Below are 140,524 nucleotides of genomic sequence, written 5' to 3' on the forward strand. Positions count from 1 at the left end.
TGAGCCGCAGCCTGGAAAATAAGATGCAGGATATTTCAGAGACTGCCGGGAGTCATTGCGGTACAAGTAAACACATGGGTTGTGTTAGGGTAGCTAAGAATAGAAATAGGTGTATGTATACTTGTGTGTACACCAATGCTAGGAGTTTAGTAAATAAATTTCATGAATATGAGGTATTGCTCAAAACATCAAAGGCAGATATTGTTGGGATATCAGAGACGTGGTGTCACACAGATAAAAGGAATGCAGAACTGGAATTTGGGGAGTACAACGTCTACAGAAAGGATAGATTGGATAGGAAGGGAGGAGGGGTTATGGTATTAGTTAAGAAATACATAAAATCCAAGGAAATGAAGCCAGTGGACATCGCTGGACAGTGCAGTGTCGAGTCAGTTTGGTGTGACATAAGCATTGGGAGATCAAAATTGAGAGTAGGAGTGTGCTATAGGCCTAATGACTCTGTTGAGTATAATAAGAAACTGTACAGGGAAATAGAGTTGGCCAGTAAATCAGAGAGTCTTATAATGGGAGATTTTAATTTCCCAGATATTGACTGGAATTTGGGGGCTGGTCACTCACACACTAGCAAGGCTTTTGTGGATTTATTGGATGATTGTTTTCTACATCAGCATGTTCGGGAGGCAACTAGAGGGAGTAACACTTTTGATTTGATTATCAGTAGGGATTCTTCATGCATTAAGAATCTGCAGGTAAATGAACCACTAGGTGGCAGTGATCACAGTGTGCTGAAGTGGGATTTACTCAAAGAGGTAACTACCATTAGGGGTAAAGGGAAGGGTTATTGCTTTCGTAAAGGCGACTACGATGAACTGAGACAGTATTTAAATTCTATACAGTGGGACCAACTGATGATGTTACCAACAGCAAATGCAAAATGGGAAGCATACAAAGAACTTATCTTGGAAGCTACTAGGCTTTACATACCAACTAAGAAATATGGTTCAAGGTTTAGGCCTAAATGGATATCAGATGAACTGATGAGGCATATGGCAGAGAAGAAACATGCATGGGATACATACAAATTAACACTTGACACAGAAGCCTATGATATATACAAGTTGATCTGTAACCAAGTTACAAAGGAGGTTAGGCAGGCGATGGCAGATTACGAGAAATCCTTGGCAAGGGATGCAAAGAAAAACAGCAAAGAGTTCTTTACTTATGTAAACTATAGAAGGAAGGGGTTGAATCAGATTGGTCCACTTGATATCGATGGGTCAACTGTTGATGATCCTGCTGAGGTAGCTAACAAACTAAATGAATATTTTACATCGACATTCACACATGAGGTGTTATTTAGCGAGGGGAAAGCCAGAGGTGTATTCAACTCTAACAGTAAGTTAGAGAATCTTGTAAAAACTGAGAGTAAAGTGGAGGAGAAATTGTTGAAGATAAACACAAGAAAGGCTCCCGGGTGGATGGGATCTATCCAGTTATATTAATGGAGGAGCAAAGGAAGTAAGCAAACACTTGGCCATAATTATGAGAGCTTTCTTGGACTCAGGGGAGGTACCCACAGACTGGAGATGTGCAAATGTGACCCCAATTCACAAAGGAGGATCAAAGGCTGACACAAGTAATTATAGACCTATGAGTTTAACTTCTGTTCCAGGAAAATTAATGGAGGCACTAGTTAAAGAAGCACTGCAGGATCATTTAGACAAGATTTCAGCTATAGCTCGGACACAGCATGGTTTTGTTAAGGGGAAATCTTGCCTGACCAATTTGATTGGATACTATGATGCAGTCACAAAGGAACTGGATGCAGGGAATAACTTTGATAATATATACTTGGATCTTAGAAAGGCTTTTGATACTGTTGCACATGTAAGACAGCTGCACCAATTGGAGCAGTGTGGCATTGGAGGCAAATTGCTGCTGTGGATAAAGGAGTGGCTGAGGGGGAGAAGACAGAGAGTGGTAATCAATGGACACTGCTGATCGTGGACTAATGTTATTATTGGAGTGCCTCAGGGCTCAGTGTTGGGTCCATTATTGTTTTCTGTATTCAAAAATGATATTGATGAGGGTATATCAAGCTTAATGTGGAAGTTTGCAGACGATACAAAGGTAGGTAGGGTTATCAAGGACACTACTGACACTATGCTGCTGCAACAGGATCTGGAAAGGTTGAGCAGATGGGCTGAGAGGTGGCAAATGAAGTTTAACATTGACAAATGTAAAGTACTACACATGGGAAATAAGCAACCCCAGACCAATGTATCAACTCTGTGATATTACATTGACAGTGGTAGAGAACGAAATTGACCTGGGTGTGGTTGTGCAGCAGATATGAAATTCTCTGAGCAGTGCAGACGGGCTGCAAGAGTAGCTCATGGTGTATTGTCAATGATATATAGGAATTTTTCTAGCAGGGATAAGGAGGTGATTATTCCCTTGTATAAGGCAATGGTCAGGCCACACCTGGTGTACTGTATACAGGTCTGGAGGCCTCATTTCAAGAAGGATGTAGAGCTGCTGGAACGAGTACAGAGAAGGGCAACAAGATTAGTGAATGGAACAAAGGGGTGCCCTTACGAAGAAAGGCTTAAGTTTTGCAAATTGCAGTGTCTGGAGACTAGGCACAACCGAGGTGATCTGATAGAGGTGTATAAAGCCTTGAATGTTTTTAGCATGCTCAATGCTGACTGGATTCTTCCTCTCGCTCAGAATAATCACCTGAGAAGGCATAAATTCAAATTGAGGAAAGGCAGATATAGGATAGACGTGCGGAAATTTGCCTTTAGCCAGCGGTTGGTTGGTTGGTGGAACAGTCTCGATCCCTTGTCGTGGAAGTTGTTAGCCTAAATAAGTTTAAGGCTCAGCTGGACCGGTATTTTGAACAAACAGAGGGGCGAAGTGGATGTGGTTTTTTTTTTTTTTTTTATTGGCTGATGCTGCATAAGCTTGCTTTCTTGCATCAAATACTTCTACTAATGCTAACCGAAATTCTAATCCACGGAAAATATAAAGCTTTTTTTAAAAAAATTATTTATAAAACAAATGCTCGATGGCATTGGTGTCTGGGGAATTTGGAGGGCAGGGCAATAGAGTTTAGAGTGTGTTTAGTGTCAAACGGCACTGGGGGATTCCCCCATCTCCGCGTAGTATACATTGTGGTTGTGAAACAGAACACTGTCAATGCCAGAGGTTTAAAAGTGTATGGATTATGTATATGTGTAGTGTCATGTGTCGTTGTTCCTCTGATCATTTAGCCGCCGAGCCCCTAATGGGACCCAACGTTATCCATACTCTACCCCGTGGAAGCAGACCAGGTACCCAATAGTTTCGATATTATTTACTCTGGTAGGTCCTGCCACCTAGTTTCCTGAGATTTCAGTGGCTAGGACCTTAAAAAAAAATAATAATAAATAAATAAAATAAAATAATAATAATAATACTGTAAAATAAAATAATAATAATACTCTAAAATAAAATAAAAATAAAAACAATATAAAATAAAATAAAAAAATAAAAATGGGGAAAACGCTATAATTGGTAGCCACAAGTCGTGCGAGTTAAATTTTGCTTGATTCAATTTTGATGTTTAAGGTATACTCTGGTGCATAGGTAGAGTGTGGGAGAAAAGACAGAAGAATGGGGACGATAGAAATGACGACCCTAGTGGTCAGTGGACCTGCCCAGGCCCCACCAGAGGAAAGGAGGGGTGTGGCAGGGAGAGAGGAGACGGAGAACCGTCACTCCCCCCACCAGATAGGAGGGTATAAAGAAAATCGAGAGAGGGAGCTCGAATTAAATTGCCAATAAGTCGCTTTGCTGCAACGTCAAGTCGAGTGATATCCGTATAGCGTCCAAAGAGGTCTGATAAGCTTCTTCGTTCATGCGATTCGGGTTGTATTGATTGTAGTCTTGATTGTAGTCTTTGCAAAAGGTAGTCAAGTCCAGTGTTTGTCACGTTTTCATCACTCTTGTCCGGGAAGTGGAGTTTACTGTCCGGATCTGTTGGTTATTCGGTAGTCGTGTTTCAGTTAGTCACATTTCATGATGATTTGTCGGTGAAGTGGAGATCACTCCAGGTTTCGTTGCGTTCTGTAGTCAGTCTCCTCCTAATTTGAATCACATTCGGGGCTGAGTGGCTTCTGGTTTGCTCTGATTTTCGTGAGGGCGTCATCCTATCCTATTGTGGTCAAGTGTCTCTGTCCAGGCAACAAATCATTGCTGCTTGGGTTGGTTGCACTGTAGTTTTCATGGTAGCGGGTTGCTGTCTAGTCAAGTTAGCTTGGTGGTTGCGGCAGGGTCGGCCTTCTTGTAAAGAGACTTTGGGCATATTTGTACAATGCTGTGTAGGTGATATCACTCTCTAGGATGTGATGCTCTCTGTCTTTAGGGATAAATTGTAGCTCAGTGATGAATAGACACCGGAGGTCCTCATAGAGTCAGAAGTCATACATCAAGTGGTCCCAGGTCTCCTGTGATCCACATGCACACAATGGATTGTTGGCTATTCCCGGTGTTGTTATCTTGCTGCGTATAGCACCGTGTCCTGTTAATAAGTAAGTGCAATAGAGTCCTGGGGAGAAGCACGAAGGCGATTTTGGATACGTTGTTTGTATGTCTGGAATGAACTTGCGAGTTATTCCCCCCTTTTGTGGACTCCATCCAACGTTGTTGCCATATGGATTGGAGGTAGTTTTGTAGTCATTTCTTTTCTGCAGATCGATTCCCAGCGGGGTCCGTGATGTGGTCCCTGTATGTCGTGCTCTTTCCTCGTCCAAGCTTGTACAGCATGTCTGTGCGTATCACCTCCGGCTCAGGAGGCAATGCCCCCGTGATCACCTGCAGCGCGTGGTTGGAGATGGTGATACACTCACGCGTCATGGTAAGAAGAAATGGTCGGTGAATAATATTGAGTTTCCTCCTATTTGCCGCTTTTGTAGCCTTGTTAAACCACACATCTGAGTCGTATGTAGCTGCTGGAATTAAGACTGTTTTGTAGAGGAGGGGGAGTGTGCACCTCAGTCCCGGCGGACGATCCTTGCCACCGCTTTTTGCTACGCATTGCTACGTATTTCTTCATCTTTGTTTGGATGTGGTACAGATGTGGTAGGAAAGATTGTTTACTGTCGAGAATGATTCCCAGTTGCTTTAGTTCCATGATCAGTTTATGGTTTTGTTGTTAATTTTAATTTGTGCAAGCCTTGTGGGTGTTAGGTATCCTTTGAGGAGAATGGATTGAGTCTTGGTTGGAGATATATGCAAGTGGTGCTTTCTGGTCCCTTCCTGAAGGATGGATAGGGATCCATTTGCTATTGTTTCCGTCAGAGCCCTTGAGTCAGCTTCCAAGATTAGGGTTAGGTCGTCTGCAAAATCCAGCGCCTGGACTTCCCCAAGGTCAATGGAGAGGAATTCATCCAATACATAGTTACAAAGGAGCGGTCCAAGCACAGAGCCCTGCGGGCATCCTCTGTAGATCTGTCTCTCAACTCTAGAGTAAGGTGCCTGGATCACCACTCTTCTCTCGGTGAGATAACTCTGCGGGCAGTTGTACAGGTTCATGGGAAGGGTTGAGCACCTCAGTCGAACAAGGACGCTCGGCCACCAGAGAGTGTCGAACGCCGCTGTTAAATCGACTGAGATGACGTGAAGGTATTTTCTTTGTCAGTTTTCAGCTGCAGTGATCAGAGGTGCAGAGATCTGCAGTGATCATATCTTAAATATAAGATATTTAGGTGCGATGTGGCATTCAGACGTAAATCTATGTGTATCAATGGACCAACGTGTGCCAAAAAAACATTCCCCACACCATAACACTGCCCCCCACCACCTTAAACTGTAGACGTCAGACATGACGGGTCCATGGATTCATGTTGTTTTCGTCAAAATCTGAACCGTCCATCAACATGATGCACCAGGAACTTCGATTTGTTAGACCAAGCAACTGTTCTGGTAGTTGTGCAATGCGTGCATGCAACCAGGCGGCCAAATTTTAATTTTTTCTTTAATGTGCGCTATCGGTCGCCCTAGGGCGACCGATAGTGCACTTTAAAGAAAAAATTAAAATGTAATTTAATATTATTTTAATATTGTGGTCGGCGATGAAATAGCGAACGTGGCAGTGTTAATAAATAAAATTATATTCTCTAATGACCCATTCACAATGAAAATTAAACATAAAAATAACGTAACAAACGTTACCGTAAAATTAAGAAGTGATAGTGGCAACATAAACATGACTGTAAACATATTTGGTAACGATAGAAACATAACATGCTCTTCTTTCATACTTCAAAAAATTGATGTTTGCATGATGACGGATGATATAGTTGTGCAGCTCAGGACCCTGGGTGTGCCAAGCCCATACTCACCAGATATGAGCCCCTGGGGTTAAATGGTTAGAAATAACGCCGAAGCATACATGTTAGGTGTTTTGCATCAGAAAACGTTGCACCATTGTCAGTGCAAGCACAAACAATGGTGGGTTCATCCGATGAACCAGAGAAGGATTCAACAATGGGACTTCTATAACCTCTACGATTGTGTCAAGTTTTAAACCACGTAAACAAAAGCATAAAATCTTGGAGTTTGCAAACTTTCATGTTAAAGTCTTATGATAAAGTTTAAGTGTAACCTTAAACTTAATCATAAGACTTAAGGTTACACTCAGTCCCGGATTGAGATCCGTAACTGAGCGGGCCACTGCAGCAAAGAAAAGTCATTGTCATGTTCCTGAAACCATTCCATACTAATCAGGGATTTGTGCACCGGCGCATTATCCAGCTGGAAGTAACCATCTGACTGAGGATAAACTGTCAACATGAACGGATGCACTTTGTCAGCAACGATATTTAGGTGCGATGTGGCATTCAGACGTAAATCTATGTGTATCAATGGACCAACGTGTGCCAAAAAAACATTCCCCACACCATAACACTGCCCCCCACCACCTTAAACTGTAGACGTCAGACATGACGGGTCCATGGATTCATGTTGTTTTCGTCAAAATCTGAACCGTCCATCAACATGATGCACCAGGAACTTCGATTTGTTAGACCAAGCAACTGTTTTCCAATCCTCGACAGTCCAGTGCTGGTGTTGCTGTGCCCACAGGAGGCGTGCTGTCTTGTTCTTCATTGATACCAAAGGTACACGTTATGGCCGTCAGCTGTTGTAACCCATTTGCGACAAAGTGAATTCCAGCCAAAAAAGAAAATTTCAGAATTACCCCGAGAGCGAGAGAGAGAGAGAAGTGGAAGGGAATCACCAAGAAAAAGAAGAATGATGATTTCCAGCTCAGGATCCTGGGTGTGCCAAGCCCATACTCACCAGATGTGTGCCCCTTGGGTTAAATGCTAAAGTACCATCAGAAACTCGCCATCTGTGAGATCTAATGGTCTCGTTTTGGATTATCATACCTGTAAACACCCTCCAGCACCTTTCGAAATGAATGCCTTGACGTATCTAGACCGTGTTACTTGCTAAAGGATATCTTTTGCATGAAGGACATCTACCAAGTTTTTGGTAGATGTCCTTCATGCAAAACTATCTTAGTGTAGCTTCCAAAACGTTTCTTCTTTGGAGATAACCACAAAAAATAATAAATAAATAAATGAAATACCAAAATTAATACATTACAATATTATTTAAGGTAGAACAAAGTAAAATAAGTATATATTTCTTGTATGTTCATGAGTAATTGACATTATTATTATAAAATTAATAATAGCACAAATATTTTAGATTTATCTTTCATGTTTTGTTTTGTTTTTTGTGTTCTAATATTACAAAATAAATGTGAAAATAGTGTCTTTTATTATTGAGGGCGCTAGTGTCTTTCATGCAATTAGGCTGTGTGGTCTGGAAGTCTTTTGAACGATTTAGAAAATATGGTAGGTTTGTGTACAAATTTATAATCTGTTTTAATCGCAGTTTGATTTGTTTTAAATTTACTTTCTTTGTTGGTTATTTTAATTTGTCATTTTCGATAATCTTTAATGGATTTAATTGTATGGTATTAGAAATTTGTGATGTATGATATTGCTTACTTTAATCTAGGTGTTCATCAACTTTGTGCTCAATCCTTATTGAGATGTTTTATATAGCGTGAACTGTGTTATAATGTGTGCTATTCTTCACGCGGGGTGGGAGGATAATGTGTTATTAAACTTTGATCAGCATAATATTAGGTTAATTTTGTGAAATGTCTTATTTAATGGTCATGTGAATAAAAATTTCTCATTTTAAAATCTACCGCACATTTAGTATTATTATTTCAGAGTTGAAATACGGTTGGGCATTTAATAGGTTTGTGGTTGTAGCATGAATAAAAGAAAGTAGCCGTGTTAAAAATTTTACACAACTTTTGCAATGATTTTTCAGCATTGTTATCCTGTTTTTTTTTTATTTATTTTTTTTTTTATAGAAAACCCATTTCTTCGGCCCCAATTCAGAATAATGATTCTTTCGTGTAATGGACAAGAAATTATATTCATTGCACTGAGACTTTGTTAGATCATGCATTTTCCTGATGAAACAGCATTGGAAAGGTTTTTTTTTTTTTTTTTGATAAGGTTAATTTGTTACATTGTTTAAAAAATGCATGGATGATTCCTACATTAAAATAAAACTACATTCTTTATTGCACATTTGTTTTGCACTGAAGTGGTTTATCATTCCCAAAAGTAGAAAGTCTTAAATCTTACCAGTAGGCATCTTTAATATACCAAATAAGTGTTTATTTGGTTAAAATAGCACTTTCCTATGTAATATTCCCTCTCTTAAGGTAGCCTGCAATTTTTGTGCATCAGAAGGTAGAGCTTAACATGTTTCAAGCTGATCAACAGCTTGAAACTGGTGAGTAAATATTTGTCATAACTGTTGGGATTAAAATGTTTAAAGAAAATAAATTAATAGTTCATAACATAAATGCAAAAGAAGGCACAAAACTTGTAAAAATAATTTAAAGTGGTTATGAAATCTGTTGCAATGAGGGTTGTGCCAGATCTGACAGATGACCAACTTTTTTGACTTGTTTGCAGTGTACCAACATATCTTTGTATCAGTTCTAGATTGAACTGAGACAAAGAAAAACACTTACCTCATCGGTTGGGTGTCCTCATTCAATCCTCGGTTTCAGGTTTATATACTAAGCTCACAGCTTTTAAAAATTCCAGAGTTAAATCGCTGCTGCTGGAATGTTTCCTTTACCACATATACCACATATACCCTTCGAGGTAGGAGTCGAAATGATCATTGACTTTGCTTAATGACAGTTGCCATTTAATGGCACTCCATGTTCCCTCGATTGTGTTAGTGTTTGCCCCTCTTTCTGGGTCGCTGAAATGAATTGAGTGGTTTACAGTGAGATGTTTAAACCCTTCGTCTCCCAGACATTCATATGACTTCCAACAGTCCAATACTATGATGGTACAAAGCCATATGGAAGTCTTAATGATGTCTAGGGGAACGTTTTTACTCCTATTTTCAGTGACCCAGAAAAAACACTTTCCTGTACCCTATTCAACCCCACCAAACACCCATTCCCTCTTTTACCTCTATTATACTTCCTTTTACTGAACTTGCTCTCATTTATCTCAACAATAACATTCACTCCTCTTATCATACCACTTTCTCTCTGTCACACTTCTTTGCAAAAACTCCTCTAGTCACACATGGTCGTGGACCCAACACCAAGCTCATTCATAATACAATCGTTGGACACCTTCGCAATCCAATAATAGGTTAGAAGGAGCACATCAATTATACTGAGCTTGCTGAGTGGATCTGTGAAAAAGGGGTCATGGAGAACCATGACCTCTTTTGCACAGATCTCTTACAATAATGAGGATTGGCCCCTTTCACTTGGCAGACCCACTCAAAACCATCCGAACGATCCTTCTGCTCGACCAGTCTCATTTTCCTTTCACACCGAAAACATTTGTATTCGCATGCAATCAAATTAATTTTCTGGCACCATTCAATCACATTCTTGCATCCTTCATTTTTCAAACACCCAAACATTTTCACACTGATTCATTCCATTTTCTCTAAGGTTGAACGGAAAGAAACAAAAAAATAACTGTGACAAAGGAGATTTCACAGCAGCAAGCAACAGGACATCTGTACAAATTAAGCACTAACCAAAATGAATTTCACCATGTGCTGACCATGTAAGCCTGGGAATGATGCAATCGTAATCAGCCAATCACAGAGCTATGTCACTTTATTTTTTAATATTTTTAAAATTTTTATTATTTTATTATTTTATGTGGGGGGGATCCAGCCCCCACACCCTGGAATTATTCAGCCAAGAATAATACCAATAAACATAAGTTCCTTTTTTAATTTTTCGAAATTAAATTGGGTTTCGTAACCAAATCACAAGAAATGAATGAACCATGTGCGGACAAACCTGGTCCTAACCTAAGCATGCCTCGTGCCTACCAATGCCAGGTGTTTCCATATGTTAAGGAGATTGCATGACACTGGGCGGAGTCAGCACCCTTCAATCACAGCCATATTGCTAGCAGTCTAGAAGGGGTACCCGATACTGAATCTCCACCTTTACGGGTTGTGACTGCCCACTCACTGTGTTCTCTCTCTTTTCCTGGACTGCATGTTACAGGCAGATAACAATGTGTGGTAACCTGTGACATAACAATATGTTGGAGTCTAAAATGAAAAGGGAATGGCAAAACTGCAATTTTTTTTTAAATCAAGTAACAAAAATGCACATTATACAGAGATCACATCATGTGGGAGCTGAAATAAAAAACCCCAGCAAAATGGAATTTTTTTAAAAACAAGTAACAAAATTCGCACGTACAGCTGGTGATTCTTCTTGCCTGTACATTACTAGACAATTTCACAAGCATTAACAGTGAGGATTGTTGATGCACGTCAACTGAATGCTTTTTTTTTTTTTTTTCTTTTGGTGGGGGCTGCTGTGCCCTAACCTCACCTTTTGTGACTATACATTACTAGACTTCCACATGCATTAATAAAGAAATTGCTCTTTGGTAATTCACAATTTTTACAAAAAAAGCTTATTTTTAAAAAAAATTTGGTAGGGCAAAGTACGTTTTAATTGAGGTGTTGAAACAGGAAATAATCACTGTGGGCCAGATCTGTGCTAAGGTGTTTCAGTCTTTCAAAGCAGCATTAACAGCATGTGACCTGTGCATTGTCATGAAGAAGCAACACACCTGTGGAAAGTTCCAGTGTTTTTTTTTTCTTATGACTTCCCTTAGCATTTCAAAAAATGTTGCCATAATCTTGCTAGCCGAAGGCTGTGTCCGAAATTTTTTGGTTGGGAAGTACCCTTGTGCTTCCATTGCATTGATTCTTGTTTGGTCTCAGAATCCCATGTTTCATCACTGTAACAATTCTGGAGATGAAAGTTTCAGGATCCCTTCCACAAAGCTCCAAAATTTTCACAACACAACTACTCTAAATTGCTTTTGCACAGAGGTCAGAAATCTGGGGACCCACCTTGCACTGACCTTAGTCATCCCCAAATGTTCGTGGAGTATGGTTATAACTGTTCCCTCAGATGTGTCACATTCCCTAGAGGTTTGAGATATCTTTTAACATCTGTCATTCAGCACAAGAGTTTCCACAGCTTGACACATTTCTGGAGTGGTCAGTGTTACAGGCCTTCCTGGATGTGGATCATCTTCGATGGACTCTCTATCCCACTTGAATTGTTGTGACCAGAAATTCACTTGGTACTTTGAAGGTGCACTGTTGCAATACACTTCCACCATACTTTCATGTATGGCCTTTGGTTCATTTCCTTCTTTCGTGAGAAACTTGATGACTGAATGATGTTCCAAGTTTACCAAATCCATAATTTGATACAGGTGTCTTTCTTCCTTCTGTTACAGCAGCACAACATAAAAACAGTGGGATCAAAATTAGTATGATTCAAGTTCAGATACGTAGGAACATCGTGAATCATTGAAATATAACTATGGGAAGTACCTTAGGTAGATAACTTACTGAATGCCCCTCATATATATAATATAAATTAGAATAAGGTGTGTATATATATATATATATATATATATATACATATATATACTAAATAGATACGTTATAGTGTAAAGTAAATATCTTTAAAGTTTGAAAATCCATATAGCCATAGTCCTGCCATATCTCCAGTATACATGAAAACCAAAATATAAATCATATTAAGTAAATTAATAAAATAATAAAATAATAAGCCCAACACAGGAAAATTATTTTGCAAGGAACTTTGTAATGTTCGATCGTTTGATGGCATTAATTGGGTGTTCTATATATTACACTTTAACTATAAGTTTACATCTTTACAACCTAAACTCAGTAATTTTATGGATGCTTTATATATATATATATATATATATATACATACAGGTATATGTAACAACTTTTATTAAATCTGATAATTTTTAAAAAAGTTACAGTAATAAAATATGAAACTATCAGGCACTTGATTTAGTTGAGAATTAATTGTGAAGTGTGTAAAAGTTAAATTATGCTTGCACACATTCCTGTATATGTGTAGGTATTCCATATTGATTTTGATAAAATGAAAATGAAATTCTGTTTCACAACTTGACAAAATCAATAAACTGTTAAGTGCAAAAAGATCTTAAAATTATGCTTGTGTTCTTTTTTTTTTTTTTTTTTTTTTTTCCATTTTGCCTTGTTTGGTACACAGCTTTGTTTGGAAATCTATAGATTTCAATATGTATTCAGAAATATTTCTTAATTCAAAATATTCAAATTTGACAACAGAATTAAATGTTGGTTTCTTTGAGGAGTTATATATTAAAAAAAAAAAAAAAAAAAAGCTGGACTTATTATTTGTAGTCAACCAAAGCTCTCCCCAAAAATAATTAATAAGAATGATTGCAGTGAAATAACACTCCTTTCCAGAGTTCATGTTTTTACATTCACATATTTTCAAGTAATTATTATGGGAAAGATCTTAAATATTCCTCGTAAGTCTTTGTTTGGACTGCTTTATGGTAGACTTTCTAAGTAACGGCCCTTCTTGGGGTTCAAGGTGCTGTTTATTTTTCAATTTTTCTTTTATCTAGAAAGTTTTATTTTTAATGCAGAAATAATGAGTCAAAGTAAGAAATGGTGCCTCCGTAGCCAGGTGGGCAGGAGCAACAGTACATAGCACACACACACACTTCTTGATTAGACCGGGGTTCGAGCTCGTGCCACCAAATACGGAGGATGCGGAAAGGTCAGGGAATGACCACCGCATATCCCCGGAGCAATATGGCCTTAGATGCTAATGCTCCTAAAAACCCAACAACAATAAAGTAAGAAATGGGGAGATTAAGAGTGCAATTTTATTAATTGCACATAAAAAAAAACATAACATGTTGATGATCCAATGTTATCTTCTGCCATTAATACACTTCTGCTTAGGCCCTGTTCTATTTTCTTTATATCAAGTTTGGTCCCAAACAAAACATTAATGAAAAAAAGTACACAAGCATAATTTTAAGATCACCAAGGTTCCAAAATTTGGCAGTGCAGAACAAAAGTAACCACATTGCCATCACATGAGTATTGTCCAAAGAGATGATTTCTTTGGTTAAAGGAATACGAGGCTTCATTTTCAAGTGACGGGATTGTTGTGGATAGAGGTATTTCAATGTTGGCACAAATCTTATAACATAACTGGCTGTGTGGCACCTGACAGGTGCTTTTTTATATACATATAACATTTCTAGAAAATTTGTAGAAGAATAAGCAATTTACCTCAATATGATATGTTGAACACTTCTTTATGATACTCTCCAGAAATTAAAATGAATATAACATTAACGCAAAATGATTACAGTAAAAAATAAATTGAAAACAATTAATTTAAAACGTTTAGCATAAACTTTGAAAAACGATTTTCCTTCCTGAAGCTCACAACGCTGTTCGACTGTATGTCATGATCACAGGAATGAAAATTATGGTGTGGTGTATATGTGAGCATGAATCTTAAATAGAGATTATTTGTCTTTGTGTATGCACATAAAAGACCACGAATCAGATATTAGATGTGGATGGCGAATGTTAATAGAATTGTTGTGTAATTTAATTTTGATGGTTTCTGCAATTAAGTCTCATAATTATATTGGACAATATTTTGGCCTCGTTGAATAAAAAGTATGTTTTTTGTTAACGGCATGAAAGGCTAATTCTGATGCTGCTGGATGAGAAGCACGAATTGAAGATGCTTGTTGTTTAACCGAAAATTCAGCAGAAACCGCATCAATCCTTTATAAGATGGGTCACAATTACCGCAAGAAATGTATAGCCAGGTCATTTATTTGTGTTACGAAAGAGGAAAGGACTGGGTAATTGTTCACTATAGAGTGTAATTTCTGTATTGGTCTGGCAACAATCTTAAATTCGGTATCATTAAAGAATATGTTAAGCTGTTTGTGCCACCTTGGAGGGAGGCATGTGTTTGGAAGAGAGCAGAAATCATTAGCATTAGTAGAGGCAAACGATGCAAGAAAGCAAGCTTATGCAGCCTCAGCCAAAAAAAAAAAATCCTATTTCACCTCTCCATTCATTCCAAATGCTTGTCCAGCTCAGCCTTAAATTTATTTAGGCTATCAACTTCCACAACAAAAGATGGAAGTCTGTTCCACCAATCAACTATCCGCTGGCTAAAGGCAAATTTCCACACACATTCTATAACTGTCTTTCCTCAATTCGGTATCATTAAAGAATGTGCATGGCATATTGGCAGGAGGACAAAGAAATGCATGGGTGCATACAAATTATTTATGTAATACAGAAACCTGCAGCAGGTATAAACTAGTCTACGGTCAAGTTAGGAAGGAGATTAAGCAAGCTAAGGTGCATTACAAGAGGGCTCTGGCAAAGAAAAGCAGCAAGACTTCTTTACTTGTGTAAATATTAAAGGAAGGCGATGAATCATATATTGGTCTACTATATATTAATAGTTTAAATGTTGATGATACTGTTCAGGTTTCTGAAAATCTGAATAGGTATTTTGCATCTACATGTGAGGAATATTTTAGAGATGGGGATGCTGGAAGTGTAAAATTCTTGTGGGAAACTAAATGATTATGTGTAACAGAGGAAATTGAAGGGATTGTTGAAGCTGAACACAAATATGTGGATGGGATCTATCCTATTATTAAGGAGGTAGCAAAGAGGTAAGCAAACTTTTAGCCACAATTATGAGCATGGGGGGGGTCACTAGAGGACTGAGATATATAAATGTATCCCCAATTGACAAAAGGGTTCAAAGTGTGAAATGAGTAATTACAGACCCATCAGCTTGACTTCTATTCCAGATAAACTAATGGAATCATTGGTTAAAGCAGTGTTTTCCAAACTGTATTCTGCGGAACGCTAGTGTTCCCTGATATGTGAACAAGTGTTCTGCAAAAATTCGTAATTAATAATTAAAAAAATAAAATAAATGAATTTTGCATATTTGTAGCATACACCACCTTTGAATAGTGGGCTTTGCATAGAGGTAATGCCATCTACGAAAACATAGCGTAGTGGTCTAATATGCCATTCGTATGCAATTTAGCCTGGCGTACACGGGTTGAAGGAGAGGTGGAAGCGAACCGATGTCATAACTAAACTCACTTCCTTGTATAAAATTTTTTTGATAATTATCAGTATTTTGAAATATTATTATTAAAATAAATGACCATGAATTCGTGGTTGAAAAAAGGAACTTTAAAACAAGAAGCAAGTACTTCTAGTATTGCAACTGTGCTCGATGAAAACGAACACATTATTGTCACACTTTGGAGTGAGGATGAACAATCGCACCCTTTTGTTGGCTGCGATTGTTCATCCGAAGTAAAAAAACAGGAACCAACTAATAAAAGACCAAAACGAAAATATGACAGTAATTTGAATTTCGTCTTTACATGTGTTGGAAATAATGATGCTCCTGATGCATAGTGCATCATATGTAATAAAATATTAGCAAATAGTTCTTTGGCTTCCACTAAACTTGTGTTTAGTAAGTGTTCTGTAAATATATTATGAGATGAAAAGTGTTCTGTGACTAAAAAAGTTTGGGAAACGCTGGGTTAAAGAATAATACAGGATCGTGTAGACAGTAATGCAGTTATACAGCAGTCACAACATGGATTTGTTATTGGGCAATCTTGCTTTCTGATATCATTTGATACTTTTATGCAGTAAGAAAGGAACCGTATACAAAAAAATTTGGCATCATGTGATATTTTAGAAAAAAATTTGATATCATGATACTATACTTCCACGTAAAAGACTGCTGAATTAGAGTAGCGTGGTATAAAGGCAAATTACTGCTTTAATAAAGGGATGGTTTAGAAGGAGACAGTGGTTATCAATCAGCTAATGTTCTTGGATGGACAAGTGTTATTAGTGGAGCACCCCACTAATAACACTTGTCCAGTTCTGGTAATATTGTTGTCTATATTAATGATATTAATTTAGATGATTGGATGAAGGCATATCAGGCTTAATTTCTCTAGTCTGCATAAAATACAAAGGTTGACAGTGTGTGTTTAATGACAGTAATCAGGCTATATTACTGCAGTAAGGTCAAGAAAAATTACAGATGCGCTTGAAAGTGGCAATTGAAGTATAACATTTTATAAGGCTATGGTTAGGCCACATCTTGTACTGTACAGGTCTGGAGGTATCATTTTAGGAAGGAATGGGTGCAGAGAGTGGCAATGATATTGGTGAAGGGAACAAATAGGGAGCCCTTACCAAAAAAAAAGATTTCAGTTATGCAAATTGCAGCATCTTGTGGAGACCAGACACCTGTGAAGAGATCTGATTGAGGTGTTTAAGGCCTTGGATGGATTGAGTAAGCTCATGTTGATGGAGATTGCTGGTGTTGGGCACCACTATATCAATCAAGTAGATAGCCCTTGTCATTGAGGGTTATGTTTGGTCAGTTGTGTGGGATTGTCTTGTCCATTGTTATGGCACAGTCCCAGTATAATTTGTGAGTAGGAAGGTGTCTTGTGTGGCCTGGAGTTTATACTTCTAATATGGTATCCTTTCTTTGACCAATGATATTTTTGTGCTAGCTTCTGATGTATTGTCCTGGTTGTGTCTGTGAGTGCACTCCATCCGAGTGATCACCCTGCATCCTGCGATGACATGCTGGATTTGTTTCTCAGGCTAGGGGACATCGTCAACATGTCAACTGTTATTCCAGGATCCATTGTGATATAATTCTCGGTGTTGATTACGTGGTCTTGAATGGCGAGCATGAATACTTCGGTCTTGGGGAAGAGCTGCCGGTTTATCAGCCATGTTTTAGAAGCCATCTTATCCATGTAGTCTTAATGATTGAGTAAGGTCATTGTAGTGTGCTATGGAGTGTCTTCTTTGGCCACCTTTCAATCTTTGTTTCTTCTGTATGTGTGAGTGTGGTCTCCTTGTTCAGGTTGAATGACATGTGCCATTTGTCTGTCTTTCTTATGGCTTGGTAGATGTACTTATCTGGAAGTAATCCCCCAGGTTCTTAATTGCCTTCTTCCCTGGTTCAGTGAGGTCAGTCAATCCTTCCTTCCACTGTGTTATGGTCTCTCGATGGGCAACTTCGGGTGGTCTTGGGGGCTCTTGGTTGTCGTTATCCTGGTAGATCTCATAATCTCCTCCAGCGCTGTGTTGGTCCAATCTATGATCCTGAAGGAGTATATTAGTACCAGGACTGTGTGAATGTTTATGGCTGTGACAGTGTTCCCACCATTCAGCTTTTATTTTAGCAGGCTGCACAGTTTCTGATGGTATTTAGCAGAAATTTGTCTCTCTCCTTCTGTCATGGCTTCAATCTCTTCATCATCTTTTAAGGGCACAAAAGGTGATATAGTTGTACACGTCGGCACTAATGATATTAAGAGTAGGAGACCAACGGAATTACTTAACAAGTACAGGTCACTGTTGAAAAAAAGCCGTGAAGCAGGGTTGAATTCGAAAGTGTCTGCAATTCTGCCCAGACACGATAGGAGGGAGTATATGATGAGAGCCTTGTCGATCAATTCGGCCCTGGAAAGATTGTGCAAGGCTCAAGGGGTAGAATTTTTTTCAGCCTGGAATGTACTTGTTAACAGGAGAGATTGCTTCTACAGGGATGGGATACAGTGAAATAGAAAGGGTGCAAGAATATTTGCTGATGCTATCGAGGCAGTGTTAGGTGGGTCGGAAAACTGCTAGCTTGGGGGGAGACAAAGACTAATGGATTAACAGTAGCCACTGGCAGAGGTGAAAGAGATTCTTGCACTGCTTCTATTGGAATGAGCAGAAGCCTGAAAAACAAGAGGCAGGATATTTCAGAGACTGCTGGAAGTCATTGCGGTACAAGTAAACACATGGGTTGTGTTAGGGTAGCTAAGAATAGAAACAGGTGCATGTATACTTGCGTGTACACCAATGCTACTAGTTTAGTAAATAAATTTGATGAATTTGAGGTATTGCTCAAAACATCAAAGGCAGATATTGTTGGGATATCAGAGACGTGGTGTCACACAGATATAAAGAATGCAGAACTGGAATTTGGAGAGTACAATGTGTATAGAAAGGATAGACAGGACAGGAGGGGAGGAGGGGTTATGCTATTAGTTAAAAAACACATAAAATCCAAGGAAGTGAAGCCAGTCGACATTGATGGACAGGGCAGTGTCGAGTCAGTTTGGTGTGACATAAGCATAAGTAAATCAAAATTGAGAGTAGGAGTGTGCTATAGGCCTAATGACTCTGTTGAGTATAATAAGATACTGTACAGGGAAATAGAATGGGCCAGTAAATCAGAGAGTCTTATAATGGGGGATTTTAATTTCCCAGATATTGACTGGAATTTGTGGGTTGGTCACTCACACACTAGCAAGGCTTTTGTGGATTTATTGGATGATTGTTTTCTACACCAGCATGTTCGGGAGGCAACTAGAGGGAGTAATACTCTTGATCTGATTATCAGTAGTGATTCTTCATGCATTAGGAATCTGCAGATAAAGGAACCACTGGGTGGCAGTGATCACAGTGTGCTGAAGTGGGATTTACTCAAGGAGGTAACTACCATCAGAGGTAAAGGGAAGGGTTTTTGCTTTCGTAAAGGCGACTATGATGGTCTGAGACAGTATTTAAATTCTATACAGTGGGACCAACTGATGATGTTACCAACAGCAAATTCAAAATGGGAAGCATTCAAGGAACTAATCTTGGAAGCTACCAGGCTTTACATACCAACCAAGAAATATTGTTCAAGGTTCAGGCCTAAATGGTTGTCAGATGAACTAATGAGACATATGGTAGAGAAGAAAAATGCATGGGATACATACAAATTAATGGGTGACATGGAAGCCTATGATAGATATAAGTTGGTCTGTAACCAAGTCACAAAGGAGATTAGGCAGGCAAAGGCAGACTACGAAAAATCCTTGGCAAAGAAAAACAGAAAAGAGTTCTTTACATACTCAAGAAGGAAAGGGATGAATCAGATTGGTCCACTGGATATTGATGGTTCAACAGTTGAGGATCCTGCTCAGGTGGCTAACAATCTAAACGAGTATTTTGCGTCTACATTCACGCATGAGGAGTTATTCAGGAAGGAGAATGATGTAGGTAAAGTAAACATTGGCAGTGAGCGGGATGATTTTGTAATAACTGAGAGGAAAGTGGAGGAGAGATTGTTGAAGATAAACATAAAAAAGGCACCTGGGGTGGATGGGATCTATCCAGTTATATTAAAGGAGGCAGCAAAGGAAGTAAGCAAACCCCTAGCCATAATTATGAGAGCTTCTTTGGACTCAGGGGAGGTACCTATGGACTGGAGATGTGCAAATGTAACCCCAATTCACAAAGGAGGATCAAAGGCTGACACAAGTAATTATAGACCTGTTAGTTTAACTTCGATTCCAGGAAAATTAATGGAGGCACTGGTTAAAGAAGCACTGCAGGATCATCTGGACAAGAATTCAGTTATAGCTCAGACAGCATGGTTTTGTTAAGGGCAGGTCTTGTCTGACTAATTTGATTGGATACTATGATGTAGTCACAAAAGAACTGGATGCAGGGAATAACTTTGATATTATATATTTGGATCTTAGAAAGGCTTTTGATACTGTTGTGCATGGAAGACTGCTGCACAAATTGGAGAAGTGTGGCATTGGAGGCAAATTGCTGCTATGGATAAAGGGATGGTTGAGTGGCAGAAGACAGAGTGGTAATCAATGGACACTGCTCAACGTGGACTAATGTTATTAGTGGAGTTCCTCAGGGTTCAGTGTTGGGTCCATTGTTGTTTTCTGTATTTATAAATGATATTGATGATGGTGTATCAGGCTTAATGTCCAAGTTTGCAGACGATACCAAGGTTGGCAGGGTTGTTAAGGACACTACTGAAATTATGCTGCTGCAACAGGATCTGGAAAGGTTGAGCAGATGGGCTGAGAGGTGGCAAATGAAGTTTAACATTGACAAATGTAAAGTACTACATATGGGAAACAGTAACCCCAGATCAACGTATCAACTCTGGTACTACGCTGACAGTGGTAGAGAATGAAAAGGACCTGGGGGTAATTGTGCAGGCAGATATGAAGTTCTCTGAGCAGTGCAGACGAGCTGCAAGAGTAGCTCATGGTGTCTTGTCAATGATATACAGGAATTTTTCTAGCAGGGACAGGGATGTGATTATTCCCTTGTATAAGGCATTGGTCAGGCCACACCTTGAGTACTGTATACAGGTCTGGAGGCCTCATTTCAAGAAGGATGTAGAGCTGCTGGAACGAGTACAGAGAAGGGCAACAAGATTAGTGAATGGAACAAAGGGTTGCTCTTACGAAGAAAGGCTTAAGTTTTGCAAATTACAGAGCCTGGAGACTAGGCATCGGCGAGGTGATCTGATAGAGGTGTATAAGGCTTTGAATGGCTTGAGAATGCTCAATGCCGATGGGATTCTTCCTCTTGCTCAGAATAATCACTGAGAGGGCATAAATTCAAATTGAGGAAGGATGGATGTCAGATAGATATGCGGAAATTTTTCCTTTAGCCAGCGGACAGTTGGTTTGTGGAATAGACCCCCATCGCTTGTTGTTGAAGTTGATAGCCTAAACAAATTTAAGGCTCAGCTGGACAGGTATTTCGAACGAACGGAGGGGTGAAATGGGAGTAGTGGTTGTTTTTTTTTGGCTGATGCTGAATAAGCTTGCTTTCTTGCATCATATGCCTCTACTAATGCTAATGCTAAACAGTATTCAATCCATGGGTCTTGCCTTTGTCTGTGCAAAATTGCATCTGATGTCAGTGCTGAACTCTTCAGTGATCCAGAGTAGCTTTTGAAATTGATTCTCGGTTGTTGCATAGATTTTGATGTCCATTAGGTGGGAGAGGGTGTACAGGTTCTTCCTTTTAGGCAGGGTCGGCAGCCTTCTTCCACGTAGGGGCCAGAGCCCATGTTGAGTGTATGGCGGGCTACATTCATCTCTATAGCTAATAAATAAAAGTAAAAATAATAAACTATGAATATTGTTTATTTTATTTAAGTAATATTATGTCTTAAGGACAAGCAATTAGTGTGAGAGTTGATGCTGTTTATTGCTCTAAAGCAGTGGTTTTCAACCAGGGTGCCACAACAACATTCCAGGGGTGCCATGTAATTTGAGTTTAAGTTAATGAAACTTATATATTTTTTATTTATGTTTATTTCATTATAAAAAGGTGTACAATATCTTTTTAATTTTGTGGTGATCTATAATTGATGTTTACTGAGTACCTCTATATAAAGAATAAAATTATATACTGTATATATATATATATATATATATATATATATATATATATATATATATATATATATATTATTTTTATTATGAAATGTAATTTTTATAATTATATTGTAATAACTATCATATAACATTTTTTATATATATATATATATATATATATATATATACAGAGAGAGAATTGGTTCTAACAGGCAGAAAAATGAATAGGGGTGCCGCAAGACAAAATAAACTACTTAGGGGTGCCGTTATTAAAAAAAGGTTGAAAACCACTACTCTAAAGTCTTAACATTAGACGACAGACTGGATGAGGCCAGGTGCAGGATGTCATCTAAATGGGCATCAGTCAGTTGTTAACTTGCTCTTTGTATATTTCATTTTTGAGAAGAGTTGCTTACACACATGTCTACTGAACACCAATGCCATTTTTATTTGTGTGATCTACGAACTTGGTATATTTCCCAGATTCAAGATGATATTTCTTGCAGAACTCTAGTAGCGATACGGCCTCTGCATGAAATTTGGATCTTAATAGATCCAAATGCACTGCGTCTTAGTAAATTCCATTTAAACATTTTCTGGTAAGGTATTCACTTCCGCATCAAACAGTGGCAAACAGCCTGAAATAGGTGTCAAGTCACTTATCACGGTCACGAATATGTTGCTGTCTATTTGATCGCCTGGAGTTTAGGGAAATGAGAGTAGTTTGATTTCTCAAACTGGCATTCCCACAGTTGTAATTTTGTTTTGAAGGTGATGATGTATTCACACATCTCATGTATCAGCAGATTTCTTCCCTGAAGCTGCAAGTTCAGGTTGTTTAAACGGAATGTTAAATCTGCCAGAAATGCCAGATGTGAATGCCATTTGGGATCTCGAAATTCCCATTCATGTTTTTACTTTCAAGGAATGTAGCTATTTCTTCCTGCAGAGCATATACTCTTCCTAACATTGCTTCTTGACTGAGCCAGCAAAAGTCTCAGAAGTAGAGCAGGTCCCTGTACTGAGTCTCTGCTTCCAGCAAAAGTTGTTGAAATTGACAATGGTTTAATCCCTGAGACAAGATCAGGTTTACTGCCCTCACCACTATGTCCATCATGTCCTTCAAATTTGAAGGCCTAGCACACAGTGGTTCCTAGTGAATTATGCAGTGCGTTTTTCAGACTTTGTGTTTAATTCCGAGGCCTTCCATGTGTCTTTGAAGCAGAAACATAACACCTTTCTTTTCTCCAACCATTGCTGGCACTCCTTCGGTTGTTACGCACACTAGCTTTGATATATCTAACTTCATGTCTGCAGTACATTTCAGCAATGTTTCAAGAATGTCTGCTCCTGTGGTAGTCCCCTGATAGGTACCAGAACTTCTCAAGAATGTTGAAAGTTAAAAATACTCCACGTACAAATATTGCAGGCTGAGCGGTATCTTTGGTATCTCTACTCTCAAAGAGCACTGTTGAGCAGAACTGGAAATTTTTGCGGTTGTCCTTAAAAAAAAACAATTTTTCCCGTTCACTGGTGCTTGAAAATAAAACAGGGAGGGTATTTGTAATGTACTGGTGGTGAGTATTTGCATTGTAGAAGTTACATCACTGTCCCCAAAAACCGTTGTTGTGTGATGTTTGATTATGTTATACGTACTTTGATTAGCCTTTAGGAATAGTATGGAGTTGATCTGGCAGTAATAAAATCTTATTTACTTATGGTGAATGCATAGTAACAAATATTCTTTTTACAGTGGGGTGGAGAGGGCAACCGTGTAACAGTTTTGAAGGAATTAGGAAGTAATTGCTCTCAATATATTTTATGGCCTCTACATTAGTTTTTGCTCTCTGAAAGGAAGGTCACTTTGTCTTGCTTGCATCTGATTTTGTATTAAAGTTTTCTTATAATAAATTTTAGTATTAAAATTTAATGGCTTTTTTGCATGCTCTACATTTTGCATGTTCCCACTTTACAAATAACTTGTAAAGTGGTTCCCACTTTACAAGTTATTTGTTTTTTCAGGTATCAACATAATCAAAAATACAAGTTATTTTTTTCAGGTATCAACATAATCAAAAATATGAACACTAATTGCAATAAATAAATGTTAAACATTCATAATTACGGCATTTCAAACCACTCGTGTAGCTATACAATATGGTACTATTGTGCATGTGTTTGTTTGTTCAGGTAGAGATAAGGAGGGAGGTTCAACTCTTAAAGAATTCCATATTTTAGATGCAATCGAAATAACAAAACGAGCCTGGGACAAAATTACAAAGAAGAACATGATCATCAGTTTATTGATAACTGAAGGATTTCAAGAACCAGCATAGATCATACAAAATGAAACAGAAGCAGCCATAAATGTTGCTAACCAATTGCAGCTTGGGGTTTCTACAACTGATGTCACTGATTGCTTCAAACACATAATGGAGAGCTCACAAATGAAATGGCAAAATGTGAAGAAGTTGAGAAAGCAGCTGAAACTCCTATTCGTTCCTTCACTCTCGGGGCTTGACAAAGGTTTTCAACGCAGAAAAAACAACTGAGATTTTTGAGTCACAAAATTCAAATTTCCAGTGCACTACAAAAGTTGCTACAGATTTAAAAAATGCTTGTGCATGCTATCATGAAATTTATAAAGAAAAGAAGACTCTTGAAAACATGACTCTTGAAGATTTCCAGAGACGACTCTCCTTGTGCTTTCAACAAACTAACGAGTGATGAACCATCAACGAGTGTGCATTTAGTCGATGATGAAGAATAAACATTCTTTAACATTTGTATAACATAAATAATTTATAATAATTTGCTTGATTTTTAAGGCTGTTTTCATTTTTTAGGATAAATAGATCATTGTTTAAGTATAAATTATTATTTTGTTGACCTTTAATTAATGTTACTATGGTCAAATTTCATTGTTCGGAACGTAACCCCCTGTTTTAACATCACATCTATGAGAAATAATTCCTGCTGTACGAGCACATGTTAGGAACATATTAACTTGTAAAGTCTGGAGCTACCTGTATATGTTATATGAGGCGCGATTGGAAGGTTTCTGAACTGAACAAATAAAATTAATTTAGATTTAATGTTAGTTGCATATTGTTGTCCCCTTTATAATCAATCCCATTGCTTTTCCTACTGTGTGAAGTAACTAACTCATGCTGCCCAACACATTCTGCAATTCAGCTTGAATCTTTGCAATGTCTTTAAATCTTCATTATTTTAACCTCATTTTCAATTAGGGGGGACAGGAAGTCAGAGGGGAGGTCAATGTCATTTTGTTTTGGGTAAAAATTATTGAACTAGTAAACCATATGGATTGACACATTGTTTTGATGCAGATGCCAATTCTGAGTGCACCATTTATCTGTGTGGTTTCTCCTGGCATCCTCCCTCAATTACCTTAGGACTGTGATGTACAACTGGTGATTTACAGTTTAGCCTGGTAAAAATAACTCCTGATGAACAGTTCCCTCATTGTTAGAGACAACAATCGGCATGTTCTCTGTGCTTATTTGATCTGACCTGTCTTTCCTTTTTTGGTGTGGAGATTATGGATTTTTCCAGCCAGAGGGCTGCTGCTTTGTTTCCGGGCTATAAACCTAGTCCTGTTATGACCTTGGAAAGGAAGTTTTTGTCCTTTCTGGCCTGTGCTTTCAGGTTCCTGCTCACAAAGCTGTTTCTGTTCGTTATTTAGCAAATGGGACAAAAATTTTGAGCCAGATTGCCTTGTTTAAATTTTCAGTTAAAATGTATCAATATTACTGTACAATAGGCTTAGAATGTCACAAATATCATGTGCCATCTGTCTCATGGATAACTTGATGCACATTTTCATCAATCTGACTTGATAATCCCCAGTGTCTTCAACTGAAATTTGGCTGCCTTCGAAACACAGATACCATTGAAAAGTTTGTTCTTCATATAGCATCATCACCAAATGCTTGTTTAAGCATTTCATGTCTCTGAAGCTGTTTTCCAAGTTGATGACAAATTTTTATGCAAATCTGCATCAACGTCCACCATTTTACTTGGGTATGAATCTTCTGTCAGTGCCCTACTGGCAAGAAACTCACCAGACTAACTTGCAGTGAATTAGTTCACCACCCAGACAGCACCGTTTCGGAGCTACTGCCTTGCCATCATTGCAACACTAGGGTGCCTGCCCACCCAGCAAAGAGGAGCCAATCAGATCCGAAACAGTGCTGTCTGGATGATGGCATCCTCTGAGAATAAGTAACAATAGTCTTCTCCTATGGTGAACAGTTACTTATTTGAGATAGTGCATATCATGGCAATTTGTGGTGAAGGTATTCACAATATGAGATATACATAATGATGCCAATTTTATAACTATTTAGTAGTTACCTGTGAGCAGATCTTGTGCATTTGCATTAACTTATAAGCATGTTAACTGACTACGCAACTTGGGGCTTTTGTAAAAAATACGACGTACATCATATACATTGCATATAATATTTGCAGAGAAATTATTTAAAAGTTAAGTCATTTGAAATTATTTTTTATCAAATTTCTGAAATGACTGTCTTATGAATAGTTTATTGCATTTATATTGAATGTGGTGTGTTAATCAGGAGGGGGAGGGATAATCAATCATACTATAAGCATTTTAGCTTTGGTTGAATCTCCAGTATTGGAGATTCAACCAAATAATTGTGTTATAAAATTCAATGTGCCTGCTGATTAATCAAGAGCAATTTTGTTCTACAACAAAACCAAATGCACATTTGTGTGTAATAATTGTGATCTGCATTTCAAGTGATTATTCAAGTAGGATCCTGACAAATAGTGCTACTGAAACAGAAATTTTCAACAATAAAATTATTTTTTTAAAAAATTGCTTGTTGAAAGGGTCCAATTTGGTTGTGTTGGCAAGATTGGCAGGAGGACAAACAATATTCAAATATGCAGGCTACAGGGCTTGGTAACTGAGCACTCTAAAGGAAAGGAGACTTGATATCTAAAAGGCTCTAAAAGAAGATAAAATGAATGAAGATGAAATTTTCACCATTATAAATGATTCCAGAACTGGGAGCCATAGATTCAAATTGCAGAATGTGGAGAGTTTAGACTAGATTGCTGGAAGTATTCTTTAAGTTAGTGAGTTGCTAATATTATACTGAAATTAAAGTTGCCTCCATGTGTAACAACTTATTAGGGAAAAAGATTTAATCTGGGTAGGTAGGTAACTTATTTTATTATTATTTTTTTTTTATTTATTTATTTTTCTGGTACTGCAAAGGTCTAGAGCTTCCTTGCACCATATGTCTAATACTTAAACCCCTTATTTATGATTTTCTGGGCACCAGTCAGAAAAGGCATAAATTTAAAGTCACTTAAGCTTGATTATTATTATTATTATTATTATTATTATTATTATTATTATTATTACTTTTTTTTGTATATACAGTATATTTAATTTCTTTAATATACCGAAAATAATCAGAGCTTAGCACTTTAAAGAGGTAGCGTATTATTCACTTATAAGGAAAACTTGTACTGTATTTTGTTGTGTGATTAGCATCTGTATAATTAGAATCTTTGGGGAGGAAAATACTGTACAGTCAGTCCTCGTATAACACGTGTTTGCACTACACAATTTATAAATAGGGGAACGATATCTTATATAACACGAACCGAATTCGCTTATGCACGATTCGCCTTTATGTTTACAAGAAATGGCAGTCGAATGCAGAATCACCCCAACCGAACACAACACGATAGGAATGAAGAGAAGATTCTGAAAATGTATTTATGTTTTTTATATCAGTGAAGGAAACACATTTCACCATAATAACGTAAAAACCAACACAATTTCAGCAATCGGTATAATCGCAAATGCAATTAGATCGAGTTTACTAACAGTTTATAACAGATTCCACTAGCAGAAACGCGACTGGAAATTGTTTTTATTGTTTTATGGTAGTAACCCCTAGAAATGTCCTTTAGTAAAATGTGAGGTGTTAATAGTGTAGCTCTGCCTTTATGGTGTTGTTTATTCAGTTGCTACACGCGCGCAGCTTTGTTTATGTGTATCAAGCTTGCCTCTTCATTTTGTAATTGTGCTTTATTCCCTAAAAATGAGTAAAATTCTTAAAAGGTGTGAACAGGAAGCATCCAGGTGAAGACACTACAGATTTAGAGAGAAAAAGAAAAGCAATATCGATAAACAGAGGTGGACTGGGTCAAAATTCTTATCCGGGAAAATTTATAGTGGCCTCATACTATGGTTTATGGCCAAAATCACACCGGCCACCGGGGTTTCCCCAGTAAGGCTTATGGCCAGTCCGCCTCTGTCGATAGAGAAAAAATATGAAATTGTGAAACGCTTTGAGCGAAATGAAAGACCATGTGATAATGCACGTGCTATAGGCCTAAATGAGGCAAAGCCGAGAATTACAAAGAATGCAGAGAAAATAAAAACCTTGTGCATTGCACGAAGGTTTCTAGGAACACAACTATCGTGCTATACGAGGACTGATTGTATTATGTATTATATCAAGTTGGGATGACTAACTTGTCCTTTTAAGTGTTTTGCAGCTAGCATGATTCCAACCTGTGAATACAATGATTATACCATTTGCAACAAAACAAATTTTGTTTTTGCAACAAGTTGCTCCAGTATTGCACCACCTTCAATAAGTGACAGTGCTGCAACAGCATTTTTTAATTAGAGAAAAAAAAAACTCAGTCTCACATTTCTTTTTAGGAATCTTTGACACAGAAGACTGATTACGGCCAACTGTTTTTCAGAAATATATCAACTGGAAAAGCTCTCCCTGTCAAGAGCAATAATTTACACCCCCTCCCCCATTTTGGAATTGCTGCTTCTATGCCATATTGCTACTGTATAAAAACTGATGGTACATGCAGCCTAATACCAGGATGATGCAGAAACATACATCTATTACATAGTATACAAATGAGAAGCTTGAGACTGCTGAGTTGGATAATTGCAATTTTTGTTGCTCCTGCCATATTAAGAGAATATCCACTTGCTTTGGAGTTCCTAATTTGGTTGGTAGTAGGAGGAGAATGCTAAGTAAAGACTGTTTACGTTTGTACCATTTGCAATGAGCACAGCACCCAATTATGAGGATCACGACTGAACTTTCAAGTGTTGAATTTCATTAGATGTGTGTCAATTCTAAAGTGTGCAAGCACATTTTATTCACCAGTGAAATGATATTTATTTAAGATGGAGCAAATAATACTCGTAATGAGAATGTATGGCCAGTGACAATCTATTGGCAACCACATTATTTATAACCTAAAAAAAACATATCAGATAGAAGAAAATTGGCTTCCACTAATGCATAAAAAAAGTGCCTACCATTCCCTGCTTTTTTGAAAACTATAACTTTTGTATTACCATTCTTGGATGTGTACTTGACCCAAAGGAGGGTTTTTCATGTAGATTAACATCTTTTCTAATCTTGTTTTGCTGTTTTCTTCTTTTAATAGAGAGAAGAAAATGGCAAAACATTTGTAGAAAATAGAAATAAACAACAGACTGCTATCTGAAATAGAATGCCCTGTATCGGACAAATTTCAAACACATTTTAATTAGAAATGGGAGATTAAACTTTTGACAATGCCTTTTTCTGTTACTTCACTTCCTTCCACCGACCGGTCTAGCCAAGCAGGTAAAGTGCCTGCCTGGCAACCCAAAGGTCGCAGGTTCAAATCCCGCCTCGGGCTTGGATCACAGTGTAATGCAAAAACCTTGGAAGGTGCATTATGGCCACAGAAGCCGATGTGCCAACAACTAAAAAAAAGGAAAAAGAAAAAAACTACCTTCCAAAATATTGCATTGCCAAAAAAATTAATCTTACATTTATTTAAAAGATGTTTAAAAGAATGGCTGGCTATACCAGGCAGCACTTTACAAAGTCAGAGAATAAGACCATTGCCAGAAAAAAACATGAAACTCTTTATATAAGGCCAAACAGAGTTGGCTCTATTTTATAATTTTGAAAAGCTCTAAAAAGTTGACTAAATTTCACTTGTTTTGCAGAGTGAACAAGGTACAGCAACACAAAAACAACAGGCCCAACTTCCATTCAAATTTAACCCCAGAGGCTCGCATCTGGTGAGTATGGGCTTGGCAAACCCAGGGTCCTAAGCTGGATATCATCATTCTTCTCTTTCTTGGCGATCTTCTCTCTCAGGGTAACTTGGGAAATTGTTTTTGGCTGGTACAACAAACCTCAGGCTTCCTTGCACCATATAGTTAATAATAATAATTCTTATTACATATGGGCTTTAGGTAGTGTATTCAAGATGATGAAATAAATATGCACATATACAGAGTTGTGAAAGTTAGCTGCCAACTATTTCAGTTAAACCGAAATTTTACCCACCAGTAAAAAGTTTAACACAGATACCCACAAAAGCATGTAGTGGAAAACTGTTTATTGAAGGCATATTTAATGACTAAAAGTGTATAGAGAATTATAGGGGAGTAAAATTTCACAGAAGGCAAGAAAAATACTGATAATGTAAAAGTAGGTAACTACAGTGGGTGATCATTTAATTTGCAGACTGGTGCAAGATCTTATCTTAACTGTCATCTGAATCTTGTGCGGATTTCTTCTTGAAATACTTTCTCTTTTGAACTTTGCACACTTTTGCCACCGTCATACCTATGCATTAAATGCTTCTTGCAAGCCATTTTTCGAAAGACTGCAAAGTGCTTCCATTGTGTCGGATGCGAAACACTTGCATTTCAGAGAGCTTTCTTCAGATGCAGAAACAGGAAGAAATCACACTTGGCCAAGTCCAGTGAATAAGGGGGGTGTGGCAGAACCTCCACATATGGCAGTGATCACTGCCTGCACAATATTAGCCATTTGGGGCCTGGCATTGTCTTGATGGAGAAACCACTTCACACCAGAATATGGCCATCCTACCAAGACACTTATTACCTTACGCTTCATTCATCTTTGTTTCCAATGCATTTAAGCCGGCGCTTCTGTAGCCAGGTGGGCAGGAACAGCAGTGCGTAGTACATGCTCCTTGATTAGACCGGGGTTCGAGCCCATGACCACCGCATACACCGGGAGCAATATGGCCTTAGTTGCTAATGCTCCTAAAAACCAAATAACAAACAAACAAGCATTTAAGCCCTGTCTGACACAACAAATCGCATATTGCTGTTTAATCTGTATTTCTGTGATACTTCAAAACATTCGTCAGTGACACGTGGCTTAAAAAACTCTTCACGCACCACTAGCTCAACAAGTATTGGCATTTTCACACAGTCTACTCAGTAACAATCAGAGCGAACTCTGCCGCCAGCTATGGAAAGTTTGCGTGTTAACCATAAAATCTTGAACCAGTCTGCGAATTAAATGAACACCCCTTGTATATTGAACATTTCTTCATTAATGTTATTTGTCCCATGTATTTACCTTCTCCCTGTTTATTTCATTTGTTTTGTTTAGTCACATAGAAAGTTTTCTGCACCTCGCCATGGATCAATGGGATTTGTTCCCAAGAAAAGAAGCAAGCGCCACAGGGGCAAAGTTAAAGCTTTTCCAAAAGATGATGCTTCAAAGCCTGTTCATTTAACTGCTTTTATTGGTTACAAAGCTGGTATGACTCATATTGTAAGAGAAGTGGATAAGCCTGGCTCAAGTAAGTTAAAATTATTTCACTTAATATAGACTAAATAAAATAAGTTCCAATAAAGACTGGAATTAGCTGATATTTGACTATTGCTTTTTTTTTGCACTTTTATAAAACTAAGCTTACATTATGTACTAAACTAATTTTGTTTTAAAATAACCAAAGATTAAGTACCATTTGTAATTAACTTTTTGATAGTTATGATAACACACAGGTGATGATTTGCAGTTTCTTTTTAAAAGGAGACAAGGTGCAATGCTTACAAAACAAACAAGGCTGTTCTGAAGAATATGGATATCAAATGCACGGTGTAAGAAAGTCCCTTGAAAATAGTGTGCGCCACTGATTGTGATCACAGATAGTTATTATTTGTATGTTTTCATTTTTATGAAGTCCCAATCAAATGTTTATTGTAATCAGCACTTCAGATTGTTATTGCTTTTTTGCCTTATCACAGTGCACATGCAGTGGGAATGATTAAATAACAACTCAAACTTTGTTATTCTGTGAAAGGATTAACCTTCTAGTCTGATTGTTTTACATTAGAGCATTAATCCTTTTTAAAATGGTGCCTCGGTAGCCAGGTGGGCAGGAGCAGCAGTGCATAGCACATGCTTTTTGATTAGACTGGGGTTAGAGCCTGTGACCACCAAATACGGAGAATGCGGAAAGGTCAGGGAATAACCACTGCATATTCCTGGAGCAATATGGCCTTAGTTGCTAATGCTCCTAAAAATAAAAAAAAAAACCAAACCAAACCTTTTTAATGGTTACTATGGATTTCTAGAAATATTGACAGTTTCATTTTTATTAATGGCATTCTCAATGAAATGGTGACAGTCAAATTAAAATATTTCTTTATGTTTAATTAAAATATTTCTTTCTGTTCACGTACACCTTTTTATGTATTCATTTTTTCTCTGGATCAATAAACAACACTGAACAGCTACATTCTTGTTTTATCAATTATTGTTATCATTTAAGCTGTGTCCCAAAGTGATCACAATAAATGGTACCCACTGTATATTGTATATCATTTCAGTAAAATCAACTGATTTAAAACAGTTCTGAAATTTTTAAATACTGTATGATCCCTGTTACCATATAGCTGTCATAGTTCTGTGGTTACAGCTATATTTTAGTGGTAGTAATTTCATTATTACTACAAAACCTATAAAGTTCCTTTATGTTTTGCTAAGTTTCAGAAACCCTTTAATGTTTAACTCTAATCTTTAACATCCCTTTTACAAAGGGCCATATCCATAGCTCATTGTTACCATGTGCTCAGACTAAAACTAATATGGATGTCAGTAACTGAAAGTGGAAATCAGGCAGGGATTAGCTTTGGAAGTTGGAAGTCCTGCATAATATTAGCGAATTGTTTTAAAAGTATCTTTGTTACAGACTAGGAAAAGTAATGCTGGAATATGAGAGATGTGGAATTATATTTGTGGTGGTAGTCTTATTGTTTAGTTGCAGTGGGACTTTTCTTTTATTGTATGCACAGATAAATCAATCACAGTTAGAGAGAGAGAGAAGTAGAATGGATACAGAATTAAAGTCATTTTCATTTCTAATTAAGTTGGGTCAATTGCTCGTGAATGTACAAGGTATGTGTTTATGTGAAAACTGTTAAAGCGTCAAATATTTTAGAACTCTGTCACTCCTCTTTTCAATGGGTAAAACTGAAGAATTTTATTAAAACTGTACTTTATAATACACAAACTACAATGTCCTACCACCAAGCTATTGGAATATCTCCGGTGTGTTCTAACAGCTTAGCAGGACAATGTAGCCTAGAGGCCTGCACTGGCCAAAAATTTCACATTTTACCAACCCAGTTTAATGCCTATTCAGCCCAACCTTTTTTTTTAATCCCCAATCCTATTCAGTTTAGGTCTGCCCGCTCAAGTGTGTTATGTTGATGGCTATGCACACTAGATATAGCATAAGCTATCAGTGTATTGTGAATGTAAACCAAGTGCATTCTGTGATCCACTTACCTGTTAAGCTGGGTGACGAATACAACTTTCTAGAGAAAAAAACACCACACAAAAACATCTTGCCCGAGAAACAAAATACCTCCATTTGTTCTGACAGTATTCAGAAATTATAAGGAAGCAATCTTGCAGTCATGAACTGACCCTTGAATTCGGCAAGGGTCAGTTCTTAGTGCTGCTTTTTCTATTTGAAAAAATAATATGATGCAAGATGTCATAATTTAAAATAATTCCCAGAGTATGTACTGTATAGAAAGACAAGTTGAGACCTCAGTAAACAAAATAACACATTAGGTGGCACATAATGGTCGGCTCTCATAACAGAAATCCACTTCTGTAAGAAGTACAGCCTGCATCCTGAAGTTTTCAATCTTTTGGCTTTCAAACCATAAGTTTCAAACATACTATGATTGAAAACTCATGAAATCCCAGTAATACTGTCCTTTGCAGAACACATTTATGTAACTTATATTTTAAAAAAATAATAAATAAACATTTTTTCTACGGTAATGTGTGGCACTAATCATTACACCTTGCTCCATTTATATCATGCACTGTCAAATCTTGTGGAATCTGCTGTTTGTGAGATTCCACTAGATTTGGCAGTCTCCATCTATAAAATACCATTCAGTTATAGCTGCTAATTTGTTTAATCTTCAATCTTTCATAATTTCAGTTTTGTTTTTTCCTTTAAAGCAATGTCATATTACTGGACCATTTAATTTTTATTACTTTTAGAGGTGAACAAAAAGGAAGTAGTGGAATCAGTCACAATTCTTGAGACCCCACCACTCGTTATTGTTGGAGTTGTTGGGTACATTGAAACCCCTAAAGGACTTCGGGCATTCAAAACCATTTGGGCTGAACATTTAAGTGAAGATTGCAGAAGACGGTTTTACAAAAATTGGTAAGTGTATTTGTAACATTTGTAGATTTACTATATTCTGAGTGAGACATTTATAGGAACCCTTATTGGGAAATAAATTTGATCAGTGGTTTTCAACTGTGGTGCCACAACAACATTCCAGGGGTGCCACGTAATTTGGGTTTTAGTTACTTAAACTTATTATTTTATTTTATTTTTTATTTATATACAGTGGATTCCGGTTATTTGGGCCACCGATTAATCGGGGCAGCTATTTATTTGGGGCAAATCTTAAAAAACAGAAACCAATTGAGAAAATAGCTAGGGTTTACTTCGCTTAATTTGGGCAGGAGATTACTGTATGATTGTCTCCGGCGGTACCATGTGGTTCGGTCGAAATTCTGGAGGTCACAACCATAAAACAGTTAGCAGTCACCTGTTTATTGGGCTTTTCTGTTAGTGAATCTGTCATAAACGGACATCACCGACAGCTGGAATTCTGTGGGTTATTATGGTGAAATGTGTTTACACTTCCATGAAATCTTCAATCATATAAAAAATTAATTTTCAGATCTTCTCTTCCTTCCTATTTTTAAAGCTTTGTAACTCGTTACTCCGTTCTCACTTGCGCGCATTGTGTTACTTGCAATTTGTTGCTGTGTTCTTTGTTATTGATTGCTTATCTTTTTACTGTTTTAAATTTTAACCCTCACCCACAAATGTCAGTGAACAGAAATGTCAACTAGTTTGTATGTACGTATTACAGTACGTATTAATTATTCCGATTATCAAGTATATTCCGATTTTCATGTATCATTTAATTCTTTAATTGGTAAGGTAATAAAGGGTAAATTTCTGCTTAATATATCTTTGCTTTTATAGCCTGTGGATAATATTCCTCCTATTTTCGCTAATTAGAATTGCTGTTTAATAGAATTAAAATTCAATTCACAAACATGATCACAATGACTGGCGCTTACTACACATCGTATGGTAAACGGTACTTTACTACGTAGAGTTCGTCGTAACATGATTTGATTGTACAGTGAACCAATTGTAAAAAGGGGGGGGGGACATTGTATTTTTAACTATTTACGTGAAACTTCGGATAATTGGGGCAGCCGCTTAATCGGGCCAAAATGTACTAGTCCCAATTAACCTGAATGGACTGTATTTATTTCATAATAAAAAGGTGTACAGTATCTTTTTAATTTTGTGATCTATAATTGATGTTTATTTTAGTACCTCTATAAAGAATAAAATTATTTTATATATATATATATATATATATTATTCTTTAGTAATATGATAATTTATGTTGTATTTTACTTTTAATATACTTTTATAGTGGTTTTTCTTTAAATTATTTCTAGATTTTTCTGTTGTCCCGGTAGCTGTTTTAGCAATGCCCGGGTACGAACAGAGTACATATTATTATTTTATCTTTCTATTGTGGTTTATTGTGTTTATTTTCTTAATTACGGGTGTTTTCTACTCATAGGTATTATGGTTAATACATTACTGGTCTTTAAGCTAGCCTAAACTCGGTTATCTTAAATGCCCAGGGCCTATTCATTTATTATTTTTCAACTTGTTACGTATTGCTAAAGAAATTGTCATATTAATTATAGATGAAAAACTGTAGCAATACTACTTTATGACAAAATGATAAAATATTAAACATTTTTATACATTTATTGTATTACATCTTTATACATATTTGTATTACATCACATGGTCGTCAATCCCCTACTTCATCGGGGGCTTTGAGCGGATTGACGGTCCATTCGATGTAATGCATTACTTACTTACCCGTTTCTGTTTGTATCTATCACAGCTTTGCTATTTTGTCCGATACTGAATTCTAAGTTTCTTTTAAATTCCCATTTTTGTCCCTTTCCCATTGCTATTAGTTAAATAGGTATTATTTATTATAAATTTATTATGAACCGAATTAATATCCCATAATTTCTACAGCAACTGTGATAGAATACACAAAGCCCAACGGGTGAGTTTTTTAAAAAATTACAATAACTTTACTTACTTGATGTGTATAAGTGGAGGTCGTAGTGTCGAATCAGGAAAGTTTCCCATCCTACTTGATGTGTTTCGGTGGAGGTCGTAGAGTCGAAAAAGGAATGTTTCGCACCCTTAACTTGTTTTATAGATGGCTATTTTTATGGCTTTGTCGCTTTAGCGTTTCCCTGTGTTCCGATGGTGTTGTGGCGGAAGTCCCCGAACTTCAGGCCAAGGTCTATTATGGTGGTTTTGTGGCAGGTTAAATGAATTTATTTAGTTGTGTATTTACAATATTTTTACATTTATTTTATGTCTCATTTTTTATTTTATGTCTCTAAGACATAAAATAAATTAATAAATAAATAAAATAAAATAAAATAAAAAATAAATAAAAAATAAAATAAAATAAATCTATTTTATGTCTCTAAGACATAAAATAAATGTAAAAATATTGTAAATACACAACTAAATAAATTCATTTAACCTGCCACAAAACCACCATAATAGACCTTGGCCTGAAGTTCGGGGACTTCCGCCAAAACACCATCGGAACACAGGGAAACGCTAAAGCGACAAAGCCATAAAAATAGCCATCTATAAAACAAGTTAAGGGTGCGAAACATTCCTTTTTCGACTCGACGACCTCCACCGAAACACATCAAGTAGGATGGGAAACTTTCCTGATTCAACACTACGACCTCCACTTATACACATCAAGTAAGTAAAGTTATTGTAATTTTTTAAAAAACTCACCCGTTGGGCTTTGTGTATTCTATCACAGTTGCTGTAGAAATTATGGGATATTAATTCGGTTCATAATAAATTTATAATAAATAATACCTATTTAACTAATAGCAATGGGAAAGGGACAAAAATGGGAATTTAAAAGAAACTTAGAATTCAGTATCGGACAAAATAGCAAAGCTGTGATAGATACAAACAGAAACGGGTAAGTAAGTAATGCATTACATCGAATGGACCGTCAATCCGCTCAAAGCCCCCGATGAAGTAGGGGATTGACGACCATGTGATGTAATACAAATATGTATAAAGATGTAATACAATAAATGTATAAAAATGTTTAATATTTTATCATTTTGTCATAAAGTAGTATTGCTACAGTTTTTCATCTATAATTAATATGACAATTTCTTTAGCAATACGTAACAAGTTGAAAAATAATAAATGAATAGGCCCTGGGCATTTAAGATAACCGAGTTTAGGCTAGCTTAAAGACCAGTAATGTATTAACCATAATACCTATGAGTAGAAAACACCCGTAATTAAGAAAATAAACACAATAAACCACAATAGAAAGATAAAATAATAATATATATATATATATATATATATATAATTTGTATTATGAATTGTGATTGTTTATAGTTACATTATTGTAATAACTATCATTACATTTTTTTTAAATATATAATATATATATATACAGAGAGACAGTCGGATCTGACAGGCATAAAATTGTGTAGGCGTGCTATGAAATAAAATAAATTACTTAGGAGTGCCATTATTAAAAAAAGGTCAAACTACTGAATTAAATGAATACCATCCTTTAAAGTAATAAAGCATAAACTTCTGCTTACCTAAAATAAGCTAATAAATTTGCTGGTTGCCTAATTTTTTACTTATTTATAATTCGTTCAGGATTAGAAATAAATAAAAAAAAATTTAAGGATTGTTACATATTTTTTTTAAGGTAGCCATATACGCTACAGTTTACTAGAACGTTTATGCCAGGGACAAGCAAGCTGGAGTGTGTATGGGTAAATAATCAAAAACAGTTGTCTGGAAAACTGATTGATTGTTTACTAGAGAGTGGGCAAATTGTAATGTTTGTGGAGGGAAGAGATATGGGTTTGTCTACCATGAAGTGCCTGAGTATTAAACTTTTTTTCTGGAGAAACGTGAAATCGTTTGGAAAAATTCTTAATTAGCATTGTCAGGTGGGTGGCAGTGATATCTCTAAATTGTAAAATGTCAATATTACTGCTATTAACAAAATCAGAAAAACATGGGAACATTTCAATGTTATGCTCAAATTCAGTTTTCCAAAGATTAAGCTTCTTTTTGAAAGCTTCTATTTTATCACTGAGTATTAATATATTTGTTCCCTGTCCTTGAAGACTTAAATTTAAATCATTAAGTTTTTCAAATATGTCAACAAGGTAACTAGGTTTTCCAAGCCATTTTTGATTTAAACAATTGGACAAGGTTCTGATTTGTATCTGATAAAAACAATAAAACTTCATGTTTGAGTTTGAGGTCAAAAAGACGTCGCAAGACTTTGCCACTGCACACCACCTCACTTTAATATACCAAGGGTACTAGGAAAGTTTTGCAATACAGCTTTGTTTATTTAATTTTTTCAAAGTAATTTCCTCTACATTCAATACACCTCTCCATCCTCCGAAACCAATCTTTAAACCAGTTCTGCCAAGTTTCACTAGGGAGTAAAGCACACTCGTTGTCCCAAGCCCGTAGAAGGCCCTCATCACTGGAAAACCGCCTCCCTTTTAGCTTCATTTTCACATGCGGGAACAGTGCAAAGTCGCAGGGAGCAAGGTCTGGACTGTAGGGAGGGTGCTCGAGAAGTTTCAGTCCTGTCGTGGTCAAATATTCGGTGCAGGCTTTGGCGCGGTGAGCTGGAGCATTTTCGTGATGGAGGTACCAGGTGTCCATTCTTGACTTTGGCCGCAGGTTCTTCGTAGATCCAATGACTTTAGGCAGGCATTGTTCAGTATACCACTTAGCTGTCTTCTGCGTGTCCAAAACGACACGTTCCACAATTCCACTCGATTTGAAAAATACAGCTATCATTTTCTTCTTTACAGATCGGGATTTTCTGACAATTACGGGTGTGTCGTCATCATCAAAGACCCAAACTTTGTTTTGAGCCTTGGTCGGCAGATCGTAATAGTACAGCCAAGTCTCGTCACCTGTCACGATGTTGTTCACATACCGAGATTGTCCCTTATCAAACTTTTTTAACATCTCCCGGCACCAAGTCACACGTCGTGTCATCTGCTCTTCAGTCAGTTGATGCGGCACCCAGAGAGAACAAAGTTTCTTCACGTGCAAATGATCTTGCAGAATCGAACGAATTGCTGGTGCATTTAGGCCCAAAGTATCCTCTATCTGTTGGTAGGTCACTCTCCTGTTTTCGTCAAGCATTTTCCTCACAGCAGTAACGTTTTCCTCCGTAACTGACGTTTGTGGCCTTCCCGGCCTCTCAGAATCCTCCAGAGTGAAATTTCCCCTTTGGAATTCTCTATACCACCTGAATATCGTTGTACGATGTGGACAATCATCATCTAGTGCAAGAGTCATTTCTTCTAAGCACTGGTCTATGGTTAAACCACGCACAAAATTATACCGCAAAACTGCCCTTATCTCATTTCGTGACCACGATGCCATCGCAAGCACTTACACTCTCACTACTAATGAATAACTGAGCCCATCGACTTGGTGTGGCGGCTACTATGCACGTATGAACATGTCTCAACATGCAGCAACAAGCAGCTTCCTGTGATTCGTTGTTGCGTCATATTGCAAAACTTTCCTAGTACCCTTTGTATAAAAGAAGCATTTCATTACAAAGTATAGTGAAAAGTCTGCTATTTAAGCTTCTACTTTTAATAAAGTTAATCACACTTACTGCATCTTTCAAAACTTCGTACAAATCAGTTTGCATTTCTTCTATTAATGCTTCCCTATGTATAATGCAATGATTAAAAACTGTATGTGGAGCAACTTCCTTTACTTTGTCCTTTAAACCTTTTTCTCCTGTTAATGCAGCTGCACCATCAGTACAAATCGCAACACAGTTCTTCCATGTCAGATTATTTGTTTGAAAGAAAATATTTATAACATCAAAAATATTCTCACCCGTCGTTCTTCCTTCTAAAGCTTTGTAAAATAGAAAATCCTCCAAAATATCTCCCTCGTAGCAGTATCTGATATATACAATTAGTTGAGCAAGGTTTGAAATATCTGTAGATTCATCTAACTCTGTTTTTCAACCGGGGTGCCGCAACAACATTCCAGGGGGTGCCACGTAATTTGGGTTTAAGTTACTTAAACTTATTATTATTTTTTAATTTATATGTTTATTTCATTATAAAAAGGTGTACAGTATCTTTAATTTTGTGGTCATCTATAATTGATGTTTACTCTATATAAAGAATAAAATTATATACTGTATATATATAATTTGGATTATGAAATGTAATTTTTATAATTATATTATTCTAATAAATATCATAACATTTATATTTTTAATATTTTATATATATATATTGATAAAATTGAGTAGGGGTGCCGCAAAATAAAATAAATTACTTAGGGGTGCTGTTATTAAAAAAAGGTTGAAAACCACTGATCTAACTGCATTGCAAAAATTGGACTTTCTATTTATTAAATTGAATTTTATGTTGTCCGTGATAACTGCAATACACCGCGAGACTGTGTCTCTGGACAGAGGAATGGTTTTTAAATCGTTATGTACTTTTCTGTTGATGTGCATAATGGAAATCATTTTTATTGCAGCAGGGTAAACAAGGTTTGAAATATCTGTGGATCAGCAATAGTATGCGATTTCAAATTTTTTCCTATTAAATACGAAACTTCTAACGATGCTCTTAAAGCTTTACAAGGAACTGCCGTATGTTTCTTCATGACAGATTTCTGACCTTGTTTGGCATTGGCATGGCTTTTGAAAAAGGATTCAGTTTTTATTTATTAGCTCTGGATGTTTTGTATGCGAGTGTCTTTAATTTAGCAGGTTTCATGCTTTCATTAGCCAGTTTTTCGTAGCATATTACGCACAAAGAATGTTGCTCATCATCAACAACACTGTAGGTGAAGCCGTACTTCATAAATTCCTCTTGATATTTTCTATTCTTTATCGTTCCTTTTGATTTGGAATATGATGGCTCTCTACCAGAAAATGGTGGTTGCACTTCACTTGAAATAACGTTTAGTGTCCAAATTTTCACATGATATATTTCTTACCTTATTAGCTTCTGAAGTACCTGTAGTAATATTATTGTCGTCACTCCTTGGCCTTTTTGTTCTGATTACCCAGTTGTCCATGGTAAAATATGTATTTTTTTCTTAAAAACAATGATAATAATGAAACGTGCAATAGAAAAAGTAGCAGAAGAATGAAAAACACATCCAAGTTGTATGAAAGCACCGAATTATAAAGCAGAATAAAGCTCACATGCAATACACTTGCTATATACAGGCTGGCCTCGATTAATTCGTTCTGCGAGTCCATAGCGCAAAACAGAAACGCGTTAATCGAATATAATAATCAATAGAAAAGATTATAATTGGTCCTTGGCCTTCTGGAATGTCTATAAAGAATTTTAAAATACCTTTTAAATAACTTTTTAACTGTATACAATGTAAAATAATGAAAATAATTATGGAATTAAATATTTATTGCATAAAACAGCGGTTCCCAAACTGTGTGTCGCGGAATGTTTTAAATTTTCGAGGGAAACAGCGCTACTCGACATCTGTCAGACGCCGCGCGAACTACTAGCTTGAGGTAGTTCACAGTTTCAACATTTCTTATTAAGTTGTTTGGACCTAAGTACTAAATGGAACTGTTAGGTATGCCTTTTGGTCTGGGTGTGCCGTGAAAAAATTATTGAGACACTAAGGGCGCCGTGAACCAACAAAGTTTGGGAATCTCTGACGTAAAATGCACAATGAAGAAATGATTGTTGCGGAAATATTTGAACAGTGTTGACTTTCTCTTTCCTTCAATCCATTTCTGATAGCCGACAACAATCTTCTCTGGGCCCTGGCAAAATAAATGTCGCAGAGAACCTCAAATCTTTTCTTTGAGGTTCTACGATATGAAAGATCTCATCTAGTTTTTTTACCCTTTTCTCCTTCGCGGTAACATTTTCATCTAGCTCATTTAAAAATTTGAATTCTTAAATGAGACAAACAAGTAACACGTCTTCTTCCAATGGTTGATGGACCACACTGAGGCGGGCAGCAGGCAAACATTTGTTTATTGCCCGTCCGACGCGCGGTAAGCTTAACGGGCGATTCAAATCTTTATCAACTATCGCATAAAAAAAAAAAGATCGCATTAACTGGAAATTTGCATTGTGTAAAGTGAAAAGTGGTATATTTTTTTCAAATAGCGGTAATTGAAACAAGCGTTAATCGAACTCGTGCTATGCGAGGCCTGGCTGTATATATTTACTGCTACTGCATATTCGCACCTCTGGCTTTTAGGCAATTTGAGAATTTGTGCTGTAGCATAGCAAGCACGAATTAAGATCTAAAGGGATTAGTTGAATAGTACTTCTCGTTGCTGAGTTGTACTGAGAGGCATTAATACAGTCGATTCCGGTTATTTGGGACACATCGGGACTAGTGCATTTTGGCCCGATTAAGCGGCTGCCCCAATTATCCGAAGTTTCACGTAAATAGTTAAAAATACAATTTATCCCGCCCCCCCCTTTACAATTAGTTCAGTGTACAATCAAATCACGTTACGACGAACTCACCACAGTAAAGTACCGTTCACTATACGATGTGTAGTAAGCGCCGGTAATTGTGACCACGTTTGTGAATTGAATTTTAATTCTATTAAACAGCGATTCTAATTAGCGAAAATAGGAGGAATATTATCCACAGTCTATAAAAGTAAAGATATATTAAGCATAAATTTACTCTTTATTACCTTACTAATTAAAAAATTAAATGATACATGATAATCGGAATAATTAATACGTACTGTAATATGTACATACTAACTAGTTGACATTTCTGTTCACTGACATTTGTGGGTGGGGGTTAAAATTTAAAACAGTAAAAAGATAAGCAATCAATAACAAAGAACACGGCACACACAAATTGCAAGTAACACAACACACGCAAGTGAGAACAGAGTAACAAATTACGAAGCTTTAAAAATAGGAATGAAGAGAAGATTCTGAAAATTATTTTTTTTGTATGATTGAAGATTCCATGGAAGTGTAAACACATTTTACCATAATAACCCACAGAATTCCAGCTGTCAGTATTACCGCAAATTCAATAAGATGGAGTTTACTGTCCGTTTATGATAGATTGCACTAACAGAAAAGCCCAATAAACAGGTGACTGCTAATTGTTTTTATGGTTGTGACCTCCAGAAATCCGACTGAATTACGTGGTACGGTCGGAGACAATCGTAGGGTAATCTCCAGTGCCGAGGTCTCCTGCCCCGATTAAACAGCATTTTGTCCCAAATAAGCGAAGTAAACCCTGGCTATTTTCTCGATTGGTTTTTGTTTTTTAAGATTTGCCCCATATAAAGGGCTGCCCCGATTAACCGGTGGCCCAAATAACCGGAATCCACTGTATATACTGAGAAGTTGCATCAGTCAGCTGCTTTTTGTGTCCATGGTCAGTGAGCAAATTAAGGCGAATTGCAGAAGCAGTAGGGTTCATTCGTATCTCAGACTTAGTTCCAGTAGTAAGATTTCTACACGTACAGTATTGAAAAAGTAATTTTAACAACTTTTAATTTTAAAAATAATTCTGTGTGCCCAAAAAAAAAAAATAAATAAAAAAATAATTTCTGCATCCCCTCCAGGGGTAGCACCCTACAGTTTGTGCACCACTGGTCTAATGGATGAAAAGTTGATTAAGTGGACTAATACACACCCTTGCATTTTTTAACAAGGAAAATTTAAATGGATAGCATAAATGATCTAAGAATTGGAGGGGATACTTTAACACAAAGATAAAATTTGACAGATTTGAGACACATTATCTAAAGCAGTAATGCACCTCAAAGCTGTTAAATATGCACTATTTTTAGGTGCTTATTTTAATATTGCTGGATTCTAGTGACACATAAACAAGACATATTTCTATGAACCTGACAAGGAAGTCATGCAGCCAAGATCACATAGCAGCTATAATTACGCACACAGGCAGTGGGGTGCAGCCCCCTCAGAGGGGTTCCGGGGTAAATTAATAGAGTCGCGGCAATTTTGAAAATTATTTTTTGTGTAGAGACCTTACTACTCGAACAAAGTGTGAGATATGAATGAAATCTATCACCACACTATTTTGTTAGGGTGGTTACGTATGTTACGCAGGTGGCATTCTTATTTTCCGTGTCAGAAATAAGCCTTAATTTGCTGCTGACTAGTGAGACTTCTTAATTGCTGAGAAGTACTACTTGATTGCTGAACAATAATCCCTTTAGCTCTTAATTCGTGCTTCCTACAGCACAAATTCTGAAATTGCCTATATTGCCTAAAGGCCAGTGGTACGAATAAGTGGTAGCAGTAAATATAGTTACTTGCTATATATGTTATATAGCAAGTCTGTTGCATGCATGCTTTATTCTGCTTCGTAATTTGGTGCTTTCATGTCAACTTGGATGTGTTTTTCAATCTTCTGCTACTTTTTATATTGCACGTTTCATTATTATTATTATTATCGTTTTTAAGAAGCGAAGAACCGAGGAGTATTGACAGTAATATTGCTACAGGTACTTCAGAAGCTAATAAGGTAAGAAATATATCATGTGAAAATTTTTAACACTAACATTTCAATTTCTTGGTAGAGAGAAATCAGCCATCATATTCCAAATTAAAAGGAATGAAAAAGAATAGAAAATATCAAGAGGATTTGTGAAGTATGGTTTCATTTAGTGTTGATTATGAGCAACATCCTGTGTGCATAATATGTTACGAAAAATGAAAGCATGAAACCTATTAAATTAAAAAGACACTTGCATATGAAACATCCAGAGCTAATGAAAAAAACTGAATCCTTTATCAAAAGACACTTTGGTGCCATACAAGGTCTGAAATCTTTCATGAAGAAACATACGGTGGTTCTCTGTAAAGCTTAAAGATCATCGTTGGAAGTTTCATATTTAATAGGAAAAATTTGAAATCATATACTGTTGCCAAATCTCTTGTTCTCCCTGTTGCAATAAAAATGATTTCAGTTATGCATGGAGAAAAGTACAGTAACGATTTAAAAACCATTCCTCTTTCAAGAACGACAGTCTTGCGGCGCATTAGTAGTAGTAGTGGTGGTTGCATGTGATGCAAGAAAGCAAGTGTATGAGCTTATGCAGCATCAGCCAAAAAAAAAAAAAAAAAAAATCACACCATTCCCTCCAAATGCCTGTCCAGTCCCTCCTTAAATTTATTTAACTTATCAACTTCCACAATGACAGATGGAAGTTTGTTCCAGCAATTAACCACCCCCTGGCTAAAGACAAATTTCCGCACGTCTATTCTACATCTGTCTTTGTAATTTGAATTTATGCCCCTTAGGTTTGTAATCTGAACATGTGGAAGAATCCCATCAGAATTCAACGTGCTCAACCCGTTGAATATATCAAGGCCTTATACACCTCAATCGGATCACCGTGCAGGTGCCTAGTCTCCAGCCACTGCAATTTGCAGAACTTAAGCACTTAAGCCTCTCTTGGTAAGAGGATCCCTTCATTCCCCTCACCAATTTTGTCGCCCTTCTCTGGACACGCTCAAGCATATCTACATCCTTCCTAAAATGAGGCCTCCAGCCCTGTATGCAGTACTCAAGGCGTGGCCTGGCCATTGGCTTGTACAGAGGGACAATCACCTTCTTTTCCCTGCTAGCAAAATTCCTATATATCATTGACAAAACCCCATGACCTGCCCTGGCAGCCTGTCTGCATTCCTCAGAAAACTTCATATCTGACTGCACAATTACTTCCAGGTCTTTTTCATTTTCTACCACCTTAAGTTTAGTACCACACAGTTGGTACGTTTCTCTGGGGTTACTTCTACCCATATGCAGTACTTTGCATTTGTCAAGGTTAAACTTCAGTTGCCACTTCTTAGCCCATCTGTCCAAATTTTCTAGATCCTGTTGCAGTAGCACATTACCATTACTGTCATTAACTACCCTGTCAACTTTGTGTCATCTACAAACTTTGACACTAAGCCTGATATACTTTCTTCATTATCATTGATAAATATACAAAACAACAGTGGACCCAACACTGAACCCTGTAGGACTCCACTAATAACATTAGTCCACGAAGAGCAGCACCCGTTGATTATCACCCTCTGTCTTCTCCCACTCAACCATCCTTTTATCCATTGTAGCAACTTACCCTTAATACCATTCTGCTCCAATTTGTACAATAGTCTTCCATGCACAACATTGTCAAAAGCTTTCCTGAAATCCAAATATATGATATCAAAATTATTTTTTGCATCCAGTTCCTTTGCAACCACATTATAATATCCTATCAAATTTGTCAGACAAGACTTTCCCTTAACAATCCCATGCTGTGTCTGAATTATTGCTGCAGTCTTGTCTAGATGATCCTGCAATGCATCTTTAACCAGTGACTCCATTATTTTACCTGGAACAGAAGTTTAACTAACTGGTCTGTAATTACTCGTGTCACCCTTTGATCCCCCTTTGTGAATTGGGGACACGTTTGCACATCTCCAGTCCGTGGGGACCTCCCTGAGTCCAAGGATGATCCCATAATTATGGCTAAGGGTTTGCTTAGTTGCTTTGCCGTCTCCTTTAATATAACTGGATAGATCCAGTCCACCCCAGGTGCCTTTCTTATGTTTAACTTCAACAATTTCTCCTCCACTTTGCTCTCACTTATTACAAAATCATTAAGCACCCTGCTACAATTTGATAACCTTCTGCCGTTTTCAACCCTTAATTAACTCCTCATGTGAGAATGTAGATGCAAAATACTCATTCAGTTTGTTTGCTATCTGAGCAGGATCATCAACAGTTGAACCATCGATATCAAGTGGACCAATCAGATTCATCCCCTTCCTTTTAGAGTTTATATAATTAAAGAAATCCTTGCTGTTTTTCTTAGCATCCTTTGCCAAAGATTTCTCGTAATCTGCCTTTGCCTGCTAACCTCCTTTGTGATCTGATTACAGATTAACCTATATCTGCCATAGGCTTCTGAGTCGCTTGATAATTTATATGCATCCCATGCATTTTCTTCTCTGTCACGAGTCTCATTAGTTCATTTGATAACCATTTAGGCCTAAACCTTGGACAATATTTCTTAATAGGTATGAAACCTTTAGTAGCTTCCACTATTAATTCCTTAAATGCTTCCCACTTAGGATTTGCTGTTGGTAATATCATCAGTTGGTCCCACTGTACAGAAATTAAAAACTGTCTGAGACCACTTTAGTCACCTTTACGGAAGCAAAAACCCTTTCCTTTACCCCTGATGGTAATTATATCTTTAAGTAAATCCCACATCAGTACACTGTGATCACTGCCACCTAGTGGTTCCTTTTTCTGCAAATTCTTAATACACGAATGACCACTGCTGATAACCAGATCAAGAATACCTTCTGGTTGTCTCTCGATTGGGCTGCTGCAGAAAACAATCATCCAATAAATCCACAAAAGTCTTACTAGTGTGCGAGTGACAAACCCACAAGTTCCAGTCAATATCTGGGAAGTTAAAATCCCCCATTATAAGACATTCTGATTTACTAGCCCACTCTTTCTCTGTACAATTGTTCATTGTACTCGAATGAGTACAATGAACAATTGTACAGAGAATATAACACACTCCTACTCTTATTTTTGCTTTCACAATGCTTATGTCACACCAAACTGACTCAACAGTGCACTGTTCATCTATATCAACTGAGTGCACTTCTTTTGATTTAATTAACAGCATGACACCTCCTCTCTTCCTATCCTTTCTGTACACATTGTACTCCCCAAATTCCAATTCTGCATTCCTAATATCAGTGTGACATCACGTCTTTGCTATCCCAACAATATCCACCTTTGATGTCTTGACCAACACTTCAAATTCATCAAATTTATTTACTATACTTCTAGCATTGATATATATGCACCTATTCCTATTCACCCTGACACATCCCATATACCCACCTGTTTCACGAAGACTTCCATCAGTCCCTGAAACCCCCAGCACCCCTTGCTCCAGGTCGCTACTTATTCTAATAGAAGTCGTGCAAGAATCACCTTCACCTCTGCCTACATCTACTTTTAACCTTTTACTCTGTAAATCCTCCTAAGCTAGCAGTTTTCCGACCCACCTAACACTGCCTCGATAGCATCAGCAAATATTCTTGCACCCTTTCTATTTAATTGTATCCCATCCCTGTAGAAGCAGTCTCTCCTGTTAACAAGCACAGATAACGCTGAAAAAAATTCTACACCTTGAGCCTTGCACATTCCTTCCAGAGCCGAATTGATTGACAAGGCTCTCATTGTGTACTCCCTCCTATCGTGTCTGGGCAGAATTGCACACTTTCAAATTTAACCCTAACTCACAACTTTTTTGCAACATTGACCTGTACTTAGTATTAGTAATGGCCACATGGTGCAAGAAAGCCTATGGCGTATGCTGCACCAGCCAAAAAAAAAAAAGAAAAAAAAAATCCGAACAATTGTTTTTGTATTGTTCCATGTTGGGATATCTTGCTATAAACATATGTGGTGCTGTGGAGCCTCGTGGTGGATCGTGATGCAGAGCATGTCCTTGTCAGAAAGCACTGGTCCACAGTTGGTGTAAATGTAGACCCGAATTACGAATCATTAGAGTTGATGAAGCACGGTACACCAACATAACACAAGCAAAACATCCAACTTATTTGTATATTGGAAGTGCCATGTTGCTGAGAAAGCATGCACGTTATGCCATCTGCTCAGAGGGCAAAGTGATGCTGGAAGTATCCTTCCACAACCACTCACTTCCTTCCTAGAACTAGCCCGTGCTGATCATTCTTCGGAATGAAAAATCTGATCGGAGGTAGGTGTTCTGTCAATCTACTTATAGGCTATAACGGAGATAGCAGGGAGAAGCTTGTATGACTGCTTCCAAAAATAGTATTTTCACTGGTAGAAATGTATAACAGAAATACAGGCATTTTTATTTATTGTGTTGTGCAGCCTTGACCAAACTTTGGCAACTGTTGTGTAAGATGTAATGATACTGTACAGATAGAGAGGCCGACCGGGCTAGCCAGGTAGGTAAAGTGCCTGCCTGGCAACCCAAAGGTTGCGGGTTCGATTCCCGCCTCGGGCTTGGATCACAGTAAAATGCAAAAACTTTGGGAGGTGCAATATGGCCATAGAAGCTGATGTGCCAACAGCTAACAAAAAAAAAAAAAAAAAAAACAGATAAAGAGTTGGTGATGAATGCTGTTGATGTATAATGGTAAAAATTCATGATGTTTTGGTTGCACCAGGGTTAATTATGAAGTCTGATGGCACACTTAAGATAAATAAAAATCTTCCCAAGTTTTACTGAGATTATATAATACCACAGCAGCAGCATCACTTATCATTTGCTAAAATCCATCTTATAGTTGGATTTTTATGGTGTGAATGCAGTGGGGATTGGTAGTCAATTCACATTCTTGGCATGGTGTACTGTAGTCAGCTTCACCCAGGTTGTGCATCATGAAGATTTTGAATAGCCGCTATTGACTAAGGTAAATAGTTACGTACAGTAATTGCATTTCATGGTGACTTGTACAATTTACTTGCTTCAGCATAATGAAATGCCTGAATTAGTTATTAGTTTGAGAGAAATTGTGGAAATACTATTTGGTATGGAATACAGTTGTGGAGTGTTCCAGCTAAAGTCCAATCACGTGCCTCATCAGATATGATTCTCTCGCAAACATTTAAAGATATTTGGGAATGATTGGCATAATCTCTTATGCCCCATCCAATTTAAAATTTTTGTGTAGCTTATAATAGCTAATTCTCCCTATTCTTAATGGAGTGCACTGCCTTTGTGACAAGTATCAGCAAGAAATGAAAAAAATATAAATAATTTTAATATCACGTAGTTGTGCACTTAAGTTTTAAGTGCACAACTACGTGATATTAGTAATGTAATGTAACATTTATGTAATAACATAAAATAGTGAGTTATGATAACATAATTGTGTGAAATTTCACATTTGAAAAAATAATATTTTTGTCATTACTTGCTGACATTTAGAAATGGGGGACTACACCCATTACATTTGTAGCTACCTGCAAAAATATGTTGTGCTTTTAGATAGATAAATAGTTGAGTAGGAACATCTGATATTAACAGTAAAACTGTTATATAAGTGTGCTTTATTACAGTAGCATCTTAGAATTTGTTTTTCAGAGATGTGCATAAGGGATCATTTTAACTTTTCTTAAAGGTTTAAGTCCAAAAAGAAGGCATTTGTGAAATATGCAAAGAAGTGGCAAGATGAAAGTGGGTGTAAAGAGATAGAAAAGGATTTCAAGAAAATGAAGAAATATTGCAAAGTTATTCGTGTCATTGCTCATACACAGGTATAGTACATAATCTGTCATATTAAAGTATTTTAAATGTGGTTTATAAATCAAGCAGGTGCTCTTGAGATTTCTGTGGCTTGGTGCACACTTGAGCATTCTTCTCCAAAGTAGCAGCACATGTATATTACATTATAATTGTGAGAATTTATATGTATCAAAACTGCAGATTCGAAGGAATGGGGGTGCATTTAATTAATCAAAAAAAATTACTTGTGTTTTTTTCCTCTCATGTAGGCAACTATCAGTTAACCTTTGAATTTCCCCAAGCTGTCGAGAACAGCTACCCATGGAGGTAACTTATTCTAGTAATTAACAACTTAGTGTCTGAAAGAAAGCTTCCTACATACAATCCAGTAGGAAAATCTCTTTATGTCCTCCCCCCCCCCACCTCTGTGATTTTATGGCACTAGTTCTGGACTCGTTCATAACAGCAAATTTCACCTTCATTGTTATACTACCCTTTGTCAGAGCTTTATAGAACTTAATCAGGTCCCCCCTCAATTATTATTATGAAAAAAATGTTGCGATACTGCTATGTCTATTGATTGTGATATCTGCTTTGACTAGTGCTTTTTTCATTAAGTATTTCCTCTTTTAATAATATCATTCTTCCACTGAGAACAATGTCTGCTGATATTCTTCTTGAACGTCTTTACAATCCAAAATGTATCAGTTGACAATAAATCTTTTCTCCATATTTAGAAAGGCAAAATTTTAAGCTGGTTCATCACATCAGTAATCAAGTGGTCTTCTGTAGCAGTGTGGAAAAAAATAAATATTGTTTTGAAACATCTTAATATATCAAGCTATTGTTGAGTCATTGAGTGTCAAATGTAAACACTTCAAATAAGAGGAAATATCCTAGGAATTAAAAATTCAGGAGAAAAGAAATAACTTAATTCATGAGAGTTTTTGAACAGCGATTGGTGTACTTTGAAATTCAGCTTCTGTATGAGAGATATACAGGGTGTTTATAAATGGTGTGAACACTTTCAGTGATTTATTGAACAAAGACTAGGACAGATATGTGTCATTCATATACCTAACATACCTTGTAAAAGAGAAATGTCAAAGTTTTTTTTTACATCATATCACAACGATTCAGTGTGACACAGCAAATGTCCACACAGTAATCGAGCTCTTGACATATCCTATGTGACCGCGGTGGTAGTGTCTTTAGTTCATGGACGTCATGTGTCAAATGTGGCACATAAACATGATCCCTTTATGTAGGCCCCCACCCCCACAAGAAGAAATCAAACAAGTTAAGTCCAGTGATCTCAGCGGCCATTTTAAGACACAGTCATCCCTTTTTCTCCAGAGCATGTTCAATCCAGTGCTTGTATAGCTCAGTATTAAGGTAGCCCTGAACGTCATTATGGAAGTGGGGAGGGTTCCCCTGTCTTGCTGGTAAATAAAGTCCACTATCTTCCTGAACTTGAGGCATCAACCATTGCTGAAGCATATCGAGGTAGGATAGCCCTCTTTGCCGAAGGCACTGTAGCCTTCGGCAAAGAAGAAAGGTCCGTACAGTTTTCGGCATGACAAGGCAGAGAAAACATTCACCTTCGGCGAATCACGCTCCGATTCAATTGTTTCTTCAGGTTTCTGGGTGCCCCAGATTCGACAATTGTGTCGGTTTACCTTCCCATTGGTGTGAAATGTGGCCTCCTCGCTTAACACTTCACGATTAAAGAAGTCATCATGTTCTTCTGTCAGTTGTTTCAGTTCACAACAAAATTGGAAATGGGGTAACAACTGGGAAATTTTCATGTTTTCTCTTTCACATGGTATAAATATGTAAATGGTATCTCTCTTACTCCATGTGCAATAAATTATTGAAAGTGTTCCCACCATTTACAGACACACTGTATTAATTCAAATTTACATTTGAATTAATAGAAGCTGAATTATTACAGGAGTATGAGTAATATGAATCAGTGTGATGTTTTAGTCCAGAATACATTGACTGGAAATAGATCATATATTAACGATTTTTTGAACAAACTGGACGTTTGTTACCTGTCCCAGCCTATCCAAGAAAGCAAAAGTATCTTAGATGTGGTTCTTACTAAGGAGCCTAACTGTATCAAAAACTTGTGCTTCTTCTTAATTTATTCCTTCAACTTCCGTTTTTCTGGAACCAACTTCCTTCACCATATTATCTGAAAATTTAGTTTACAGAAGTTCAAGTCTAATGTCAACAAGTACAGTGCATTCTGGTTAATTGGGCCACTGGTTAATCGGGGCAGCCGCTTATTTGGGGCAAATTATGAAGAACAGAAACAAAACAAATATTTAGCCTGAATTTGTTCCGCTTATTTGGGCCAACTCGCCGCTTAATTGGGGCAATGAAGGTCTTGATTGAACAATAAACTATATTTAGATGGCGCGCACAAACATCTAAATATAGTTTATTAGGCCTGACGTAGCCCAGTGGTCAGGAGCGAGAGTGCATCGCACGCGTTCTTTGAGTGGACCGGGGTTCAAGCCTGTGACTACTAAATACGATAATTGGCGATTTATTGTAAACTCAACTGACTTGGTTGTCGTGCCGGAGTATAAACAAAAAAAAATTTTTTTTTGAACAATAAACTAATTTAGATGGTTCGTGGCCCCAGGTGCCAAGCGATTTTGTGATCAAGTGTCTTTATGCCAGTGAATTTGCGCTCTCTTGAATAAATAAAATCGTCTTCTTTATTTACAGCGTTACACTAACAATCAATTAAATAAGCTTCAGTAAAGAAATCACTTTACTGATTACTACTAACCCACTACCGCTTGGTCACAAAGGTGGCACTGCTCCTGCCTCCACGTGGCGGGGCCGGTAACCTGGAGGGGAAAAGATCTCCCTTCCAGGGCAAAATGGAGCAAGAAGTCCGTAAAACCCAGAAAAACACTGGGTGCATAGAAGAAACCTTGACAAGGCAAGAACAAGAGGAGTCTGGTTCTGTCGCAGCAAAACGTCAAAAGACTGACGTAGGCAGAATCCGAACTCCAACCTTCTTGATTATTCATTCAACTGAAGAACAACCAGTTGGAAAGCTCTCTCCATTTCTGGTGCAGAAATGCCTAGAAAGCACAATAGGAACTCCAAAGACAGTTCGTCGTCTAAGATCAGGTGACCTACTAGTTGAAGTTGCCACTGCTTGACAGGCTGAGCAACTACAAAAACTGAAAACTTTTGGTGGAACTTCTATCACCGTTTCACCCCACATTTCCCTGAACACGTCAAGAGGTGTCATCACCGAATGGGACCTCATGAACTTGTCAGACGAAGAACTAAAACAAGAATTACACGACCAAGGAATCATTAATGTCAGACGAATTATGACAAAGAAGGATGGCATACTAGTTCCTACACAGAACATAATACTTACGTTTGACAATCCCAAGCCACCAACAGTGATAAAAGCAGGCTACCTTAACTGCCGAGTTAAACCATACATCCCGAACCCATTACGCTGCTATAAATGCCAGAAATTTGGGCACACCCAGCATATTCCAAAGAGTGTTCCCTTTGGCAGCGTGAAAAAAAGATACAGCGGTACAAAACCGAACATAACGTAACCTACCAAGAGGCCAAAAAATCCCTACTGGTTCCAAATATTAATAAGCCCACTTATGCACAAATAACCACAAAACACATATCAATTTCTACCCAAACGGAAGTAACTATACCACCAAGTAAATCACTAGCTGAATGGGCAAGGTCATTGTTGTCCCCAGTACCAACGCCCCAAACGAAAAACAAACAAAGCAAAGCCATAAATACGCCAATCTCAGTACAACCTGATGCCATTCAACAGAATACCACAGTATCTACTACTCCTGACTCAAACCAAACAGAACACATGGACTCAGAAAACAATTTGAATCACGACGAACAGGTTCTAGAACTGTTCTCCAATGAGGATATGGATACAGGGAAACCTTATTTCCCAAAGAAGGGGAAAGGTAAACTTGACCGAGGCAAATCTTCTGTCCCTCGAAAAGAAGTCGAGGGTTCCACTAGACCCAAATAATGCTTACTTTCTTACAGTGGAACTGCAGAGGCTATCGCAGTAACTTGTCCGACATCCAAGATCTTCTTTCACAATATGATCCTATTGCCTTTTGCTTACAGGAAACCAATCTGACACCAAATATAAATGTTTCCCTTCGGAAATCATAATACATCGTCAAGATCGTGTTGCACAAAATTCGAACAATCCTGCCCATGGAGGAGTAGCACTGATCAGGCCGACCTAGCTGCCAAAACTGCTACCGATCCTATAGACCAATCCTTCACTTCACCTATATCTGACTATAAGTACATTATAAATAAGCAATGCCTTGAACTATGGCAACATATCTGGCAGAATCAAGCCAACAATAAGCTACTTGGCATAAAAAAATATCTAAAACCATGGAGACCTAGTATCCGTGAGAACCGACATGAAGAAGTCGTATTAGCCCGATTAAGGATAGGCCATACACACCTGACACATCTTTATTTGCCGGAAGCCACTGACCCACCACTGTGTACAAACTGCAACACTCAGCTCACTGTCCACCATCTACTTATTGATTGTCCCAAGTACAGTATTCAGCGACAAGCTATGTTTATCTCATTTCCCACGGCGAACACCTCTCTCAGCATTTCTGATCTACTAGGAGACACCACATGTGACCAAAATTTTTGATTTCCTCAAACATAAAACTATACAACACAATATAAACTTGAATAGCATCTATACAGACGCAATTCAAGATTTAACATCACCATAGTTAGGCGCATTATGGCCTTTGCTGTCCTTGCGCCGTAAACCCCCAAAACAACAACAACAACAACAGATGGTTCGTAACAAAGAGATCATGTGGGCAGCAGCGGAATCAGATATTGCGAAGTCGTGCTATACAGTGGTTGTTTTACGTTTGTTCTGTGTTGTGGTAATCGGATTCTGAAGAAATTTTGCTTGCAGTTGTTTACGATCACACTCGGTACATATGTATACATCTTGTGGGTTAGAATAGATTAAAAACTGTACCAAACAGTGCACTGATTTTGGTTTCCCCCTCCCCTTTTTTTCAGTACATTTAAGACCCCTGTCAAGATGCCACGTAAAGATTTGTCACTTTCAGAAAAAATCGCTATTCTTGACAAGATAAAAAGTCAACCTCCTAACATCAGTTCATCGTCAGCTAGTGGAGATAATAAAGGTGCCAAAATCTACAATTTCACGACTGCTACAGCAACAAGAAAAACTTAGAGAGGAGTGGACATTGCGTGTGGATTTAAAGAAAACATCTCATAAGCGAAAGAGGGAAGGCAAAGATCCAGACGTCGAAGATGCTTTGAATCAAAGGTTTTCCACCGTATCTAAACGAGGAGTGCGTGTAAGCGGCCCTATGCTAAAACACAAGTCAGAAGAGTTGGCCAAAAAGCTAGGTCACGTAAATTTCAAAGCGACGGATGGTTGGTTGTCTCGATGGAAGTGTAGACATGACATTAGTTACAAAAAAGCACATGGCGAGAAGGACAGTGCTGATGCTACGAGTGCTGAGCAATGGAAATGTGAAAAACTGCCAGAGTTGTTTAAAAAATTTAGTGGGGATGACATTTACAATGCCGATGAAACAGGTCTATATTATCGTGCTACGCCGGATGGTCCCTCAGCTATCAACACATGTCTAGTTCAAAGAAAGCAATGGATCGTGTAACAGTGTTGTGCTGCTCAAACATGTCAGGAAATGATAAACTCAAACTTTTGGTTATTGGTAAAAGTGCCAAACCTCGTTGTTTCAAGGGGCTTACAATAGGCAGTTTGCCAGTTTCGTATTATGCCAATAAGAAGGCGTGGATGACCACATATATTTTTATGCAATGGCTAATGAACTGGGACGTGGAACTGCAATGGAAGTCCAGAAAAATTCTGTTGATATTGGACAACTGCACCGCACACTCTTATGTAGCTGGTTTAAAAAATATTGAACTGGAATTTTTACCCCCTAACACCACATCCCTGATACAGCATATGAACGCGGGAATTATAAAAAATTTGAAGACCTATTATTGCGGAAAGCTAGTTAATCACATCCTTGAAGCAATTGAGGAAAATCTGCTGACATCATCTTCGAAATCAATAGAGGTTAGTGCAAAAGTTTCAATGTTAAAAGCTGTACAATTTATCGCCGATAGTTGGCGAGTAATAACCAGTAAAACAATTCGGAATTGTTTTGCTAAATGTGGTTTCACGACTAATTGTGATTCAGATGGGATAAGCTGTACAGAAAATGAAATGGCTTTGGAACTGCAACAGGTCCAAAATTGTGAAGAATTTTTAACGATTGATGGTAACCTTCAATGCCACAATGAAAATGAAGATTATGAGGAAACGATTATTGAACAAATTGGGGCAAAACTCTCAGAGACACCAAAAGACCAAGAAAATGATGATGATGATGATGATGATATACCTAAGCGAGTGACTAACCAGGACGCCAGGAAATGTATTGCTAAATTGAGATGTTATTTCATGCAGGAAGCCAATGAACGCAGTCCTTTATCAGCATTAGATACCTGCGCCGACTTAGTTCAATTGCAGTCCATAAAGAGGACACGTCAGGGTACACTTCATAATTTTTTCAAAGTAAGAACCCTTAAGTAATGTGTAACCTTTGCCTGACACGGACATTATTCTGTACTGTATCTTCATTTTACACATGTACATATGTACATTTTGTTTGCTTTTAGCTTTAGTTATTTTTAAATAAATGTTTGTACCAATATAACTTAAATACAGTGTGCTTTCTTTAAATACCACATTCCCTTTATTTTATTCATACCTTTTTTGCCTCCGTTAGAATGTGCTTTTCAGCTCATTAAAATTTCGCTTAATTGGGCCAAAGTGATCTGTCCCGAGATGTCCCAATTAACCGGAATCGACTGTATCTGCAACAACTGTGTGCAAATATATCTCAGTTCACAAAGGAGGTACAAAGGGCGATGCAAATAATTATAAGCATGTTAGTTTAACTCCTGTTACTAGTTAAAGAGGTGATACAGGATCACCTAGACAAGACTGGAGTAATAGTTCACACACATCATGGATTTGTTAAGGGGAAGTCTTGTCTGACCAGTTTGATTGGATACTACGATGTGGTCATAAAGGAACTGGATGCAAAAAATTTTGATGTCATATACTTGGATTGCAGAATAGCTTTTGATATTGTTGCATATGGAAGACTGCTGTACAAATTGGAGTGGTGTGGCATTAAGAGCAAGTTGCTGCAATGGATAAAGTGATGGTTGAGTGTGAGATGGCAGAGTGTTAATAAATGGACACTGCTGTTCATGGACAAATGTTATTAGTGGAGTTCCCCAGAGTTCAGTGCTGGGCCCATTGTTGTTTTGTGTATTCATCAATGATATTGATGAAGGTATATCAGGATTAATGTCCACGTTTGCAGATGATACAAAGGTTGGCATGTAAAGGCAACAACAGTAAAGACAGTATGCTACTCCAACTGGATCTAGATAAGTTGGGCAAATGGGCTGAGAAGTGGCAACTGATGTTTAATATTGGCAAATGCAAAGTACTGCATATGGGTAGCAAGAACCCAAGAGAAACGTACCAACTATGGTTAGTAACCAACTACATTCAGGAGGTGGAGAATGAAGACGACCTGGGGGTAATTGTGCAGTCAAATATGAAATTTGCTGACAGTGCAGACAGGCTGCCAGGGCAGGTCAATGATATATAGAAATTTTGCTAGCAGAGACAAGGAGGTGATTGTCCCTTTGTATAAGGCAGTGGTCAGGCCACACCTTGAGTATTGTGTACAGGTCTGGATGCCTCATTTTAGAAAGGATGTAGAGTTGTTAGAATGATTACATTGAAGGGCAACAAGGTTGGTGAGAGGTACAATGGGGTTCTCTTACCATGAGAGGCTTTATATTCTATAAGTTGCAGCATCCGGGACTAGGCACCCGTGAGGTGATCTAATTGAGGTGTACAAGGCCTTGAATGGTTTGAGCGGCATCAATGCTGATGGGATACTTCCACTTGCTCAGATTAAGAACCTGAGTGGCATAGATTCAAATTTGAGGAAAGACAGTTGTAGAGTAGATGTGCAGAGGTTTTGCCTTTAGCCAGCTGGCAGTTGATTGCTGGAACAGACTTCCATCTGTTGTGGAAGTTGATAGCTTAAATAAATTTAAGGCTAAACTTGGAAGGTTTAATTATTGGGTTTGTTTTTTTTTTTTTTTTTTTTTGTAATTTGGCTGATGCTCTATAACAGGGGTGGCCAACAAGTCGATCACGACGAATATTAAATATATATAAAAAATAGATTAGTCAAAATATAAATGTTATTGCTATTATGCACCCAACTGCATACGCTTATTACAAATCCATTGAACCACTTGACTACTCTTGTCGCTGCGCAGCCGCTAGGCTTGTCTAGTGAAAATTCACACGGTTACATTGTGGAGAGCATATTGTATATATTTTTTTTTTTTTTTTTTTATTTGGTAGTTGTTGGCGCATCGGCTTCTGTGGCCATATTGCACCTCCCAAGGTTTTTGCAGTACTTTGATCCAAGCCCGAGGCGGGAATCGAACCCGCGACCTTTGGGTTGCCGGGCAGGTACTTTACCCACTTGGCTAGCCCGGTCGGCTCATATTGTATGTATCGAATTCTTATTTAATATTAATAATTGGACAGTGCTTATATGTTAATTTAATACTTTTTGATTTAAAATGAATACTGCGAAAAACAGTAAAATATATATCATTTTCATCAAAAATAGGAACTAGAATACTTTTTTTGTAATGATAAAAGAAAAATGTTTGATTTGCGATGCTTCCATGGCTGTACCCAAAAAAGGAAATTTGGGAAAGCACTTCAGCGCACTCCATGGTTAAATACCAATCGGATTTTCTGCCTAATAGTGACCTTAGAAAAAATAAGGGAATTAAAACAACTTAAATCCAGATTATTCACACAACAAAATTTCTTCATGACACCTAATTTACAATCTAAAGCAGTAACTGTAGCATAATTTAAAGTGGATCATCTTCTTGCAAAAAAATGCAAACCATTTTCTGATGGTTATTTCATCAGACACATTTTTAGAAATAACAGATTCTCTTTTTGAAAATTTTAAGAACAAAAATGAAATTAAAAGTGCTCCTCAAGATATGAAATTATTTTGAAATACTGTGATGCGACACATCGAAAAAATGAGTAAAAATGTGAGCAAACAATGCATGCTCACATTGCTAATTGTGTATCCTTTTCTTTACAACTGGATGAATCTACAGGTGTCAGTGATACAGCTCAATTGCTCATTTTTGTTCGTATGGTTTTCGATGATTCTGCCACTAGAGAAATTGCTTGGTATGGTTTTGTTAAAAGAAAGAACTAGGTCTTGATATATTTAATGCATTCAAAAATTTTATTGAAAAAAATTAAATTAAATTACCAGTATTTAGCTTGTATCAATAACAACAACAGATGGAGCAAAAGCAATGACAGGGCATCTTAATGGATTCATCGCATTGTGCCAAAAGGATGATGAATTCCCAAATTTTTTGAATTACCACTGTATCATCCACCAGCAAAAGATTAAATACTACTAAAAGTATTATGGACATGACATAGCTTTCAAATCGTGAATTCCATCAGAGGACAATCTCTTCAAAGGAGAGTTATCAAAATGAACCACATCTGATATTACACACAGATGTCAGGCTGTGATCTGGCTTTTTTTGGCAGATTTTACCAGTAAATTAAGTGATCTGAATGTGGAATTACAAGGAAAAAATAAAACTGTGGGTGACATGATTAGTAGTATTTCTGCATATAAATATAAATTTTTTGGCAATGGTAAAGATCTCAAAGGAAAAAAATTTGATCATTTTGGAAATGGACAAGATCATTTGCAAAAATATTCTGTTTTTGAATTTAATAGTGAAAAATATGTTTCTGAAATTGAGAAAGTTGTGGATGATTTTGAAACCAGATTCAGTGATTTTAAAACAATTGGAGTCATTGTTCATTATATTTCTTATCCATTTAATATCAACTTAGATAGGAAACAAATTGCCGACCGGGCTAGCTGGGTGTGTAAAGTGTCTGCCTGGCAACCCAAAGGTCATGGGTTTGAATCCCGCCTCGGTCTTGGATCTTAGTGCAAAAACCTTGGGAGGTGCATATGGCCACAGAAGCCAATGTGCCAACAACTAACAAAAAAAAAAAAAAGGAAACATTGCAGAAAAATAGCTGAGATTTTTCACATGGAGAAAATATTACTTGAAAATGAAATTATTACATTACAAAATGATATCTTCAGATATCATTTTGATATCTTCATCAGAAAAAGACTTTTGGAAGCATATTTGCCAAGAAAAGTACCCAACTGTAAAAAAATGCAGTGAACTTTTAAATTCCTGTTTTGGTTTACACATATCTATGTGAATCGGCCTTTTCATATTTGAAACAAAAAAAAGACGAAGAATCGCTCTACTCTTACAGACTTGCATACAGAAGATTCTTTACGGTTGGCCTTATCACAGTATATCCCGGATTTTGAAAGATTGGCAGATGACACGAAGACAAAAACTTTACATAAATTGAAAATTTAAAATAAGAATTCTGAATTGTATTTAATTTTAAAATTTATAAACAACATTTTAAACTTAATACTGAGGAAGCCAAATAGCAGAAAGTGCACACAGTACGAAAAATTGGGTAGTTTCTAAAGGAATACATGTGGTCAGAGGTTAAGGTGAGAGCTTCAGTTTCAAGAGAGGGGACTATAATGGAATGGGATTTCTTGGGCTCAATCAACTGGAGAGAATACTGTATGCTTTTACATACAAATACTATTAGAAACATCACGGTATATTTCTCTCTCCTTGAAGGAGAGAGAAATATACCGTGCCTCAAGTTCCATAAATTCAAGATACCAGAGTGGGTGATGGTATGGTTTTTGCAACAGAAACAAGCACAGGATATTTACAGTCACATGACTACCTTCTAGTAACATTATAAGAGCAGTTTGATACAAAACCATTAATAGAGTAAGCTGGTTGAAAGCTGAATATGAAAAAGCACTAGCAATGAAAGCTAAGATTGGAGATAGGATGTTCTTTCATATGTGAATACAAAACAAAAGAGTAAATTGCAAAACTCCTTTAATTGGTTGCAGCAGAAGTTCCATATTTCTATCGGCTTTTGCTCAGCAGAAATAGCAGATGAGCTGAATAGATACTTCTGAATGGTTTTTAAAGTTGGAAGCAAGCTCGAATCTCCTGGGAATGCTAAGAGGTTGCACTGTTGTAAAACAATTGGTATAAGGATCTCAGAGAAGCTTTTGTTTGAAAATCTACTGCAGTTGAGAAGGCAAGAATATTTATCATTCTCCAGGGGAGAATGATAAATATTCAAAGGTGCATATGCATGAATCAAATCATTGGAAATGTTAATGAGGGCATCATGACTCCAGGAAGATCTCCTTAGACTGGAGAAGTGCTAATTTTCTCCAGTCCACAAAGGTGATGGTAAAGATGATTCGGGTAACTAAACCAGTGAGTCTGATTTCTATGATAGGAAACTTCATGGAGTCTGTGGTTAAGTATATGATTCAAAAATGGTAAACTGAATAGATCCCAGCATAGGTTTGTTTGAAGGGGGGGGGTATGCTTAATTTAGGCTTCTAAATTACTAGGGTGTAGTGGAAAGCAAGATATCTGGAAACCTTCTAGATCTAGTCAGCATAATTTGTGTATCTGTGTATATGATTTTTCTTCAGGTATTTGTCTTCCTGTCTTGGAGTTTTATGAATTTGCATAAATGAAGCCCATATAATTGCCTGTAGTCTGACCGAAGTCTGTTTGTTTGCCTTTAAACTACTGGCATACTTAGCCGATATTATTAGTGATCGTGTACTTCCTGGCAGAATCACCCTGACAAACATGGCAGTGGTTCTGTCAGCTCAGTGCTTGCTAAAGATCTGGTAGGCAAACCACTTTGCCTACCAGATTTTTTAACAAAAACCTTATGTGAGGATATAGTGACAACTAATTTATTATGCAAAAAATGCAGTTAATCGGATAACAGTAAAGTAATACAGGTAACCCTCATATAACATGGTAGTTGGGTTCGTATAAAATGTCGTGTTGTGCGAAACTGTGCTATACAAGACTAAGAAAAAGTACAAAAAGGGGGGTTACGTTCCAAAGGCTAACAAAAATACACTTTTGTTAACAAAACTAACAGAAATACACCATTCTATATTTCTTTAAAAAATCAGTAATCTGTTTTTGTTTGATAAATCTTTGTGAATTTCATTGTATGGAACTAAGCACTTTTGAAGCTCCCTTTTGAACCTTGAGCTCCTTTCATTCAAGATTCTCATTCAAAAAATAAGATTCTAATTGCTCAGCTAACTTTATGCCTCCCGTATGCTTTTTAGTGTAAAATTTGGAAGTTTAGAATTTTCATCTGCACTATCATCCTCTGAATTGATTTGGTTTTGCCTCTGATGTCATTTCTACCAAATCCGCTTCATTGGCCCCTTTTCTACCAGTAATTTTTGAACGTCTTCAGTAATCGTATCTTTTTTATTATTTTTTTTTGGAGCATTGACGACTAAGGCCACATTACTCTGTGTATATTGTCTATAAATTGTGTGTTCTGTAGTCGATTTTCTGTTTTGCTATACGAAAAACCAGTTTCCGGGAGGGAAAAAACCATGCTGCCCTCGCCCGACTAACTCTAGCCTTGTAAAAATTCCTCCCATCATCGACTGGGTCTTTTCCACCTGATGTGGGGGAGAGGGCGATTCTATCAACTGTGCTACCCATGAGGGCTTCAGTAGTCATATCAAAACCTTTCCCCTCCTACCGACATAGCAAGTTCTACTATCGCACTGATTCCATTTCCTGCCGGTTCGACCATATTTCCTGAATGAACTGACTGTGGTCATACATTTTTCCACATGCATTTAACTTTGATGGTTTTACTTCTTTCAGCGTTAAAGCTATGATTCTGATACAGTCCACAATTGAAATATGTTTCCATGCCCCCATTACTTCAATACATTCGGAATCAATTTTTTCCAAAATCCAATGTAACGATTTTCTGATGCAGTGAGTTTTAAATGTGGATATAATACTTTGATCTAATGGCTGATTGAAAGTGGTTGTATTAACCTAGTGCAACTGGTGGTAGGAATATAACTTCAACGTTTGGATGGCCTGGTGCACTATTCAGTAGTAATAAAACTTTGAAATCTAGATCTTTCCATAAATTCAACGGATTCAACAGAATGTAACACAGGGATTTCCCCACAAAACAAGATACAGGGATTTCTCCATTTTTTTTTTTTTTTTTTTTTTACTAACGAGTCAACAGTAGGGATTTAAAAAGAGTGGAAATGTTGGAAAATTACATTCAACATAATAGCAGGGTTATGCACAAAAGCTCAAAAAAACCCTGTTATGTGAGGTTTACTGAAATTCTCTAACCGCATTAGAACGAAACCGTGTTGGGCGAGGATTGCCACAATCTATCAATCGTGTTAGAGCAAAACCGTATTGTAGAAGTACCATGTTATACGGCGGTTGCCTGTATAAGCAAAGAACAAAAGTAAGTTCAGGAGCACAGGTTTTGAGAACAATTGGAGAAATACCATCAGGACCTGGAGCTTTCTTAGCATCAAGATTTGTCAAAATTCTTCTAGCATCCTTTTGACAGAAGATCACAGGAGGCATTGGAGCGTGTTGGTACTGGGTGGTAGATGACTCTCATCAACCGGTGCAATACCACCATTTTGCTTATTGGAGGCTTGAAGTGGTGGAACCCGTTTAGTCTCCAGAGCTAAGTTCCAGTCAACCCTTCCCCATCTCTTCCATCATGCAGTATGATTGATGACTTTTGAGGTTATGATGAAAATCGTGCTGAGAGCCAATATTCCTTACATTTCGAGGGTACGGCTCTAAAACGGGGTTTGCAGGCCGGCTGCTAGTTAGTACACCGGATCAAACCTATTGGTAACTCTTTAGGAGGCTTCTGGATCAGCTAGTATATAATCTTGCTACCTCTACTCTCCCAGATAGTGACTGGAGGGAGTCTGAGTAGTGTGTATGCATGGGGGCATTGTCGAGGCCACGTTATGTCAAGGATCTGGGTATATTCTTACCACGTGTACGCCATATCCAAAAATTTCATTACTTCATACAGCATGTCCCACCCATTTTTTCTTACCATTGAATACACCATGAATTGTCAAACTAATAGAATAAGCTTATCTGCGAAAAGATCTAAACCTCCCAAACACTTCCTAATTCATTTCACAAATATACATGGTCTCAATTCTAATCTCAACAATGTCCATTTCCACTTGCAGTCTGCCAAACCCCATGTACTTTTCCTGACAGAATTTCATTTATCGTTTAATTCAACTACTGCTCATCTCAGTTGCCCAAATTATTCGCTGTATGATTCCTTTCGCCTCAAAGGTACTTGTGCATGTGTCCATTCCGATATTCCCTGTCAAAGACTTGGTAATAAGCAAATGTTTTTTAATGAATCTGAACTGTCATACCCACACACTGAAAAATGCCGACTGGGCTAGCCGGGTGGGTAATGTGCCTGCCTGGCAACCCAAAGGTCATGGGTTCGATTCCCGCCTCGGGCTTGGATCAGAGTACAAAATGCAAAACCCTGGGGGGGGTGCAATATGGCCACAGAAGCCGGTGCGCCAAAAACTAACAAAAAAAAAAAAAAAAAAAAAAAAAAAACCAACAACAAATGCAGTGTACTACAAAAGTTAACTTGTTAAATTGCCTTAAAATTCTGATTTTCAATTTTTTCTTTTTCAACAGTTCTTTAAGGAAATTTCACCTTAAACAGTACCACTACATATCGTTAAAAGATTATCTGAAGATTTTAGCTTATTTTAGAAAACGCTTGGTAATATCATGTTTTTATTTTTAGATGAAGCTGATGCGTAAACGTCAAAAGAAAGCACATATTATGGAGATTCAATTGAATGGAGGTAGCATCGGTCAGAAAATAAAATGGGCCCGTGAACACCTGGAAAAACCAGTTCCTGTGAATCAGGTATTCTCGCAGGATGAAATGATTGATGTTATTGGTGTGACTAAAGGAAAAGGTTTTAAAGGTAGGTAAAAAAAAAAAAAAAAAACATCAAGGATATGCTGACAACTAATTTAATGGAACTTGCAAATATGCAATGCACTTGTGTAATTATTATTGTATGCTGTTTAGTCAAACTCTTCTTGTTGAGTTCCAGTGCTAATGGTTTCTTTTTAAATTTAATATTTCACTGTAAAAATGTCAAAAGAAAAGGTCACTAGGAATTTGTTTTAAAGAAAACTTATTTTTACTATTTTCACAACATTTATTGAGAATTATTTAAAGAAAGACCAAATCTTAAAAGACCAAAAGCAGTGTGTAAATTAAAAGTGGAGCCTAATATAGGAAAATGTGCAAGACTTTTGATGTGTTTGGATTCATTGCCAGAAAAGGCTTCATGTGCTTTTAAACCTTGCTGCCATTTGTGCTAAGATTGAGTCTTTTTGAGATGGTGGAAGACCAGCATGGAGGAGAATTCAAGGATGGAAGTTTTAGTGCAGGTGTGTCTGGTATAACATAATATAAAGCAGATCTGTTGCAGCTGAACAGTTTTCCCACTTCAAGACTAGAAGAAATCACTGAAGAGGGATAATGTTGTTTTAAGCAGGTCTTTAGTGTGTGAATGAGACTGCTTTATTGGAAGATGCCTTCAAGAACTTTTACAACAGATTTGTGGGGTGGGGGGATCAATTCTTGGTTCAGATGATGTAGGTGATTTCAGGCTGAATCCCATGCTTTACTTTATTTTAAATCTGTTAGGGCCTCTGACTGCAGGGAAAACTCCATGTCCTTTCAGTATACAGAGTAGGGTGAAAACAAATTTACTCCTGATGCACATTAATATCAAGGAAAATTTTAATATAATATAGTTAGGTCTAAATCATACATATCACCTTATAAGACAAAATACTCATCAGTTAACACGTACATATAAAACACAGTTTCCCTGAGTAACATGAACATTTCTACCTTCCCACTTTGCAAGAGGAGTATTCACAGTTATTAAAAATTACTAGTACTGTACATACCAAATACAATTCAAACTACATATCCCATCTCCGGGAAAACATCTACAATCTTAGTATTAAACACTATTCTCTAAAGAGTTAATATTTTATCCTTTACAATAGTTTTATGAACACATTATTTCTCAGGAACACTGAATGCCTTCAGGGAGTTCCAGTTGATACGAAATCTCTCTAGTCCAAATAAATTAGAGCAGGGGACATTATAAAGGAAAACTGGTAACTTACTTTCCTGATCAACTTGCTAAAAGTTGCTCCCAAATTAATCTGTCCTAGATATCACCGCCTGCCTCTGATGTTACAGGATCCTGTTTTCATGTTCTTTTCCTCGAAAATCTTTTCTCCAGCAACCTTTGGCTTTGTTTCCCAGCTAACGGTTTCCCCTTCCCCACAATTTTTATGTCAATACTCCAAAAAAAAAAACTTCCACACGTACAATCCTATACACAACTCCTTCACTACATACCACTAGGAATTGTCTTTTTCCTGGATTTCTGTAATCTTGGGATTATTGTAGGTGGAATTGATTTCTGTAATCTTGGGAATTGAAAACTGAAAATTTCACAGCATTTTATTTATTCACACAGACACATTTATTATTATTAGTATGCATAATAGGGGTGCCTCCGTACCATGTGGGAAGGAGTAGCAGTGCGTAGCACACGCTTCTTGATTAGACTGGGGTTCGAGCCCGTCACCACCAAATACGGAGGATGCGGAAAGGTCAGGGAATGACCACCGCATATCCCGGAGCAATATGGCCTTAGTTGCTAATGCTCCTAAAAAAAAAACCCAAATAAATAAATAAAATGCATAATAGGTTAGATTTTAGCTTATAGTTTAATGAATGCTTATGTGCAACATTAATGCCATTGTAATTATGCCAATTGGACATTATACGTGCCTGTATATATATGAGTGTGTGAATTCTGTAGCTGAGTGGTCAGGAGCGGGAGTTCAGTAGCACACGTTCTTTGAGTAGACCGGGGTTCAAAGCCCTGACTGTTGAATACGGTCGATCTGCCAACCCTGAATTATGTTTAAGTCAATACTAATTTTATATATCAGTACATTTACATAAATTATAATATTATGATATAGAACATTCCATCACGTGGCCGTCATTCCCCTACTTCTTCGGGGGGCTTTGAGTGGATTGACAGTCCATCTGATGTCTATCTGATGTAATGTCTCATACCTACGTGTTCTGTTGTCCCTATACCAGTTTTGCCTTTTGCTATATTAATTTAACTTTCAAATTTACATTTTAAATTTAAAATTAAAATTTTTATAATCGTTCTCTACAGCAAACTGTGATAGGTGACACAAAGCCCAACGGGTAAGTATCCGATATTGTGAAGGCTCTTACCTACTGCTACTGTCCTCCCTATATATCCCACCCATAATTAACAGATAGCTCTGTTAATCATGGGTGGGATATATTGAAAGGGTTAGCCCTCGATAAAAATCCCTTTCAATGTATCCTATTACCTATAATTAACAATTGGTATTGTATTATTATAATTACCTGTATTGCTAATTATTATTCTTCACTAGGTTTGGCCACGGAGGCCGGTATCGGCTATTTTAGAGTTACTTGGTTGATTTAATCTACAGTTATAATTTGGTCTACATATGGTTTAGGTTTTATATTTTTGGCCTTTACCAACATAGCTAACTCAAAAACAATTAAATAGCATGTACCTATTTTACTAAATCTATAATAAAAAATATATATATATATATACAGTGAAACTTCTCCTAACGGACACCTCTCGTTAACGGACATCTCTCTACAACGGACATTTTCAAATTCCCCAGCTCACCTCCATTGGTTTTAACGTGTTTGCAGCTTCTGTCTAGCGGACATTCTCTGTAACGGACGCAGACAGGCAATCTGCACTGTTTCGTTTAGATTAGCACTTAATTTGATCTCCCCATAACGGACACCGGGCGAGCTCACGGCCCTTTTTCTAGGAACTTCTCTTCCACGTATTGCCTCAATCGTGTGTTTATTTTCTATTTCCGATTCTCTGAATTTTATCAAGGTTTACGTCGCGGTTCTAAACCCTTTTTTCAAGAATTTTAAGGCATGTGTTAAACTTCTGATGAATTCAGTGTGTGCATGGGGGGGGGGGAGAATATGGTCGACCTTTTGTCTTTTCAGTTTTAGTTTTGTTCAGTGTCGTGTGAAGTGCACAACGGCTTCTCGTAAACATTTAACTTTAAAAGATAAAGTCGAACTCATTAATGCGTATGATCGCCAAAAAAATAGTGTTCGCAATCTCGCTGCAAAATTCAAAATCGGGAAGACACAGGTAAGCAACATCCTAAAGGAAAAAAATGAACTGCTCAAACAATTTTGGCAACACGGAAATGATCAGGTTCAAAAATCATTCCCGAAAACTGTTGGACTTCAAATTTGTCGCGCACGTGCTAAAAAAATTCCCATTAATGGGCCTATTATTAGGGAAAAGGCTTTGGAGGTTGCGAAATCTATGGGAGTGAATGAGTTCAAAGCTTCTGTGGGATGGCTAGACAAGTTCAAAACTCGGCATAAAATTTCTTGGGAAACCGTAAGTGGTGAAGGTGGATCTGTTGATACTGGGGTTGTAACAGAGTGTACCGTCAAATTGGAAGGTTTATGTCGTGATTTTGAAGCTAAGGATATTTACAACTGTGACGAAACAGGGTTGTTTTTTAAAGCTCTTCCTGAAAAAACAATGAGTCTAAAAAACGAAAAGTGCCAAGGCGAAAAAATTTCTAAGGAACTCTTGACTGTACTATTGTGTACAAATATGCTGGGAGACTTTGAACAACCTCTTGTTATAGGAAACCCACAAAATCCTCGTTGTTTCAAGGGCATAAAGTTGAATCTTTTGGATGTTGACTGGAAGTCTAATAAAAAAGCGTGGATGACACGAGTTATCATGAGCGAATGGATAAGTCACTTTAACCAAAACATGATTCGTCAAAACAGAAAAATTATTCTTTTCATGGATAATGCTGCATCTCACCTGCACATTGAATTGTCAAACATTCAAATCATTTTTCTGCCACCAAACACATCTGCAGAGTGTCAGCCCTTGGATCAAGGATAATAAAAAAATTTAAACTTCACTACAGAGAACGTGTTTTAAGACATCTCATTGCAAACATGAACGATGTAACATGTGCGAGTGACCTTGCAAAGAAAATCAGCATCCTAGATGCGATTCAGTGGATTTCCTCTTCAGTAAACGCAATTAGAAAACAAACTGTCGTGAACTGTTTTGTAAAGTCTGGCTTCTCAAACGCAAAAATTGAAGTTGTGAACAGCAATGTGGAGCACCAAGAACAACAAGAACTTGAACATCTATTGATAATGTACGATACTTCTGCTACAAGTGACCCTGGCTACAAAGATATAGACTCAAACCTCACTACAGAAGATGGTGCTCTAGATATCAACAACATTATCATCGATATTTTTCAAGAAGTTCCTCATGAAGATGAAGAAATGGAAGGAGGTCATTCTGTCGAAGAACATATTAACAACGAACCACCGATGAAAATAGAAGAAGCGCTCATACAAATCAATCGTTTAAAAATGTTTTTCGCCGCTGAAGAGATACTGAAGGACTTTCGATGGTTTCTTCACTCCAAACAAATGTTGAAAACAAAATTATCAGCCGGAAGAAGGTGCAGAAGAAAATAAATAAGTGATTACTGTATGCATTTTTCTTAAGATAAAGTCATAATATGCATAGCACAATTGTATGTATATTATTTACAAAAATATTGTGCAAAATCTGTATGTAATTTAATTTAATTTTACATTAAACGTTTAACGATTTTTCTTTCTTTTTTTTTTTTTTTCTCCCTCAGACTTCTTGTTAGCGGACACATTTTTGTTCCCCATGGCTGTCCGTTAAAGGGAAGTTTCACTGTATATATATTGCAAATGTAATGTATGAAAGTAAATATTTTTTCTAAATTAAAATAATACACATCTTTATTGCTGACGATATCTCAAATTATGAAAAAACTATTTATCTTGCCAGCTCACGATGATCGCATATATGTATATATTTATAATGTGTGTGTGTGTAAGGCTGTTAGTATTGATTATTAAAGTTAGTAATTAAGACCGGAAAATCCTGGGATAGATCCCACAGCGGGAAACAATCCCTACATACCACCCGACGCCTCTACACAACGAAAAAAGGCAAAAGACACCTCAAATTCATGCCCTTCTCCTTATATATCTCTATACTGTTTCCCCCTTTCCCTCCCCTTATTTTTTTTCTCTAATCCTTTTTTGAGGAAAACGGTCTCGGTCCAAGTTCTCTTTCTTTTCTGGGAATTTCTCCTTGGAAAATCCTTAGATGGATGACGCCAGGGCAGGAGGCAGTGGTCTGAAGAATAACCAGTGATAAATGGTTATTCTTCAGATTGATTATTGTTCTTAAGAAGTGGGATTCCACAAGGATCAGTATTGGGACCACTGTTTGCGATTTTTCTTAAATTACATCTTCTGATGGGATAGAGGGCATGATGTCTAAATTTGCAGATGACATAATGTAAAGTTCGGTAGAGTAGTTAATGAACACCACCATGCAGAGCTTCTTCAGAGTGATCTAGATAGACTTCAGCGATGGTCAGAAAAGTGGCAGCTATGCTTTAATTCAGCAAAATGCAAGGTCTTGCACCTGGAGAACAGCAACCCCAAAATAACTTATATGCTTAGAGTTGAAGTAAAGTTAGTATGGAGGAAAGGGACTTGGGAGTTATGCGGTCAGACGTGAAGTTCTCGGAGCATTGTAGACAGGTTGCAAGCAAGGCCTGTGGTGTCTTATTGATGATTTCTTGAACATTTGCTAGTAGAGATAAGGGTGCCGCAATCCCATATAAGGCTCTTGTTAGACCACACTTGGAATATTGTGTTCAAGTGTGGAGATCGCACCGAAAAAAAGACTTAGAGCTTCCTGAAAGGATCCAGAGACAGGTAACTTGCCTGGTGAGATCAGCAAAAGAATGTCCTTGTGAGAAAGACTTTGAATATGTGAGTAGCACAGCTTGGAAACTAGGCAATCAAATTAAACACCTCAATCAAGTCACCTTAGAGGTGACTTGATTGAGGTGCTTAAGGTTCTGAGAGGCAATAATAAAATGAATGAGGATGAAATTTTCATGGTTATAAATGATTCTAGAACTAGGGGCCATAAATTCAAGTTACGGGGAGAGATGTTTAGACTGGATAGCAGGAAGTTTTATTTTAGCCAGCGAGCTAATTACTGGAATAAGTTACCTTTATTGGGTGGTAGAGGCTGATAGTTGTGGGAAATTCGGAGGTCGGCTCGATAATTAATTATGGAAGGAGGGCGATGCATGGGTTGTCTATTTCCTTTTCTTTTATTAATTATTTATTTTATTATTATTATTTATTTATTTATTTTTTTTTTTTGGTTGGGGCAACATAAACCCCTTCCTTGTACCAAATGGTCTGTACTCACATTCCCACATTGCATCTATCCTTCCACTCTTATCTGCTCTAAAATAACATCAAATTGGGCAGCAATGCACATTAGTACTCTTTGAGTCTTTTACACCCTTGTAATTATCAAGAGCAGATTATTGCTATGTTATGGTGCTTCTTGTAAGAGAAGCAGTACTAGAAGAGAGAAATGAGAAATATCAGTTTTGCATGGATTAAAAGTATTAAACAGCAAATAATATCTCAAAAAAGGCAGAGGAATCCAGCACTCAATAGTACCAGTGGGAAGATAATGACCACAAATTATTTCCTGAGATTTTAGGACCAAATGAGAGAAATTACTGCTGATATTCTGGAGATTGCTGGGCAACTGAAGATTTTGTCTTCTTAGAGATGCAGAGGAAGCCAGATGATCACACTCCAGTTCAAAATAGTCACAAAGTGTCACAGCAGATGAGTGGGGGCTTTTAAACATTTATCAGCTGCCAGCAGTTTTCAAGGAAATGGATTCCAACTTGGGATGTAGCCCAGATGGCATTGGTATGGGCTTGGCAAATCCAGGGTCCTGAGCTGGATATCATCATTCTTCTCTTTCTTGGTGATTTCTTCCTCTCTCTCTCTCTCTCTCTCTCAGGGTAACTCTGGAATTTTTTTTTTTTTTTTTTTTGGCTGGTGCAGCATAAGCCTCAGACTTCCTTGCATCATATGGCTAATAATAAGTAACTTCCGATGGTTGATGGAACACACCGAGGCAGGAAGCAGGCAAACGTTTGTTTATTGGCCGTACGACTCGCGGTAAGCTTAACGCTCGATTCAAATCTTTTTCAACTATTGCATAAAAAAAAAAAAAGATTGCGTTAATTGAAAATTTGCATTGTGTAAAGTGAAAAGTGGTATAATTTTTCAAATAACGTTAACTGAAAATCGTGTTAAGCGAACTCGCGTTATGGGAGGCCTGGCTGTATTTCAATGGAAATCATGCCCCAGAATACAGCAGCAAAGTATTAAGAGTGCTGTTGCTCAGGGGAGATTCTCTAACACATCAGAGCCTAAAAAATGTGCAACTTGTGAAATGCTTGTAGACCTTTCTGAACAGGACACCATCTAGCCAAGGAAGTCTTTGTGTGAGCTATGTGTAGAGCATGGAGAAATTAGGTGCCAACTTAGCATTCTGATGAGCATTCATGAGATTTTTGAAAAGTAGGATTAATGCCCTTGAAAGAATTAAAATAGGGTGCTCCTCAAGCTTGCAGCTGCCCAACTCAACCCCAGAGTGCACTCTTTTGCATCAGGCAAAATAGGGGCAACCTTCAAGGCATCTGAGAGAGTTCCACAAGTGCTAGTTATTGTCGGTGACTGTTGTCAGGGAAACAGTAACTATATTGTGCAAAAAAGATAGGTATAATAGGACCAGTGTATGTCTGCCCGGGGCAAAAGTTCATGACTTTGTAGAGCAGATATAGTCTTATAAGGGCACAAAAGGTGATATTGTTGTAAATGTTGGCACTAATGGAATTAAGAATAGGAGATCTGTGGAGTTATATATCAAGCACAGGTCCATGTTGAACAAAAGTTGCAAGTTGGGGTTAAATTTGAAAGTGTCTAATTCTGCCCAGACCCAAAAGGGGTGAGTATATGAGGAGAGCCATGTCAATCAATTTGGCCTTGGAGACTGCAAGGCTCATGAGGTAGAATTTTTCTCAGCACGGTTTGTGCTTGTTAACGGGAGAGACTGTTTCTAGAGGTTTGGGATACATTTAAATAGAAAGGCTGCAAGAATATTTGCTGATGTTATCGAGACGGTGTTAGGTGGTTCGGAATACCAGTAACTTGTGGGGGGGGATTCACAGGCTTATAGATTAACAGTAACTGCTGGCAGAGGTGAAAGTGATTCTTGCACTGCTTCTATTGGAATGAGCAGCAGTCTGGAGAGCAAGGTGCTGAGTCACCGTGGAACAAGTAAATACATGGGCTGTGTTAGGGTAACTAAAAGTAAGAACAGGTGTATCTATACTTGCATGTACACCAATGCTAGGAGTTTAGTAAATAAATTTGATTAATTTGAAGTTCTGGTCAAAACATCAAAGGCAGATATTGTTGGGATATCAGAGATGTGTCACACAGATATAAGGAATTCAGAATTGTAATTTGGGGAATGCAATGTGTATAGAAAGGATTGACAGAATAGGAAAGAAGTTATGCCGCTGGTTAAGAAACAAAATCTAAGGCAGTGCATCCAGTTGACATTGGTGGGCTGTGCAATGTTTTAGTCAGTTTGGTGTGATATAAGCACTGCAAAGCAAAAATGAGGGTAGGAGTATGTTATAGGTCTAAAGACTGATGACTACAATGAACAACTGTACAGAGATAGACTGGGCCAATAAATCAGAATGTCTTATAATGGGGAATTTTAACTTCCCAGATACTGACTGGAACTTGGGTTGCTCACTCGTACGCTAACAAGACTTGTGGATTTATTGGATAATTGTTTTCTATAGAAGCATGTTCAAGAGGCAACCATAGGGAGTATTACTTTTGATCTGGCTATCAAAGTGATCATTCATGAATTAAGAATCTGCAGATAAAGGAACCACTAGTGGCAGTGATGACAGTTTATTTAAAGATGTAATACCATCAATGCATGAAGGAGATTTGGCAAGAGGAGGCAGATTATGAGAAATATATAAATGACTTAACAAATTCCATTGATAAATTTATAATAACCTAAATTAAAATGTACATAATTTTCTTTTCAAAATAATTTTTGTCGCTCAGTTTGCTGTTGCCAAGTTGACCACGTCTGGTTCAGACATATTCTAACCCTCCAGTGAGATCAGGGTATAAAGTGTATTATATGATTCCTTCTTTAAAATTTGCTATATGTAACGTGTCCTTAAGTAAACTGAATAGTTCCTTACAAAGTTTATAACCTCTTACATATTTTTACTGTACACATTTGTAATTTTCCAAGTTTTAATTCTTTGAATATTTATAATCCAAGAGAACATTTTTACTTCAATTTTGCAAAGTATGTAATGAAAGATCACTCTACCAGTGCTTTATGCAATCTGTCAATTGCACCAAGGCACTGTTATAATATTGCTGCTTTGTGAGCAAGAAATAAAAAAAGAAAAAAACTGGGAAAAAAATGTTAGAATAGTTGTGCTAACATGACTACCGAAAGCCATTGCAAGTTTAAATGAATGTCCCTAGTTTATTTAAAGCATTCTGGATAAAATGAAACATCCAAGAAAATGGTTATATATAGAGTGAGTATGTTAATTAGCATTAGTAGAAGCATGTAATACAAGAAAGCAAGCTTATACAGCATCAACCAAAACCGTAATTCCCATTTCACCCATCCATTGCTCTAAAAGTTTGTCCAGTTCCATATTTATTTAATCTATCAACTTTCACAACAACAGATGGAAGTTTGTTCCAGCAATCAACTACCCACTGGCTAAAGGCAAATTTTCACACATCTATTCTGCAACTGTCTTTCCTCGATTTGAATTTCTGAAAGTTTAAGTTAAGTATTTAACTATGAAACATACTCTGAAAATATAACGTTCATCATTTGTTCAGTAATGCTGTTCTGATAAGTTGTTTCAATTTGTTTGTGTTTTTTTTTTTTTTTTTTTTTTCCCTCTTAGTATTAAAAATGTAAGTGGGGTGACCTCATATTTGGTCATGCTTACATCTCTAGCAGTGGTGAAAATGAACAATGCTGTTATCAAACTGTGTGTATTTACTTGCATGTAGCATGTATTGCATAAAAGTACAGGCATTCTTTGAGATCATATTTATCACTTTTAATAAAGTATAAAAATATTACCAAAGAGAAAAACTGTCAATTAGACTGAAACCTCTCCTCACTCTGTGTATATCTTGAGTGCTCTCTCTTTCTCTTCCTGATGTAATTTGTGTTCTCAAGTCACAGCTGTTTTTCTACTTGGTATAAACTGTTATGTGAGCTATAAATAAACAAAAAAAATCACTAGTTTATTTCTCATTTTTCTTGTGATGTTCAGTTTTATTTTTATTTGCATTTCTTTCTTTTGAAAAATTATTTGGATATTTAAAATACGAAATTGCTTTTAAAGTAATCAAACCATCTGCAACACATTAAAAGCTTCTTTTGCCAAATTGCTTTACACACATGTAAACTTCATTAAAAATTTATACTCATTTTATTAGTAATAGTATGAAGTGTACTAAAACCTCTGAAGATATTTTTAACTTGTCTAAACTATTCTTAAATATTTAAATAATTGAAAGTGACATTAAGGTTGCAATAAAATTTTTGAGAAATTGAAAGCAATGTAATCTGTGAGCTATTATGAACCATGGTGTGCATGTGATAGACAAGTGGTGACAAGGTAACAAAATAACGATTTCCTGTACTTGTGAAATATTTATTTGATAACAAATGTGCTTATCAGTTGCACTGTTGCACATTGAACCGCTTATATATTTTAATTATTTTATTTTTTTTAATTTTTTTATTTATAGGTGTTACCAGTAGGTGGCATACAAAAAAACTTCCCCGCAAAACGCACAAAGGTTTGCGTAAAGTTGCCTGCATAGGTGCATGGCATCCAAGTCGTGTTCAGTTCACTGTTGCTCGTGCTGGACAGAAGGGATATCATCATAGAACTGAAATAAATAAGAAAATATATAGAATTGGACAAGGAATACATACAAAAGATGGAAAGGTTATAAAAAATAATGCATCCACTGAATATGATCTTACAGAAAAATCTATCACTCCAATGGTAGGTTGTCTAAGTATTATTTTGATAATACTCTATTCTTCATCAGAATAGAGATATCAGAATTATCTCAGTATATATTTGTACATATTTTTACTCTTATTTCAGTCCTTGAATATCATATATGTGAATTTCTGTTTATGCTATATGATAGCATTTTCTCAAATACTGTCAAAATACCATAAATCACATTGATCCATTAAATATGAATACTGTAATTGTTAATGATCCTGTTCAGGTTGTTGACACACTGAATAGATATTTTGCATCTACATTCACACTTAAAAAAAGTAATAATAAAATTATGGATGGGGTAGCAGAAGTATATCGAATTCTAAAAAAGAGCTAAGTGTGATATCCAAGGAGAAAGTGAAAGAGAAACTTTTGAAGCTAAAATTAAAAAGGTGCTCAGAGCTGATGGGATCTATCCTATATTAGGTGTCTTAATAAAATGGTGGTAAGCCAGCTTATTGCAATAATTATGAGAGCATCCTTTGATCCAGTGGAGGCCTCTGTGGATTGCAGGTGTGTCAATGTCTCCAGCTGCTCACATACACACTTCTGTAATCTTTCAGATATGTTCAAAGGAATTGTTGTTCAACTGTTCGATCTCCTCTTCTCTTCCTCCCTTTAATTGCTTTCTCTTGTGTAATGATGCTAACAACTGGAACACTGGAAAATTTCTGTCTTCAGCAAATGATACTGTCGACACTTGAAGGATGAATAGCTGGAAATTATCATTCACATTCAAATGTATATGCAAGTATTACTCTACACCCCCACTTGGTATCTCTCATACTGTGAATTTAATTCACAACTAGGTTGTCAGCTGTTATACCGTGTACCTACTCACTAACTGTGGGTAGGTATCCCGAGTGCCAAGTAGCCCTGAAAATGAAATGGCTGTCTGGGTGGTACCCACCGAGAATAAGTGACAGTCTTCTCTTCTGGGGAAGCATTGCTTATTCGAAGTTGATGAGACAGGCATCTTGTGGAGGAGTTGATGATATTAGATGGTGTGTATTTATGCTAATGCAACTTATGACAGTTAAACTCTTTCTGTGGTCTGAGGCGTTTTAGTCCTAAACCTTACATGTATTTCTCTCTTTCATTAATGCTTTCACCCCTGTAAGTAATCTACTGCAACCCCTTGCAGTACCTTATCCTTCACTCTCAGCCAAAGGTTGTTCAGCCAAATTGACTATATACTTATCAAGTATATAGTCAATTGACTTGCTTCCCATCCCAGCAGTACCTTGTTACTGACTGTCCTTCTGGAACCATCCATTCCCAGTTCCTATTTATTCTGCACATAGAGGTCAATCATTTTCTCCCTTTTCCAAACTTGTGCATTAAAATTCCCCATAAGTTTGATTTTCTTTCAGATACTCCTCCATCTCTTTGTCAAACACAAGCTTATTTTTACTTTCACATCCCATTTGTGATGCATGCATTTGCAGAATGTTGGTCCCTTTCTGTCCTACCACCTTGATCCCACCCATCCTGTCATTTATTGTATATAGGGGATCCCTGGTATCTGAGTCCACATAGTTATGAGGTTGCAAATAATACATAAAAAATATAATAGTATAGTATCTATGTGCTTTATTTCAACTTACGTTGAAGCATCCCACTACACACTTTACTTTCTGTCCCACTCTTCCTGCAAGCGTCAGTTTCTCATTTATTGTTGCTTGTCTGATATTTTCAATAATTTTTATGTTAAGTGAGTTCTTATTTTTATCAACCATGCATTCAAAACGAAGTACTGATGATAAAATATCATGAAAAAAAATATGCAAAAGTTATGTAGGTTTTTTTATGATAAAGTAGAAGTTATACATTGTAAAAGAAGTGGAGAAATAATAAGCCATTTGTGCTTATTATTTCTTAATAATAAGCACAAATGGCTAGTATAGAATACATTTATTTGAATACCTCTGTTAAGGATAGTGTTGATTCTAAAATAATCAAAACTTGATCTTGCTTAGTATTATACAACAGCAGTATGTTTAAAGTACATTATTAGGACCATTATTTTATTTTTGAAATTTGAACAAGCAGATTATTCTCTTAAATTTAGTCATGCCTATGATGTAATAAAAGAGCCAAATAATAATGAATGCTTTTGATTATGAATGATAGGACTGAGGCATGACAAAAACTAAAGCTTTAAATATTTGCATATTCTGAAACAAATTATAATACATGTAGTCAAAAAGTTCCCATTTTTTTTAAACATAAAAATAAAAAAACCAAATCCACTCTCAAAATACTCTATTTGAGCAGTAATGCACTTTTGCTACCATTGGTACAATTGCTAATACCAGTTGTGAATGGAAGGTGCAGAAAGCACTTGTTTGCTGATATAACTCAAGCCTTATAAATATGTACAAAATAATGTTAACAGGGTGCTGAAATGTTTCAGTATTTTCTTTAGCAAGTTCTTGTTTCACAAGAAATGTGTTTAGCTGCCCTGGGTGGGTTGGGTGCTTTGTTGTGCAACAACTTCCAATTTTATCCATTGTTCTGGATGCTTTTGCCAGAAAAGTGGGCCTCTTGCAGCTGGTGCAGCTCCACCTTTCCCTACCCACAGTAGCAGTTTGAGGAAGGAATTTGTAGCAAACAGTTACTTTCCCTTCTGACCTGTCTTGTGGGCAATTTGGTAGACAGTGGTTTATGTATTTGTTTTTTGTTGTAGAGAAAACAGTGTTGTCCCCAGCAGTAATTGACTTGGAAATGACACATGATGGTCAAATGCTAGTACAAATTCATTTCAAATGTTATCCATTCATTGCTTTGATCAACAGCAAGAATCAAAATCAATTTGATCAAAAGCATATGAGGCACTTCATGCTGAACAATCCAGCATGTTCAGATCATCACTTAAAATTCTGTGACTGCATTCATGTGAAATGTTTACAGCTTTTCTGGCTGTTTCCTTTTGTTCGATCAGTTAATGCTCTTCCAGTGTGGTTTTTGCCTGCTAAAGTTTTTATTCACACTGAATCTGCATAAACTTGTTGCAGTATTTTCAGTGTTTCGGAAGCAGATTTCCCCAAAACGTTGGTAAAATTTGATATTTGCACAGTGTTTACAAATTTGACATTTTTCACACTCAAATTGTGATTAAAACAAATGTGCAATGAAACAGTGAATGTATGACAAACCTCTTACATATGTTTACATTTAGGTTTTAGTTAATTTGAACCCATTTATGATGAATTCAGAAGGTGAAATTTCTTATAAAAGTAACTTGAACAAATCTGATGAAAATATTACATTATGTAAAGAAATCTATAGCAAAGTGAAAAAGAGTCAGTGTCAAGTAAACATGATTGACATGCACAAATTCACTTATTTTTATAATTTATCATTTATCTAAATTTCGTACCTCTTAAAATGAATTTTTCAAGAACATCCATTTTTTTTGTACATTTTCTCACTGTCCCTCTTCAATTTGGATTTAACCATGCCTATGATGTCATTTAATAGAGCCAAATTGATAATGAATTTTTTTTGATTACGAATGATAGGACTGAGGCATAAGAGACAATGCTCTGAATTTCAAACAAATAAGTGAGCTCTGTAGTAGACTTATTTGTTCAAAATTTGAAACAAATTAAAAGTAATATTGTTGGGGGGGGGGTTTCTCTTTTATTTTATTTTGTGTAATTTTATCTTATATTCTTTGGTGATTGATCAATTAATAAATCACTTTAGCTTTCAGACCCACCTCTCTTAACTTTGTATTACTCAGTTATCTCCCCCAATTCACCCCCTTTCACATTAGCACCTGACTGGTGTACCGCACGGAAGATTACAGATTCTGGGGGAATAGTAGTTCGTGTATGTCTCCTCTGGACTGGCTGAGTATTCAGAATGACTCATACTACACTTGGTAAACATATACAATATTGTTTATTCACAGTATATACATTAGAAGGATATAACATACATTATTAATTGGGTATAATGTTAACTACTAGCATTATGTGTTAAGATGTAAAGACAATCACAACTCATATTTCATTGTGTCCTTCGACTTTTTCTCCTTCTGGTTCAGGTTTACATCTCACAACATTCTCTTGCCTTCTAACAATTAAACTTCCCAACTGGGATTACAGCAGTGAGCATAACACCTATATGTGTATTTTCCTAGGTTTATAAGTCCCCGCTAAATTCTTTCTTTAATTATCCCTTCCAAAATTTACATGTGCATAGAACAATCTGTTAGTCTCAACATAAACATACCAGTCACGAGTACATATCTATGTTTACCTTGCTTATTAAACTTATCTTTATGATGAGTTCAATTTATTTTTACGGACTTTCTCATTCCCTTTATGCTAAAACAATATCAAATCATCTATCAACTAATTAAAACATTCCCTAGAGCCCTTTCCTTCTAATCTAGCTTAAAGCTATTTAGTACTTACATAACAGCTTAAAGGGATCACTCTTTACACAACCCTTTTCTCAGCTCAGAGGCAGCCATCATCATCAGCATAGGGCATCGTCAGGCTCCTACTGGAATTAGTCATTGGCTAGGGAACTGCTGCTCATCTACGGGAATTCACCTTCCTTCAGGAACTCGCTCATCTCTCCATACGGCACTGCAATTCCTAGTCGGGGTATTGATGAGTTGCTCCGGCCCGCTTTGGGCGTCTGATCAGCTCAACGATACTGGGGTGCATAATAAAATTATCAAGTCTCTCCTTACTGCTTTATCAAGAAGCCAGACTACAGGGTCCTCATCAGTCTCTTTCTCTCCCTACCTCTATTTCTCCAGGGGTATCTCTTCCTTATCTCTCTATACCGAGACTTTTTGATCCTTTACACTCAACTCCAACATATGTTTCCTGCCGACCGGGCTAGCCGAGTGGGTAAAGTACCTGCCCGGCAACCCAAGGTCGCGGGTTCGATTCCCGCCTCGGGCTTGGATCAAAGTACTGCAAAAACCTTGGGAGGTGCAATATGGCCATAGAAGCCGATGCGCCAACAACTACCAAATCAAAAAAAAAAAAAAAAAAAACCAACATATGTTTCCATCTTTCATTGGGTATCTCCTTCCCACTTCCACGTGGCGGCTGACCTCTCCCAGGACTTGCCTAATGAATTGTCTTTGCACCAAACTGCTTCAATTCCCACTACCACATTCCAGCGATTCGCCCAACTCTCTCATATTCAAGAACTCCCACCTTCTTCAAAACTTTCCCACAACTGTCCCAAAAAACTCCAAAACTCTCTCTTCCTTGTCTTGCATCTCCTTTTTGTTCTCCGCCACCTCTTCTATTCTGGTCCAATCATAGTTCGTTCTTCATCATTCGATTCATCCTCATTCGCTCTCACCCACTTCTTCCGTTTTCTTGGCCCTTCCTTTCCTGAGGGAACTTCCAGCTCCTCGAAATTTCTAGAAGCTTCGCTGAACTTCCGGATGCCCAGAAATTTCTAGATATCTCTATGTGATCATTCCGATGCACTTACCCCTTTTAGTCCACTCTGTTTTTCTCTACCGCTCCTTGAAATTATTAAGTGCTCAAGGAGTCGGTCTGTTTCATCCAGTGGCTAGCCGTTTCCACACGGTGTATGCTACATCAAGGGTCCCTTCTCCCTCTTAGTCTTTAAAATTCTTTTCTTCCAAAGGCTTGCCCACTTTCTGTTTATTGACTTGAGCTGCCCTTTACGGTGCTCCCATTGTACTTTAGTGCTCCCCCCCCCCACTTAACTGTACAGTACAGAGCGAGCGCAGTCTAAGCTGAAAATCGTCCTATGTAAATAATATTATTTAATATGTATATATATTTTCTTGTTACATTATAAAAATTTATTTCCGTAGAATGAGTGTAAGAATGGTTCTTACAATATGTTTGCATTAATTTTAAGTAATATATTAGCTCATTTCTGTAATTTGTTGAATAGGCAATATGAAATGTTTTAATACAGTTGAACATGTTAATGTATCAATGGGAGTAACTTTGATACCTTCACAAATTCCTTATAAAAGTAACTTCAACAAACCAGAAGAAATGTTTTTTGACTACTACTTATCAAATTTTAAAGAAAAGGCATTTTATCTAGTATACTCCATTCTCATCATATTAAAACACGATCATGAGACAATTTATAGGCCATTTGTTTTGTTTTAGAACTTTGGTAGTGATTGCAGCATCATTAATATGGGACCTACTGACAAGCAGTCACTTGAAATACAAAAAGCTCTTCAAATTATTACCAGTAGTGCTGTTGTGGCAAACAACTTTATCTCACAACTCTTTCATACCTGCATCACAGTTTATTTCATTATCATATATCTTCTATTATATAACTTGCACAATACTTGATATGGGCAGACTTTATTCTCTACTGTTGAGAAATGCACATCTCCTGGCATAGTGGCTTTTATGAGTAGGGAAGGGTTAACATTCAAGTTTCCTCTAGACTACTTTGCTGCATTTCTGAATGAGAATGGAGTTTATTGTATTTATAAATTCATTATAGAAGTGCTCAACTGTATTAACTCATTAAACATATCTTTGCCAAGGGCAGTACAAGATTTATTTAATGCAATAATTTATCACCTGATATTATATATATTAAACATCTGTATCGATAATTTTAATTAGGGTGGTTTTCCACACTATGGAGAAGTTAATTGTGATTTTGTAATGCTGAAAGGATGTGTCATGGGTCCTAAAAAGAGAGTGATAACACTCCGCAAGGTAATTATTATTATATTCTATTAACTTGTGTATATTTATTTTTATATGTTTTGTTTGAAGTCTCTGAAGCTAATTTTAGAATTTCACCATACAGTGTAAGGAAGCACTGGCCAAAAAAAAAACCTATTTCCTCCCTCTCCTAACGAGTTCAGTAATTCATCATGGGCCCTCCTTGATATTTGCACTGCATGGAGAATTTCGTGTCTGCATTGATTAACTATACTAGGGCCATGCAAAGGTATTTGGGGGCCCAGATGCAAAAAGGGTTAAGGGGCTCCAATTACAAATGTTGAAAGAAAAAAATATTAAATGGAGCATATGTTTATTAAGTATTAATTACAATATATATTTTTATTAATAGTCACAACAGTCACCTATAATAGACATTAAATGTTATTGTCAACTTGACACACTGGGAATATACAGAAATATGTTTTATGTATAAATTTCCACTCCACATTTAAATTCGAACGAACCTATTCCATTATTACAGTAATAAGAACAAATTCAAAATTTTCCATATTTTTTTTTATTCTGATTGCTTCTGTTTTTTTTTTTTTTTTTTTGTAGTATCCAGAATGGTTTTGTTTAAAACTTTCAGAATATCCATATATTGTTATTTTATTACTATTAATGACAAAAGACAACCACCAACCAACCGTGTAGGGTTTAGGTTTTTTAAAGTAAAGTCTGATTCACAATATGAAGATATCAAGTCCAATGATTAATGCTATATCCAAAACACACATAGATGCTTTGTACAACTGCAAAATACTTAGATACTTCTGGATACCATTAACTGCATCAATCACCACTAAGTTGATGTGAACTGCACAGAACATATAATGCATTTGGTTCTATTTTTTTTATGCGGGCTTGTACCCCGGAATAAACCCCACTCATAGTATTAGTCCCATCATATCCTTGGCCCCGACATTTAGAAAGATGCAAATCATTTGATTGTAGTGTGTTGCAAATAGTTGTTGTTGATACCTGCAGCTGTTTGATTGGTTAGATCTCAGCATTTCCAAAAATGGGTCCGCAGATCCCTGGTGGTCTATAGACCAGTTCCAGAGGGCCTGCCGCATGTTCAGGCGTCAAGTAATATGTCTTTATTTTCTTTTAAAAAATACTGATAGAATCGCAATAAATTTTGTTACCGAACATTTACTTATTTTGATACGATTCGTATGTATAATTGTACATGTATTTCAAATTATTCATTCTATGTATAGCAAATTGATGATAAATAAAGTTGAGTTGTTTCACGCATAAAACTGAATTTCTCTTCGGAAAACCCAGTGTTCACACACACACACACACACACCAATGAGCCAAAACGTTATGACCACCTACCTGATGTGATGTTGGTCCTCAACGTGCAGCCAAAACAGCTTGTACCCGGTGAGGCACGGACGCTACAAAATTTCTAACTGTGCCTTGTGGTATCTGGTACCAACACGATGGGATTGATGTCTTGGTAATTTGGAGTCCAGGGCAATACCTGGAAGTCTTCATGTTCCGCGTACCAGTTTCGAACAATCCGATGGTGTGGCATGCCGCATTATCCTGCTGAAAGGTGACACTGCTAGCAGGGAAGATCTTTGCCACGAAAGGGTGTACCTGGTCAGCAATGATGTTTAGGTAGGTGGTAGACATCAAAGTGCCTGGCACATGGATTACTGGATCCAGGGTATCCCAGCAGAACATCACCCAAAGCATGACACTGCTGCCACCCACTTATTTTCATCCCACAGTGCATCCAGGCACCATCACTTTCCTGGGTAAACAACGCACATGTATCCAGCCATCCACATGGTGCGACAGGGAATGTAATTCATCAGACCAGATCAGTTTCGATGCTCGTGTGCCCATTGTAGGCGCTGTCGCCGATGAACCATGGTTAGCATGGGCGGCCTGCAGCTATGCAGCCCCATTTTCAGCAGGGTCGGTTAATGTGTCACAACACATGACGGGAGTAATGTGTTGTGACACATTACTACCGTCAACAGCATTCCAATTACCGGCGAGTTGCACCACAGCCGTGCTTCTGCTGCCACGTACCATCACTCACATGGAGCATTGACGTGAGTGATGGTTGTCCAACACCTCCGGCGGTTTGTGGGTTCCCCCTCCTCGGACCACTTTCGGTAGGTATTAACCATGGCTGATCATGAGCACCCCACCAGCCATACCTTTTCGGATATGCTCTGACCCTGTCGTTTGACCTTTGTCAAACTCGCTTAAGTCTGCTGCCTTTCCCATCTGAAGAACAAGAGTGACACTGGTTAACAAAGCTCAGTATCAGGTGTTTTTTATACCGTGATCCACGCATGTGCCAAAGTTCACCTGCAGTTGCTTCGATTTGCATAATGACTCACTGGTCATAATGTTTTTGGCTCAGCGGTGTATAGTATGAAAACTCTAATTAAAAAGGAAAAGAAAAGAACAAAAGTAAAAGAGAAATTAGTATAGAAAACATCAGTGGCAGCATTAATGCACATTCCACTACATGTTGCTTGTAATAATTAAAATAAAAATAAAAAAAAATACATGCCAGTAGAATGGCAAACCAATGGAGTGAAAATAAAAAATAAACCCAAACATTATAAAACAAATCAGGGTGGAGGAAGGGACCAAGATGAGGGTATTGCATAAGAAAACATTTCTAAAGTAATTTTGGAAAAAGGCAAATTCAAGACTTGTCTCATAGTGTCATTTTCAGCTAAAAATTTTACATCAGACAAAAAGTTTCCATTGTATGTATCTTTTAATAATTGATAATTTTATAGTTATTTTGATAAGCCTCTCTAAAACTTTATGGTGAAAATTATGTTCTTGTTGTAAATTCTCTTCTACATTTTTATTTAAACATCTGTTTGCCATTCATAATTCCTTGACATAACTTTTGTTCTTCTCAGTTTGAAGTCCTTATATTCCCTGCTGTCTGAAAAATGAAATTTACAAAGGTCACTCAAGTGATTAACTACTCTTTATGCACAATGCACAGCTGTGAAAAATGCTATGCTGTTTTCAGCACCATAGGGTATTGGCATTCAATTTTATTGAATGCCAATACCCTATGGTGCTGAAAACTAAATGTTCTTCGATTTTATTTGTATGTATTACTATGCTTAATTTGGCTGTCAGCACACGTTTACAATATTTACAAAACATTTTAAATAATCACCATCTAATTTGCAGAGCCAGTTATATTTAGCATTCGTTGAACATGAAAGGTTTTTTTTTTTTTTTTGCTTATTTTCATAATGGGGCAAAATTATGCACTCTAGTTTAATACACAAGCAGGAAAAAAATAGTCCTTCTCAAAGTAATTGAATCATCACAAATTAAAAGGACAAGTTTTCATTAACACTCTGTTACACTTATTCAGAACAGTGGTCTGCATGCAGAAATGATTTAAGTTACTGCATCTATGTTTTGGGAAGGATGCTCCAGTTATTCAAAAAGTGAACCAGCATAAAGTGGCCCTCTATATTAGGAAAGTTTAGACTGCAGAAAGTCGAATTTCAAAGGAAGGAACTTTAAGAGTTCTGAGTGATTAGTGGAAATTCATATTATAATATCTTTCTCTGATCTGTAAATGATCCAGCAACCAATTTTCAATTTAAAAAATTAGTGACACAGTAATAAAATTACAAATCAGTTTGTCAAACTGTAACAAAATGGAAATAGTAAATAAAATAAATCTGCATCAATGAGTAACATATTAGTGTCACAAACTATATGTTTGACGATTGCCGACGTCACAGACCATTGAAAATTTGTGAATGGCCATCGTGTAAACTTATGAAAACTAGAATAATAAACTCACTTATGTGGAATAAGCACTTATTACAGAATCGCTACAAAGTTAGCATTGCATTGCACACATAAGCAAATCAGTGCATACTTCTCTATTCAGAGAAGTATGAACAATGAATGTGCACTGAGTGCAAAAGGGAGGAAAAGATGCAGACAAGAAAAGTAACTTTTTGAAATTCATATATATCTTTCTCTAATCTGTAAATGATCCAGCAACAAATTTTCAATAAAAAAATTATTGACACCAGAGTAATAAAATTACAAATCGTTCTGTCAAATTGTAACAAAATGCAAAGATTAATAAAAAATAAATCTACAGTAATGAGTAACATTAGTATCAAAACTGGACAACATTTTATGATTGCTGATGTCATGGATCATTCATAATTTGTGAATGGTCCATGTAAACTAATGAAAACTGGAATAATAAATTTACTTAGATTTACAATCTAAGTTGTTGTTTTTGTTTTTAGGAGCATTAGCAACTAAGGCCATATTGCTCCGGGAATATGCGGTGGTCATTCCTTGACCTTTCCGCATCCTCCGTATTTGGTGGTGACGGGCTCGAACCCTGGTCTAATCAAGAAGCGTGTGCTACGCACTGTTGCTCCTTCCCATCTGGCTACGGAGGTGCCTGACACAATCTAAGTAAATTTATTCTATCTATCACAAGTTAGAAAATTTTCTAACTTGACTTTCACAAGTTAGAAAATAATGATGGTAATGGGTAAATCTTTTTTGTGCTCTGACTCTGAGAAAGTTGAAAATGTAAAATCAAGAATAGTTCATGATGCTGGATAACAGATGCAGAACTTTTCTTCCTCTGCCAATAAAGCAAATGAAAATCTCTGTGGTTGGCCGAATTTTTTGTTTTGTTTCTCCTTCAAGTAATTAGCAACAATTTTCCCACCACAAGCAAAAACAGAACAGATGCATATAAATGGGTTATAAAATGTATTTTTCATGGCCAGCAACAATGCTCAGGTCCTGTTGGCTGTATAGAAACTAAGCAATAGACAAGGGTAGAATGTTGTGAGAATGGCAAATAAACCTCGAAACCATAAATTTAACAAAACTTCATGCTTTGGAGTGACTGAAGTAGACTGCTTACTCTGCCCAGTCATTGTTTTTTCCACTCCAACCACCATGGGATAAACGCTAATTATAGGAAGGGTTCCTCCCGGTGCCCTGGTCAGTTTCAGAGTATCAAACACAAGGATGAAAGAATCCACTATTCAGGTGTGTCTCTTGTTACCATAGTAATAATTGATTCCTAGTCCTTATAGTTTTTGGTTTCAGACAAACAAAAAAAAAAAAAAAAAAAGGTGCTGGCCAGCTAGACTGTTATGTGACAAATTTGTGTTGCGAAATAAAGCATATTGCCTTCCGACAACAGAGTACACATACACACAAAAAAATGTAAAATAAATTCCTCCACACTAGAATACAATCAGACTGATGTATATTTATATTTTACACTGGTTTTGTGAATGTTTCACGACTATCTATTTACTAATATTTCTATAAGCGTGGCATCAGTCTAAACAATACTCAGGTAGCCTGTCGTCGAGTTGATAGAATGTCCTACGTTTAATTTTTAAAATTTGCTGATTTTGTGGGGCTGGTGTGGCGCATTCAGAGCACTCCGTTTGCACAGCACTGGACCTTCCTTTCTTCCATTTTTAATTTGACATCTCCAAGTATTTAGACTAAGGCGCATTTAGGGCTAGAGCCTCAAGCTGCGAACAAATTTAGACTATGTATATAAAGTGCTTAGCATCATAATACACAGCCATTTCTGAATAAATAGAAAATTTTTAAGGTGGCATCGTTTTAGGTTATATCTCATATTGTGAATACCTTCACAACGAGTTGCCATGATATTGCACTACTTCGAATAAGTAACGCTTCACCTAAGGAGAAGACTAATGTTACTTATTCTCAGATACATCATACACCATCAGGCATCTCTCATATTGTGGAGTTATACTTCATAACTGTTTTTGCCATCATTGCATCACTTGGGTACATACCCACTCACTGAAGAAGGGCCAAATAGCCCTGAAACGGTGCTGTCTGGGTGGTGGTGGTACCTATCTGAGAATAAGTAACATTAGTCTTCTCCTTAGGTGAAGCGTTACTTATTCGAAGTAGTGCAATATCATGGCAACTCGTTGTGAAGGTATTCACAATATGAGATATAACCTAAAACGATGCCACCTTAAAAATTTTCTGTTTATTCAGAAATGGCTGTGTATTATGATGCTAAGCACTTTATATACATAGTCATCTCCAAGTATGTAAGTTACCCTGGCTTTCACAACTGTTTTGCTTAGTATGGAAGGATATTTATGTTCGATAAATATCCTTCCATCTTTTCATTATTCTCTGGGAGAATATATAGGGAACTTTCTGCATGTGATTTGCAGAGATCCAAATTAATCTTTCTGAGACCAGGGAAATTTTCAAAGGCCTTTTCAATGATCAATGTAATCAGCCAGTGTCAGGTGTTTGGAGCAGGGTTTACCAGTGAGTAATTAGAGCTTTTTCAGCCTGAACAATATACATATTGACCTGTAACACACTTATTTGTCCAGACCTAATATTTGATAAAAGGTTTGTATCAAGTGAACTGGCACAGTATGACCACCCAAGTAATTCACAACCAGCCCCTTATTGTATGTTGCCTTATAAAAAGGATGTTGTTGTTTCTAAGTTGCACTGTGAACCTCTACACACAATGTTTTGCCATATTAATTCTACCACTGGAAAGAGACACCAGTACTGTAAGTTGTAAAGTTTACAAACTGTACTGTTTAGCATATCTTAAACAGTAGAGTAAGTTTGCAGCGAGTACTTTCTTAACCAGGGTAGTACTATATTGTTAATCGTATACTGCCAAATTGTAATCCTCTAAAGCCAGGATGTTTAAGGAAAAAAACCTCTGCACCAGTACTTAGGTTAGAAAGCTATTTTTTTAGTAGTGCTGTAGATATCTGTGCTTGGATTCGAACTTTTAAATGGTTATATCCAAAGTTGGGGGGGGGAGGCTACTTTACTGGTTTTTACTGTAAAGTGCTTTTATTTTGGTTAAAAATGGGATGTGTTAGTGTAAAAATGAGACTGATACAAATAGGCAAATTGTGTATACTAATGCTAGAAGTATAGATGATAAATTTGAACTTGAACCATTGGTTAACCAACAAATTGGACATTAGAGGGATATCAGAAACGGATTCATTTCGGTACACTGAGTGCAGATTGTAAATATGATGAGTTAGTGTTTAGAGGCAAGACATAATAAAAGGGGAGGAGGAAGCTACGTTTGAGAAAGCATATAGGTTCAAGAAGAATATCTTTCATACTGGTGTATCTAGTAGATAGGGATACACAAAATTACGTCATATTGACCTAGTGTGATATAAAGAATGGAACAACAAAACTGAGATCTGGAGTGTGCTATAGATCTAATAGTTATTGAATGTGACGATAAACTATGCACGTACCTTGAGTGGGTTAAGCAAATCAGAAAGCCTGGGTCATTGACAGAAAAAAATATGGACTATCATTGAGGATGCAGGGCAGAGTCTCTTCAATAGCGTAGGCAGTATGAAAGAATCTTCCTGGTTTTGTTAAAGGAAGATCTTGTTTGACCAATTGTTAAGGTATTGTGTAAGAAATAATTGATATTTTATTTTAAAATGGCTTTTGACAATCCAAAATGAACACTGCACAAGTTGGAGAAATGTGATAATGGGGCTAGGTTACTAAAATGTGACTATAAATAGGCAGTGCTCTGAATGGAATGTTAAGCGTGAGATCCATCTGGGTGGATCCCACTTGTAAAGCTAAAAGTATGTCATTACAAGTTGGTCAGTTTCTGATTACATTAAGGTGAACTGGGTTGTTAACGAGAGCCAGGGTATGTTGCTATAGACGAATTATACAACTCATCTAAAAAAATGCATTTAAGCACTTAATAGTAGTAAATGCAAGGTTCTGAATCTGGTTCACAGTAATCCAGACTAAATTATCGATAGTAGCATAGTGCTCACAATGCAGAAGATTTTTATCTTCAGAAAAGGACCTTGGTGTTGTAATACAACTGAGTGAAGTAAAGCAAATGTGTACTAGAGTAAGGAGGTGATTATCCCATTACAAATCAGTGGTCAGGCTACACCCTGGGTGCTCTTAACAGGTCTCTAGGCCTTTGAGGAAAGATATTAACCTGTCTTGGTGGTGAGAGGGGGTTAACAAGGATAGTTAGGAAGGGATTATTCATATGGAAAGAGACACCAGTACTGTAAGTTGTAAAGTTTACAAACTGTACTGTTTAGCATATCTTAAACAGCCTACACCTGTTTCATGTAAAACTCCAACATACAAAAAATAGTTTGGTATTAATAATGTTTGACATTATATAATCTTGGATCTAAACATGAAAGAATTGTTATAATAAACATTAGGCATTTTTTCTCATTTTATTTTATGTAGGTCCATGTGTAAAAGTGCTGTCGCTGCAGTGATTGATGTCTTTCCTTTTGACAATATGTTTATAACTTCGACATATCAGGTTCACCATCAGCTTCACAATCTAAGTCTGATCCTTGGAAATATAAACATGGGAAACCACTGAACAATAGCATTAGGCAGAATATTTTCGCATTAGTAGAGGCATACGATGCAAGAGAGCAAGCTTATACAGCATTAGCCAAAAAAAAAAAAAAACCTTCCTATTTCGTCCATCCATTCACTCCAAAAGTGTCCACTTCTTTTCTTGAATTTATTTAAGCTATCAACTTCCACAACAACAGTAGAGGCATACGATGCAAGAGAGCAAGCTTATACAGCATTAGCCAAAAAAAAAAAAAAACCTTCCTATTTCGTCCATCCATTCACTCCAAAAGTGTCCACTTCTTTTCTTGAATTTATTTAAGCTATCAACTTCCACAACAACAGATGAAAGTTTGTTCCAGCAATCAACTACCTGCTGGCTAAAGGAAAATTTCTGCGCATCTATTCGGCAACTGTCTTTCCTCATTTTTCAGTTTATGACCCATCAGCATTGAGCTTGCTCAATCCATTCAAGGCCTTATGCATCTCAATAAGATAACCTCGCAGGTGCCTAGTGTCCAGACGCTGCAATTTGCAGAATTAAGCCTTTCTTTGTAAGAGCATCCCTTTGTTTCCCTCACCAGTGTTGTTGCCCTTCTGTACTCATTCTAGCAACTCTACATCTTTCCTAAAATGAGAATTCCAGACCTGTATGCAGTACTCAAGGTGTGGCCTTACCATTGCCCCACACAAGGGGACAACCACCTCCCCATCCCTGCTAGCAAAATTCCTGTATATCATTGATAAGACAGGAATTTTGCTAGCAGGGACAAATGTATTTTGAATGTATACTCAAAACTTTAAGAAAAGCCTAAGGGGAACATCAATTCTTTTGTTAATAAAACTGCTACCTTTTCCAGGAAAACTGTTTTTCAGATTAACGCTAAAATGGAAAATGGCAATATCCTTCACACCAGGGCGCCTCCGTAGCCAGGTGGGCAGAGCAGCAGTGCTGTAGCACACGCTTCTTGATTTGACTGGGGTTCGAGCCCATGACCACCAAATACGGAGGATGCAGAAAGGTCAGGAAATGACCACCGCATATCCCCGGAGCAATATGGCCTTAGTTGCTAATGCTCCTAAAAACCAAAAAAACAACAACAAACCTTCATGCCTGGCAAGAGCAACTTGGTTCCGTCAGTGAGTAGCAACAGTTATTGGGTCATGTTCATGATTTCTTCAGGTAATGAAATAATCACAAGTTACAAGTTAATTTATTTGGTTGTAATATTCTAATTACGTGATATCATTAACACCCATACTTTTAGCAATGCATTCAGAACTGCCTGAGGGTTTTTTAAATTTGTTTTTCAGCAAAATAGCAGGATATCACACAACATATAGTATTAATACATAATACTATATGTTGTGTGAGAAGACATACCTTTGTCAGTGGTCTCAACCTGAACTTAGATTGAAACAATATAGGCATCTGTATGGAGATCTGATTGAGGTATTTAATGCCATAAGAGTTGAGTAAAGTTAATAATGGAGACATTTTGTCATCCTTCTAGGATGATTCTAATAAGTGGATATAGATTTAAATTAAAGAAAGGGAATTGTAGATAGTGTAAGAAAATTTGCCTTTAGTCAAAGAAATTGGAACCAGTTACCACCTGTCTTATAGAGCAAGTGATCTGATGTGGATTTAAAGAGATTAAATAAATATTTGAAAGCAACAGATAAAATAATTTTATGTAATTGTTATTTTTTTTATTCTAACATGTTGGTCTCTTCGTGCTTCTGGATCCAACTTCCAATTTACTAGGGGCTATCTGTACAAAGGCATCCAAAGTATGCATGGAAGTATTCTTGTTTCACAGAAAAAGAGTTGGGTTTTTTTTTTTTTTTTTTTTTAATCAATTCTTTGATATACTTTTCATTCTTTGTTTTGTTTCTTTACAGTCTCTCCTGACCCACACAAAAAGGGCTGCCCTGGAAAAAATTACCTTGAAGTTTATTGATACTTCATCCAAGTTTGGACATGGTAGATTCCAGACTGCTACTGAAAAGCATGCATTTATGGTATGTCTTTGTTTTAACGTTTAAATAAATTTTTATGTATTATTATAACACTTTTTGGTTGAGAAGCATTTAGATAGCATGCAGTATTATTGTGATAGTCTTGTTTGATTTTGCTGTAAATAAATTGAATGTATTTACAGTAAAAGCACGAGCTCAGAAAACAAAATATTGATTTGGAAGTTCGTTATTTCCTGGTGTATATAAGATCAATTCAAAAAATATATATACAGTAAACCCTCGCTAATCCAGATTAATTTGTGGGGGTGGGGGGTCATCGAATTAAGTGATAATTTGGATTAGGAAGCAAAAGATAGCCTTAAAAAACAAAAATTTAGAACACAAATAAATGGAAAATTTAATAAATAAAATATAGGTAGTGCTGATGAAACTAAATAAAAAATATCAGTGTAGAGCCTTTATTTAAAAACTATAAAAAGACAATACATTTATCTATCGGGCAACTCTCGGTTTACAAACATTCGCTATAACGAACATCACAATTCATTTAAAATTTCTTAGTTGCCAATAGATAAAAGTTCCTTATAAAATGAAATGCCAAACTTATAGTGAACATAATTGTAAGCAAGATTTAAATAAATAAACTTAAAAAATGTATTTATTATGATAATTATAGTGGACTGTTCTTGGTTAATAAAACTAATCTAGCCGGTAAAAAACGTTGGTTTACATGTCACGCCATGTAAAATGTTTCTTGGAGAAAATGACTGCAGTTTTTAAATCAATTTCTGAGGGGGTTGGCAGTCTTTGAAGAAGACAATGCAAATATGGAAAGAATTGCAAAAGTGAAAAGAGGCATTTCACTGTCTAGCATGCTACAGTGAGATTTTGAAGAAGAAAAAAAGAAACTTACTGTGCACTCTTCTATAAAAACATTTCATTTTAAAAAAGTGGAAACCCAGCTGTTTCTTCATTATCAGATGCCCTTCCATCTACCTCATCTGCACCTAGTGGCACTTATGTGGAAAATATTGAACTCTGATGAAGATATTGATGAGTAAAAGTTGAATACAGTATTTTTTTATTTATATTTTGTAACTCTTTGTTTTTAATTAAAATTAACCAGTACGATATCTTTTTTATTCTTTTCCTATTTTATTTTACGTTACTTATCATATACGATAAATTATAACGCATACCTACATTATAATAAAGTGTATTGTACAGACAATTCGATGTTTAGTACATAGTTTTAATGCTTTAAAATGGCTGCTAACATACGCAATGTGTATTGTAAAAGCTCAGGAATGCAAGATAGACATAACGACCAATGTCTTGGAACAGAACTTGCTCATAAACTGAGAGTTGCCTGTATTGTCTTTTTATACATTTATCAGGTGGTGCTGGCATCGCAAGCCAGTGCCACTTGATCATTACACTGTGAATACCACTTAAATACAGCCTATATCAGCAACACTTCTTTTGTCCTTTTTAATGTCTGTCTATTTGATGCACTGCTTTTATCACTTCCCACATTGAATTTTAAAGAAAATGTCTTTATATCGGTTCTTTTTGTTTTTTAATACCCGACACAGTCTATTGGCTAATGCCAAATTCTTCAAGTTTTTTTCTGGAAACACCACTTTCAAGTATCACTTTGAGCTTGTTAATGATAGTTAAAGTAACATGTTTTCTTTTTATTCCACTTTTAAATTCTTTAGAACTCATAATTATATAAAATATGTTAACTTATGTACACTGGTGTGCAAAATTTAAGGACCAGTCAGTTTTTCACCTGTAGCTTCTCATAGGAGTGGCCTGGATATGGGAAAAGCATACCAAAGGAACCTCGTGAGGTACAGAAATGATAAAGGAAACAACAACGGAAACAAATTTTTGGCATCTTTGAACATCATAGAATATTTAATTTTGATTTTTTAGGTTGACATTTAGAATACTGAGAATATATATTTAAAAGGGATCAAAATTAAATGCAGTTTTTGAGCCGAGTGGCTAGCACTACAGTTGCACAAGGTGATAGGAGTTGGAAAAGAATTTCAATCTGTAGGCTTTTTCGTTAGAGTTTTTCTGGTTTAATTCTTAGTTGAAGAGTTCTATTGTGTTTGCTGGAAAAAAGCGACAGGCGGTCGAGGCTTTTTAAGTTGCTTTGAACAGGATGTCTTGTTTCAGCAATCCTGGTGGCTTCTTGACGAGAGTGAAACAAGCCGTCAGTACTGGGAGCATCTAATCTTTCTGTTAGCAGTTGAGCTAATGTGAAAATGTTTCTTGTGTTAATTGTCTGTTTCCAGGGAGGAATGTTGAGATTGGAAAGTAGGATGGCTCTAGAGGTAGTAAATGGGTGATTCAAGATATACTTTTTAACATGATCTGAGTTTCTAATGCCAATTAACTCCTGTTTGGCAGCCCAGGGTGCTACATATGTTTTAGCTCTGATGTAATCAAAGTGCTTGGAGAATGTTAATCCCTCATCCCATTTTAGGCCAAGGTCTATGTGCAATTTAACCTTTAGAACTTTTGCATCCACTTACCATCATAAAGATGTTGTTCCTGCTCTTTTTCTTTTTAATGTTATCTGGGCAGATTTGCTTTGTTTAAACGTAGTCCAATACAGTCAATCAATTGTATTAACACAATTCATTTATTGTGTTATTGGCTTGTTGCTTTGTTTCCTTAACTTGTAGATTTTTAGATTTGACGAAGAATTTCAGGTCATCAGCATATGTAATACAGTTGTCTTTATGGGATTCAAGAAATGGTTCCAGAGCTGCAGCAAATAACAGTAAGGAGAGGATGCCTCCTTGCAAAATGGAGTAATATGAATAAAATCGTCATTACAGATTGAGTCATCTTTCCTTCAGAAACATAAAATCTTCCGGAGATTGCCTTGTATTTTGAAGTAGAAAGATAAAATTTGTTCCAGAGCCGTCATCGAGATATTGTCAAAAGCTGCAGATATGTCTAGGAAGATAATATTGAGCTGTTTCTTATTGTTGAGATCTTTCTGCATCCGGAAAAGGGTCTCGAAATTTTTGACAATTGATCTTCCTGATAAGGTGCAGAGGATGATGCCCAAAGCAGTGTTGGATGAGTGCTGATAGAACGGTCTCTTCTCGAAAATTTTCAAGATGGTGCAATTAATGGCTATAGGTCTATAGTCTTTGGCGTTTTTTTGGTTTCTTTATTTGGGGAATGGGCCTGACTATGTAGTTGTTCCATATATAGGGGAGAGTACCTTTCTGAATGATTTCATAGAAGGTGTGATGCAACACCTCAATAATGTAAGGGCTGCTGATTTTTGCCATGAAAGGAGGGAAGTTATCAGGACCAATCGTTGCTTTATTAGGAAGTTCATTTGTGGCTTTCATGAGGTTTTCTTTGGTAATTGTGGTGATTGTTAGAAGTGTCTTTTTCAGTAAGTTTGAGATGGACTCTTCTTTTACTGCGATTCGGTAAAGGAGGTCAGTTATTCTCTTCCTGTTTTCTTCGGTTGCTAATTGGTTGGGTGCAGGAGGGGTTGTCCAGGCGTCTTCTTGGACCATTCGGTAAAGACCTCGGCAGCCATGAGATCCTTTTTCCCTGTTTGAGCTTTGATAATACAGCTGCGTAATGTGCTTGTCTTTTCAGCTTCATGAAGTGAGCACACTTTTTTGTACAGAATGTACAAAAAAGTGTGTTTTCTTTAAACAGGTTGTTTTCTTCTTGCAGGGTGAATATGAGTTTATAGGTGGTAAGTAGTTGCTCAGAGACGATTGCAGAGATCTCAGCACTAAACTGCTGTAAGATAGGTTCCATGGACTCGCTGAGCATCTTTGTAAGCTTGCTCCTTGGGGGAGACTTCAGTATTCCATGCCCGCAGTTTTCTGGGCAAACATCACAACCAAGAATGTCTTGTTGAATTCAGTCTTCGAGTAGGGAGGGGTTGTTTTGGTCTGCAACCTTGTGGAAAGAGGGAAGTTTCCGCTACTTTATACAAAATTTGCTCTGCAGTTTGAATGTCTTCAACCGTGTTTATCAGAACAGTTTATTCTTTAGAGTTGTTTTGCACACAAAAGGCAAATAAAATTTTGTTTCTTTGCTTTGCCAAGCTTTTTAATATTCAAGGAGGTGCAACAGCCTCCAAAAAACTGGTCACAAATAATACTAATTGTAAGAATCTCAGTTTTATTACATTCGCTACATTTTTTCAATGACTGTGCTGCTAGCTTCAGCCATTGTCACTATGAGGGAGAAGGAAACAATTCTCACCCTTAGTTACCTCTGTTCGAGGTGGGTTGTAAACAGCAACAGATGCCGATTATTGCTTTATTTACAGAAGCTCTTCCTGTTGCCCTGGACTATCCTTGGCCTTATATGGGAATTAACAGTGGCAGTTCAAGAGCTATATGCGAGCCAAAGCAGGCAATATGCAATACTAAAAGCGTAAAAGGGTTCTTTGCCTGAAAGAGCGAAAGGAAAACAGATATCACTATTGGAAAGGGTTCCCTTCTGGCAATCCAAGAGTATAAAATGTTGTTGGATTATTCATAGTTAAACATAACTGAAGGACTTAACACAAGTAAATTCATGTGGCTCGTACTTGGAACTTTGTTTCTACTACAGCACAAACAAAAGTTTCAGTTCCGCCTAACATCTCTCTAGTGAACTGGTTGAAATCGACACTTATAACCGCTATGAAAGATAATCCTCCAGGGGAAATTACGGAAGCAACAAATACTTCAGTAAGCATCCCTAGTGATACTCCATCAGTCCCGTTTGAAAAAGAAAAACTAAAATCTGACATAGGTTCAAAACAAATGGAAACTCCTGCCAACAGTATGGAAGTAGATGAGTGTTTAGATAATGGGGAGCCGATTTTGAAACTCTATGCAAATGACACTATGGATTCTGTATGCCCCTATTTCCTGAAAAAAGATAAAATATACTCCACTTCTAAAAAAACAGTCAGCCCAATCTGCCACAACTAAACTTAAATAATGTCTAATATCGTACAACGGAACTGCAGAGGACTAAAGCAATTCTGACGACCTAAGAGATTTACTAATTCAATACAATCCGATAGGAGTATGTCTACAGGAAACTTTATCTCAAGCTTCACCAAAATTTACAAACTATACAATGTATAGAAAAGACAAGATCTTGGAGTCTCCTGCTTGTGGACGAGTAGCTGTGCTTGTAAAATCAAACATACCATCCAGTCAAATTCAGTTAATACTAACAGCAAACTTTACCAGATAAAACAAGAACCAAAGCTGTGGCTCTCAGGCTTCCGACAAAACAGATGAGAGAAAGTGGTACTGGCAAGGCTCAGAATTGGCCATATGCATCATACCCATCTGTTCCTGTTATTGGGAGAAAACCCACCCCAGTGCTCATTCTGTAACAGTCAGCTGACAGTCTGCCATTTTCTGCTTGATTGTCCCTTATATTCAACCATCTGGTCAAACACTTTTCCTTCTGCTTCCAGGCTTAACATATCACATGATTTATTTCATATCTTAGGAGGTGATGCAAATATTGAAGAACTTTTAATACACAACAAGAGTATATAATTTAACAACTATAAGGATATGGTCATGCAATTAACCTATTAATAGACACAATTTGGCCTCAGTAGCCCCTGTGTCATTTAACCCAATAACAACAACAACAACGGGATCAGGGTCTAGAGCAAAATATAGCAAATAGACAGCCAGGTCTTGGCTAGAGTCTTTGTTGCAGGTATTACCATACTTTTTAACTTGTAAAAGCTGGAAGTCCATCGGTGTTTACAGTTAACACCGAAGGATATTTATTTGTACTGAAATAAAACAAAGCTTTTTGAAATATTTACTTGTACACTAGCCTTACATTAACTTAACTTTTTCAAAAATAAAGAAGTGTAATGCCAGCAAATTTTCACTGTCAAGATGTGTGAAGTGTAGTTAGTATTTTACATGACTGATATTTTGGCATAAAAGATTTCATGGTTTTGTTTCATTAACTATGATCTTGCAGGTGGATCAGGTTGCTGACTTTTAATTTACACGATTTGTATAGTTTTAAGTATTATTCCCTGTTTTATCCTTGAATTTTTGCTTTTGTGAAAACTGATGTATGTTTTCTTCTTAGGGCCCACTGAAGAAGGACAAGCTTAAAGAAAAAGTTGCAGCCTAACTCTTGAATATTTGATAGCTGGCAATTAAATTGTTTCAGTATTTTAAGTTGTTGGGATCATTCAATACATTCTTAATACATTTCGGTGGGGTATTTTTTTTTTTTTTTTTTTTGTTTCCACTACCTCTGCATTTGATGATCTTCCTATTAAGAGAAACTATTTCCTTACTTAGAGAAGCTTAATTGTGAAAATAAAATAATTCACAAATATACATGTGATAGACATAGAGACACCCTGCATATATAAGCAGTCATAAAACAGTGTTAATCGGGCAAACATTTAGCCCCATATACAAGATTGGATGTGACATGGGTAATGAATTGTAAGCTTAGATCTGTGCTCATGTAAGAGAAGGCAAGATGCAGTGTTTCAGTCAATGCTTTATAACATTAATCTTCTGAACTAGTGAAAGGTCAACGTGTGTATTGTACAGGAGTGAAATTTTTGTTCCTCTTTCATCACTACATTTAAGATTGCTTAATCAACCAGTAACCTGCCCTGCATCTGATTTTGTTTTTAATGATAACTAATGTTTAGCTTTTTTTTTTTTTTTTTTAACGATTTAATTAATTATGATTATTCTCATCGCTTAATTTCTTGTGCTGTCCTGCAAGGCCTTGTCATCTTATTAATGTGTGCTGAGAGGAATCTGCACTGGCCTTCCTGTGAGAGTGGGTGAATACTTGGAAATTTACTACTATCTATGAAGAAGTGCCAAAAAGGAAAGATATTTAAATAATTTTGACTGATGAATGCAACTGAAGTAAAAAAAATTTTTTTTTTAACATACGTGTTAAATTTCTTTGGTTCAAAGTGTAACTAGATGACTGGATACCTTTTGATGAGTATAATTACAGAAGTTAGAAGTAGTAAGAAAGACAACGTGAGCACTTTTCAGGAGTTACTGAATTAAAAACTACAACAGGTAATTACTGAATGGTACTAACTTGTCTGAATCCAGTTTGTAATCCAAAAGTTTTGAAAGAAAAAGGAACACAAGAAAAGGAATTAAATTGCATACTTATCCTAAATAAGCCAAGAAAGCTCATAATTCAAGATGTATTATTATTCTTGCTTGCGCAGAAAGTCTTCATAATTTCTTCAGCATATCTGGGAGTAATGACCAAGTACCCGGGTATGAGGCCACTACTGGATATGTTGAAGAATGTTATATGCAAATTTGTTTTACCAACAGTTTTCAAATATTCCATTTTAGAAGTTGATTACTTTAGCAGGCTAAAACAAGAGAAGATTTGGTTCCTTTGCTCTCTGTAAGTACACTGAGTGGACAGAAATAATGGAATACCTACCTAGTAACAGGTAGGCCCACCTTTTGCCAGATAGGGGCAGTCATGTGGTGAGGTATTAAGTCTGCTAGTTCATGAAAGCGTTCCATGAGTATTCCCATCCATGCTTGCTGCACTGCTGTCCATAATTCCGTCGCATTCCTGGGTGGTTTCAAAGCCCGGACGGGCCTTTCCATAGCATCCCAGTGATGCTCCACAGGGTTCATGCACTGGGAGGCCATTCCATGGTGGTAAAATCTGCAGAATGCTCTCCAAACCACGTTCTAGTCACCACAGCTCTGTGGAGAGGCACATTGTCCTGCTGGAAGAGTCCATTGCCCTCTTGGTGTGCGATGTAGATGGTCTGCAAGGAAGGACACGTAACCTGGACCGACTGTTGAGTAATGTGTCTAGAGGTGCCAGCATGTGCAAGTTAAACACTCCTCAGACCATTACTGACTGTCCGCCTGCCTGAACAGTTTCTTGTTGACATGACGGGTGCATAACTTTGTGTGGTTTCCACCAGATACGCACCTTCCCATCCGCTCGAAATAACTGGAAATGGTTCTCATCGGACCAGGAGACCCCTCTCTAATCATCAAGGGTCCAGTGCTTATGTTCTTTCACCTAATTGAGGTGTAGAGTCCTGTGTCGTGGCATTAGCAATGAGACAGTGGTGGATTTGGCGGCTCCCATAACCTATTGTGGCTAATGATCACCTGATGGTCTTGCTGGAGATGTTTCTGACACCTCCCTCATTGAAATCAGCGGTGATTTGTGCCACTGTTGCTCTTTGGGTTGTCTGGGATAATGCAAGACACTTCTACGGCCATGCTCATCCATCGCCCACAGGCACCCATTATCATCCCTCTTTCAAAGTCAGTTAACTCGACGTTTATCCATACTGATGTTGAATTACCGTCTATGTGAATGTACTGAACCTGTATACCTGCCAAGCGGTGGGTTCAAACACTAGCAAGACAGATGACAGTGTCACATTGCCCAGGAACAAGGTATCCAATGAATTCTGTCCTCTCAGTGTAATTTCAGATGAGAACTAAAGGTTGACTAGTTTTTTTTTAACTGCCACTTCCTGCAAGGTTCATTGAGTGTTTTGCTATTAGTAGCTTGCAGATTATTGGCAAATTGAATTACCGTCTACATGAATGCAGTGTACCTATATACCTGCAAGGCGGTGGGTTCATCCACTAGTGAGGGGGGTTGACAGTGTCGTGTTGCCCAGGAGATATCCCATTAATTCTGTCCTTTCAGCATACTTTGGCTGCATGTGATTACATGGTGCACAAATTTAATCATTTTCGGATTTGAAATTTTGTTGATAAGTTTCAAGTACTACTTGTCATTAAAGATAAAGAAATTGTTTTGCAGCGTCTTTCTGTGAGTTTCAGTGAGAACCTATCACGAAAGAATTGATACAGTGGACCTTTGTTGTCAACAAAGGTGAAACTTGAAATATAACAAATTGTCCTGAGCAAATACTTGCCATTTTAACAATTCCTCACAGTGCTGAGTGTGAAAGAATATTCAGCCAGGTTAAATCACATCACCATCACTGAATTTGGAACTCTTTCTAGTGAAGCTTTAGAAATGATCCTGATAGCAATGTCTAGACAGTAGGGATATTGTTATGAACAAAACATTTCTAAAGATGTTTGCAGCAGTGGTTCCTGAAATAGCTATTGTGGTCTGTTCAACCTAACTAGATTCTAATTGCTTTCAATGATAAGCATAACGGGAACCCTCTGTATCCCTTACCCATCTTTTCTGAACACATGCCATAATGAAATTCCTCATCACCTATCTCGGGATGACACTAGGGTTACCATCCGTCCTTTTTTGTCCGGGTGGATTTTTACAAATTTGCCTAAATGTCCGGATTTTTATATTTACGCCATTTTTTTTATGCAAGCTCGACGAAAACTACTGAGTTACGTTATACAGAATCTTTTTCGAAATATGAGACGATTCTTCAATTCGAATTTCCGTGTTGACAATTAGGCGGAAGACCCCGACGATGCTCAGTTTAATGCATTGAGATTGTTACCAACCCATGCCTGCTTCAGAATTTATGCACACATATTTATATATTGCTAGACTATATATAAATTTTATATAGTCTAGCAATACAATATTTTGGTTTAGAGAGTAGATAACGTGTGAAGATCAGATGGTGTGCTAGAAAAAGATATATAAATTACAGGAATTCCAGCATGTCAAATAAATATTGGCAGAGGGACTGTTTTCTCTAGAAATTGATTGCAGCATATGAAAACGTGGATTTGAGCTGTGTGCACACCAAACTGATCAAAAGTTGTGTACTGTCGGCTAAATTTGGTATACTTATCAATGATCCAATCAAGAGGGAGACACTAGTTTATTTAAATACCAAAGTTTACCTTTTTTTTAAAATACTGTTTTTCGCTTTAATTACAAAAATGTTTATTATCCATCTTTATACCTGTAGGTACTTTTCTGCAATTAGGTTAGTTTAGTTGTGAATGTAAAACATAACCTAACCTTAAAATTTATGCTTCACTACTTAACAATAAAAAACATTTATTATTATTTCAATTATAAAAATATAAAGACTATACTTCCCCTAAAATGCCTAAAAGGAAGTGCATGTTTACAGAAGAGATGAAAAACAAATTTCCATGTTTTGTATCTGGCCGAGAGGAATGGGAAGCTGAATATAAAGTTTGCAGAATGGGGACATGTTTCAGTACCAGTAAAGGAGTTGGTGATTTGAAGCATCACATTGAAACTGAGAAGCACAAGAAAGCAGTTCTTGTGCTTCTCAGAAAAAACCTAAAAAATTTTCTAGTGAGGCCTCTTCGGGAAAGGTTACAGATTTTTTTGTCAAAGCTGGCAGTAAAATAGAATATGATCTGGCTGCTGCAAAGGACACCTTTACTTTTCACTGTTAAACATCATAGTAGTTACAAATCAATGGATTGCACAACTGTCACATTACAAAATGTATTTTTTGATTCTGAGATAGCAAAAAGATTTTCCTGTGCTAGAACCAAGGCAGAAGCCATTGTAAACTTTGTACTTGCAAATCATTCTCTTAATGTTACTGTAAAAACTTTAAAAGAAAATAAAATTGCATACTGTGGGGTCTCAACTGATGGAAGTAATCATGGTTCTGAAAAAATCTTCCAATTAATTATTCAGTATTTTGTAAATGGAGGGTTACAAACAAAATTAATTGATTTACAGAAGATGCCTAACGAGACTGCAGATACCATTTCTACGTGTGTCAATAGAAATTTGAAAAAAATTGTGTGAAAAATGTATTGCATTCACTGAGGACAATTACAATACAATGTTTGGAGGACAGAGGAAATGATTCTTCATTTCGTCTGTAATAATGTCTTTGCAAAATTAAAGAAATTGTTGCATAACAAGACTAATTGGAGTGGGCTGCCCTGCACATTTTGAACAATTGTCTCCAGAATGCTGCAGAACTTTGGGAAGTTGATGTAGAGAACGTTGTTTTTAAAATTTACCAGTATTTTCATAATTATACAGTCCAGACTGAAGAGCTTAAGGAATACTGTGAGTTTGTTGAGATTGAATATAGACAGCTCCTTTCTCACAGCAAGACGAGATGGCTTTCATTATTTCCAAGTATCACAAGGCTCATAGATATCTTTACAGGCTTATTATCTGTCCCAAGAAAAACCTCCCATTGTGATTAAAAGGTTCTTTGAAAATGGATTTAGTGAGATTCATCTTTGGTTCATGCAGTCATTTATTAGTGTATTCCATACAACGAATTGAGAGGGAAAGTAACTCAGCTGCAGAAGTGCTAGATGTCTTAGTCTCAGTGAAAGAAATCTCGAAACGGATGGATCACAACTTCATGCCATTAAGAGTAAAGGAAATGCTATACAAAAAACATGATGGATTTGTACTTGAATGTAGTGATACAAAAAATCTGTATAGAAATTGCATGGAATATTTAGATAAGTGGCTTCACCGTTTTATATGGATAAAAATGGATGCAGTACCAAGCTGGAACAATGTAGAATGTTCTATTTCCTACTTGATTGACAAAGGGGTAACAATTGATGACCAATTTAACAATTTGAAGAAATTTTTTGAGGGTCAAATGAATAATAAAGACATTAAAAACATGCTTATACATGAAAAGTGGGCCAAATATTTTAGTAATTCAAAAAATATTGAATTCCATTCAGAATTGTTGAAAATTGCCCAGTTTTTCTTTGCAATTCCTCCTCACAATGCAAATGTAGAGAGAGAGTGTTCTCTCTAAGCAAAGTCAATGGATGAAAGAAAGGAATAGGTTAAATGTAAATTCTGTAAAAGGTATTTTGTTTGTTTTTGCAGTACAATTTCAAACATGTGTTGATTTTTACACATATTTGAGAGGCAATTCAGAGCTATTGAAAGAAATAATTTCTCAAGAAAAATATGAATGTACTAATCGTAAATATCAGTAAATGTGGTTTGCATTGCCTTTATTATTTGCATAATATATTTGTCCTTTTTTTAAATCCAAGATGAACTTTTGGCTAAAAGAAAACTTCCTAAAATCTAAGCTAATCGTGTAAGTTAAATTTAAAATTTATGACCCTTAGTTCTGAAATTCTTGGACAGTGAAAAATCCACCAATCATTTTACTAATCACTTGCAGAGCCTTATAGACCTCAGTCAGATCACCTCTGAAGTGCCGGATAATTGGAGTCTTTCCTCATACGGTTGTCCTGCCAACCTTTCCATTTAAAATGCCCATCTTTGGACCTTTTCAAGAAACTCAGATAAAGTCTCCATACTTGAATACAGTATTCCAAATGTGGTCTTACATTGGGATTATGACCCTTACCTCTACAGGATAATTTTAGATAAAACTTCATATGTGCCCATATTTTAACTCCAGATCCCTTTCCTCAACTTCTTCATTCAACCACAGGTAATTTATTTGTGGGTTGCTGTTCTGCAAGTGAAGTAAGACCTTGCATTTAGCAGCATTAAAACAGCTGCCACTTCTGATCATATTTGAAGTCTGTTCAAATCATCCTGAAGGAGTGCTGCTTGCCACTACATTAACTCTGTCAATTTTTGACATCACGTCTCCTATCCATTCATCGATTTCATTTATGAAAATGTGAAACAGTGGTCCAGGAACCAATCCTTGAGGGACCGTACTCCTAACATTATGCCAATCTGAAGAACATTAATCACAGCCCTCTGCCCTGCACCACCCAACAATCCATCTTAGAATGTTACCAGTAATCCCGGCGTCTCCGTAGCCAGGTGGGAAGGAGCAGTAGCGCGTAGCACACGCTTCTTGATTAGACCGGGGTTTGAGCCCGTCACCACCAAATGTGGAAAGGTCAAGGGAATGACCGCCGCATATTCCTGGAGCAATATGGCATTAGTTGCTAATGCTCCTAAAAACCAAATAACAAACAAGACAACCAGTAATCCCAACCTGTTCAAGCTTATACGTAACCTCGTGAAGGACCAGGTCGAATGCTTTGCTAAAATCCAAGTAAATTGAGTCAATTTTTCCTTAAATCCAGATTGTGTCAAAACAGCCTACTAAGTTAAGCCTGATTTTCCCTTAAAGCCATGTCAATTTAAATGTACCCAGATTGCACTCTTAATCTTAGATTTTTCCTACTACTGAAATCAGGCTAACTGATCTGTAGTTGCCAACTTTACTTTACTCTTAGAATTTCCCTCGCCCTGTGTACAAAGATGCCCTCATAATTAACTTCAATGGTTTTTTAAGACCCTCCTAAATAGCCAAATTTTTACTACAGTTGTTTCTGAAGATTTTTTTTTTTTTTTTTTTTTAACAGTTTTCTAAGAGCAGGTGGATGCAAGGATCTGAGGTTTACCCTACTTCCTCCCTGGTTTGCCACTTTGGCTTTTTGCATGAAGAGTGACATGGGCCTGGAAAAGAACTGACACTTATGAAAATTTTGAGCAATACTCAAAATTTCATAAGTGTCAGTTCAAGGTTTCTTATTTTTACATATGATGAGAACACAGAATGATATTCAAAGATGTCTACTACTTTGAGCAGTATTTAAATACGACAAACTATTTTTAGTTCAAGTTTAATTTCTTTGTTCTCCTCTACTGGTCATATAAATACCTAGTCATTTGGTAAATATTAAATAATAATAAAATAAAAACCTCAATCTATAATAAATCAAATATCTATAATAATGCAAATAATATATCATCGTTATTGAATGATTTATTATTTGCAGAGATCCAATGAAGAGGGAGACACTAGTTTATTTAATACCAAAGTTTACCTCTTTTTAAAATACTGTTTTTCGCTTTAATTACAAAAATGTTTATTATCCATCTTTATACCTGTAGGTACTTTTCTGCAATTAGTGTTTTCTGCAAACACAAAATGCAATATTTGACGAAGCACATCAAATTTGAAATAAACCTGAAAATGGAAAGTAACAAATAAGTCAGATACAATGTGCTTTTTTTTTTTTTTTTAAATATTTCTGGTTTGTCTACAGACATGCACATATATCTTAAAACTGGCAAATGGAAGAGAAAAACACTAAAATTGAGGTTTTTGTTTTATTATTTATATATATATATATATATATTATTTGTATGCTTCATCTTGCATAGACTTGGAAGCCTCATTTTAAGAAAAATGTACTTGTTGGAAGGGCACAGAGTGCAGAGTATTTTCGGGTCTCATGGCACCAGGGATTTACCCCATCTCCGCGTATGTTCTTTGTATCGAGGACAGTACGCTGTCAAGACCCGAGGTTTAAGAGTGTGTGGGTCGTGTTGTGTAATATGTTATGCCCCTTCTTCATCTGGTTTGTTAGCCGCTAGGCCCCTGATGGGACCTGACGTTTACGTAGTCTGCCACGTGGAGGCCAGCCAGGTGTTCCCTTAAAGTTTGCTCTGGCAGGTCCTCCCACTTATTTTCCTGAGATTTCAGTGGCTAGGACCTAAAAAATATATATATATTTTATTTTGGGCACAGATGGTATATTAAAACTGTTTAGAGGGGCTATAAGGGATATGCACTGGAAGTGATAAGATTTCCTAATAGGTCATGAATTTGGATGTGTGGGGCCAGCGCTGTGTAAAGGGAAAGGGATGGGAGGGGGGTTAGAAATTGGAAGTAAGGGATCGATAGGGAAGATGACCCCCTGTTGAAATAGTGGGGCATGCCCATGCCCCACCAGAGGAGGGGAAGAGACAGCAGGCCATCCCCTCTGCCAGGGAAAGGAGTAAAAAAGCAGGCTAGGCAGAGTGTCTAGCCAGGGCAGTCCAGTGGAGGTCCGAGTCCAAGTTGCAATCTTCATCTTTGTTTTAGTCCGATGGAGATCTAAGTCCAGAAGTCAGGTCCAGTTCGTCACGTTCATGTGCTGTATCTACTTCTGGTAGTCACTAGTTCAGAGTTTTGCAGTGATTTCCGGTAGTCATGTCTGTGTTTTCATAGGTTACCGATGATGTGGCAGGGATCGTTGTCTTTCAAAGAGTTCGAGGGCAAAGACGGTGAAAGCCCAGTAATTATCTTCTTCTTGTAATATTATTTCTTCTCGGTTCCTTAGCAAGGAGTTGATCCGTGTGTATAGCTGACATCTGAGGTCTTCGTAGTTGTCACAGTCGTGTCAGGTTTCCAACTGCCTGCAGTTACAGCTCGGGTTGTCAGAGATTCCCAGCTCGTGGAGTTTCCCTCTGAAGGAGCAGTGTCCCGTAAGAAGGAAGGTGGTGTGCAAGCCAGGGGAAATAGGATATACCCTGTTGACATCGCGTATAAAGTTTTTGGTGACTTGCCCTTTTGTGGTAAGATTCAATCTATTTTGCCAAATAGATTGCAAGTGATTTGGTTTTCTGTGGATCTGTTGTAGTCTAGATAAGCTGTGGTTCTTCCTTTCGAATGTTAGTCTAGCAGCCCACAGCGCACAATCTCCAGGTCCAGGTGAAGGAAGCCCGCCAGGACCTGGAGTGCATGGCTGGTCACCATGCAGATCGACTCCAGCTTTTTCTTGTTGACTGCTGTGTTTGCCTTCTGATACCAGGCACCTGCACCATAGGCAAGGATAGGGATCAAGAGAGCTTGGTATAGAAGGGAGAGTTCCCAGCCCCTCCTGGTAATTTTGGTTATCAGGGCCGAGAGCCTCCTTGTTTTGGTTCTGAGGTAACAGAGATGAGATGTGAAATTCAAATTTCGGTCTAGTATTTCTAAATATTTTAGTTCCTGTTTGAGTTTGATGGTCGCTCCATTTATTTTGATTAGTGGAGGTCTACCAGGGTCAAGAGCACCCCTGAGGCATATTGAATGTTTTTTCGGTTGAGATCGTTAGAAGATTCCTCTTGGCCCAATCCTGTAGCATGTGTGTGGCATGATTGCCTATGGCCTCCAGTTGAGCCCTGCTGTCTGCTTGAAGCATTGTAATCAGATTATCAGTGTATGCCTGAGTAGTGCCATTTGGAATACCCAGATTTAAAAACACATCAAGCACCAGGTTCCACAGGATTGGCCTCAGGACGGATCCCTGGGGGCAGCCCCTGTAAACCGGTCTTAATACAGAAGTAAAGGGAGTACTGACCGTGATCCTTCGGTTTTCCAGGTAAGATTTCAGCCAGCAAAATAGATTTGAACCAGCCAGAACACTGGGCCACCAGAGGGAGTCAAAGGCTCCGGTGAAGTCAATCGAGATGAGGAAATATTTCCTATTACAGTTTCTGACTGCATCGACGATCCTCTCGAGGGCATCAGTGGTAGAGCATCCCCTCCTGAAACCGAATTGGTTTCTTCACATCAATTGAGCATTCTGGTATCGGTTTTCAATTCTGTGGTAGATGAGTCGCTCAAAGAGCTTGCTCAGCATCGACAGCAGAGCGATAGGTCTGGCATGTCCTGGGGTTTTTCAGGATGTCTGACTCGGGCTGTCTTACATGAAGTTGGAAAGAAACCCTCCGTGAGGCAGTGATTTGCTAGGTTTAATATAGTATCCGGTATCATTTCCACTGCCTTTTTTAGTATTTCCGGCTCTATTTGATCTTGGCAGGGAGTTTTCCTGTTTTGCATTTTGGCTGCAGCTATGTTGAGTTCCATTATTCCCCTCGCAGAGAGTTCTCGGTTCCTGTGTGTGTGGAGTTATTGAAGGTAGGAAGATATGGTCCAATATGTTATTAATGGAAGAGTGCCAGGATCTGGACTATGTCCCTTGAGGTGTTAAGGTGGCAGCAATGACTTCTCCCCTGGGGAATTTACTGGTGGTAACTTTATACACCACTCCCCAGGGGTCTGCATTTCCCACTGGATACAGGGTCTTCCCAAGAGCGTCTGTATCCTTATCAACAGGGTTCCAAAACACACAAAAACGCCAGTTTTTGTGTGTTTTGGAATCCTGCTGCACACACAGTGACCTGCTCATGTATATTACCGCCAATGCAAGGTGGGGTGGAGTGAAAAAAATATGCCCATTTATTTCGTTCCCTGTGTTATTAACGGGATTCCAACCAGCCTTTTCTGCCTGAGTAGGGAGAATGGTGTTCATAACCACTGCTACCTGTACAGACATCCCGTGTATGTCAGCCTCATTATTTTTTTCATTTATTAATTTTTTTTTGTCGTACAACTTCATGTTTTATATATATTCGCCTTATAAATCGACCCTTTTTAGTCAGTTTCTGGATTGCTTAGCTACCAGCGTATACAGTGTGGCTAGCTTTGTCGTTATTGATGCAATCACATCAAGAAAACAGCCCCAAAAACATAAAGGCCATTTTTGCAGCCTGGACAGCATTGCTCAACCGACTTAGAACTATTTGAAGCATTCCTGATTCATTCATAAAGCCCCGTGAACGAAAAAAATATGATAATCATTGCTTTCAGTCTTCCATTGAGACGACCGAGTCTTCGTTTTTGAGTGTAGACGTACTCATGATTAAGCAGCAGTACTTACGTTTACAAAGATCCGGACACGCGAGAGCAGTCATTTGGTGATAATCAGGATATGGGGCATCATCCTGATTATCACAAATGCCCGAACGGCGTCGCATTCCCTATTCTTTTGTATGAAGTACATAATTAAAAATACTAATTTTACTAGCAACTTTTCGGACAGTTAACGTTGATCACTCCTGATAAGATTGTCTTTTACCAGTTCTTCATCTGCAGACGAATCAGTCTCTGAACTTAGCCTGCTTCAACTGAATGCTCAGCGGTCACGATTGGTGGCTGATGAAGTCCGAAAAGTAACCGACGAAATTGAATACGATATTATAGCCTTACAAGAATCATACCATTTCCGCGGTAAAATAACCGGATACCCTACTCTTTTAGGGTTATTCAGCCGGAACATACTGAACCACGTACGGCCTTCGTCATAGTTAATTCTAAATTGGACGTAGTCAAGATAATTAGTCTTAACAATCAACATGCTGTCTGCATAAGTTTGTCTACTCCTCATGGTTTCTAGTTTCACTATACTGCCCACTAACTTCCGACATTACACTTCAACTTGCCTACCTCGATCGAGTTATTTCTTTGGGAGGTACTGCCAAACTTATTAGGTTAGACGTTAATGCGAAATCCAGTCTATGGCACTCCGGCCATACTGATAGCAAGGGTTCACTCATAGAAGACTTTCTCCTTTCACATGAGCTGACGGTTCTAAATAAACCCGGCTCATCTTATACGGCGAATCAAATATAGACATCGCTGCTACGTCTTACACTGTTTCTTCAAACATTAATGACTGGACAGTAAATACTAACGTTTGCTCAAGTGACCATCATGCGATCACCTTCTCCGTGACTTGCTCTGCACAATCATATAATCCTCCACTACAGGACTTTAGATTTTCATTGCGATGCATCATGTGGAACCGGTTTAATGACTCAATCAACACTGATTTCCCAATTGAAACCATAAACTTCATCCATCACTTTCCAGCTTCTGAATTAGCTTCCTATGTTAATGATGCTCTCAGCCATGCCTGTTATAAAGCAGCCAAAAGAAAATTCAGTCTTCCCATCCCACTCCATGTGGAGCCGAGAACTTACTCTGCTTCGTCAGCAAGTGCATTGGGCTAGGCATACTTACCAACGACATCGCAGGAGCTGGCCACCTCCCGACGTCGAAAGTCTTAAAACAATATATCAGGTTCTCAAAAGACAATACGTCAAAACCATCACTACCTGTAAAATAAAATCTTGGCAGAACTTGGTTACTTCTACTGGCAATCAGGACCCATGGGGCCTTGTTTATCGCCTTACCAGGAACAAATCAATCCTATTCCCTTACTGTTTATTGATCGGTACCCGAAAACGGCACCGAAACTCTCACCTGGAAGGACACCATCAACACTTCGACAATCTGCTTCCTTCTGATCGCCCAGAGGATGACTTGTTCCCGCATCTGGTGTGATGCCCTCAAAACCTCTCAGACTTCTTAATTCCATTCAGAAGAGGGCAGTTAGGTTAATTAATGATTCATCTCTAACAGTCTCTCCACTCGCTGTCTCATAGACGTACTGTTTCTACTGCATGCCTCTTCTACAGATATTTCCATGAGCGCTGTTCTTCTGAATTGGCTTCTATAATGCCCGCTCTCTCTTCCAAAAGAGGTCCGAACACCAGCCAACATCAAACTCACAGAACCAACTTTTCATCATCCGCATTTATTCATTTAGCTGCCGTTTTCTGGAACAACCTTCCATCATATATAAAAGTTTAGAAATCTTATAATACCGTATTGGTGGACAAATAATAGAAGGCTTTAGACACGTCCGATAGAAAAATACAACTCTCCAAAATACTCATTAAATATTTCTCTAATAGATTACACATCACCTTCCTTCAAAAAATGTCTTAATAATAACGTTATTCCCAAATTCGCCCGCCTTTTTTCCTTTTTTCCTAATTGTAAAAAATATCCGCACATTATACACCGCACATCCATTATGATCATACGAGAACTTAAGAGGAGATTCAACAAAAAATATAATCTTCTAAACAGCATATACCAATTAAGATTCCACCTTAAAAAAGAAATGTCACCCCACGCATGGACAAAATTTATTAATTACAATAATACACGTATCAATGCCACCATTCAAAGCATAGAACAGAGACACATTAAAAAATGGAACACCCTCACACCAAGAACCGCCCCAAAAATATCTACCGTCAACCTTTCTTCCAAATCCTTTACACCCTCCGAACTCTCCGGCCTAGAATACGGTTTTAACTTTGCCATTAAAGATCAACATTATCCAATTAAAGACTGTATAGGAGAACTCGAATCCAAACTTGATCAACATCCTGATAAAATGGCGCCTTGTACACCAAACTAATAGCATCTTAAACTCCAAACTTACATCCCACTCTAATATAACAAAAACAGCAACTTTTGGACATACAAAAACTCAGTAAGACTTCTAACATCATCATTCAAAAGGCTAACAAAGGAGATAGTCGTCATTCTGGACAAAGACACCTACACAGAAAAAATGGAATCAAATTCATATATATGTGCCGATCAGGACACATATATAAATGACAGTAACTATAATATCACAAAACTCAAAAACAAACTGGACACAATCCTAAGGAAACTCAGACAAAACAAGGAAATTAATCTTTTTACATTACAACAAATAGGAATTCGCAATAACATCCTTCCCGACATGTTCGGGATTACCAAGTTACATAAACCCGGCTACCCATTAAGACCTATTATTTCTTTCAGCAGATCAGCCTTTGCCAATTTATCCACCTTTCTTGTCAAAATTATATCACCTCTCACCACATTCCCTACATTCAAAATTAATAACACCAATCAAGCTTTCCAAAAAATAGACAATACTGTAATATCTGACGGAGACATATTAGCATCCTTTGACGTCATATCTCTTTACACTAATGTACATATCCCTTTTACTCTGCAAGCTTTACGAGAATTCTTAACTGCAGATGATACTTTAGCCAAACGCACTTCTCTTTGCATTAGCATTAGTAGAGGCATATGATGCAAGAAAGCAAGCTTATTCAGCATCAGCCAAAAAAAAAAAAAAAAAAAAACCACTACTCCCATTTCACCCCCCCCCGTTCGTTCGAAATACCTGTCCAGCTGAGCCTTAAATTTGTTTAGGCTATCAACTTCAACAACAAGCGATGGGAGTCTATTCCACAAACCAAATGCCCGCTGGCTAAAGGCAAATTTCCGCACATCTATCCGACATCCGTCCTTCCTCAATTTGAATTTATGCCCTCTCAGGTGATTATTCTGAGCAAGAGGAAGAATCCCATCGGCATTGAGCATGCTCAAGCCATTCAAAGCCTTATACACCTCTATCAGATCACCTCGCCGATGCCTAGTCTCCAGGCTCTGTAATTTGCAAAACTTAAGCCTTTCTTCGTAAGAGCAACCCTTTGTTCCATTCACTAATCTTGTTGCCCTTCTCTGTACTCGTTCCAGCAGCTCTACATCCTTCTTGAAATGAGGCCTCCAGACCTGTATACAGTACTCAAGGTGTATCCTGACCAATGCCTTATACAAGGGAATAATCACATCCCTGTCCCTGCTAGAAAAATTCCTGTATATCATTGACAAGACACCATGAGCTACTCTTGCAGCTCGTCTGCACTGCTCAGAGAACTTCATATCTGCCTGCACAATTACCCCCAGGTCCTTTTCATTCTCTGCCACTGTCAGCGTAGTACCACAGAGTTGATACGTTGATCTGGGGTTACTGTTTCCCATATGTAGTACTTTACATTTGTCAATGTTAAACTTCATTTGCCACCTCTGAGCCCATCTGCTCAACCTTTCCAGATCCTGTTGCAGCAGCATAGTATCAGTAGTGTCCTTAACAACCGTGCCAACCTTGGTATCGTCTGCAAACTTGGACATTAAGCCTGATACACCATCATCAATATCATTTATAAATACAGAAAACAACAATGGACCCAACACTGAACCCTGAGGAACTCCACTAATAACATTAGTCCACGTTGAGCAGTGTCCATTGATTACCACTCTCTGTCTTCTGCCACTCAACCATCCCTTTATCCATAGCAGCAATTTGCCTCCAATGCCACACTTCTCCAATTTGTGCAGCAGCCTTCCATGCGCAACAGTATCAAAAGCCTTTCTAAGATCCAAATATATAATATCAAAGTTATTCCCTGCATCCAGTTCTTTTGTGACTACATCATAGTATCCAATCAAATTGGTCAGACAAGACCTGCCCTTAACAAAACCATGCTGTGTCTGAGCTATAATTGAATTCTTGTCCAGATTATCCTGCAGTGCTTCTTTAACCAGTGCCTCCATTAATTTTCCTGGAACCGAAGTTAAACTAACAGGTCTATAATTACTTTTGTCAGCCTTTGATCCTCCTTTGTGAATTGGGGTTACATTTGCACATCTCCAGTCCATGGGTACCTCCCCTGAGTCCAAAGAAGCTCGCATAATTATGACTAGGGGTTTGCTTACTTCCTTTGCTGCCTCCTTTAATATAACTGGATAGATCCCATCCACCCCGGGTGCCTTTTTTATGTTTATCCTCAACAATTTCTCCTCTACTTTCCTCTCACTTATTAGAAAATAATCTAGCTCACTGCCAATGTTTACTTCACCTGCGACATTCCCCTTCCTGAATAACTCCTCATGTGTGAATGTAGATGCAAAATACTCATTTAGATTGTTAGCCACCTGAGCTGGATCCTCAACTGTTGAACCATCAACATCCAGTGGACCAATCTGATTCATCCCTTTCCTTCTTGAGTTTAAATAGGTAAAGAACTCTTTTCTGTTTTTCTTTGCGTCCTTTGCCAAGGATTTCTCATAATCTGCCTTTGCCTGCCTAATCTCCTTTGTGACTTGGTTATAGACCAACTTATATCTAGCATAGGCTTCCATGTCACCCATTAATTTGTATGTATCCCATGCATTTTTTTTTCTCTGCCATATGTCTCATTAGTTCATCTGACAACCATTTAGGCCTGAACCTTGAACAATATTTCTTGGTTGGTATGTAAAGCCTGGTAGCTTCCAAGATTAGTTCCTTGAATGCTTCCCATTTTGAATTTGCTGTTGGTAACATCATCAGTTGGTCCCACTGTATAGAATTTAAATACTGTCTCAGACCATCATAGTCGCCCATATGCTTGAACTCACCACACTTTTATTAGATGCCAGATATTTTAGATTTAACAATAAATTTTTCCAACAAACATTCGGTTTACCAATGGGCCTAGGCATTTCTGTCCCCCTGTCCGAAATTTACCTAGCCACTATCGAGAAACAAATTTTACAACCCTTTTGGTACATGACAGGCTAAAACTCACCTTTGAATTCGGAATGAACAACTAGATCAATTTTCTCAATCTCATCCTCTATATAACAGGTACAAAACTATGCACAAAGATCTTCAGAAAAAGCATGCACACTGGCAAGTACTTACATTTCTCTTCACCACCCCCTTAGCACTAAAAAAGCCGTCTTACACAACCAAATTCACAATGCCTTAAAATTTAGCTCATCACAAGATGACCTACATAATGAACTTCAATACCTTACCGAAAATTTCTAGCCAGAGGTAACCCCCCCTCCTCCAACTCATCCTAAATACAATTTCCACAGCCAAAAATAAAATTATTAATCCAACCGGACACAATAACAAAACCAACACTTGTATAGTCCTCCCCTACGATAGTGAACTTGCAGGACAATTCCGCCGTATTTTTATTAACACAGACATTTCTCTCGTCTTTTCCGCTTACAATAAACTAGGATCTTATTTTAATTCCTATAAGGATACACACACTTATTCCACTAGCGATCTTAATAATATAATATACCTTATAAAATGTCAGCCAAACTGTGAGGCCTGTTATATTGGCAGTACTACCACCAAATTCGGTTCTTCCAACACCCGCGCATATTACCATTTCAACAGTTTTAGAACAAGTCAAGCTAGTACAGAACTCACAATTCATGCCCAAACTCACAATCACACCCCTCTCGTCGACTCTGCCATTTCCATCATTAAACTCAAATCTAATTATAAAATTCTTCAATATGACGCACTCGTGATTGAATGGTGTCGACATCATTCTAATCTTAAAATTATTAACGCCAAACTCCCCTTCAACCTTTCACCAGCTTGGAACCTTTCGCGGTTAAATTTCCCACGTGTCAAAAAGTGCATCACGAGAGTATAAACTTAAACCTTTAAAACAACACGCGTTCTCTGCCCATTCAATTGCCAACTGAAGACGTTATTATTTAATGAAAGTCTTTCGTAATGACTATTGGCCTCATCGTATTATTTTATTCAAGCTTTCAAAATATTTCTTCCCCTCTTCAATGACAACCAAGGATCGAATGTGTACACTTCTACCTCCTTGCCCTTATTTTAAATTCCGTTTTTCTTCATTTCCCCCCCCCCCCTTAGTTTCTTAGCTAACAATTCAACCTAAATACTAACCACCTCTTCTCAATATAGCACTGCAGATTTATTCAAGGTCAGTACCATTTTTTAAGCAATTGCTATTCTATTATTATCCTTCCTTCATATGTATTTCCTGAAAATTAGTCTACAGAAGTTCAACCAATGTCAACAAATACCTTCTTTCATCTTCTCAAACTCCAACCCGAGCACGTTACCAAGTACTATAGGTTCTAATACCTCTCGTGTTTGGGATTTACATAAAAAAAAAAAAAAACCACACACACTGCATAAACATAATATTACGCATATTTCTGGCCTTTTACAGTGCTTTCTGTAATCATCACAGTGTACAAAGGCGGAGATGAACTGACGTTCAGGTGCGACCTACATAAGATACAATACATGTCTACGCCTGATAAGATCAGAATACGAGCGATTGAATGATTGGTTTTTGATGTTGAAGTGAGGATTAACTTCGACGGACGAGACCAGATTCCAACTGTGCGAACTACTTAAAAGTCGAACGACGGATCTCCGAAAGTTGTGGGTTTCTGCTGCACTTTTCTCTAATTCGAAACAAAGTTATGCTAACTTGCTGTTCATTAAAATTAATCATTTTAAAATCCGAAGAAAACTATTAAACATGAGCTAATTTATACTGACTACAGGTAAACGGCCAATTCAAGCATTATTACATCGGGAAGAGTCACCGTTTTGTGAATGTGGCTACAACGACGCCGTCACTATAAATCAGTCCTTGGAATTCTTTACTTACATGACATCCATTCATTATTGCTTGCTTTAGATACTGTACTGCATATCAGTACAGTACCTAAAATACAGTCTCCTGAAAATACGCTTACTTTTCAAGAACTTAAAAAATGTGAGCTTTACGAGAAAAGAAAAAGAACACAAGTTTGCTTGAAAAGTAAATTTGTCTACTTATAATGATTTTATACATAGAAAATTATGATTTTATGGTGCTTCAAGGGTCGACTTTCACAGTGCAATTTGTAGTAAATGCCGGGGTTTTTATGCAAGGGAGAAAAAATATAAATTGAGAGAAATGATTGGACACTGGAAATATTTCTGACTACTGTAATAAACTAGTGTACAGGGAGGACTGCTTAAACAAAAGCATTATTGACTAAATGTGCTATACAATTAGGTGACGTTTCTGTAACCATAGTTGTATTTTTTTTTTTTTTTTTTTTATGTGAACCCCAAACACGAGAGGTATTAGAACCTATAGTACTTAGTACCGTGCTTGGGTTGGAGGTTGAGAAGACGAAAGAAGATATTTGTTGACATTGGACTTGAACTTCTGTAGACTGTAATTTTCAGGAAATACGTATGAAGGAAGGTTGTTCCAGAAAACGGCAGTTGAATGAATAAATGAGGAAGATGAAAAGTTGGTTCTGTGGGTTTGAAGTTAGTTGGACAGTAAATGGAAGTTGGCTGGTGGCGGCACGTGTTCGGACTGTTTTGAAAGAGAGAGCAGGAATTATAGAAGCCAATTCAGAAGAACAGTGCCCATGGAAGTATCTGTAGAAGAGGCATGCAGCAGAAACAGTGCGTCTATGAGAAAGCGAGTGGAGAGACTCTGTTAGAGATGAGTCATTAATTAATCTAACTGCCCTCTTCTGAATGGAATCAAGAAGCCTGAGAGAGGTTTTGGGGGCACCACCCCAAATGTGGGAACAATATTCCATGGCAGGGCGGATTTGCGATTTATACAGAGTGAGCAGCTGTTTGGAAGAAAAGTAACGCCGAGAGCGAAAGAGAAAACCAAGTTTTTTAGATGCAGAGGAAGCAATATTTGTAATGTGCTTGTGCCAAGAGAGATTAGAAGTCAGGGTAATCCCCAAAAGAGATATATCCTTTTGCCTAGAAATTGGAGTGTCACTAAAGATAAGAATAGGAGCAGAAGAATCCTTTTTGCGAGATATAAGACAAGACTGAGTTTTAGAAGGGTTGAAATCAACTAAGTTGTCTTTGCCCCACTGGAGAATTACCTGAAGATCGGCATTTAAGGAAATGCTAGCAGATTTCCGAGAAATTGAAGCTGATTGAGCAGGACAAGATTTCTCAAAACGGAAAGTTGAATGCAATGTGCTATCATCGGCAAAACTATGGATAGGATTTACAGTCAATGGAAGAAGGTCATTGATATACAAGAGGAAAAGAGTGGGGGAAAGAACTGAACCTTGGGGGACACCGGCATTAGTGGAGAAGTTAGAAGACAGAGAGCCATCTACCATCACCCTCAGTGAGCGATCAGAGAGAAAACTGGATAACCAATTACTAAAAACAGTTGGCAAACCATAAGATGGAAGCTTGTTTAGAAGACCTTTATGCCAAACACGATCAAAAGCCTTTGAGATGTCAAGAGCAACTACTTGTGTTTCACCGAACCTTTCCATTGAAGTAGTCCATAAATGGGTAACATAAGCCAGAATATCACCAGTGGATCGACACTGACGCAATCCATACTGGTGATCGTTGATCAGACGAAAGGTTTCTAGGTAGTTTAAGAGTTGGCGGTTAATTGATTTCTCCATTACGTTAGAAAGAGTAGAAGTAATTCCAATGGGAGGCATTTGTCACCCTTTTTAGGAACTGGCTGGATATGAGCAAATTTCCAAGCTGTAGGAAAAACACCTTTGGAATAAGAAAGTGAAAAAAGGCGGCAAAGAATAGGAGTAAGTTCAGGAGCACAGATTTTGAGAACAAGTGGAGAAATACCACCAGGACCTGGAGCTTTCTTAGCATCAAGATTCATCAAAATCCTTCTGATATCCTTTTGACGGAAGACCACAGGAGGCATTGAATGGACCGTGTTGGGAATGGTGGGAGGTGTTTTACCAGGTTCATTAATACATGAGCTGGAAGAAAAATGGGATGCTAGCAGGTCAGCTTTATCCTTGGCTGAAGTGACAGCAGAACCATCTGGTTTGGACAGAGGTGGGAGCAGAGATGGGCAAAAGTTGCGGCCAATAGCTTTGGCAAGAGACCAGAATGCTCGGCTACCATTAGGGCAAGAAGCAAGTTTTCTACACTTAGCCCGTTCAAACTCTAGTTTGGACCGATTAATAACTGCTTTACAATTGTTGCGAGCTTTGGTGTAGGCAGAAAATGAAACTGAAGAATTAGAAACAAGCCAATTACGATATGCAACATTCTTCTCTTGAACAGCCTTAGCACATTTATTGGAAAACCAAGGTTTAGATAAAGGACGAGATTTTAAAGTGGAGTGTGGGATAAAGGATTCCATTCCTGCAAGAATAATTTCACTGACACGATCTGAGCAAACGTTGACATCAGGAGTTTTGAAACAGTAATCCGACCAAGGAAAAGAAGAAAAGAAGTCTCGCAGGTCATCCCATTTTGCATTCTTGTAATGCCAAACAACACGAGGTTGGGAATAGCCATGAGATAAAGGTTCCATTGGAGAAGAGACAATCACCAAGTTGTGATCTGAAGTGCCTAAAGGACCTCTCACTTCGACCGTGTACTTAGAAGGGTTGTTTGTGAGAAAAAGATCAAGCGTATTGGCTGTATGATTCGGATTGTCCGGTATTCTTGTAGGTAAATGAACAATCTGTGCTAGGTCATTAGTAATTGCAAAAGCCTCAGCATCTCGACCTGCTGGGTCGGTGTGACTAGAAAATGGAAGCCAGCTGGAGTTGTGAACATTAAAATCACCAAGGAAAATTACCTCACTGTTAGGAAAGTTGGACTGAAGAAAGTCAAGTTGCAACGAGAGGAAGTCAAAGAGTTCCAAGTGATTTGTGGAGTTGGGACAACAGATGAATTTGACACAATGAGGTAGAGAGATTTTAAGCAAGACAAGATCAAAGAGAGGAGATTCCAAATTGCCAAGTCTCTGACAGGGAATATCAGAACGGACATATGCACAAGTACCACCTTTGAGGCGAAAGGAATCATACAGCGAATAATTTGTGCATCTGAGATGAGCAGTAGTTGAATCAACTGATAACTGAGATTCTGTCAGAAAAAGTACATGTGGTTTGGCAGACTGCAGGTGGAAATGGACATCGTTGAGATTAGAATTGAGACCACGTATATTTGTGAAATGAATTAGGAAGTCCTTGGGAGGTTTAGATCTTTTCGCAGATAAGCTTGTTCTATTAGTTTGACAATTCATGGTGTATTCAATAGTAAGAAAAAGTGGGTGGGACTGCTGTATGAAGTAATGAAATTTTTGGATATGGTGTATACATGGTAAGAATATACCCAGATCCTTGACATAACGTGGCCTCGACAATGCTCCCCGCATACACACTACTCGGACTCCCTCCAGTCACTATCTGGGAGAGTAGAGGTAGCAAGATTATACCCTAGCTGATCCGGAAGCCTCCTAGAGAGTTACCAATAGGTTCGGTCCGGTGTACTAACTAGCGGCCGGCCTGCGAAAACCGTTTTAGAGCTGTACCCTCGAAATGTAAGGAATATTGGATCTCGCCACGACGTTCATCATAACCTCAAAAGTCATCAATCATACTGCATGATGGAAGAGATGGGGAAGTGTTGACCGGAACTTAGCTCTAGAGACTAAACATGGGTTCCACCACTTCAAGCCTCCAATAAGCAAAGTGGTGGTATTTCACCGGTTGATGAGAGTCATCTACCACCTAGTACTGCCTGGTAACATAGAGGGGCGGCATTCCTCCATGTGGTGTGGGCGCTACACCTCGACCCCTGCTTATGTTGGTTCACACCTGGGTGGTCACCCACCATGTGCTTGTGCATGGAGTTTATACCCAGGATTACTAACAGTCCCACCATCGTGAAGGTGCAAGCAGAGGATTTGGCTGTCACAGACCGTCCGGACTTCGCCGAAATTGGATCCACTTGACTTGAGTGTCACCCGAATATCAGTTCCATCAGCGTTTTAGACTCCCAGGTAGCAAGTACAGCTTCTCTGGCATATCTGAGAGAATGTCTGTGACAACCTCAAAGACCTCAAGGACGAAATGTACTATACATTTCGCCAATAAGGCTAAATAAAATTAAAACCCACGTGGTATGAGTGGTTTATTTAGAGAAAAATTTCATGCTTGATAGCCGCGCATGTATTGATGTTTTAATAAAAAAATATCGAAAGATTTGAAGTGAAAAGGAAGCCATGAACTTAGATATGGTAAATTGCCTCGACTAACATGATAAAATTATAAGTAAATTTTGATATCGACGAAAGCCTAAATCGTTCTACCCATTTTATCAGGGTAAAAAAGTCATTAGTGCAATCTAAAAACTAATTCATTTGCCTGTGTGTATTAATGTTCGTAAATTATGGGTGTTCGCAGGTCGATTTTCTTGTATTGCTGGACAAAAAACCCGAGTTTCCGAGGGAATCATGCTATCCATGCCTGAGATCCACTAACTTAGCCACAGATTTCAAAAGGATACACTGGGTTACATTGCCTTAACAACACTTTTGTGTAGGATTGGACCGGTCTGTAATGCTGATGAAGATTCAAAGTTGGGAACGACTCATACGAATGCATTTCGCACATGGCGATCACTTGGATGTCTGAGAGGAAAATGAGTTGGCATCGAGATCGACTAAACGTTCCGTCTTGGATGAAACACCTACAGGTGGTAATGTCTTGACAATAGCAAACGTAGTTAAGTACACTCATTCTGTGGTGTCACGAGTCTAACGTGAATGGCTCAAAAGCTGTGGAAGAACAAATAGCCAAAGGTAACACTAGGAGCGATGCTGTGTGGTCGAAGCTTATGATGAATGTCGTGTGTCTCGTCTCACAAGAGCAGCAAAGTAGCCCAAATGACTACCCAATACAACATAGGAATATCTACAAGGATTATGCACCCAAACAGTAGCTCATATAGGATATGGCAATCGATGGCTTGCATGGGTTACTAACATGGGTTTGTCATGCTCACAGCAAGACAAAAGCTGCCTTACATGGGCATGTCAGCACCAACAGTATAAAACTGACGTGGAAATCTGTAACCTCATTCGACGAATCCTTTTCCAACTTTTCAAAATTAAAATGGGCGAATCCGATTTTGGAGAAAGCAATTCAAATAAGACATTGGTGCTGTTTGGCAGGCTAGTAGCATTGGTGTTATGGTTTGTGGACTGTTTTCTTGGTATTATTAGTAGCAGTGGCATATAATGCAAGAAAACAAGCTAGTCAAATCTGGTAGCCAGGGGCAGACTAAGGAAAAATCGAGCCCCACACAGGGTTGCCACCTTTCAGAAATGGTAATGGAGAACACAGTTGAATGGGTTAAAAAAAGTCTTCTATTAATAAATATAAAAATACAACTGAACTCTTACTGAAGTTGCCAACTTAAATCAAATAGTTCATACCAACGTACAACAGAGGCTCTTGAAATAGGCCTCTGGGGTTGGGCATATTCATAATATCAATTTTTAGTAGTTTACACCAACCTTGCATTGAAATAATAAAACAAAAAGCAAAATTAATATACAGAATTAAAAGCGCTAAAATCTGAAGCTTTCGAAGGTCTGCCTTCTTTCTCAGTTGAAAAAGAAGGCAGACCTTCGAAAGCTTCAGATTTCAGCGCTTTTAATTCTGTATATTTTATTGTATTCCTTTTCCTTTCTTTCTTTTCTTTTTTTATACTTATTGTAAATAGTAAATTGTAAATTAGTAATACCAGTTATTAAACTATTAATTTTGTTTTTTGTTTTATTATTTCAAGGCAAGGTTGGTGTAAACTACTAAACATTTATAGTACAACAGAGGCATTTATTAAGTAACTAAATCTACTTAATCAATGTGCGACTAGCGCTGTCTAATGAATCATCGTGTATACTGCGCCTGGCGCGGAATACGCGATGATTCACCAGATAGCGCGGCGTGAAAAGATGCTTTGATTGATCGGCGCGAAACATTATAACTTTATTTAAAATAAAATAATGAAAAAATGTATAATAAAACCGTTTTAAGGGCCCTAGGCAGTTACCTAGGCCAAAGTCCGCTCCTGCTGGTAACAAAAACATCGTTTTGTTTGGTGCTCAGCAGCTCTTCTGGTGTTAGCGTTGCAGTGGAAGCAACTGCATCACCCACCTTCACAAACTCTTCAAATTCGCCAAAAATCCATGTGCTTCTTCAAATTCCTCAAATGTTGCTATCACATTCGTCTGCTGAACCATGTTTTTCGATGATATCTCCAAAGCTACTCTTTCTGAAGCAGTTGATTGTTAATTGCACTTGATGCAATACTGTCCCAAGCAAAAACAAATTACGGATAGCATCCAAGACATTCCAATTTGGATGCAAATCGTCCCCTCCTACGTTGTCGATCAAGTACCTTATCAGGCAGGCTCTATATGCTCTCTTCAGGTTATAAATAATACCTTGATCCAGTGGTTGCATAAAACTAGTGGTACTGGGAGGTAAAAACAACAGCCGTATATTTGTCAACTTGTCTCTCTGCAGAATGTGCTTTACCACGATCCAGAATCATCAAAATGTTTCTTTTTTCTGAAGCCATTCTTCTGTCCACTTTTGATAACCAAGACTGAAAAATTTTGACCGTAAGCCAAGCACTTCTATTGGCTTCATAATCACAGGGAAGTTGGTTAATTGCTTTAAAGCATCTTGGCTTGGAAAACTTATCAATCACAAGTGGGTATAGTTTTATACTGCCATCTGAATTGCAGCATAACAGAACAGTGAGTCATTGTTTACTAAACTTTCCACCATGATAAGACTGCTCGAACAGCAAACGTTTTGATTGCTGTTCAAATTATAAAATAAACATGTCTCGTCAAAATTAAAAAATATCCTTTGCCTCATATTTTTCAAGAATGGACTGTACAGAACACAACCAGTCTGTAGCCTTTTCTTTGTCGACTAATCCAGACTGGCTGCAAACATTTGGCGAAACCAAGTTATTCCTCTCTTTCAAATCTTTGGTGCCAACCACTGCTGCATTTGAAGCTGAGCTAGATAATTTGTCCTTTCTTGCAAAATCGGACCTGATATTGGCAAATTAGATGTACGCATTTGTTGGTATCATTCGAAAAGTTTTGTTTCAAGCTCCTCTTGTTTTGCACCACGAATTCGTTTCCTCTTTATTATCGCTGCACTAGTGTCACGCACTTCAAGTCTTTTTTGGTTTATCAGTATTGTAGATAAAGGGATGTATTCCTTTGCAACGTCCGTTTTGCTTTGTTCCATCCTATGAGCCTCTTGTATAATTTTCAATTCCCAGGCTTAATTACGTCCGTTTACGTTATCGCCATAACACTGCTAGATAAGATTTCACATAAACAAATTTTAATTTAATATAAAAACACGTTCCGAAAAAGACATAAGCTCAGATAAAATGGCACACACAAAAAAAATAATAATAATATTGTATGCTGTTGCAAAACACTCTTTGAACTGGCGTAACAACTGCAACTGACCCGTGGAGAGCACGGGCGTGTATATAAACAACTTAGAAGTAAAACCGTTTTTATTCTTTTGTAAATTTAACAAGTCATCTTTCCGAAAGACGTTTTTCAGATTGCACTTGACATAGCTACCATAAACTGGTTTTGTTCACACAAAAGTAATTTCTAACAAGTCAGTGCCATCCTTCGGGAAGTAGGGAACTGCGTGGCTAGAGGCAATAATCGGACAGCTGTGCCAAGATTTGTATTAAACATATACGAAATAATATTTATTTTTCACAGGGTGAAAATGAACTTTATAATACTGTACATATTAACTGAATTTTGTAATAAACGAATATATTTACATAGAAAAGCATATCCTTTTGCAAGGCAATGGTATGTGCTTCATATCATTATTATTATTAGCCATATGGTGCAAGGAAGCCTGAGACTTATGCTGCACCGGCCAAAAAAAATTTCTGATTGATTTACCCTGTGACCGAGAGAGAGAGAGAAGTAGAAGGAAATCACCAAGCAAGAGAAGAATGGTGATATCAGCTCAGAACCGTTGGTGTGCTAAGCCTATACTCAACAGATGTGAGCCCCTGGGGTAAACGAGTATTTTGAATAAAAAGTTTGTATTAACGAGATTTTACAAATTGCAGCAGTATCCCATTAGAAGAAAGTTAATGCTAAAGTATGCGATTGCAACAGAATGTAGAAAAGTTGGGCTGCAAGGCGACAACTGAAGTGTAACATTGACGAACACAAAGTATTGCATACGAGTACAAATAACTCCAGAGTAATGTATCCACTATCCTGAGTGTAGTACCAACTCTGTGGTACTGCACTCAGGATAGTGGAGAATGAAAAAGATTTGGAAGTAATTTGCCAGTAGATATGTTTTCAAAGCAGTGCAGACAGGTTGCCAGAGCCCAAGAGTTTGATTCTTTATAAAGCATCAAACTCCCACAACACCTCTCCATCCCCTCCAATAATTTATCTAGTTCCATGGATTTATTCAAGCGGCCCGCTACCCAAACAACAGTTGAAAGTTTGTCCTAACAATTAACTACCACTGGATGAAAGCAAACCTCTGCACATTTATTCTGCAACCATCCTTCCTTAATTTGAATTTATGAAAACTCGTGTGTAGCCTCAGAAGAGATAGAATGCCATCAGCATTGAGCTTGCTCAGTCCATTCAAACCCTTAAACACAGTCAGATCACCTCGCAGGTGCCTAGTCGCCAGATGCTGTAATTGGTAGAACTGAAACCTCATTGGTAAGAACACCCTTTTGTGAGAATGTGTTATTTGACAAGCGGTACCGGTGGTTTCCCACAACTCCATGTCCCGGCAGTCTTGTTGTTCAGAAAACTTCATACCTGACTGCACAATAACCACCCCCTGGTCATTTTGATTTTCCATTACCTTCAGTATAGTACCACACGGTATATTATGCAATACCTTTCGAAGTCAATGTTAAATTTCAACCGCCATTTCTCAAAACATTTGCCTAATGTTTTGATTCTGTAATAGCCTATCCTGATCACTATCATTATCCACGCTACCATTCTTTGTATCAACTCTCCCCTAATGGGACACTGCTCCAATTTGTACAGCAGTCTTTTAGTCTCAATAAAACTTCCCTGAAATTCTAATTTATGCATCCAGTTCCTATGCTGTAACAAAAGAATTGGATGCATAAGTAAGAATTTCAGAGATGTTTTCGATACTAAAAGACTGCTGTATAAATTGAAGCAGTGTCCCATTAGGGAAGTTTCTGCTAAAGTATGCGCCTGCAACAGTGTGTAGAAAAGTTGGGCAGAGAGGCGGCAACTGAAGTGTAATGTTGACAAATGCAAAGTATTGCATATGGGTAGCAATAACAGAATCCCCCAAAGTAACATACCAACAGTGCAGTACTACACTCAAGATAGATGAGAATTAAAAAGATTTGGTAGTAATTTGCCATCAGATATGACATCGTCAGAGCAATGTAGACAGGCTGGCAGAGCAGCTAATGGGGTTCTTGTCAATGATATACAGGAACTTTGCTAGCAGAGATGAGGTGATTATATTATCCCTTTGTATAATGAAATGGTCAGGCCATACCTTGAGTACTGCACACAAGGCGAGAGGCCTCATTTTAGGAAGCTGCTGCTGGAACGGGTGCAGAGGTGAGGGAAACAAAGGTGCTCTTACCAAGAAAGGTTATATTCTGCAAATTGCAGCATCTGGAGACTAGACACCTGCGAGGTGATCTGATTGAGGTGTTTAAGGTAGTTTATTCAGGTGTTTAAATGGTTTCAGCAAGCTCAATGCTGATGGGATTCTTCCTCTTGAGGGGGTATAAATTCAAATAGAGGAAAGACAGTTGTAGAACAGATGTGCAGAAATTTGCCTTTAGCCAGCGAGTGGCTGATTACTGAACAAATTTCCATCAATCGTGGAAGTTAATAGCTTAAAAAAATTATATACAGAGTGTCTCAAAAATACACGGCATAACTTCAGGAATCAGTTCCTCATATGTAGACAATAAAAATATTTTATATCAACATAGTTCCGGAAATGGTTGGTTCCCGAGTTATTAACCGGAATGTCTTATCTCCCACAAGTGATTTCCTTCATCACTAGATACTGACAGAATCTGGTGGTTTTCCATTCCGACCACGTACTCAAATGTTGCTTGTACCACAATTCCCAGAACGATGTCCAGACAGGAAAAATGTTTGAAGGTAACCATCGCCGCATTTGTGAACATAGTACATTTACATCTCATGCTGCCGACAGAGGACGACCAAGTTCTATGACTCCTGAAGTAAAGATTTTGGATGTTGTGCATGCCACTCCTGGAATCAACACACGCAGAATAGCAATGCAACTGGCTGTTCAACATTCGACTATTTGGAGTGTTGCGAGAACACCAACTGTATCCTTACCATCTGCAACGGGTACAGGCCTTGTCACCAGCAGATTACCCTGCACGAGTAATAGTCTGCCAGTGGTTCTTGCAGTAGTATGGTACAACTCCTCACTTTCCTGCCTTGCCTTAGTGATATTCACAGATGAAACACAGTTCACACGAGACGGAATCCAAAACTTTCACAATCAGCATGTATGGGCTGAGGAAAACCCACATGCAATTCTTCCATCATATCACCAACAGTGGTTCAGCCTCAACATCTGGGTGGGTGTTTTTGTTGATAAGTTATTTGGGCCCTATGTACTTCCAAACAAACTCACAGGGCAGGCGTACAGAAACTTTTGGGAAAACAACATGCCTGATTTCTTGGACGACACACCAATGATCATTCGTCAACAAGCTCACTTCATGCACGATGGCGCTCCCGCACATTTCAGCCACCTAGCCCGCAATTACCTGAATCGAAGGTTTCCTGGTCGGTGGATAGGTGGTGCCTGGCCTCCTCGCTCTGATTTAAACCCACTAATTTCTTCTCGTGGGGCCATTTAAAGTAATTGGTGTGTTCGACTCCGGTAGCTGATGTGGAAACTCTCCGCAATCGAATTGTGGCAGGTTGTGAGACAATAAGAAACATGCCAAGAATTTGGCATCATCTTCGCGAGCAGGAATGTCCACCTTCCTGTATTCAGGAAGGTGGACATTTTGAACAATTACTATAAGGTGATGTGAACAGTTAAGTGTCATAGACAGACCTTCAAAACTCGGAAACCAAGCATTTCTGGAACTGTGTTGATATAAAATATTTTTATTGTCCACATACGAGGAACTAATTCCTGAAGTTATGTTGTGTATTTTTGAGACACACTGTATACAGTATATAAATTATTTTTTATAATATAATAATATTATTTTTTATCCAAATTTGGCAAAGGATATGTTGTTATTTGGTTTTTAGGAGCACTAGCAACTAAGGCCATATTCCTCCGGGAATAAGTGGTGGTCATTCCCTGACCTTTCCGCATCCTCCATATTTGGTGGTCACTGGCTTGAACCCCGGTCTAGTCAAGAAGTGTGTGCTACGCACTGCTGCCCCTGCCCCCACCTGGCTACAGAGGTGCCAGCAAAGGGTATCTTTTTAATTGTAAAGGTCCAAATTGTATTGTCTTAATATTCCTCAGCCCAGACAAGCCTGTAATGTCTACTGTTGCCGCCATATTAATTTCATGCTGTGGTCTGTACTCTAGTAGGTTATGCCCGAAGCTATTCCATTGCCAAGTGTGTATCATGATGTAGGAAATGAGCTGCTTGCAGATAATGGCATTCATTGATACTAAACAGAAAAGTAGTTGGCAGACATATGTGCATCTAGAGATGCCAGATGTAATCCAGCCAGTTCCAGGAAGCAGCATACTAGGCCTAACACCCAGATTGATAAGGGAAACCATCAGTTACAACAGCCTCTCACCTCTGCTGTTCTTCACAGAACATTGTAAGGCTACTGCTCTGCCTGCTTCTTGGTTCCTTCCCAAATACCATTTCCCAGGACAATGGCTGCTCACATATGCCATGCACCATCACAACAGTGCCTATTTGATATGATACGAATATGCTTCTCAGGCCTGCCTATTCACTAGGTTTGTCTCATCGATCAAATTCGGGATATCATGAAATAGCCCAGTGAGTGTGGTTTAATGGTTGCCAAGATGAAATTTGCCACTTTTGACTCAACCGTTTGTTCATAGATCCACCATACTTGATATTGATGCATCTGCCTTTTCGTAAATACTGCTGAATTTACAAACAGGTAATCATAATCTGGTCTATGTTGATATTTGTCACTCCACTTAGAGCTAAAAACACAGATTCCTTTTAGGTGGAACAATTCCAATGATCAGTGTATTTAGTGCTTTTAACAACATATTTTTAAAATTTTACTGTATAATTTATTTAATATATTGTGATGTTCAGTTGGTGTTTTGCAAGAATTATTCATATACAACAGCATGTCTCAACAGGTAATTCTGACTTTAGCCATTTGTGTATTCTGGCAAGAACACTCAGCCCATCTCTATGTTCTTAACGAAGTCACGAGTCGCTGTATGAGCATGATAGGGTGAAAGAGGTTGCTCATGGGATGATGTCTACAGGATCATGTAAATTTGCAGGTAGCCCTTGACTACAAATACCACAAACAATTGCCAGTCTGATAGTTTTTCGGAGTTTTTTTTGAAAATGGATGTCCCAAGCGGCTTGGAAGGGATTTCAGTTTAAATGTATACTGTAGGGACAACTGCTTCCATCAAAGAAAAATAGTCAGAGAAAAGTGGCACGTCGGGAATCATCAGTAAAACGTTCTGTATCTACTAAGTAAATTCAATAAAATATTTAATAAGCTCTAGACAACTATGCTCAGTGATAACTGACTTATGATTACCTACCTAATAACTGTAATAGGCCACTATTCACATGGATTACAGCTGCTATTTGCATAGGCACTGATCCATATTCTTTTCAATTGGATTTAGATCAGAATTTGGAGTCCAATCAAGTGGGTGCTATCTTTACTGTGTTCTTCGAGCCACTCATGAACAGTGCAGGTCTGATAACAAGGCGCATCACCACCTTGAAAGATACTGTGAAAAAATGTAACATGGCAGTGTGCACAAAGTCACAGTCTTACAGTCTAAGAGCTGCTGGTCAAACCTACCAGTGAAACATTTGTCCGACCCTTCCAATCTTTTCCATCATGCAGTATGACTGATAACTTTTGAGGTTATGATGGACATCATGGTGAGATTCAATCTTCCTTACATTTCAAGGGTATAGTTCTAAAACGGTGTTCGGAGGCCAGCCGCTAGTTAATACACTGGATCGAACCTATTGGTAACTCTCTAGGAGGCTTCTGGATCAGCTAGTGTATAATATTGCTATCTCTACTCTGCCGGATAGTCACTGGAGGGAGTCCGAGTCGTGTGTATGTGGGGGTGCACTGTTGAGGCCACGTTACACGAAGGATCTGGGTATATTCCAACCATGTGTACGCCATATCCAAAAATTTCATACAGCATGTCCTCCCACTTTTTCTTACTATTGAATACACCACGAATTGTCAAACATAGAGAAAGCTTATCTGCGAAAAATTCTCTAAATCTCAAAAACACTTCCTAGTTCACTTCACAAATATCTGTGGTCTCAGTTTAATCTCAACTATGTCCATTTTTACTTACTCTGCCAAACCCATGTACTTTTTCTAACAGAATTTCAGTTACTGGTTGATTCAACCACCACTCATCTCAGTTGCCAAAATATTCGCTATGATTCTTTTCACCTCAAAGGTGGTACACTTATGCATATGTCTGTTTCGATATTCTGTCAGAGACTTGGTAATTTGGAATCTCCTCTTTTCGATCTAGCTTAAAATCTCTCTACCTCATTCTGTCAAATTCATCTGTTCTCTACCATTCTCCCAACTGCTCTAATCACTTGGAGCTCTTTGACTTTCTCCAGTCCAACTTTCCCAACAAAAGGTAATTTTCCTTGATTTCAGTGTTCACTACTCCAGCTGGCTTCCGTTTTCTAGTCATGCCGACTCAGCTGGTCGATATGCTGAGGCTTTTGCAATTACTAATGAACCTCGCACAGATTGTTCATTTATCTACAAGACAATCCTAACCATACGGCCAACACGCTTGATTTTTTTTCTCACCTTTCTAAGTACATGGTCGAAGTTTGGTTTGGTTGGTTGGTTTTATTTTTAGGAGCATTAGCAACTAAGGCCATATTGCTCCGGGATGTGCGGTGGTCATTTCCTGACCTTTCCGCATCCTCCGTATTTGGTGGTGACAGGCTCAAACCCCGGTCTAATCAAGAAGCGTGTACTATGCACTGCTGCTCCTTCCCACCTGGCTACGGAGACGCCCATGGTCGAAATGAGTGGTCCTTTAGGCATCTCAGATAACTTGGTGATTGTCTCTTCTCCAATGGAACCTTTATCTCATAGCTATTCACAACCGTGTTGTTTGGGATTACAAGGATGCAAAATGGGATGACCTGCGAGATTTCTTCTTTTATTTCTTCTTTTTCAGATTACTTTTTTTTTTTTTTTTGTTTGGTAGTTATTGGCGCATCGGCTTCTGTGGCCATAGTGCACCTCCCAAGGTTTTTTGCAGTACTTTGATCCAAGCCCGAGGCGGGATTCGAACTCGCGACCTATGGGTTGCCAGGTAGGCACTTTACCCACCGGGCTAGCCCGGTCGGCATCAGATTACTGTTTCAAAACTTCTGATGTAAATGTTTGCACAGATTGTATCAGTGAAATCATTCATGTAGGAATGGAATCCTTTATTCAACACTCCACTTCCAATTTTGATTCTAACTCATGTATTAATGATCTTGGTAAAACAACACCATTCCCAACAGCTCCATTCAATGCCTCCTGTGATCTTCCATCAAAAGGATGTCAGAAGGATTTTGATAAATCTTGATGCTAAGAAAGCTCCAGGTCCTGATGGTATTTTTCCACTTGTTCTCTAAACCTGTGTTCCTGTTCTTTGGCACCTTTTTCACTTTCTTATTCCAAAGGTGTTTTCCTTCAGCTTGGAAATCTGCTCATATCCAGCCAGTTCCTAAAAAAGGTGAAATTCCTCCCATCCAATTTTTAATCCCATTGCAGTTACTGCTACCCTTTCTAAAGTAATTGGAGAAAACAATTAACCGCCAACTCTTAAACTACCTAGAAACCTTCCATCTGATCAACGATCAGCCAGTATGGATTTCGTCGGTGTCGATTTTCCGGTGACATTCTGGCTTATGTTACTCATTTACGAACAAATTCAATGGAAAAGTTCAGTGAAACACAAGCAGTTGCTCTTGACATCTCAAAGGCTTTTGATCGTGTTCGGCTTAAAGGTCTTCTAAACATGCTTCCATTTGGTAGTTTGCCAACTGCTTTTTGTAATTGGTCATCCAGTTTTCTCTCTGATCACTCACGGAGGGTGATGGCTCTCTGTCTTCTAACTTCTCCACTAATGCTGGTGTCCCCAAGGTTCAGTTCTTTTCCTCTTGTACATTAATGACCTTCCACTGACTGGAAATCCTATCCAGTTCTGCCGATAATAGCGCATTGCATTCCAGTCCAGTCCAGTTTGAGAAACCTTGCTCTGCTCAATCAACTTCAACTTCTTGAATATCCGCTACCAATTCCTTAAATGCCAATCTCCACGTAATTCTTCAGTGGGGCAAAGACAACTTAGTTGATTTCAATCCTTCTAAAACTCAGTCTTGTCTTATATCCCGCAAAAAGGATTCTCTGCTTATCTTTGGACCCACTCCGATTTCTAGGCAAGATGATATATCTTTTGGGGATTACCCTGACTTCTAATCTCTCTTGGCACAAGCACATTAAAAATATTGCTTTCCCTGCATCTAAAAAAAACTTGGTTTTCTGTTTTGCTCTTGGTGTTACTTTTCTTCAAAACAGCTGTTCACTCTGTACAAATCACAAATCTGCCCTACCACGGAATATTGTCCACACATCTGGGGCGCTGCCCCAAAACCTCCCAGGCTTCTAGATTCCATTCAGAAGAGGGCAGTTAATCAATGACTCATCTCTAACAGTCTCTCCACTAGCTGTCTTATAGACGTACTGTTTCTGTTGCATGCCTTTTTTATAGATACTTCCAGAGGCACTGTTCTTCTGAATTGGCTTCTATAATTCCCGCTCTCTTTCAAAATAGTCCAAATACATGCCGCCACCAACACCAGCCAATATCCATTTACTGTTCAACTTCTAACTCACAGAACCAACTTTTCATCTTCCCTGTTTATCCATTCAACTGCCGTTTTCTGGAACAACCTTCCTTCGTATGTATTTCCTTAAAATTACAGTCTACAGAAATTCAAGTCTAATGTCAACAAATATCTTTTTTCGTCTTCTCAACCTCCAACCCAAGCAAGGTACTTAGTACTATAAGTTCTATAATACCTCTCATGTTTGGGGTTTACATAAAAAAATAAATATGCACCATGAACGACGGGGCCATGGACTTGTGTTACAGTGTTTGTTAGCATGTTGCATCAGGTATTTGTACTCATCCAACCAGCATGTTGTTACTTCACCATTTGCCATTCACTATGATCAGCAATGAGAGGGTGTTGGGTTGTCCGCTGTAGAACCCCATGTCTGAGTGTGTGGTGCGTAATTTGAGATATTGTTCTTGCATTCCCAACATACTGTATTACAATGTCAGCTGTCGTCGAGTGGCCTCCCATGAACTTGTATAATCCTTTACAGTTCTGTTGACAGTAGGTGGTTTGACCCATTTGATAACATTCTTTGTACACCTTGACCACAGTGGATCATGAGGAATCAACAAGACATGGCATTTTGAATATGGAAGCATCCAATGAAAGAGTTCCAACAATCATGCCCCCTTTGAAACTTGCTTTTTTTTTTTTTTTTTACTATGTCCCATAACTGCTATTTTAACACTGACTTGCATGACCAGATGGAAATTACCATTACTCTAGCATACAAAGTTGTTTGGGTTTTTATACTGTGAGCTATGTGGCATATTCCATTACAGGTGGAGTAGTTATAATTCAGTGATCACCGAGTATACACCAAGAATGCTATTTTCACGCAATCTGTCCCACCAAGCACAACTGGTGTGAACACTCATGGCAATCCTTCTCCCATAATGATCAAATTATTGACTGTTCACACAATATCCAACTATAACCCTTGGCTTGTATTCCACATTTTTACTCATAGCCCTATTACTGCAATATCCACTCTTATGTTATTTTGTAAAATATAAAATATATATTTTATTAGTGTATCCACTAATGTGTTTTTTTTTTTTTTTGCAGTATGATGAATGTTGCCTTATATTGGGTATTTCGTAATACCAGTTATGTGGAATGTTCTACTTTCCAGATCAATTCAGGACCTGAAAACAATGAAAAAAGCCCATGTAAACACGTGTATGATCATGAGTGATTATGGAGCTATGGTTGTTTCAGAGGACTTAATGCTAAAAAAAATAAAACAGAATAAGCAGACACATACGAAGTAAACTGTTTATTACTAGGTATATGTTTACTTATTATTTTTAATTTATACCATGAAAACTTCATAGCCATTTTTTACAATTCAAATAATTCCGTAACCATTCAGAATCATACACGTTTATATGCTGTTGTATAATATAAGCTGTACTCCTAGTAAAGAACTCGGGGTTAAAAAAAAAAAAAAAAAAGTTCACCCAAGTATTCCAGTCTGGATTTCACACACAAATGCATTAAAGCTTCTCATGTGATGAGTGCATGAGAAGCTTTAATACATTATTAAACTCCACATAATTTAAAACAATTACACTGCCCAGAATCTTTTTCTAATGTGCAAACATATAGATATACCTAGTACAAATATTATAGTAAGTGCATAATTGTTCCTTTCCCTATTGTTATGATTATGCCAGATGTTGCATTATGTGAAGATTTATTTACTCAGAAAAGAGACATTTAATTCAAGTATTTTATTGCTTTTAGCCCTTTTTGTTATTTTTTTTTCTCTAGTTATTGTACTTACTATTTTCTGTTTTATACAGTTCATTAAATATTTTAATTAAATGTGTTTACTTAGTGAATACAAGAATTTGCTTCTACAGACTATGAACAGGAGATATTCAAGATGCTTCAGGCACAATACAAAGTGTCTGATTGTGGATGGGATCTGCTGTTGTTGTTGTTTGGTTTTTAGGAGCATTAGCAATTAAGGCCATATTGCTCCGTGAATATGTAGTGGTCATTCCTCACCTTTCTGCATCCTCCGTATTTGGTGGTGATGGGCTCGAACCCCAGTCTAATCAAGAAGCGTGTGATACGCACTGCTGCTCCTTCCCACCTGGCTATGGAGGCACCTGGATGGATGGGATCTGACCACCATATTCTAGTAATAGTCTGCAACCCAAAAATAAAAAGAGCAGTAAGGAGATAGTAGACGTTTGAGCCAACGTTCTAGTACATACGACTGTTAAATATGGTGATATTCTTTCTCTCTCTTGCCGCCCCACCCCTCACTGTGACCTTATGTGGCTATTCCAGAGTATATAGTTTTTTCTTTGCTTTTTCTTTTTCAATCAGATATGAATCCCAAGAATTTTGTTTCAGGTACTACTGGAACAGCATTTTGTTCAATTCAGGCTTAAGGATAAAGATTCTGCAGAAATTAAAGCAAAAGCAAAGATTCTGCAGAATAAAAGCAAAAGTATATTACAACAGTAATTTATTTTTATTTATTAATTTACTATTAAAGAAATAATAAAATGACCAAAACATGTTAACAAGTTTGATACACTGTATACATATATAAGCAAAATCTCTATAATGCACACGCACATTGGGTCAGAAGAAAGTGTCCACTTCGCAGAAATCCATGTAGCCCAGTTGAAATCGAAAAAATGAAGTTCACTACACATGATTGCTTACTCGTTTTTTTTTTTTTTTTATTGCTTTGCTTATGTTTTCATTATAAATAACTAGATCACTTAACTAGTTTTATTCCATATTAATCATTTCTGCTCACAGAGAATTCTTTGAATGTAATAGGATACTACCCCCCCTCCTTTCTCTTCTGCTTATGGACCCTGCTAAAAAACAGCAACAAATTTTGTTTCTTAAAAAATTAAAACACAATCAATATCTTGCACAGGATAATTTGGTATTTCAGACAGAAAATTGGCATATATGAACAAACTTTGATAAAAACCTTCAAATGCATCTATTCAGGCAACCACCATTTCCTCACAGCTGAGTGAGCAGTATGTGTTGGCATGAGAAAATTGTTGTCACGTAAAGATGTAACTACCATCAGGGGAAAAGAAAAGGTAAATTATCAGGCAACACAAGAGGCCTATGGTAGATATAAACTAGTCTGTAATCAAGTCACAAAGGAGGTCAGGCAAGTGAAAGATTACAAGAAATCTTTGGCAAAGGATGCAAAAAAAAAAAAAAAAAATCCAGCAAAGACTTCTTTATTTATGTAAACTAAAAATAAGGGAATGAATCAAATTGGTCCAATTGATATTGATGGTTCAACTGTTGATGATCCTCCTGAGGTTGCTGACAAATAAGTATTCTGCATTGACATTCACATATCAGGAATTCTTTAGGGAAGGGAATGCCAGAAGTTTATCAAGCTCTAACAGGAAGCTAAACGGATTTGTAATAACTGAGAGGAAAGTGAAAGATAAATTGTTGAAGTTAAACATAAGAAAGGCACTGGGGTGGATGTGATCGATTCAGTTATATTAAGGGAGGCAGTAAAGGAAGTAAGCAGACCCTTAGTAATAATTATGAGAGCATCCTGGGATTCAGGGGAGGACCCCACCTGTCACTCTGATTCAATCCCCTTTGTGAATTGAATCAGAGTGACAGGAGTAATTACAGATCTGTTAGTTTAACTTCTGTCCAGGAAAAATAATGGAGTCACTGATAAAAGAAGTAATGCAGGGCCATTTGGACAAGCATGTAATTATACTGCAATCACAGCATGGATTTATGAAGGAGTGTTCTTGTCTAACAAATGGTTACTACGATGCAGTGACCAAGGAACTGGATGCAAAAAATAATTTTGACATCATATACTTAGATTTCAGGAAGGCTTTTGATACTATTGCACATAAAAGACCGTTGTATAAACTGGAGAAATACCACATTAAGGGCAAGAACAGAGAGTGGTTTTCAGTGGGCACTGCTCTTCATGGACTAATGTTATTAGTGGAGTTCCCCAGGGTTCAAGTGCTGTTATTGGCCCAACACTTCATATTGATGAAGGCATATCAGGCTTAATGTCTAAGTTTGCAGATGGGGTGAGCTACTGCAACAAGACCTAGGAAAACTGTGTCGATGGGCTGAGAAATGGCAGTTGAAATTTAACATTGACAAATGCAAGCTTCTGCACATGGGTAGCAGTAACTGCAGAGTGAGTAACTTATTTACTGTGTGGCACTACACTCAAGGTAGTGGAGAATGAAAAATATTTGGGAGTAATTGTGCAGTAATTTCAGACACGGAATTCTCTGAGCAGGGCAGACAGACATGCTGCCAGGACAGCTCATGGGCTTTGTCAATGATATACAGAAACTTTGCTAGCAGGGAGATGATTATTCCCTTGTATAAGACTATGGTTAGGCCACATCTTGAGTACTGTATACAGGCCTGGAGGCCTACTTTAGGAAGGATGTAGAGAAGGGCAACTAGTTGGTGAAAGGAACAAAAGGGTGCTATTAAAGAGAAAGGAGTCAGTTCTGCAAATTGCAGCATCTTGAGACTAGGCACCTGGGAGATCCGATTGAGGTGTTTGAAGCCTTGAATGGATTGAGTAAGCTGAATGTTAATGGTATTTTTTCACTTGTGCGACTACACAAGAGCGGGGCATAAATTCAAGTTGACAATTGTTTTGTTTGTTATTTGGTTTTTAGAAGCATTAGCAACTAAGGCCATATTGCTCCGGGGGATATGCGGTGGTCATTCCCTGACCTTTCCACATCCTCCGTATTTGGTGGGCATGGGCTCAAGTTGAGGAAGGATGGTTGCAGAATAGATGTGTGGAAGTTTGCCTTCAGCCAGCAGGTGGTTGATTGTTGGAACAGGCTTCCATCTGTTGATTGTGTTTTTGTGGAAGTGGATGGGTTGAATAAATTCAAGGGAGAACAAGACAAATTCTTGAAGGGTACAGATGGGTGAAGTTTTTTTTTTTTTGCTGGGGCTATATAAGTTTGCTTTCTTGCATCATTTGCCATTAAACGTGATATTATTATTATTGCATATTTACTTTTTTTTTTTTTTTTTTTTTTTCCATTTCTTGGAAAATTGATGATACTATGCAAAAAACTAAGGTCATATTTAAAAGTAGCATACCCAATTTTATAAAAATTAAAAATCACCAAAAATTAAGATAAACAGAACCTTTTTGAAAATTTGTTACCTAGTGTTATCACTCAAACTTTTCAAAGTAACCATTAAGCGAGGATATATTATCTGATATTGCAC

At 37.6% G+C, this 140,524-nt stretch overlaps 1 protein-coding gene across 1 annotated transcript; it reads left to right on the plus strand.

Moving 5' to 3' along the window:
- The first annotated feature begins 7,803 nt into the window (after positions 1-7,803).
- Positions 7,804-100,435, plus strand: RpL3 (ribosomal protein L3). The gene is made up of 9 exons (XM_090381908.1): positions 7,804-7,868; positions 31,217-31,409; positions 34,139-34,307; positions 50,510-50,645; positions 65,636-65,822; positions 76,811-77,073; positions 83,697-83,792; positions 94,137-94,256; positions 100,344-100,435. Exons 1-9 carry the CDS (start codon positions 7,866-7,868, stop codon positions 100,386-100,388), a joined length of 1,212 nt encoding a protein of 403 aa, XP_090238034.1. The 5' UTR covers positions 7,804-7,865; the 3' UTR covers positions 100,389-100,435.
- The last annotated feature ends 40,089 nt before the right edge of the window (positions 100,436-140,524 follow it).

This window comes from Mastigoproctus giganteus, chromosome 9 (assembly GCF_048544385.1).
Source record: "Mastigoproctus giganteus isolate SK-2022 chromosome 9, ASM4854438v1, whole genome shotgun sequence".
Classification (NCBI taxonomy): Eukaryota; Metazoa; Arthropoda; class Arachnida; order Uropygi; family Thelyphonidae; genus Mastigoproctus; species Mastigoproctus giganteus.

What these genes read in the sequence shown, in the direction of transcription:
- RpL3 (XM_090381908.1), top strand. An exon ending in TAAAGGAAAAGGTTTTAAAG is followed by an intron (nt 65,823 to 76,810) that starts GTAGGTAAAAAA and finishes TTTTATTTATAG; the next exon opens with GTGTTACCAGTAGGTGGCAT. An exon ending in CTGAAAAGCATGCATTTATG is followed by an intron (nt 94,257 to 100,343) that starts GTATGTCTTTGT and finishes TTTTCTTCTTAG; the next exon opens with GGCCCACTGAAGAAGGACAA.